At 39.6% G+C, this 144,179-nt stretch overlaps 1 long non-coding RNA gene across 1 annotated transcript; it reads right to left on the bottom strand.

Moving 5' to 3' along the window:
* Nucleotides 1-84,171: 84,171 nt before the first annotated feature.
* On the bottom strand, nt 84,172-143,380 carry LOC116421534. Its single transcript, XR_004231933.1, has 3 exons — nt 143,228-143,380; nt 124,697-124,784; nt 84,172-84,463 (listed from the first exon to the last, which is right to left on the bottom strand). It is a non-coding gene; the product is annotated as an uncharacterized LOC116421534 (long non-coding RNA).
* Between the last annotated feature and the right edge of the window lie 799 nt (nt 143,381-144,179).

The following is a 144,179-nucleotide window of genomic DNA, read 5'->3' as shown; positions in this document are numbered from 1 at the left end:
TTACATATAATTGGGGAAAGTACTATTTAAAAAATAAATAAAAGAAAGCATATGGACTAAAAAGACAGATGGGGGGAGGGTTTAAACACTACTACTACCATTTGCTTTCTTTTCTACTGTACTTTTAAAAGTCACATACATCCCTCTATTGATAACCAGTCACTGTGGCCATAATTAACATACTTTCGGTATGGTAAAAGCCACTATCGTCCCCATGGCCTGCCCACAAGTATTCCTGGTTATGTGAAGGGCACAGAGTTGGATAATATGTGCATATGACAAGCTCCCAAAAGAGATTCCCTGGGAAGAAAAAGCAAGTTTAAGAAGGTTTAAAAAAGGAAACTCAAGATAGAGCCTTTAAATGTTGACCTCAAGCTAAACACAAAAGTGAAATTTAAAATATAATAGTTAAGAAGTAAAATAAAAATCTCATAGCATTTTAAATTGCTATTTATACTTAGTTGTTTCTGATTGATGTGGGGATAATCTTTCTAAATTAATAACAATAACAAATATATAATTATACATAATGATATGATAATAAATAATCTCTTTAAAGATGCGAGCCAACCCATGCCTTCCTATCCCACAAGACTATTTCCCAACTAATAACAAGAGAAAGATGTTCTATGTTGAGAGACACACATCTGGACCCACAATTAGGGCCATGATTCCCCAATCAGATAAGAGTCAGCTGAGGAGAAAATTAACATTTGTAAATAGGTTTGAAAAAACAGATGAAGCTTAATATTTTCTCACTCATTGTAGAAACAGAAAGGAGGCAAACAGGATTGTACACTATTGCAAACTGTTTTGTTTTATTCCATGACTTTTCATGACCAAAATATCCATCAACAAATGGCCAGCCTCCTAGTGGTGGGCATCTCTGGACATGGCTAGGCAGTTTCTTGGAAACTTGATTCAGACTGCTGTTGGTCTCATCCCTGAAGTCTGTCCAGAATGATAGAGCTTGCCAGAGTCTATGGTCTGCTGACTTAACCTTTGTGAATCAATTGATCAACAAGAATGTTTTAAATGTTTATTCTGCACTGGAGCACATGAGAGATAGAAAGATAAAATCAGGATAATTCCGAGTCTCCAGGAGCCTATTCAAGCAAGCAAGCAAATAAGCACTTACTAAGTACCTACTGTGTGCCAGGAACTAGGCTAGGCACTAGTGAATTTCACTAAATGAAATTCATGAAACAATTCCTACCTGAAAGCATTTTCTCTCAAAAGATAAACTTCTTATAAAATTGCTTGGAAACTATATATATATATATATATATATATATATATATATATATATATATACACAGAGAGAGAGAGAGAGAGAAGATATATATATAGTACATAGACATCTTTTTAATTGAACCACCTTCTTTATATATACAGCTCTTATCTAAAAGCAACAAAATGAAAACAAATAAAAGTATCAATAGCTAAGAATATGGAAATCAATTATTTTGCAGCTAAATAAACATCCCACCAAAGTGCTTATATCATACTGGCCTCATTTTCACCCCAGGGAAGTGGACACTCACAACTTATCTGTACATTTTCCTTTGATTGTAGAGATAGAGGAAGTCTTTAGGGCTTCTTCAGGTAAGAGTCTTAGGAGCCTGGTCTTATTCCAGTTCCCAATAGTTGCTACTAGCAGCTTGACCAACATAAACTAGACCTGAAGCTCTTTACCTATTGATAAAGGTAGCTACAGGCAAGTGTCTCCCCCGACCCTCTTGTCCTTCATCTCCTGTTCTACAATTACAGGATGTGGGGCTCTTTTTCTAGTACATAATGTCATGACCCAAAGGGAGATACACAAGCTTCTGCCAAGGGCCGACTGGGGAAGGAATTGAGGACAACATAAAGAAAGAGGATGATCAGGATAAAATATCCTTCATTAGCATCCCAACAAGGATCACAAAGCACCATTATCCCCCTACATGGCAAAAATCTTTCCCTACAATCTGAAAAAATTGTAGGCATTCCCCTGCTGCCCTCTTGATTTCTTAAACCTTTTAAGCTCTATGGGCTCTCCTCAGCTGATTCTATTTGACTAGGGAATCATGACCCTAATTGTAGCTCCAGGTGTGTGTCTCAACATAGAGCATCTTCCTCTCGGCCATGAAAAGCCATACTATTTACTGGCACTTGGTATAATAGGCTGGACATCGATCTAGAAATCAAGACTTCTCAACTATGGTGACCAGAGCAAGTTTACTTTAAAAGCTGCTTGGTTCCTATAGAAAAGACGATGGACAACAAATAGCCCATCTGACTTTCACATTCTATCCCATAGTGTCACAGGTAGCCACCTGGCAAGATTGGAAATGAAATGGCATGAACCAGTTGTCCATCTGTTCAAAAAGAAAGTCGCTATAATTTTGTATTCCCAGAGCCTAGCACAGTGTTTTGCATGTAGTGTAGTAGACATTCAATAGACACTTACTGGATAAAAAGGGATGTGATGCTTTCAAGCCATGATAGATCCAAATGAAGACATGGACAAGGATTAAATGATTGGGAAACTGCATGGAGTTGTAGGAAAACTCTGGACTTGAATTCAAGGAAAACCTGGGATGGAATCTCACCTAAGACACATTAACTAGATGACCCAAAAAAAAGTTCCTTATTCTCTCTGGACATCAGTTTCCTCATCTATAAAATAAGAGGGTTGATCTTAATGGATTCCCAGTTCTAAACGAAAAAAAAATCTTGTGATCAAATGACTACAAAGAGTCTTGGGCTTAGAGCCAAAGGATTAGATTTTCTCCCTAGCTCACCCAACAACTAACTGGGTGAATCTAGATTGAACACAGTGTCTTTTCAGATCATACTTCCCTTATCTATAAAATTAAAAGGTTGACTGCTTAATCTCTATAGTCTCCTCCAACTCTGAAATGCCATGACTTTGTTCTTATTAAAATATTTTCTTTTCAAGCAAACTGTACAAGACAAAATTAGGTGGAGATTCTGGCAATCTACTTTATCTGATAAGGTTTGGTGGTGGAGGGGGCCTGTCTTAGATCTTAGTGAGGTGGGTAACGGGGTTCCATCAGCTAAATAGGAGCCTTTGTTCTGGAGTCCTGGAATTTAGCCAAAGAATCCCAAATGTGGATAATAGCCTTATATTTGTGCTTTCTTTCGGTTCCAGTGATCTGTCTTAGTTGGTGGTTATGTATCAGTAAAGTTTCACATAATAAGAACTCCTTTGCCTTCTATTTATACATCATATGTAATAAACTGAGCAACCCATCTATTTTCTGGCCATTTCAGCTGGTAGGGGAGCTTCTTCTTACCACAGGGCAATCTGCCTTCCCGTGTGTCGTGGTTCAGTAACACTGTAGTTGATTGCTAATTCTTCAGCCTTAACCATGGGATTACATGTAGGTCTGGGCTCCAATTATGTTTAACAGCTTTTTTGACATCTTGGATGTAAAACTCACAAATAGCCACAAATTGTTTTCTGGCTGATTTGTAGATTTCCACTGTGGATGAAGAATGGAAAATGTGAAATGTGGAGAAATAGCCCAGGCGTGTAGAAAACCATCATGACAGCCATAACCTCCTCACTTCTTAGCTCATCCTAAAGCAAACAAAAGAACACACAAAAAAGAAAGACCCCGAGAAGCATTTGAGCTAATTAAGAGATTTTTTTCCCCCTTTAGACATATAGAAACATGGCGCCCACCTCCCAGCCAAAATCACTCTTCTGCTTTGATTGATTCTAATTCTTACCTTTTCTTGACACTTGAAAGACAAACTCATGCTTCACAGACATTGTTCCAGTGCCCCAGGGCTCATGTACCTTGTTTAAATTAAAATGATTTGATAACATTACCTGATAATCACTTTATCAAAAGGTGATGATTACCTTGGAGATGCATTAAACAGGGATATTGAAAAGACTGTGGACTGATAAAGACAGAGGTTCTCATTATGAATAATCCAGTCTATGAATTTCATCAGCTGCTAACAGGTCTGTTCCAGATTTGAGTGATGCCCTTTGTTAGCTTAAAAATTAAAAAAAAATAAAAGGGTTTTTTTTTTCATTTAATTCTCCATTTCTTCCAAATCCTAAATCATCTTTAAAGAAGTACTTATTGACCACCTAGTTTGGAAATTGATCAGACCTTATTCAAGTCATCACCTGAGAACAGAACTTACCTTAAACTGACCAAAAACTAGCCCTGGGTGACTTGTTCTGACAGCAGGCATGTCCTTTAAGGTGGACCCTATAAATCTGACGTTCAAACAGTAGGCAAGATTGAGGAAAGAGTGGTCATAACAGAATCAGGACAGAGAGCATGCCCTGAATAGCCCATCTTGAAAAAGTTATAGCAAATGATCTGGAGAAGGGGATTTTAACCTTGGGTCTACTGATTCCCAAGGGGTCTGGGAAGAGATTTCAGGGTGTCTGGAAACTTTGATGAGAAAAAAATACATCTTTATATCACCATAATTAGTTTCCTTTGTAATACTTCCTATTTTCTTTTATGCACCTTAAAATATCATTCTAAAAAAAGGAATCCATAGATTTCTTCAGACTGACAGGCTTCCATGATGCTCAGAGATTATTATATGATCAAATTATTATAATTATTTACAATTATAATTACTTATATAAGTATATATTATATATCATATTATATAATTATAATGATTTATAATTTATATGATATATAATTATATCATAATTTATAAAAATAATTATAAATAATAAATAAAATTAAATAAATTAAAATGATTAAAAACCTCTAAAGGAAATTACAGAGACAAGTTTAGACTTCACATAAAGGAAAACAAATAAGCACTATCACAAAATGGAATAAGTTGTGTTGGAAGAGAATTGATTTTTCCTCACTGGATGTCTTAAGAAAAAAACAAGATTCCACAACTAAGTCCACCTTGATGAGGTAGGTACCTACTATGTTCAAGGTACTTAATAAATGCTAGAGAAATAATGACCAAAATGGAAAAGAGTTCTTGCTCTCATGGAGCTTCCATTCTATTAGAGAAGAGAAGATAATTCCTAACCCAGCTTAGACCATGATTCCCTGGGTTTTCCTAGTGACCTCCTCACACTGGCAACAACTCTACCTGCCGCCTCTTTCTCCAGTAGACTCCTCTTAGAAATCTTCATTTGAGAGAGTAGCCTCCCCATTTATTTTCATTGCTAACCTGGCTCAGCTCTCATTTACCAGAAGTTTTCCCCACATCACCCCACATCTTCTATCTCTCAGCACCCTTTAATATGTTGTCTTCTTCTTTTCCTAAGAGGCCATCTAGTCAAATCCCCTCATTTTATTGATTAAGAAACTGAAGTCCAGAGAGGTGAAGGGCTCTATTCCAGGCTTTGTGGGTGATATAAGGTAGATGTGGGATTTGCACCTGGGCATCCTTGCTTCCAATTAGACACTACATCGTACCATGCTGCTTCTCCTCCTATTATTTTACTATACTGCTTCTGTCAGAAAACCTTTACATAAGCAATCAGCCAAAAATCAATCAATAGATCTGTAATTCTCCTAGGAAAACATAAGCTTCTCCACTTTCTAACCTACCAGCATGCATCTTATTTAGATTGTAGTTGTAGACTTTTCCCAACATCCAAGAATCATAAAGCATTTTTAAAGCTAAAATGCACTGAGAGGAATAACATATACTTAACAAAATTACCCAGTGCATTTGCCGTGAATGGTGCTCAGCTGCCTTTCACTTCTCTTCTGACAAGAACGCGATTGCCCAGAAAATCACTGACCTGCATTTCCACCTCACTTTTATTTGGTTGAAAACAGTCAAGTTTTCTATTGGTTTCCTGAGGTCCTGCATTCAACGCATCTTGTACAAGATCGCATTAAAGAAGATTGAGCCAATTTGCTATATCTTGTTTGGAAAGTGCACAATGTCCCTGTAAACCAGAGCCATACTTATGCAGAGCCCTGGATCTCTGGTGGGTTTCGGAGGATCAAGTATGTGGAAGGATGAGGATCACTTAAAGTCCAAGCAAGAGAGCAAAGGGTGCTGAGAAAATCCAGAAGCCACATCTGGAGACAGAACATGGAGTTATTCTCGGACTAAAAGAAACATTCTCGGAAAAAGATTCATTTATACACATTATAATTATAAAAATAATTATAAATAAATTAAATTAAATTAATTAAAATGATTTAAAAACCTCTAAAGGAAATTACAGAGACAAGTTTAGACTTCACATAAAGGAAAACAATTGTAATTCATTCACCCTGGATCTCTCAAATCAGCCCAACAAGTATCCTTCTCGGGTCTGTTTTAGTGCAGAGAAGAGGAGCAGGCAAGGCTCTGCTTGTAGGTATAGTCGACTCCTAAGATCATAGGATAAGGTGCAGAACAGATCTTAGGAAGGGGCTCTTAGCCTGAGCATCATGAACTTGATTATTTTTTATTTTATATTTTGAGAAATGCCTTTCAATTCTTTATTTCCTTTGTGATTCTATTTTTGTTCATTTGATTCAATCATGACTCCATTTGGAGTTTTCTTGGCAACAATATGGGAGTGCTCCTCCATCTCCTTCTCCAGCTCATATTATAGATGAGGAGACTGAGGTTTGCCCAGGGTCAGACAGCTAGTAAGTGTCTGAGGCTGGATTTGAACTCGGGAAGATGAGTCTTCCTGCTTCCACCACCTCCCTGTCCCTTGTGACACTATACTTTTTATTTTATTCATATAAAAACATGATTCTGAGTTTTCATAGACTATCAAAAGAGTTCCTGATATGAAACAAAGCTCACAAGCTAGCTAGCATTTACTTAACATGTTAAGGTTTGCAAAACACTTTAGAAATATTATCACCAAACCACCTTGGGAGAGAGATGCAATCATTATCCCCATTTTAAGGATGAGCAAATGGAGTCGAAGTTGGGGGACTTGGCTAAGGTTGTGCAGCTATTGAGTGTGTGGGATGAGAATTAAATTCAGGTCTACCCAACATTAAGTGTGGCATTCTCTCCCCTGTGGCTTGGGTGATTTCTAAGTCCTTTTCCACTCTGAGATTCTGAAAATAAATTTTCTAACCTGGAAATCCTGATGTATTTGTTTGAAAGCCTGTTGTGTAACAGTTAGTTACTCGGGACAGCTAAGCATCCATTGTCCATTTTAAAAAACAACCCAAACTTCACTTTCATTGTATCCAGAAGTCAAAGGGCTGAATGAGGTTCATTGCAGGGAATGGGCACTAACTGTTAGAGCCACTGTTCAGAATTACAGCCATTATTTCTACAAGGATCTGGAGAGTTCCCACTCTGTGAACAATAGCTTGATAAGCAAACCCACCAAAACATCAAAGGGAACAGACAAGACTCCTTCCTTAAAGAGTTTGTGGATCTTAAGAGGTGAAAGGGTAGTGAGGAAGGAAAAGTTAAATATCAATGCTTCATTACTTTTATAGAGAGGATTCAATTCAGTTGAACAAATAAATACACATTAGGTCACTACTATATGCAAGATCCTTTACCAGCTTCAGCAATACAAAGACCCAAAAAGGGGAGGTGGGCTAGAAGTGGGGGGCAAACCTAGGTGGTACAGTAGAGTGCCATACCAGAAGTCAGGAAGACTCCTCTTCCTGAGTTTAAATCTGACCTCAAATACTATTTATGTGACTCTGAACAGTCATTTTACCCTATTTATCTCAGTTTCCTATTCTGGAAAATAAGTCGGCGATTTGTTGTTGTTCAGTCATGTTCCACTCTTTGTGACCCCATTAGAGATATACAAAAGTGGAATGGGCTGCTTCAGAACATGATCAGCTCCCCATCACTGAAGGTCTTCAAGCCAATCTGGACCCCCACTTATAAGTTTCTTCTGTAGTTGAGACTACTTGGTATATGGTTGGCTGCCATGGTTCCTTCCAGGTCTCACATTGTGTATTTCCTCAACTAAAAACCTTTTTTCCCTCCTCAAATTTTCCTGCAATGTTTTGTTTGGCTCTTTCATTTCCCTCTCTCATTACTCTTTACCATATGTCACACATGACCATTCCATATTCCATCCCCATTAGAACAGAAGCTCTTTGAAGCCAGATCTGTGCCTGGAGAGGAGGAAGGGATGAGGGATGTTCCTAGAACTCTTCCCAGTGCCTTACACACACTCACTAAGAAGATCCCTGAGTCAGGCTTTCCATAAATAGCAAGGTCACATCTCGCCTGCCTGAGCGTTGACTGCACTGGGACTCCATTAAAGTAAGCTTCTCTCCACAGATGTCAATTATCACCAGTTTTAAGAAATTGAGAATCCAACAGTATTGCTTAAGTAAATGAAGGCCCGAAACGGATCTCCGGTGAATTCTTTGAGCAGCCACACTCAGAGAGCTCACAATGAATCTGAGTTAATGACTGGAGAAGATCAAATTAATTACAATTGTCTCCAAGGAACTTCAAGAAAGAACTCTCCTTTCACAGATGGCCCAAGGCTGCTTAACCCTTCAAGGGCCAACTCCATGGATAAAGGAGGATACTTTGAGGATAGGATGGAGCTGGACCAGTAATTGCATAGGGTGGGGAATGGGGTAGGGGATAGAATAAAGCTGACCCTACCCAATATATGGTAGAATCTTGAATAATTTCATAGAAATGAAGGAGTCTTTTATCCACATATATGGAAATGAGATATATTCCAAGATTGTTCAGAGAGATGTTTGGATGAGGGTAAAGGCCAAAGAGAAAATAGCTTTTGTAGCCATCCTCCACCTCACTTTAATATCGGACATTGTCTTTATAATCCAGAACTGGAAGTGCGGTAGCTGGGAGCTGGCAGGTTCACTGGCATGAATTGGTTAAATATATCCTAAATCTCACCTCGAATTTTTTGGGGAGAAGGAAGGTAATAAATAGTAGATAAGTGAAGAAATAGCCAAAAAAGGCAGGAATAATTAGGAGAAAGAATGGAAATTTTTCAAATATAGTGGGCTAAAGAGTATTAGGATATGAAGAAAGACTAATTTCTAATTTCACTTGATAAAAATTATATTTAAGTACCTACTATGTGTCAGGGATGTTAATAGGTCCTAGGGATACAAGTGCAAAGGATGAAGAAATTTCCACTTCAGTTAATCAGTAAGCCATATGAGCAGAAAAAGAGTAAGGAGAGGATCTAGGGCAAAGCTTGAGTAACACAGACCATTAAGGGTCATGACATGGATGACAGTCATGGGAATTGAGGAGTGTTCAAATTTTTAGTAAAATCAGGGTAGAATGATGTCATAGAAACAAGAAAGGTGACAATATCGAGGCGGAGATGGCAGCCAGCAGTACCAAGTGCAGCAAATAGGTACAAAGGAACGACGTGTGTGAAAAGATAATCTGATGTGACAATTAAGAGAGTGTATGGAGAGAGCAGCTTCAGTTGAGTGATAAGGGCAGAAGCCAGTTTCCAGAGAATGGGGAATGGTTGAGAGGAGGGGAAGTCTCTTGCAAAAAGGGACATTGGAGCAGAAAGAAAGAAAAGTTGCAAAGACATGAAGGGGAGGAGGGAGAAAGAGCCAAAGAGAGAGAAGGGTCAATGCAAAGGTATAAAGATGAAATTTGTACAAGGAAAAGCAAGTGAGCCAGAAGGTCAGACCAAAGCAATCATGGAGGTAAACAAGGAATAAGAAGCATGGAAAGGCAGGAAGGGGCCAGACTGTGAAGAGCCTTCAATAAGAGCCTTTTACCTCATCCTGGAGGAAACAGCATCTTTAGAGCTTATTGAGGAAAGTATGATGTGACATGGACTATGCTACTGAGGAAAATCACTTAGGTCACTGAGAGAAGGATGGATTAGAGTGGGAAGAAATAAGACAGGAAGCCCACTAAGAAGATTATTGCAGTAGTTTGGGTGAGAAGTAATGAGAGCTTTCATTAGAGTGTTGATTTTGGGAGCTCCAAAATGGAAGTCCCAGAAGAGGAGTCTTAAAGGTAGAAATGACAAGATTTGTTAAATGATTGGGTGTTGTGAGGGAGTCTGGAAAGTCAGGATGTCATGGATGTGATGATTCTGGGGGACTGGAGGAGCATAGTAAGGCCCTCAGAAATCACAGGAAAGCTCACAAGAGTGCTACATTTGGAGAAAAAGAGAACTAGTCCTGTCTTAGATCTGCCACATCTTAGATATATAATAAGCAAGTCGGTGTTTATAGTTTGAGAGAAAGACTTGGGCTAGATGAATTAGTTTGGAAATCATCTGAATGGAGATGATTTTGATCCCATGGGAAATGATGACATAACTGACTATAGAGAAAAAAAGGGGGAGCGCTAAGGACAGAACCATGGTGGACACTCAGAATTAGTGGCTATAATGTGGATGAAAATCCAACAGAGGAGCCTTCAGATAAGTACATGGAGAAGCAAGTTACCCAGTGCCTTAAGACACAGAGAGGAGAGACTCTCCAATAGGACAAGCTAGTCAATAGTATCAAAGACTGAAGATAAATTAAGAAAGATTAGAATGAAGAAATAATTATTCGATTGGACAATTACACAGACTTTGGAAAGAGCAGATTCAGTTTTTAATATTTAGAATATTCTAAAAATGAAAAAGGATGCCTCGAGAGGTAACAAATTCTTGACATCACTGAATTGAATGGAAGCTGAATTACCACTTGTGGAGGAGTTTATACTGGAGAGGGTATTCTCTATCAGTTTTCAATTAAATTAAATTTCTGTGAAATCCTTTCTAGCCCTGAGATTCAATTAAAGGTATCCTAACACTTGGTAGCATTATGCAATAGTACCTTTCTCCATCTCAGTCTAGAAGGCAGTGGGAAACTAATTTTATGCATTATAATATTTGGTAAAATATGACAGACCCACATGATTCAAAGGCTTAGTTTGGCCACTCTTTTTGGACAACTGTAATACTCATCCAAGGCAATGGAATGGAGACCAGATAAAATGACACTGTATTTTTTTCACTCATCAGATTGTCACATTCATACAAAGGTGCTCATTAGCTCATTTTGACATGATCTTTAAGACTGACCTACTCATAAGCCCATCACACCAAAGTGTCTCTGCTGACTCAGCTGGTGCCATGAGAAAAGTATCTTTTAAGCCTCAAAGTGCTATAAAAATGAAGTTATTATTATTATAGAGGAAAGAGGGTTTGATCTGGAACCATGAGAAAGAATATGGAGGAACTTCTCTCTGCCAAGAACTTCCAAGTCTCTGTTGAGACCAGCTGAGGAAGGCAACCTGAGAACACACAGTAACAAGAAGAGAATTTTCTGGTAGCAATTTACTGTGATTTCAAAAGAAAAAACAAATAAGACAGTTTTGTGGTTGCTCAGCAAAATGGAAAGTCCTTCTTGCCATGGACCATTCCCCATAGTAAGGAATAATAGAATACCCCAGGGTCCAGCAACAACAGTGGATGCTGCATTCGCCTCTGTTCCAGGGAGTCTCGGTAGACATAGTGGGAATACCCAAGTTTCCCCAAACCCCCTTGCTCTCATAGGTGGAGGACCTCCTATTGAGTCACAAAACTCAGTCTGGAAAAGGCCTAAATTCTCGGTGGCAAGCCTTTTCTCTAATCAAAGTGACCATTTACTGAGATGTTGTGAAGGGAAAACAAAAACAAAAACAAAAAAAAACAGGGAGCAGGTCAGCCATTCATTCTATTTCTGCTTTTGTGTGTATGTTTAGATTATTTTTTAACCCAAATCCTATGAAAAGCTAATGTTTTTAGCAAACCCAGTTTGTTTCAGGAATAGATATAACAGGTCATATGGTTTATGTTCAAGCAAAATGCTGGCATCCCTTCCTTCCTTTCTTCCTTACCCTCTTCCTTCATCTTTCCTTCCCTCTTTCTCTCCCCTTTCTTCCTTTCTCCCTCTCTTCCTCCTTCCCTTCCCCTCTTAGCTTTCTTCTATCTCTCCTCAGTCCCTCCTGCCCTCCCTTCCTTCCCTCTTCCCACCTTTCTTTCAAAGGATCCAAAGAGGATGCATAAGTAGCCTTTTCCCCAAGAGCACGTGTTTCTTGGAGAAAATTTTTTTAAGCTTTTTGGTGGCAGATTCATCTGAAAAGAGTGAATTTTAAATAGTGATGGTAACTTACAAAGCACCTCATCTTACCTCTGTTAGCTTGCCTAAGCCCTACAGCAATCCTGTGAGATAAGCACTATTAAGTGAGATATGCAATGTTATTCCCACTTACAGATAAAGAAACTGAGACCCTAAGAGGTGAAGTGGCTTCCCTGTAGTCACATAACTGCTAAGGGTCAGTGATGGCATTTGAAATTTAGTCTTTCCATCTCCAAGCCTAACTCTCCACTCGCTCTGCCATTCTACCCCACAGATTTAGGACTGAAAGGATCCTGGAGGCTCACCCATCCAACGCCATAATTTTACAGAAGGAATTGAGCCCCAAAGAGGTTAAGAGATTTGATTAGAATTACAACCCACATCTTCTTGCCTCAAAGGCCACTTCTTGGTTTCCACAGTACCATGTTTTTTGATAGATTGGTGACTTCAAAAGCACTCGGGAAGCCCCCACACTGCAAGATGAGTCTGGTATTGTTTTGTTGTTGTTGAGGGAATTTAGGTGTACATAACTGTCTCCAAAGGGACTCCGAATGTCACCGAGGAGACATGTTAAGAACAGCTAAGCATTTATATAGTACCATAAGGTCTGCTAAGTGCTTTCCATACAATATCTGATTTTGAGCCAGTCATCAATTTGACCCAATTACATGCAGCACTCAAATAACCAATTAGGCCTATTTTGAAATACTTCCTTTTAGAAGGTATGGAAAGGAATACCGTATGGAGCCCAGCACTATATCTTTATAAGCCAATTTTTGATCAAAAGTGTTTTATACTTAAACCTTCCAATGACGTATCTAGAAAATCGATTGAATGTTCAATATATATAGTGGACCATTAACCCAATTTGATGTGCATTGTTTTTCAATCCAGGAGGGATGACATTTTTCTAAAAGGTCGATGTCCAGGAAAAAGGATAGTCTTAAGAAATTGTTATTGGCTCCCGGACTTCCCTTCCCCCATACCTGTGCCCCCTGACATTGTCCTCCTGACATGAGGAGAGGAATTAGTAATCCTCTAGGTCTGCCCTCAGTGACCTTCATTAATATTTGATATTCTTACCCACATTTGCTGAAGCAAAGTAACTAACCCAGCATTACCCATCAATCAGCAGCAAAGTTAATCACGCTCTATAGCTCCTCATTTCTGTCTTCCTTTAGCAATTTTTTTTCATTCTTAGGGTAAAAGCATATTCTAAATGAGGCTATAAATATTTTTGAGAGACAGAGGCAGAAACAGAAAGAAGATTCACCAGTGATTGAAGTGGGGGTGTGAATACTTAAGATTTTGCTTTTAAAATTCAGGGAATTTCCAGACCCACTTGGAGTCGTAGAGTTTTCTTCTGGATAAGCAGGATGGCAAAGGGCCTTGAATTACTGTCATAAAAAGACCAGTTGAAGGAACTGCAAACTGGCTGCTCTAGAGAATAAGACATGTGATCCTTAAGAATGGTTTTAACTCCTTGAGGTGTCATCATATAGAAAAGGAATTTGACTCACTCTGCTTTGTTGAACCAGAGGAAACATTTAGCAGCAATGAGGAAAAGTTACAGAGAGACGAATTTGAGTTCCACATAAGGAAAAACATCTTATCAGGATGGATTAAATATAATGTACAGCTTTTGAGCAGCTGACTTATTTATTCTTTCTTAGAAGTCCTCAAGACTTCTTGAGATCAGTGATCAATTGTTAGAGATTTTTAGATACGATTCATGATTCAGAGAAGGATTGAACTAGATGATTGCTGAAATTGTTTCCATCACTAATAGTCTATATGGTTCCGTGTGAGTCTAGGCAGGGTTTTTTTTTTTTACCTAGAATGCTTTTCTTCCTCATTTCTTCGAAGGCCTAGCTCCTTTCAAGGCAGGTTACTACTTATTTCAAGGGACCTTTACTTATTTCTCTGTCCAAATTATTGCACATTTATTTATTTGATATAAATCCGTCCAGCCTTAACTATGCTGTAGCCTCCAATACTGAGTAAACCAACCTCCCTTATATCACTTAAAGTAAGTGATAAGATGACCAATCAATCATAGATTTTAAACTAAATGTGAAAAACCTTCTAATGACTTTGCATAAGAATTACGTTTAAATAGGCTGAAGATATTTGGCCATTACCCAAAGGTCCTCTATAAATTAACAAGCTAAGACAACTGGAGTTATTAAAAATGTTGGATCCAATCATACACTTGAGGAAGATTTACCTGGATCCAGCAGCCCTCACTTTGGTCAGTGCAGGACGATGGAGTGACAATTCTGAAATGTCCAGAGGATATTGGACTTCCCATTTTCCATCAGGGTTTTAGTCATATCACCAGATCAGTTGATGGTGATATCTGTATCAGGAATTAACAATGAATGGAACCAATTCCCCATGCCTGGGACAATCTCGAGTACCTCCAAAAATTGAGAAAATGATATCTAGCATTGAGCCATTGAGTCATGCAGTTGCCACTTGTGTTTTCCAAGCCTGAGTTTATTTTCTCCAGAATCAGGAGGGTATGCCCATTGGGTGGGTTAAAAATGAATGCCAGAGCCCTTTTTGTAGTGGCTAGAAACTGGAAACTGAATGGATGTCCATCAGTTGGAGAATGGCTGAATAAATTGTGGTATATGAAAATTATGGAATATTACTGTTCTGTAAGAAATGACCAACAGGATGATTTCAGAAAGGCCTGGAGAGACTTACACGAACTGATGCTGAGTGAAATGAGCAGGACCAGGAGATCATTATATACTTCAACAACAATACTAGATGATGACCAGTTCTGATGGATCAGGCCATCCTCAGCAACAAGATCAAAAATCATTTCTAATGGAGCAGTAATGAACTGAACTAGCTATGCCCAGAAAAATAACTCTGGGAGATGATTAAAAACCATTACATTAAATTCCCAATCCCTATATTTATGCACACATGCATTTTTGACTTCCTTCACAAGCTAATTGTACAATAATTCAGAGCCTGATTCTTTTTGTACAGCAAAATAATGTTTTGGTCATGTATACTTATTGTGTATCTAAGTTCTATTTTAATATATTTAACATCTACTGGTCATCCTGCCATCTAGGGGAGGGGGGGGTAAGAGGTGAAAAATTGGAACAAGAGGTTTGGCAATTGTTAATGCTGTAAAGTTACCCATACATATATCCTGTAAATAAAAGGCTATTAAATTAAAAAAATAAATAAAATAAAATAAATTCTTACCTTTCCTAAAAAAAAAAAATGAATGCCAGACAACCAATGTCTTCATTCAGTGTTTTTTATCAGTATTTAAGCTATGAGGTTACAGTGAAATCACAAAGTAATCAGTTGTTTGACTATTCCCTCTCGGTTACATTGTCTTAAAACCATTTAAGTTCTGTGTTTTCTCAGCAAAACAAAACAAAAAATATGCTTATCAACTTTTCAGATAAAAAAACTAGAAGAAATAACAAATATTGTAAATGACAATGACAGTGAACAGAAATATCTTGACAGGCTAGAAAGATGGGCTTTATCTAACAAAATGAAATTTCATAGGTAAAGATGTAAATTGTAATATTCAAAAGACTCACCCAATCATCTCACAAACATATTTTTCTTGAAGAGAGTCTGTGATTGGAAAGTGCTGAATAATATCACAAAAAAATAAAATTGACTATCTTAACTGATATCAAATTAGTGATTGCTACTTTAGAAGTCAATTCAGAATCATCTCTTTGTTTGCAGTAAGACCATAAACTATACAAAGATGAAAATCAATACCAAAATAGAAGAAAGGATAAAGATTAGAAGAGTCACTCTTATAACAGTTCCAAACTGACCTATTCAAATGAGTTTCTTTTGAGTATGAAAAAATAAGAAATGGATAAAAGAAAAGATAATGTAGTTATCAACTAATGTAGTTTAACTGATTTGAAGTATTCCATAATGAAGATGCTAAAGAGATCATGAATCATTTCAGCGAGAAAATTTTTATCCTCCTTACCATGTAAAGAGATGAGGAATCAGTGCTGATTTATAATATAAGCTCATTTGCAAAATTTTCAAAAGTCTAAGCTCAGCCACTGAATGTAGAGAGTTTCTGATCAAAACTTGGGCCCAAGTAACACTTACAGCATGGCCCATCAGAGAAAAGAGCAGATTGAAAGTTAAGAGGATCATATTCACTATTTGAAAAGGATGGAGATGGTAACATCACAACAAATAATTGGGGATTATAATGAAATCACTTGGATAAAACCCTAAGATGCTGAATTACAGGATATGATTAATGCCGTAGTAGATTTAAATGGTAATCGCATAACTGACTTTCCAAAATTTCTGATGATATCAAGAAAAATTTAAAATGTAACAGTGAAGAAATTAGAGAAAGTTTTTATGTTTGATAAAGATAACATAGAAGAATGATAAACCTTAGAGAAACTTCAACAATTGGAAAAATTGTTCAAATGATCAGAAAACCAGCTGTTGATGGTAATGGTCAAGTAAATTGGGGAATGGGAAGGGGAGAAAAGAATAAGGAGCTATTAAGGACTTACTAGATGGCAGGCACTAGACTAAGTACTTTATACATGTTATCTCATTTGATCCTTTCAACAACCCTGTGAAGCAAGTGTTATTATAATTTTCATTACAATTAAGAAAATTGAAAAAAAAAAAATAGAGGTTAACTAGAGTGCCTTTCACAAAGTCATCCAGCTAGTATCTGAGAACAGATTTAAATTCAAGTCTTCCTGATTCTGGGCCCAGTACTTTACTACTGTGTCACCTAATTTGTATAAATGATGACCTCTAAAAGGAAAATAAGTTTCTTAACATGTTTGATTTCTTCTACAAAGTCTTTTTCCCTTTTCTTTGTAATTTATCTGTTCTTCCCACCGAGAGCCATTAAAAGGAAAGACATGGAGCTTCATTAGGACTCCGTTTCTCCACACTTTTCTTCCCTTTATCATACTATCATTGTCTCAAATTTTTGTTTTGGAAAAATGACCAATGAATATGTTGCACGTGGCTTACTCTAGATATGACTAAGCTCTTCTGTTCAGGTAAATCTAAGTAGGGTTAGTTAAATGTGGAAAACTCTGTGGTTGCAGTGGGGAGTTATAGCTCTATATGGACTATTGGGTAGTCAACAGTAGGCACCTAAAGTCACCAAATGCAAAATGGGGATATTACAATGCCAGGCAGTCACTCAGTTTTTCTGTGGCTGCTGATCCTGTAGAGGCTACTAGGTGGCAGCAGTGGAGAGAGATCTGGGCAGGAATCAGGAAGACCCAAGTTCAAATATGACCTCAGAGATTTACTAGCTGTCCTTGGCAATTCACTAAACCCCATTTGCCTCAGTTTCCTCAAATGTAAAATGGGAATCACAATCACAGCTACCTCACAAGGTTATTGAGAGAAAGCACTTAGCTTATAATAATCCCTAAATACTTTCTTTCCTATACCAGAAAACATTTTCTTCAGTTGTTACTAAGTCTTTTGTATTTTGTAACTTATTTCTCGGTCTGCTTTTTGTCTCAGGTCCGTTCCAAGTTACATTTTTATTTTCCAGTAAATATTACAACACAAATTTACAGAGGAAGATTATAGGCAGTATTGCCCTACAAGATAGCAAAAATGAGGAGAGGAGCAAATGAGTCTGTAGAAAGCTGGGTGAGACCCAGCTGCACCCAGATAATCCCTAAAGCACTTATCAATAAAACTGAAAGGACAAAAAATTCACAGAAAAAAGGAACAGATTTGCCAGCGTTTCTCCCCAATCTCTTCATATAATCATAGATTTAAAGCTGGAAGAAACCTCAAGAGCCATCACGTCTAATCTCTTGATTTAATGAATAGAAACTGAAGCCCAGGAAGGGCCAGTATATTTTCTAATGCTACCCAGGCAATTGCAGCAGAAATGTTTGAGCCTAAACCCACTGCCCTGAGCAAGCCAGGTCTCTTTCCATTGTACCAATTGATGACAATGGAACTTAACATATTTGGAAACAAATATCTCTGAATCTGATGTTGTCCCAGAGGAAATAAAAAGATACTCTGAAAAAGACTTTGGGAAATATGGCTGGACCAGAGTGAGCCCACACAGAACAATTCTGCCGGAGGTGACACAATTTTAAAAGTGAATCAATAAGGATTTACAACAAGTGTTTGATATTGGCTAAGTCCTGGAGATTCAAAAGAAGCTAAAAAGAGTCCCTGTCCTCAGGGAGCTTACAATTTAAAAGGGGAGATGTAGAGGGCTGAAACTCTGAAATAATGGCTCTATAAGCATATACTTAGATGATATGGTAATGTATGATTGGCGCCTGCTGAATGGGTGGTAGTGAGACAATTGTCAGCAAAGATTGGAGGGCTGAGGGAGAGAGGTCAGTCCCACTTGGCTGCAGGACAAGGAGGAGAGATGTTGGAGAGTCCGGACTCCATAATCCAGGATATATCTTTGGCAAGCCACGTGGCAGCTTACCTGCCTCCTTCACTTCTCCCCCCTAAAAACCAAAGACTTTGATCTATCTTGACTCTAACTGATCCTGAGGCCTTCTAGGGAGCTAGCCCAGACATTATAGGGAGATTCAATGCAAACATTTACGAAATGTTTCCATTACTCAGCCATGAGTTTTTGTATATCGTCTCCTTTTTCAGATAAGTTGAGAACTAATCCCTCAAGGCTTTCCTGCCTTCTGCAAGAAGGCAGTCCTTCTTAACCTCAGTGCCTCCCTCTGTGATTATATCCAATGTCTCATGTATGTGATATCCATTTTGTGGCAGTAAATTCTCAGTACATCCTTTTGGTGTTCTGATAGATTCTATTAATGTATACCAGATGTTTCTTGTATGCCTTTTCATATATTTATAGGCATTCACATGACCCAAATTTTCTGGAAGAGGGAGCGAGATTATAAGAAAAAATAAACCTTAGGCCATCCTGCTCCACAAACTAGGCCCTTTTCATTCTTTTTTCCTATATATTTGTAGTCTTTTAGCAAAGAAAAGCTGCCAAGCCTCTGAAGTGTCACACTACTTCCAAACTCTTCTCCAATGAATGTGCTTTGAAGAAATTTCTGCTAACAGGTTTTTATGACTACATTCGTGCACAAATGACCAACCGGTCGTCTCTCTGGAAGAAATAGAATTATATACTGTTCATAAATTTACTGACAGCAGGTTGCAGCAATAAACATTTCATTTGATCTTCTCTTTCTTACAACAGTAAGACAGCTACCTGGGCAGAAATGTGGTGTCTCCCTTTGAAAACTACATATTGCTTTTTATGCATGCTAGTCTTCCAACAATCCTTTGCATGCTGACATGGCACATGGAATTAGTCTGTTTGATGTTCAATGAATCAAATTCCTTCACTGCTCTCAGGAAGACAGGAATGGATCCCTTCATTCTGAGAAATGAGTTTTATCCGTGTCTATCTGTCTAAGAGTGACTCACTGACAGTGAATAGCAGGGTTTTTGGGGAAAGTTTCATGGGAGCCAAAGCTTGAAGAGAAAGGTGACTGAAAAAATGAAATCTGGTTTTGTGTTCTGAACCTGATGTCCTCAGCATCCATGCTCCCCCGTTTTATCCCTAAAAATATGTTGTTATTTTTTGTCAATAATGAGTTATATAACAATAAAAGTCCATTATCTGGTCCTTTGTAAATACATATATATGTATGTGTGTATTATATATATACATATTTTTATATGTGTGTAAAAATATATATGAACTTTAAAAAATGTTATTCTAAAAAGAATCCATATAATTTACCAGACTTCCAAAGAAGTTTATCTCATAAACACACACACACACACACACACACACACACACACACACTTAAACCCCCCTTTTATACAATCCAAGGAGACAATGCTTAAGAACAAGATGTATGTAAAAGACCTCAAGTTTTCAATGGACCACAAGCTTAATATAAATTAATCATGCAACATGGCTTCCAAACAAATTTCAATCATCTTACTACGGATAATGACAGTTTGCAATTTCATGACTTTGTGATTTTGAAACTATAAACAGAAAAATATAAGATCAAAAGTAAATGAGGAATAGGCTCAGTGGATTCTGTACTTATTAGACCAAATCTGCAGATTTGTATTTAATTCTGCATGTCATGCCTGGGGAGTCCAACAGAAAGTGAGAAGTCTAGAAACTATGACACATGAGGAAAAATTGAATAAATCAGGAATATTTATTTTCAAGGGAGGGAAGCCTTCTCTCAGTTGCCCATATCTGGTCAAACTCTGCTTTCTTCTAGAAGGCAGTACAGTACAATGGATAGATTACTGAACTTGGAATCAGGAAGACCTGAATTTGAACCCTGCTTCAGACCCTCATCAACTGTGTGGCCCCTGGAAAGTCACTCAAATTCTCTAGACCTCAATTTTCTCATAAGCAAGATAAGATAGCGGGAATCAATGCTTCCTAAGGATCCTCTGAATCTATAATCCTGTGATTCTGTTATCCAAGTTGTTGATTATTTTTTTTCAGTTTTGTTTCTTCAAAATTGACAAGTATAGCTTCTGTGAATTCCTCCATCTTACTGAGAAAAGTGAACAGCACAGGGCCAAACACAAACATTTAAGATACACGTTGGAAGTATCCTTCCAGGTTGATGATGATACATTCATTAGTGATTATGCTTTGGGTCTGGTCATTTGAATAGTTCCAATTCTGCCTCACTGTATGATTATCTGGCCCACAGTTCTCCACCTGGTTTGAAAGGATTGTATGAGAGACTTGGTCACATGCTTTGTTAAGATATAGATAAATCCCATCTTCTGCATTCTCCTGATCTACCTGCTCAGTAGATCTTTTACTTCTCCATCCAAAAACAAGCAGTGAGGCTAATAAAGTAAGTCTGGCATGAAGCATCCAGGCTGGCTCTTTAGAATCATTGCTTCTCCTTCTAATTGCCCACTCATCCTTTGAAGGTTATTCTTGAAAATGTTGCCAGGAATATGGACCAAACTAACTACCCTCTAGCTTTCAGACTCTTCCCTTTTTTGAAAACTGGGAGAGTAATTTCTTTCTCCAGTCCTGCGTCACTTTCTATTTTCTTTATAGTTTTTCCAAAGATAACTGATAGTGGCTCAACAATGACCTTTACCAACTTTTTTTCAGTGCTCAATGACACAGATCATCCAAGCCTGGTGACTTGAATTTATTAAAGGCACTAGTTACTTACCATCTTGTCTTGGGTCTCTATTCTTTGCTAATTATTTTTATTCAATCTTTCACATTCCAACTGTCATTCTCCTTGGAAGAGAAAACAGAGATAAAATAAGAGTTGAAGTGTTCATCCTTCTCATCGTCATCCATTATCATCCCAGCTTCCTCTAGCAGCAGGCCTATCTCTTGCCCTAAAAATAGCTAAATTCCCTTTGGAGCTCTGGGGCTTCAACTTTCAAAGAAAAGACACAGCGTGAGTTCATCTTACTTTGTGTAGAGGATGGGGGAAGGTAGGGGAGGAAGTAAGATTAGATTAAGTTGGTCTTGAGAACAGTAAATAAGAAAGTTACCTAATTGCATTTAAGTTTGCTTATTATTTTAAACCTTACTCTAAATTGTGCTTCTTCTTCAGTTATCCAATTAGTCAATAAACATTTGTTAAGGACCTACTATGTGTTGGGCATTATACTAAACTCAGCCCTAAGAGCACATACAAAGGCAAAAGACAGTCTCTGCTCCTAGAGAGCTCACAATCTAGTTGGCAGAACAACATGCAGAAAAAATATGGTCAGCCTTGCCTTATATACTGTTTAAAAAAACAACACAAGTGTTCATTTTGGAGTTCATTTTTTCAGTAAAGGTTTTTTTAATCATTTAAAAAATATAATTCAATGAAAATTTTCCTCTCCTCTCTCCATTAATCATACCCATAACACTAGGGTCCAGACCATGAGGCAATAATGTAAATACACCATTTTTTGTTATTGTAGTTTTTCTTGAATGCATGTGAAACACACAGGAGGAAAGTGGCAGTTTTCACTAAGTGATTATCTTGCCAGCTGCCTCATAAGAACCCATGGTCAAATCACAGAAATGAAGACAAATGGCCATTGCAGATTTTTGCCTCCGGCCAGCCTAGGAAAACATGGCAGAATGTAGTAGTTGATTATTCAACCATCCTGCAATCAAGTAATCAAGAGCATTAAGATTATGCTTTCATTCTTCAAGAAATCTTGTATTCTTTAGCTCTCATGGAGAAGTCACAATTTGTTGGAAGAGAGGCTTCAAAGTCCTATTTTGACTGAATCATCAGCAATAATGATAATAATATGTCTACATCATTTTAAGATGTGTAAGGCTTCTTATACATTATCCTGTTTTAGCCTCACAACCCTGGGAGGTGCTATTAATATACTCATTTTACAGAGGAAGAAACTGAGGCACAGAGCAGGGGAGTGATTTGCACAAGATGATACAACTAGTATTCAAAGCAAGATTTAATTCAAGTCTTCCTGATTCCAAATACAGCATTCTGTCAACTAGGCTACCTTAGTTCCTCAATCAAATGCTTTGTATTTTACTTGACAAAAAAAATAAAGATCGAGGGATTTTATATTCTCTGTGTATTTCAATCACCTGTGTAACTGTGATGATATGGCCTATTTCAGGGAAATTATATACATATAAACCTTTCCATTTCTCTTCTCACATTTTATCAAGGATATCAACTATCAATACTTGTGTAGACAATTCTCATAAATATATTATAAGCATGGAAAAATGACCTATGGATTAGTACTTTATAATGCTTTCCGGGTCAGTATTTTAGGATGAAATTATCATCCATTATTTTTCCATTCTTTTCATGTTTTCAATTCTCTGAAATCCCTTGAAAATCTCTGTGTGTGCTTTCAAGACTTTCACCCAAAATACATATTCCTTGTGGCTATATTTGGTCTAATAATACTGGTCTTCCTGACTTCTTTCTCTCCTTTCCTTCTCACTGCTATGGATCTCTACTCCTTAAAGAACTCGAGTGTTTTCTAGACTTTTGACTTCTTTTTTTACGTAGGTCTCTTTATACTTAAAAACTCCCATAGCCTTTGGTGATAGTCAAGACCAATATTTTTAGTTTTATCCATTTCCTATTTTTCAGAGTCAACATCATGCTTTGATGGGTTGTGTAAGAGCTATTATAATTCTACTCAGTCTTCTTGTCTTTATCCTTCCAATTTAGTATTGACTTTTTCCTTTGCTCAAACTCGTGCATGATCTTGCTGCCCATAGCAGATTCTGAGAGAACACACACATGAATAATTAACTTTTTTCTGCATATTTATATCTGACCCATTTTTTGTGATTTTGAGGGATTGTCATTAGGATCAAACGAATTAATATAGATAAAGCCCTTTGCAAACTGTTAAAGCAGCATACCATTGTCTCGAAGTAATAACAGCAATTGTATTCTTAGTACTTTTCTTTACCAGACAGTAACTCATTGCTATAGAGGTAGCTAGGTGGTACACTGGATAGACAGTAGACTTGGGAATTAGAAAGAACTGTGTTCAAATACAGCCTCAGATACTTCCTAGTGGTGTGATCTTAGGCAAGTTATTTAATCTCTGCCTCAGTTATCTTATCTGTAAAATGGGGGTACTAATTGCACCTAACTCATAGAGCCCTTATAAAGATCAAATGACATAATAATGGTGAGTACAGCCTAGTCTGTAGAATAGAGTAAGCACTATATAAAATTGTTAGCTACTTTTATAGCTATATATAGATATATAGGAGGAGTACTAAAACTTTCAAGGGTGGCCCCATATGAGGGAAATACTGAATCTGTCTATTAAGAAAGTAATTTAGGATCATTCACTTTCTTTTCCTTTTTATTACATTAAACATTAGAGACCCCATTAGACATCAATACAAACACCTCCACTTGCTTCAGATATAACCATTCGTATTGAAATTGATTTCAATGTATATATTCCATCCAATTCAACAAATATTTACAAAGTGCCTCTTTTAGGCCGGGAGCTAAGCTAGGGGTGAAGAGCACTTAGACAAACATGAAACAGGTCTTGCCCTCGAGGAACTGACATTTTGGAGAAGAAACAATATGAACATAAAAAACCACTCTATAAGTCTTCTGTGTATCTACTATATATATATATATATATATATATATATATATATATATGTATGTGTACATATATACATACACACATGCATGTGTATTGTATGATATGCATACACATACAAGTGCTTCTATGTTTTGCATACACACATGTGTATTTTTGGACACAGGCAGATAGCAATACATGAATATTTGGGAGATGTGTGGAAGGGGTTATTGCAGGGAACTTCTACAAGGAAAACTTCTTCTCGCACCTATCCTGCAGCATTTAGGGGGGTTCTTAAGGGCACCAAGAGATTGTCACTTGCCCAGAGTTCCATAGTCTATGTGTCAGAGACAAGACTTGAATCCCAGATCCTCCTGACTCCCATATCAGTTCTCTATTCACTGTCAGACTGCTTCTCTCTATGATATGTATGTATACAAACATATATATACATATATATACTATTTACATATTCATTATATGTATATGTGTGCATGTATATATATATATATATATAATATGTATATGTGTCTATTTATACGTGTAGGGACATAGATAGTTATATAGGCAGCACAAAGGTCTCATTGCAATTTAAAGCTTTAATTTGCATGTGCTTATAGAATATAAAAATTACATGTATCAAATATGTATGTATTTGCGTATATATACATGCACATAAAATAAATACACATTTGGGGGTTGGAGGAGAGCACCAATAACCAATAAGATCAGGAGTTTCCTTTGGGAGATCACACCTAAGTTGGGCTTTGGAAAAAGGGGGAGAATCTAGGAGGTGGAATTAAGGCAGTGGGTTTTTCTAGGAATAGGTAATGGGTGAAATTTTGTCCAGAAAATAGCCAGTTTGGCTTAATATAAAAAGTGTGAAGGAGTGTATTGGGTAAACTGGTGTCAAACCTTTTTCCCATTTCTTCCTCTCTAAGTCCCCCTCAAGAATCTCTGTCCCACTAATACATTGCTGGTGGAGTTGTGAACTGAGCCAACCATTTTGGAGAGCAATATGGAACTATACCTAAAAGGCTATCAAATTGTCCACACCCTTTGATCCAGCAGTGTCTCTACTGAGTCTGTTTCCCAAAGAGATCTTAAAGGAGAGAAAGGGACCCACATATACAAAACTGTTTATAGCAACCCTTTTTGTAGTGGCAAGGAATTAAACTGAGTAGATGCCCATTCTTTGGAGAATGGCTGGATAAGTTATGGTATATGAATGTCATGGAATATTATTTTTTAATAAGAAATGACCAACAGGATAATTTCAGAGAAGCCTGGAGAGACTTACACGAACCGATGCTGAGTGAAGTGAGTAGAATCAAGAGAACATGGTACACAACAACAATAAAAGTATATGATGATCAATTCTGGTGGACGTGTCTCTTCTCAACACTGAGACATTGAGACCTGTTCCAAAAATCTTGTGATGATGAGAGCCATCTGCACCCAGAGAGAGAACTGTGGGACCTGAGTGTGGATAACAGCATATTTTCTTTTCTTTCTTTTTTTTTTTTTTTTTGCTGCTGTTGTCATTTGCTTGCATTTTGTTTTCTTTCTGTTTTTTTTTTCCTTTTTGATCTGATTCTTCTTGTGCAGCATGATAATTGTGGAAATATGTATTAAATACATTGCACATGTTTAATATATATTGGATTATTTGCCATTTAGGAGGGAGAGAGAAAAAAGTTTGGAACACAAGGTTTTGCAACGGTGAATGTTGAACACTATCTAGGCATGTATTTTGAAAATAAAAAAAGCTTTATTTAAAAAAAAAAAAAAAAGAACCTCTGTCCCACCCATTCCCATTCCATTTTCCCCTCCTAAAGAGAGAGAAAGGTTATCTTTTTCTAATTTAAACTTGTAATCAGTTCTTTGGACTTTGCCTTTCCAACATGGCCTCTTACAGTTTAATTCTAATCTGTCCCAGTCCACTTACCCTTCCTGAATGGGCTGGCATTGCCACGAACTGTATTAGTAAGAGCTATAGAGTTAACAATGGCCTTGGCCAGACACTCAGTTAAGATTTCATGATCAAATTGAGCGAATAAACTTTTATTAAGGACCTACTATGCGCCTAGCACTGGGTCACCAGCCTCCGCCTTCAAAAAATCCCTGAAGGAACAACTAGTTGTTTGTAGTGGATACAGCACCAGCCCTGGAGTCAGGAGGATCTGAGTTCAAGTCTGGCCTCAGACACTTAATACTTCCTGGCTGTGTGAGCCTGGGCAAGTCACTTAACTCCAATTGCCTCAGAAAAAAAAAATCCCTGAAATTGACTTCCTGATTTTGAAATCAAATCTGCTTTTTGTTGTTCTTCTACCTGCTTCTCCTAGTCCTCTCCCTAGCAGTTTACATCTGGAAAAGGACTGAATTTCTGAGTTGAACCAAAGCTTGTATCTTAGAATTTGGAGGTCGATAGTGATGTCACTTGTTTCTCTTGATCCCAGAGCAGTTCAACCGAACCCGGTGAAGCTGATGGATGGTTTTGCAAAGTGGCTTTTTAAGGAAATCAAGTTATTGTGATACAGAATCAAAATATGTTATAGTCAATGTCCCTCGTTTATCCATTCTAGACAAAGAGACATTTCTTCATGTGGAAATCTTTGATTTTTTTTTCCTTTAGGGAAGAGGTTACGGTCTTTGTGCCATGTATGATTGACCCACTTTCAGTAAGGTGTGTCCTTTGAGTGGTTATTACTGTACTAGTGATGGATTTATAATAATCTATCCATACCCTCTCGAGCCATACTTTTTGAGATAAATGCCTCAACTTTTAAAGATGGAAGGGCTGCCTTATAGGGTCCAAGTCCAGGACCATGAAATAGAGCCAAACTAATTGACTCATGTGGGAATTGAACTCCTAACTACAGACACAACAGCACCATGAAGTAGCTAATCAGCAGAAAGAAGGTAGCTGTAGAACACACTCACACTTTGAGTAAGCTGTGACCATTTAATGTGTACAACACTCCCAGTGTGGAAGCTCCCTTCTCTGGTCCAGTCTGACAACTCATCTATAATTTATCAACTGAGTTTGTTCAGTCATATAGCTGAGGGGCATCAGAGACAAGACTTTCACTAAGATCTCCTTGACTCAAAAGTTGTCTCTATCATGCTACACTGTCTCTCATGCTTCATTAAAATTATAATCTTAAAAGGGAGAGAAGGTCGGAAAATTGGCCTATATAGTCTGTCCTAGAAAGGTCACACTGGGGTACATGGCCAGCTCTGGCCACTTTTTTTTGAAAGACATAAACAAACAAATGAAAGCTATCCAGGAGAAGCCACACAGGCTAGTGGAAGTCTAGAGAATCAGTCATAGAACTGGTGGAAATGGACACATTTAGCCTAAGAAGAGAAGACTTAATAAGGGCAGCCATGATAACAATCTTCAACTTTTGAAGGACTGTCCTATGGAAGAAATATAAGATTTATTCTGTTTGGTCCCAAAAGAAAGAACTAGAAGTGCTAAGTGGAGCTGGGTTTCACCCAATATAAAGAAAAATTCCCAAAACAAAATGAGCTGCCTCAGGAAGTGATGGGTTCCTTTTCGTTGTGATTGTTCAATTATTTTCAGTGGTGATCCCATTAGAGTAGTTTTCCATTTCCTTCTCCAGCTCATTTTACAGATAAGGAAACTGAGGCAAACAAGGTGAAGTGACTTGCCCAAGGTCATATAACTAGTAAGTTCCCTCTCCTTGGGGGCTCTCTGAATTGAAGGACCTCCTTTTTTGTTTGCTTGCTTTTTATTTATTTTATCCAGAGGTTCTTAATGAAGTGTGGGCTGGAGCATAAAGTCTCTGAGATCTTCTCAACTCTTCAAAGGCCCATAGATCTAGATCTGGAAAGGATCTCAAAGTCTATCTCCCCCCTTACTGACAGAGGAGAAAAGTGACCCTAAGAGAGATGACGTGACCTGTCAAAGGCAGAAGTGACAGAGCTGGGATTTGAATCCAGACTCCCTCTTTAACAATGCAAAACAAGTAACTGGCTCCCCGGTCCATTCTCCCAGGTCCTACCTCGGAGTGGACATAACTATATACTTTAAGCAATTACTCCTTTTCACATGTTACAATCACATTTGGCAGCTCTACACTTCCAAATGTACCTAGTCATTCCCAAATAAATATTCATCATTCCCTTCCACTTTCAGATAATTAAACTTGAGCTAATTGAATGGTTTTTTGCTACTCTTTGAGCTGAAATCATTGGATCGCTTTAACCTACATCTGACCTGCTGTAGACAACATGTCAGCCTCACATCCAATCAATGGATTATTCCAGACTTGACGTTATAGTGTTGCTGTCCAGCTTGTAATTAGAAGGGGAGAAAAACATATTTGTTCTTTTATTTATGCCGCCTAATTTCAGACGGCGTCGAAATCTCCCATCTCGTCCCCCTTTCCCTTTATGAGCCACGGGGTCATCGCTGTGATTCAATTACCTTGGCGCGGAGCTTTGGACTCGCTATGAGTTAATTACATTTTTGCTCATTCAAACGTTTATGCCGTGCGTCTGTTTTCAAATCATCCTCACTCCAGTGGCAATTTCCCGATGAGGCTGTGTGAAGAGATGGCCTTTGAAACCGGGTCTGCTCTGTAGTGCTTAAGAAAGGAAAGCAGGACATGAAGAAGAGTCTCAGAAGATGAAGGCCGGGCTTGAAGCACGATTTCATTAATACTGGATGGCAGGAATGGAGCCAAGTCCCAGATAATGAGGGAGGAGTTGCCATTTTTTTAAAAGCTATCTGGTGACAGGGAAAACAAAAATGACATTCAGCTGATGAATGAGCAGAGTTTGACCTAGCCTTTTGACCTTTGACAATCAATCTTACCTGCTACTTCATAAAGAATTATAGCTCTGCCACTCACATTTGACTCTGGAGTCTTACCATTCCCTTTACCTTCTTTCCCTGCTGAATGCAGGGGCTGGGAAGATAAATGTTTATGCTGGATGTACTGGTGGGGGGGAAATGTGGGAAGCTTGCTGGGGACAAATGCCAGACAGAGACAGAGACAGAAAGAGACAGAGACAGAGACAGAGAGAAGGGGGAAAAGAGGAAAGAGAGAGAAAGAGGAGAGAGAGAAGAAAAGGAGGGAGAGAGAGACAGAGATAGAGAGCAAAAAAATAGAGATAGACAGACACACAGAAAAAGAGACAGACACAGAAAGAGAGAAAGAGACACAGAGATGGAGAGAAAGAGAGAGATTTATGCATGTGTTTCAGAACTCTCAAGGATTTTTTAATGTGGCTGATCAAAAAAAAAGAAGAAGAAGAAGAAGAAGAAGGGGGAATCACTGCCGATCCCCAAACATCCTTCCTTTTAGCGATCCTCTCCATAGGGAGTCCAGGAAAGCCACTGGATCTCATTCCGAGGGCACTCTCCCAGCCCTCCCCTCCGCCCCCCAGCCCAAGCCCCCCAAAGCGATGGTGGAATCGCGGGAACTTTATTAGCTGCCCGCTCTATCCCGGCCTGCGGGTTTGGTAAAAGGGCAGCGGGTCGAGGCCGCGGAGACGCTTTCATTATCTCTTAAAGGTGTCAGTGGCAATGCTAAGCGGTCTGCGTTCTGTCGGCCGACCCTGGTGTATTGTGGGAGCGCGGCGTGAAGCATCCCGGCCAGGCCAAGAGCTGGGCTGGGGGCGAGGGCAGGACGCGGCCGGAATGTCAGATAAGCTCCTCTTCCACCGGGCCCTCTCCCCTGGCCTAGAGACCTAAAACAGGTTCAGCTCAGAGGCCGGTGAGGCCTTACGGGAGCTTACCCATGCACAGACTCACTGCAGGAAGCCTTGCTTGCCTTGATGGAGCCAGATCCTTTTTCATGGCCACACTGGAGGCCAAAGCTCCGGGCTTTTTCTCCGGAGCAGGAAGGGAGAGAGCCTCCTCAGCCGCTGCCCTTTGAGTGTTTGTGTTATTTTCTGCCTTGGGCTTCCGGGCCTGCCTTTGGCCCAGGTCATTCCCAAGGCCCTGACCCTAGGTTCCCTTGCCCCCTTCTTATTCACGCCGGGAATTACTTTGTTCTGTTTCCCTGGGGCCGAGGCCTGCACCCTCAGCCCTTTCCCCAGTAGAATTGAATGAAGGACCTTGAGTGCAGGGACAATCCTACTTTGTTTCACTTGTTTCCCCAACTCTGGTATACAGTAGGCGTTAAACTACTGATTGGTAACTTGATCAGCTTCCTGAGTTCCAATCAGCTTCAGAGCCTTACTAGCTGTGTGTGACTCTGGGCAAGTCACCTAAGTCATTTGCCCCCATTCCTCAACTCTAAGTGATCTGGAGAAGGAAATGGCCGACCCACCAAATGGGCCCCAGTTGGGCTCCCAAAGAGTCTGACACGCCTGAACAACCTGAATCCAATAGACATTCAGTCCTAGACTCTCTTTCGGTCACCTTGTCCTAGAGTCACTATCGAAGAGAATCATACATCTCGGAAACCCATTTCCAAACAGAACTCATGGTCAACAGCAACAACTTTTGTTGGAAGGAAAGAATGAATGTCTATGGAGTCACAGACAGTTCTGGGGACAGCTGGCTTCCAAGTGCTGCTACTCCTAGATGTGTGATAGTAGACAGGTCATTTAATCTCATCTGGTTTTCTCACTGGTGACTGGGGAGGTTCCAGGAGTCCCCATCTCCAAGGGTTGTTTTGAGGTTCAAATGAGATAATAAATGTAAGATGGGTTATGAATGTCTGTTTCGCTTGTTGCTGTCATCATCCGGGTATCTTGAAGTGACCAGGTGGCTCTCTGATCTCCCTAGTTGGCTTTCCTTTGATTCCTTCCAAAATTATAAATAAGGGACAAGAAGAAGATGATACTTTTAGTCTGGGTTGTGCTTCTCTTTCTCTTTTCTTTTTATGTCTCAGAGTAAAATGGGGGCAGCCTTGTTAATGGAGGAAGTGAGGTCAGTGGTCCTGACAATCCTAACGAGATGACAGAATTTATGAAGAGCCCCGGCCAAAGATTATAGTTACCTGCAGCCTATTCATATAATAAGCCCACTTGGGGCCCATCGTTATTCCCCTTGAATGTGTTTTCCTTTCTTCGTTGGCTTTTGTTGTCTGGCCATTGCCTCGGCCTCTCACCGCCACTTTCAAAGCTGTCTTAGGTGAGGTAATTAAGCGCTCCTGGTTTGGTGAGGTTCGTTAGTGAGCTCTCTGAGCTGGGGGCTTAAACTCCTGTTTGTGGAGAGGAAGTTAGCTGCTGTGGAGCAGGAAACTGGGACAAGATCCCCTGCTCAAAACCGTGAAAAACCTGAACATGGGGCCAAAACCTTGTCCTAAAGGCTGGGGTCACCTTTAGCAAGACTAAAGGGGATCCTCACTCACCGAGGGTCTATTTTAAAGGACCTGGCACAGCTCTAGCATTTTTTCGAATCAAAGCACTTATTTTATCCACATAATATCTCTGAGGGTAGGTAGGGCAGGGATCGTTGTCTGCATTTAACAGATGGAGATACTAAGACCCAGAGGTTAAGGTACTTATTTAAGTCTTTGGGGCTAGTTGGATAAAGAGCTCGTTTTAGAGCACAGTTCTCCTGACATCAAGTCCAAGAGTGAGAACATGTTGCGGGCCTGATGGAAGTTTTATTTTAGAACTGACTTTCAAAAGGAAGGAAGCCTTATCCAGCAGAGTGGGTGTTCCAACTCCAACTTTGCTCAAGCTGGTTCCCTTGTGTTTTCCCTCTCTGGTCACAGTGGGATGAAATTTCCAGCTACAGAAATTCCCAAAGACCATGTCTAGTGCATAGAAATTATTAATATTTGTTGATTGATTACTGTTGATCCACAAAGAGGTTGTTATCCATATCCGTGGGAGGATGATTGGTGAAAACACAAGTACCATTAGTATTGAAGAAGCATTATTAGGCAAAGGACGGGTTCTAGTACCCCATCCCCATCTTTGAATTTCTCCTGTGAGAGAGGTGGGGTTACATTAAAAAACACTAGTGGACCATTGATGAATTTTCAAGTACAGAAATGCCCTGCCACTAATTACTGCCTGCTCTTGGCTTCTGTGGAAAAGATAATTAATAAATCATAAAGCAAAGCCATGTTGTAGAAAGTACACTCAGCCCCATATCAAATGGTGTTATCAATGAGAGAAATTTTCCCTGAAGAAAAAATACAGACTCAATAAAAGTTTAAAATCGATCTTTACAGTCTGGATTAGGCTGGACTAGACTGGACTGAGCAGGGCTGGGCTGCCTGAATATGTTAACAGAACCAAGTGTCAGATTAATCTTAATGTCAAGAAACCCCTTTCTAACAATGCCTCAATGTGGAATGAGCTGTTTCAAGAGGTGAGGAGAGTCTCCCCCATTGGAGGGTATAGAGCAGAGGTTGGACCATCACTTATTCAAGATGCTCTAGAAGGGGATATGGCATGAATTGGACTAGAATTCCACGGAGGTCCCTTGCAATTCTGAAATTCTGTCATTCTGTTGTTTTAGACCTAACATAGCAAGTTATCAGGAAGACCGCTAAGGTAGAGGAACAGGCGAGGAGACAGGAGGCACTGAGTGCCACAAAAAGAAGCAAATCATCCAGTGATATCCTAAGAAAAGCTGGCCACCTTGGTTTTTCCATAAGAATCGCCTAATCTTTTTTTTAAGATCTACCAGTCGGTATATGCCAAATAAATTTGGGCAATACTGAAAGAAGAGACAGAGGGAGAAAGAAGGGAAGGGAAAAGGGAAAGGAGGGAGGAAACAAAAGTCTAGCCTCCAGAGCTGGTGAATCAATCAAGAAGCATTTCTTGAGTGTTTATTATGTACCAACAATATGCCAACCAACCAGTGATACAAGGACCAAAGGGAAGCAGTCCATTCCCTCCAGGAGGCACACGCTGTGGAGACAGACAACATGCACAATAGAGATTTATATAAGATGCATACAAAGTAAATGCAAGGTAATCTTAGAAGGAATAGCAAAGGAAAAGTCTCCTACTCTGGTACTTGAGCTGCATCTTAAAGGAAGCAAGGACTGATTCTAAAAGGTAAAGAGGAGAGTATTCTAGACACAGGAGGTGGAGATTGGAGATGAAAAGCATGTGTAAAGAAAAATAAGGAAGCCAGCATGACTGGATTGTCAAATGGACCGAGGGGAATAATATGGGAAAACATTAGAAATGGAGGAAGAGCCAATGGAGAAAGAGTTTTTTATGTAACCCCACCTCTTTCACAGGAGAAATTCAAAGATGGGGATGGGGTACCAGAACCTGTCCTTTGCCTGATAGTGCTTCTTCAATACTTGTGAAAGACTTTGTGTCAAGCAGGAGTTTATACTTGTTCCGAGAGGTACTAGGGAGCCACTGGAGTCTCTTGAGTAGCAGAGCATGACATTGTCCATCATACTCTAGGAAAAGCACTTTGACCACAATGAATTCCCCTTCCTAGAGGCACAGAGTAAAAGGAAAGTCCTGAGACCATATGCAAGATCTGTACCTTGACTGGAGTCAAGATCTATGTTAGAGCTGGTTGGAGTGGGGGAGTGTAACAGAATCAAATGGCCCAAATTACCCTTCTTTAGGAGGATGAAAGTGACTTTAGTATCATAAATCTAGAGTTTCAAATGATCTCAGAGGCCACCGAGTCCAGCCTCTTCATTTAACAAATTAAGACATTAAGGGAAATAAAATGCTCAAGTCACATAAGTGGTATCAAAGAAAGGATTTGAACCCAGGTCCTTTGATTACAAAAGCAGTGCTCTTTCCACTGAAGAATAGTGGGCTTGATCTTGTAGAAATTGAACTAAAAAATAAAAAAGAAGGTTTTTTAAACCTCAATATCTGTTCCTGAAGTAGTTAAATTCTGCAGGCATTCAGAGAGGCAACAGCAGGAAATTAACTTGATCTTCTTTATTATGGATGGGGGCTGAGCCCTTATGAATGAATTGTTTGGATTCAATGTATCCCATCTCTGTGCTTTTAGGAAGAGACCAAATCTCTCTGTCTAAGCACCAGAGCTGAACTCCCTCCAAATGAACCTAGGGATTTCACATCCTTCTTGTAGAGTGTAAAGTACTTCAGACATTCCTGTCTGAATGATCTTGGGCTGTTATTGTTCAGTCATGTCCGATTCTTCATGACCCCATGAACTTTACAATTCATGAGATTTTCCTGGCAAATATACTGGAATTGTTTGCTATTTCCTTCTCCAATAGATTAAGACAAATAGCATTAAATAACTTGTCCCACAGCTAGTAATTGTCCATAGTCTGACTCCAGGCCCATTGTACTATACATTGAGTCCTCCAGCCCCTGATATTGGGCTACTTGGGTTCTAATCCAATTTCTGATGTTTATTACTTGAGTGTCCAAGGTGGAGAAATCAAAGTGTTCCCAGTGTCACGGTAACTTTCTAAATAAGCTTCAGAAGGAAAAAGAAGTTCTATCAATGATCCTATGTAAGGCCAATATTGTGCTGACTGCATCTAGCCTTGAAATGCCAGCTTCTCCATTTCCCAATAATTTACAAGGGAAAAGCAGAGTTGACAAAGAACACACATTGCCCAAATGTAGTTAGATGGAGAAGTCATTGAGTTAGTTTTGCTAAGGTGGGCAAGTACGCATTTCTCAAGCCAAAAATCACAGAACTTCAGAGCTGAAAAGGACTTTCCGAGACCTTCTATTCTGGCCTGTATCTACATAAGAAACCCCTTCCCAAGTATATAAATGGGAATCAGTATTTATTAAAAGCCTACTATTACCAGACATTGTACTAATCATTTTCCAAATATAATCTCACTACATCCTCACAAAACCCCTGGAAATTATTATCCTCACTTAATAGCTGAGGAAACTGAAGTCATGAGAGATTTAAATGATTTGCTTACGGTCACGCAACTGAGAAGTATCTGAGGCTGGACATGAACTCGGGTATTTCTGACTCAAGACTTTCTCACTGCTCCACCTGGCTGCCTCTAAGTAGCTGACAAATGGCCATCCAGCCTTTGCTTGAAGATCTCTGCTGAGGAGTAACCTGCTACTGTCTGAGACAAGACCCATTTCACTTTGGACCAGGTCTCATTGTCATTCCTCCCATTTCACCCAAGTCTACCTTTCTGGGATGGCTACCATTGCTCTTTATTCTTTAGAGTCAACTAAAACCTACTTAATACCATCTTCCTAATGATCCTTCAAATTCTTGAAGATGCTATCCTAGATCCCTCCACCATCTTCCCTTATCCTGACTAAATATGTCCATTTCCTTCAAGTGACTTCCTTCTATGTCTTTCATCATCCGGGTTAGCCTTTTCTTTACCCTTGGCAAGGTCCTTCTTAAAATGTAGCTTGGGGGGACAGTTAGATGGTTCAGTAGATAGAGTGCTGGCCCTGAAGTCAGGAGGACCTGAGTTCAAATCCAACTTCAGACACTTAATACTTCCTAGATGTATGACCCTGGGAAAGTCACTTAACCCTTAACTGCCTCACCAAAAAAAAATAGCTCCCAGAACTGAACAAACATATAAGATATGTTCTAACTGGGCAGAAGACAGTTGAGCTGGTGTAGCTCTATGCTTGGATAATATACCTATCTTAACCTAGTGTCATCAGAGTATAACACATATTATATATCATTTAGTTATAGAAATATATTATATTATTATATATTATAATTATATAATCATATCATGTAGTATATAAATATTAGCTCTTTAGGTCATCACATCATATTATCGATGCGTTCTGTGCTTATGATGCATTAGAACCCCCAGGTCTATTAGAAATGAATGGTGACCTAGCCATATCTCTCTGAACTAGTGTTTCTGAAATTAACTTCTTGAATCTTAGCAGAAGACATTACATTTATCTTCAGTAAATTTTATCTCATTAAGTTTAGACCTATGTACTAAAAACCAGACCCGGTGTTCTAGCCTGTCCAGATCTGGGGAGCTTTGACTCTTCTCCTTGTCCCTCCGGCTGCTCTATCAGCTTGGCATTCAATGGTCAGGCTACCAGCTTTGCCTTTATCCAAGTCATAGATAAAGGAATGGGTGTATTAAATAGCACAGCACTTAACACAGACCTTCAGAATTATCCACTAGAGCCTGGTTTTTTAGTTATCATTGAGCCATTCTTTGATTTGATTCATTTAATTCATATCTACTAATGAATTGTAGATGGCATCAGAGAGAAAGTCATTGTTCCAAAAGATCAAAGTCTTAGAGTTTGAAGCAGCCCAGGGGTCATGTAGGACAAGCTTCACCTTTCCAATGGCTGGCACATAGATTGACAACTGACAGACTTACTTTCACAAGTGAGCAAACTGAAACTCAAGGATAATAAAACTAAATTCAAAACTTGTCTCAAACTCTTACAGCTGTGACTTTGGATAAGTAACTTATTCCCTCTCCACCTCAGTTTTCTCATCTGTAAAATGAGCTGCAGCAGGAAATGTCAAACTACTCCAAAAGAAATCACTAAGACCCAACTTGTTTCTCACTACAAAGTAGAAATGTTCGAAACTGTCCCCAGATGGTGAATAAAATTCAGTGCTTTTGTTTAGTCACTTTTTATTCGTTTCTGACTCTTTGTGACCCCATATAGGTTTTCCTTGAGATTTTATTTTACAGAGGAGGAACTGAGGAAACCAGGGTTAAATGCGTTGTAACAAAGCTAATAAGTGTCTGAGGCCAGATTTAACTCACAAGATTTCAGAGTTGAACAGAACAGAACTCCGTCCGCTATGGCACCATCTAGTTGTGCAAGACTCATTGATTGCACCACCATACTTAAACCAAGTAGATAAATTTTTGAGAGTTGATTTCTATGATTTGTTCAACATTTTCAGACAGATTCAAAGTCAGGGATTCATTCTTCCTCTGGACTCACTTTTTCTTCTGTACCAAGATTTGAACCAGGGAATCCTAGTTCCAGTCTACTCTATCCACAGCATTCTGCTTCTGCTCAGATGGTTGGTCATCAAAATGTTCATATTTCTCCATCTGATATTTTTAGGACTTCCCAATACCCTCTCAATTACTCTTGAAAGCCATTATATATTTTTTCTTTTTTCCTGCTATTGAACTTAGAAATGAGAGTAAATGATTATGGTGTAGTGGGAAGGGGAGAAGTTGAGTTAAAATAAGACGCAGAATACATCCTGAAGATGGTTACTTGAGAGTGAGGATTTGCTCATTTGCTTCCATAGAATGGCAGCCATGGATTGTCACTGGTCATCTCTTACTCTCCTTACATAACAAATAATCTATTTTCCTCCACATTCCTACCCATTCATGCATGAATACACATACACACATAGATTATATACTACCTTTTTATATTTATTTATATTTGTATGTTTATATGTATATATATACATATTTCTTATCCTAATTTTTTTTTTGCCTAGACCTAGGAAACTTTCAGTGAGGAACTCCCTCTCCTAATATAGATCGATACCTATTCCGAAACTCATAATCTTAAAGAGCTGCCTGAGGCATCTAAGAGGTTAAGGTTAATTAGCAGGGAAAGTTGACTGGCTCACAGTCACACAGCCAACATGTGTAAGAAAAGATGTGCTGAACAGTGATGGCAGTGCTCTATCCACTATGCCGTGCTACCACTTTGATGTTCTTAAAAGATACATAGAGGCATAAATACATGGGGGTTTGTGGGGAAGATCTCATACAGAAAGTAATGGCCAAAGCGGCACAGCTCCAACCAAGAACTGGATGTTGACTGAATTCCAGCATGACTTCATTGGTTAATTTGGGATCTCCATGTATGGATGGCTCTTTTAAAGAAGAAGCCATTTGAAGATCAATTAATCGGTGACCTGTTCAAGCACTACTTCTAAGATGGGTAGCCTAGTCTTTTTTTAATCATTATTAAAATTTAGTTTTAATGTATAAAATAAAACAAGCAGTTCTATAACAGGTGCAGTAAAAAAAAGACTGTACATAAAACTACAAATCTACTATGCATCTACTTGCTGTTCCTTTCATATATATAACAAAATTATCATTAAATTTCTTTATTTCTTCCTTCCCCATCTCTGCCCTAGATATGGTTACCATTAGACAAATAAAAAATGTAAAATATGTAAAATTATTGTATACATACTTCTATTTATCATTTCTTTCTCTGCATGCAGATAGTAGCTTTTTTCATATGTCCCTTATAGTTACTTTAGGTATTTATAATAGTTAAAATAACTTATTCATTCAAAGTCATTCTAAAAACAATATTGCTGTTACTACATATAATGTCTTCTTGGTTCTTTTCATTTCATTCTTAATTATCTTCTTCAGATCTTTCCATGTTTTTCTAAAAGCACCGAGTTCATCATTTTTTATAGCACAGTTGCAGTCCAGCACAATCATCTACCACAACTTGTTCAGCCATTCCCCAACTGATTCCTCCAATTTCCAGTTTTTTCCCATAGACCAGTAGTGTTAATTCTGGGTGAAAGGGTATGGGTAATTCTTTGGGGATAATTCCAGATTGCTCTCCAAAATCCTTGGATCATTTCATAATTCTATCAACGGTGAATTAATATCTCAATTTTTCCACATCCTCTCCAACATTTTTCCCTTTCCCCTTCTGTCATTTTAGCCAATCTGGCCCAATCTTAAAATCTTATGTTGATGTTGTTCACACTTTTCATTTTTTATTTTTATAGAGATTAAGAACCCAAATGATATCAAAGTCAAAATAAGGCATTGTAGTCATTTAAGGTTCGTCTTTTAATTGCAGCAAAGAAAAATAGTTCTCAAATCACTCTTTTCTTTATTTCTCTTTTTTTTGTACAACCAAACCTTTTATGCCATTAAATAAGTTAGGGAAAAAACACATAGCCGACTAGTATTTACTGAAAAGCTCAGTGGTTTTACCTTCCTGCGCAACCTCTAGCCTTAAGATACCATCAAGGAATGAGATTTTGCCTTTGAAGTCTTTCTCTATAGATAAGATGCCCATATATGTGTATCATCTTGTGTTATGCATATAAGAAGCTAATTCTCTCCTTGTGTTTCTTCATTCTAAGTTCACTAGATCACAGAAGACTTCAAAAAGGGTTCTACAGGTGAAGGAGAAGATAAGGGTTGGGAGAATTGTACTTTCTGGGCTGTGTGATAATTTAACACAAGACTGGCATCAGCCTGCACTTAGGCAGCAGGAAGATAATGGTTCAGGCTAAAACCCAGATTGTCTGGAATCTAGGACACCCAGGATCTTTAGCATCATGGCGAACTCCTCTACAAAGGTTTACAAAGAAGAATTCTGGGAAACCATTTAGATCTCAGTACACATGATCGTTCCTCCCTCAAAAAAGTAAGGGAAGTGAGGAAGAGGAGGAGGAGGAGGAGCAGGAGAGAAAGGGAGATTAAAAAAAAAGATAGAGACAGAGAGACAGAGAGTCAGTCTAGATGGGAAAATTGGGTTAAATTAATTTCATTCCATTTACAAAAACTTAAGAAAACCCTAACCAAGTGTAAGAGAGCTTGTGTGGTGATAGTTGAGTACCTAAAGTGAATAAAGGCTAATGGTTGCTCAGATGCAGCAGGCAGGTAAATGAGCAACTTTTGTTCACCCTAACTTTCCCCCTTTTAGTCATTCATCTCCCAGAAAAAGTGCATATGGAAACCCTACCAGCATACTACAAAAGCATCTGTCATGATCAACAAAAGCAAAATTAAGATGGTGAGTCCAAAAGGAAGGATTTTTTTAAATGAGAAAGATGTCGCTGCTGTTTTAATTTATATTTGACGGCTATAAAAGAATTTTAATTTACATTTATGCACTGACCATCTGTTGGCAGACAAGCATTTTGTCTTCCATTAATTGGCAAATTAAGATTGCCCTGAGTAAGTAATTTTTCCTAAATGTGCCATTTCTTAATATCTTTTGATTTCAAACTGTCCTAGACATTTGGAGGAGCTTCAGTTGGCTAAATGACTATCTAATCTGCAAGAAATTCTAGAGCTTAAGTGAATGTTTTCATCCTGATCATTTATTAGTGGGTAGTACATGTAAGCTCTGAGGATCCTCGTCTATCAAATCCTACTTCCATTCTCACTAAGGGGTTGGGTATCCATAAACATGGCCAAATCTCCCCCTCAGAATTCTAGAAGTTTCTCTTAAAAGTCAGGGGTAATTCTTTATTGCCATTAGCTCAGACGCCAAACAGTAATTCTTTAATGCCATTAGCTCAAGCCCCGGTGTTCCTGTTCCCCAGACTATCTATGGAGAATCAGTTTAGTCATCCAGCAATAAGTAATTTTTAAAATTTACTAAGATAGTTCAATGGAACAGTTGGTATTAAACATCCCCCCAGATATTTGTGACATACTCTCCCACAAGTACCCACAGAATCCAAAAGAAAGTGGGCTCAAATTTAGAGAGAACTTGTCTCAAAGGGATAGCTAAAAGCTCCTCATTGCCAAAAGTCTTATTCTCCCAATTTGGGGGCATTCAAGAAATCATCTCCCTTAATCACAGTGAATCTTGGTCATCTTTGTTCTTGGTACCCATGATAGATACACTTTTACCAAGTGATCTGAGGATATAATGTAAGACAACACTAGGGAAAATGAAAAGTCCAACATACTCTTGACCCATCAAAGTTGTAAGATGTTCTTATATTCGACAGAATAGGGAAGGAAGAAACCTGGGTCAAAGCTGAAGCAGATCTTTTACCTCTTGTTCCATGAGTTTACCTGAACTACAAGGTGATTGGATTTCAGGTGGAGAAATTGTGTCCAATTGTTTTGTTGAGGGAAAAACTCGTAAATTTTTCATGTCCTTATCCAAGCAAGTCAGTATCTTATCCACAATTTATAGTGTTAAAGAGATGCATAGAGCACTGAGAGGTTAAGTGAATTGCTGGGGTGCACACAGTATGTGTTAGAATCAGAACCGGGGACTAGGGATTCCTGGCATTAAGGATACCACCACACCACACTGTCATAGAAAGATGATGAAAAAAAATTATTCCTGAATCTTCTGTTTGACTTATCTCTGTCCCGAGTCCTCTTTTTTCCCTCTAGATCATTTCACTTTCTCATTGGTCCCTATGCATCAACTATTATCTTTATGCAGATGATTCTGAGGTGAATTTGTCATCCTAACCTTTCTTTTGAACTTCAGATTTTTCTCACCAGTTACCCATTTCACATCCCAAAGTGGATTCCATTGATAATTTAAACTCAACATGTCCAAAACTGAAATCATTATCTTCCACCCTCCCCCCAAAAAACACTTCTCTTATTCCTAATTTCCCTAGGACTATCATCCTAGTCACTCAGACTTACAGCCTCTGTGTTCTCTCTTAATCCTCTATTCTTTCTGTCTCTGTCTCTTTTTTTCTCTGCCTATCTGCCTCTGACTGTCTTTTTGCTCATAGACTGTTGTGCTATGGGAGCCACCTGCCAGTGGCTGCTGGAGGTCTAACTCAGACCTGTAGAATGAGTGGAGGAGGAGGAAGAAGAGGAGGAAGAGAAGGAAGAGAAAGAAGAGGAGGAGGAGGAAGAGGAGGAGGATAATAATGATGATGATGATGATGATGATGATGATGATACAAGGAGACTGAGAGGCAGTTGCTGTTCTCCAACCTCTCCACTGAGAGGCCGTTGTGTTGTCTGACCTCTCTCCTCTTCCCTCTGCCTCCAATTTATCTCATTCCCAGTCCACAAGCAACATCTGTGTCGGTAAAGGCTGCTTTGCAATGCAGTCAGCTGTTATGATTCACAGCTGTTGTGGAGGCTCTCAGAGAATTGACCTTCCCTTTCACCTACCCATTGTCCTTAACAATAGCCAATCAATTGTCAAATCCAATTGTTTCTATCTTCATAAAACCTTCCCTGATATGTCATTCTCTCCTGTGACACTGACATTCTACTAATGCAGGCCTTTATTTTCTCATCCCTGGACTATCAAAATAGTCTACTGCTCTCCCTGACTTAAGTCTCTTCTGACTGCAATCTAGCCAACTGATCTTCCTAAAGACTTGTTCTGACCACATCATCTTCAACCAATCGATAAACTCAAATGTCTCCCTATTTCCTGCAGAATCAAATTTAAAATCTTCTATTTTAATTTGAAAGTCCTTCATTACCTTCTTCCTAATTGTCCAGTCTTCTAAAACATCACACACACACACACACACACACACGCACACATAGTGCTGTGTAATCTGACATTCATTTCCTTGCCATTCCTTGAACAAGACACTCCATAGCCTAAGTTAGGACATTTTCACTGGCTGTCCCCCATACCTGGAGATATGGACACTCTCTCTCCGCCTCTCTATCTCCAGATTTCCCCAGTTTCATTCAAGTCCTAAACAAAATGCTACTTTGTACTAGAAGTCTTTCTTGATAGTCCTTAATGACAATGTCTTCCTTTTGTTGATTAGTTCTAATTTATTTTAAATATAGCTTATTTGGACATTGTTGTATGTATGTGTCTCCTCGATTAGATGATCGATTTCTGGAGATCCAGGGCTATTTTTGCCTTTCTTTGTATTCTCAGAGTTTAGCACAGTGCCTGGCAGATAGTAGGTAAATTATTCAATAATTAACTCATCAGGATAGACGTAGCCTTAATTTTGACTAGACTTTTTGTGAACTTTTGTTATTGTAGATCATCATGATGATGACACTGCCTGTATGGCTTTGTTTCCTATGAGACCAAGCTGAAGGGATTGGAGATATTTAGCGTGGAAAAGATATGACTTAGGTGTGGCAATAAAGGGATGAAAGGGCAAGTATGTCTTCATATATTTCAAAGTTTGTCACAAAGAAGATGAACTAGCCTTGTTTTGTGCTCCTATAGGGCTTAAAAGTAGGAGCAATGAGTAGAATATTCAAATATATATGTGTGTATACATATATGTGTGTGTATATATATATACATATATGTGGGTGTAAATACATATATAAATATATACACATGTGTGTGTCTTATGGTAAAGAAAACTTCCTAAAATTGGAAATGCTTCATTTCAAAGTGGAATGGCTGAAGCTGAGCAAAGAAATAGAGAAATCTTCAAGCAGGCACTAGATGATCACTAAGTGAGATATAATGTTGAAAAGGAGTCTTGTTTTTGCATGGGGTGGACTAGATGGTCACTAAGGCTTTTTCCAACTCTGAGATTGTAAGGTTCCTTAGATGTTATTCCAGTGGGCAAAAACCTTCCCATCAAGCTAAAGGGCATGTGCCGATATTGCCATTATCCTCTGGCACAGAGGTTCCCAGACTTTCTTGGCTTGAAATGTCCTTTGTGACTCAATCCCTAGGCCAAAATAAATACTTGACAGATCTGGTCATTAAACAAATAGTTTGAAACTTGGAAATATTCCACAGTATATCCTCAAATTGACCATAGTGTCCCTTTGCACCATGGCACCTAGTTTGGGTACTGTGCTTCTAGTGCCAATACACAGCATCACTTGGAGTTTCTTGCTTCTTGTGAGTTCTTTCACAGTCCTTCCTAATAGCCTCTATTTTCTCTAGTCAGGATTTTATTATTTACCCAATTATTACTTTAATGTGTCATCCTGCTGTCTTCCTTTTTTATTTTATTCTATGTAAAAATCTTTAAAATTAATTAAATTAATAGAAAGATTCATGCATCTACCAATACAAAATGACCAGGTTTCTTACGCAATAAATTCCTTATGTTATTGGGAAGAATCTGTGAGTACATAGAGGCTGGAAAGAAGGAAGAAATGAGAGCACCAGCAGACTGAATCCCATTCTGAATTTATGGGCAAAGTCATAACATTTACTGTGGAACATGGGTGGGCACATTTTCATCACTAACATTTTTGTTGTGCTATTAAAATCATTTTCATCTGTTACTGGAGAATCTGCCTTGGGACAGCCAGTCTTGTAAGGGTATAGACTAGAGTCAATTTACTCAGGATTAATCAATCTCAAAATATAAGGGCAGAATAGAGGTGATTTGAGAGGAGGGAATATGATGGTTTTTTATCAAGGGCATGGAATGATTCCCTGGGTCCTGTGAGCCTCTGCTAGTCCATGAATCTGAGCTTCCCCATGGGTAAAATGGCTTCAAAATATGCTCTTTCCTCATTTTAGGATGCCAAGATAAAGGATTATGACTTGTAAGCCTTTTTGGCAACTCCAGGATAAAGCTTGGGAACAAAAATTAAGCTGAACATTCAGCAGGTTTGAAAATTTGCAATAGATAAGGGCAGCTGGTGGCATCATGGGATAAATAAATCAGAAAGAATAGGCAAGTTCTCAGGAGAACCTCATCCCGGGAATCCTAGCAATAAGTACCCTACATCTGATCTAAGAAGAGCAGAATGCAGAACTTTGTCGCTTGACTTTTCATTAAACTGAACCAGACAGACTGTTAGCAGAGGAGTTGAATTAAACCAACCATGAAAATCAGAGCTAGCCCATGTCACTGGAGTCTCCAAGAAACTTAACTAAGCCTATATCCCCACATTGAGCCAGGTTTGATATCTCTGGGATGACCAGTGCCAGCCTATTTTTAGAGATCCCTCTAATTGAACACAAGCCAGTGCTCTGCAAGGCTGGACAATGCCTTCCATTGTTTTGTGAGTCTAAAATATCTGTGATTTCACAGATGTCTTCGGAAGGGCAGAGTGTGGATTTGTAACACCTTGTCCTTTCACATAAGTTTCAAGGTGTGAAGGCCATGAGAGAAGTCAGTTAGTCTAATCCTCTCTCTTTAGAAATGAGTCAGCGGAGGCCCAGAAACATGAAGTCTTGTCCAAATCACTCAGATTTTGAAACAAGATTCTCTGGCTCTAAGGCCAACACTTTCTCTTTTTCTAAACCTCCTTTTCAGTGAATCCTGAAGTCTTCTCTAAGGAAAAAGGAAATCAAATGCTTTTTTTTTTCTCAATGAATCAATGAATTTTATTAAGCTCCTGTGGCCAGGTCCCTTGTTTGGTACCGGAGATACAAAGGCAAAAATGAAATCTTGTGGAGATTAGAAGAATCTTAGAAAAAGAAAAGAAATATCTCCAGGAGCTTCCACTCTACCCACACTTAATTAAAATGTTCTCCACTTACCCACATCTAAAAGGGTACAAGGTGATTGAGCGGATACCGCCAGGACCCTGGAGAGCTCTTTTCCATTTATGGGGAATCTAATCCCAGCCCTTTGTCAAGGGGCTCAACGTCTTCCTAAACTAAACTTGCCTTTGTCCTTTATTATCTCTGCAACAAGCTGGTTTGGGTTTGATTTCCTTTCAGCATTTTATAAAATATGAAAAGTCATTCCAAGTATTAAATTCTATGAATGAAGAGAGGATCAATGGAACCATATTGTAAAATTTTTAAATGTCTGCACCACACACACACACGCCTGTATATATGTCTATATATACATACACATATATGTCTATGTGTGTTATGTGTGTTTATATGTTCATATGTACATAAAGCTATATATGCTGAACCTCAGTTTTCCAAGTTACTAGAGAATAAGGAGATCATAAAGAGTTGGCATCTCAAGCACTCTCCTAAATAAATCTAGTAAAGCAAAAACAAATTGGATTAGCAATATTAATATTGTTAATGATAATGTCTTATCTTGATAACAACGTCCCAGATAGACTTGATAGAGTACATCTATTGTGACCTTGTCCTCTGACTGGGGTCCCTTGGGAAGAAACGTTTGAGTTCTTCCTGGCAGCGATAAAGCAGTATTTCTTCTTGGTATCCTCCATGGCCAGCACAGATCTTGCATAAATTAGGTCCTTGGTGGATATCTGTCAAGTAGTGTGGTCCCTAGGCTTTCCCTACAATGTTGAGTAAGCTGTGGAAATGTTAATGAAACAGATTTGAAGAATATGCAGAATCAATAAACATTTATTAAGCACCTACTATGTGCCATGTGCTGTATTAAGTGCTGAGGATGCAAAAAGAGGGAAAATGCCAGTTTTGCCCTCAAGGAGTTTACAATCTAATGGGGGAGACTCCTTGCAAACAAAAGAGAAAGCAGGCTATATAGAAGATAAATAGGAAATAACTAACAGACAGAAACGCACTGGAATTAAGAGGGAATTAAGAAGAATTTCCTGCAAAAGAAAGGATTTTAACTGAGATTTAGCATAAAAGAGGGAGATCAGTAGACTAGGTGAAGGAAAAGGAGGCGTGCCCCAGGCATGTGACCCAGAGCCAAGGGATGGAGGGTCTTGTTCAGTGTCATTGGATTGAAAAGTACATATCAGAGAGTTAAGTGTAAGAAGACTGGCAAGGTAAGAGGGGAGTAGGTTATGAAGATCTTTGAAGACCAACCAGAGCATTTCCTGTTTGCTTCTAAAGGCTATGAGAGGCACAAGAGTTTACTGAATAGGGAGTGATATGATTGGATCTGTGCTTTAAGAAAATCACTTTGGTGGCTGAATGGAGGATCAACTGGAGTGGAGAGAGACAAGGCAACAGAGCCAGCAGCTATTGCAGTAATCCAGGAATACAGGAATCCAGCAATCCTGGATTACTGTAGGAATGAGGAAAGAGGGTCTGCACGAAGTGGGGGCAGCATGGAGAGAAGGAGATGTAGTGAAGAGATGTTGCAAAGATATTTTTTTCATTAAATAGTATTTTATTTTTCCAATTATATATAAAGATAGTTTTCAACATTTCTTTTTGTAAGATTTCTGAGTTCCTAATCTTTTTTCTTCTTCCCTCCCTTTTCTTCCCCTTCCCAAGAGGGAGCAATCTGACAGATTATCCATATATAATCATTTTAAATATATTTCTATATTAGTCAAATTATGAAAGAAAAAACAGAACAAAGAGAGAAAGCCATGAGAAAGAAAAGGCAAACAAAAAGGTAAAAACAGTATGCTTTGATCCACATTCAGCCTTCATACTCCATCTCTTAATCCAATGATTGCTGAGAATAAGTGTATGTATTGCATGGATCCAGATATATGCATATACATGTAATATTTGTGTGTATAGTTTACATTTACACAGAGACTTAAGAGTATAAGTAAGTAGGCAAATATATACTGTCTGCATAATACACACACACACACATAGCCCAGGGACGTGGGAAAGACTTGTTTAAACCTTGAAAACTCAATTTGGAGTCACTGTTAGCATCTGTGAGCCCCTTCCCTTTTCCCAGGCTATGCGGTGATGAAGTGCCCAAAGAAATGTCCTATACCAAAAGGATCATGTTCAACATGACCCCAGAGGAGGCTGGAGGAATATTTAGAATTTCTGTGCGGGTACATTGAGAATTCACTGCCACTTGTTCCCCCGAGTCAGTAGACAACACGCATGGTATTGTTCATAAAGATAGCCTACTTTTCTCCCTAGAACTGTGTCACCTCCGTGTCTAAATATGATTCTGCCCTTGCAAAATGCAAATCTTTCCAAGCTATTTTGAAAGTCTTCGTGTGTGATCCGGTATCTGATGTCCTTTAAAAAGCACCTCCAGTGTTACAAGCGAGCCATGATGGTGGAGCTGCATTACATTATACAGACTTTCAGTGCAAAGATTCAAGTCTGAAAGGCAGTGAAAGAAATTGGTTTGGCTAGAAAATGAAATCCATGTCACTGGCCATCTTGGTGACCCCTTCATTCATTTTCCATTTTCATGTTGCATTTTAGCTTAACAGAAATGATCTGAAATTCGACAATAGGGAGCCCTTTTTATTTGAACCATCTTTCTTTCTTGGAGGTAGAATGTTGGCACAGATGGAGCGAGACCTGGATTCATATTCTGCCTCTTACATATACTCGTTGCCATGGTCAAATCCCTAAACCATAGTATTAATTTCTTCATCAGTAAGATGGGGGTGATCATAATACTTATGATATTTAACCTTATAGAGTTATAGTGAATATATATATATATATATATATACTTACTGCTTTCTAAACCTTAACCTTATATATATATAACCATATATATATATATATATATATATAGTGAATATATATATATATTTACTGCTTTCTAAACCTTAAAGAGCTATAGAAATACAGCATTTTTGCTTATTTCTAGAAAACAAACTCACTAGTTCCCTTCTTTCTGCTCAATACAAGATAATGGTCAAGATGAACATCAATAATGGTAACAACACTGACTTTTCTCTAGGGCTTCAGGATCTATTAAACACTTTTCTGTTTGTTGTCTCACTTGAGCCTCCCAACAACCCAGTGGGTAGAGATTCTTATCAATCACTAAGCATTTATTAAGTACTTACGGTTTGCCTGGTACAGTGTTAGGTATTAGGGATTAGGGACCAAGTAAAAGACCTCGTAGCAGAAAGTTTCAAGTTGAGTTGTGACCAAGGATTAACCATTAACCTTGTGACCAAAGGTGAATTCTGAGAGATTGAGGAGGGATGTGCTAGTATTCTCAGCACCATTTTTATATAAGGAAACTATATCTCTGAGGTGGGGAGCCCAGTGGGAGGTTGTATGATTACAACCTCCTAGGCTGGGAGTCCTGGGCCCGGGAATGCCCAGCACGGTGTCCCCTCATCAGAGAAGGGGCTGTGCTCTGTGAGCAAAGCAGAATTGAATTAGCCAGAAGAAATTCGAGATGCATCAAGTTAAAGAATCCACTTTAAAGGTTCTTATAAACTTCTTGTACCCGACATGCAGAGCCTTCCGAGCTCAGATTGGTCTGAGCAGCCTCAGTCACATACCCTGGAAATCAACATAGTGATGTCATTTTGTTCCTCATGGAGAAAGGATAAAAACTAAGCAGCCTGTGACTTTAGTCTCTTCTGCCTACTCTCTTCTCCCCAAGGCTCTGGGACATCACGCTTCTCCATCCTATGCTACCATTTCCAGCTCCAAATCTGTGGTCCTAGGATTTTGGGAAGGGATCCCATGATCCCACAGCTACCAAGTGTTTTTTTTAATTTAAAAAAAAAATCCCTGCAGCTACTCATCTCTCAATTTCAGGTCCTCCTGCACCCAATCCCACTCTCTAGCTCTCATGCCCTACTACCAGAGAGGAAAGCGGCACTCCAGGTGACCTTGATATTTTTTTATCATCCGCCATTTCATAAAATAGAAGTGTGTAGAGCTGGCATTGTAAATGACCAAAACGGCTCTTCCTATCCACCATAGAGGGAGAATTCACAGCTGTTTTCTTAGTGGAGGTCCTCACTCCTGGAGTTTTTCTGTTTTACCAGATGCTCCTTATAATGACCCTTAGGTTGAGATTCCTCTGGAGAAAGAGGTTCCACATTCTCATCTCGAGTGTCCTCCATCAGGCCACCCACTTCACGTCCTTCCTTCCACTGGAAATTGGGCGGCATTTCAAGGAGGCATCTGAGAAAATTGAATTTGCCAAGTGCTGAAAAGCCCTCTCCTACCCATCTGTACTTTTTGTAGAACAAGAAACTCTTGAAAGATTATTTCATCCTTTCAATTCCTTCCATGCCCTTGAGGCTGCTAATACATGTTTGTGCCTTCCAGAGAAGTGAAAGGAAGCTGGATGCTGAGTTACGGTCAATTCCCATAACCAGGCTAAGCCATCCTATTTCCCTGGCTTTCTCCCAGGGCTCAGCAGAGCTGCAGGGGGATTGGGACCAGTGCTTTAAAGCTGAGCAAAAGGGGGAGCTGGGAGCTATGTTTACAAGGTAATTCTGGAGACTCAGACGCTGCCTGCTTGAGCTATTTGATCTAGGTAAATGGAGAAAATAATCAGGAATTGCAAACCAATTTTTTTACTGCTTTCCACTCCTGTTGGTCACTTACAGGACCTCAAAAAGGTGAAGCTGAATTTCACGGTGTTAAGTCCAACATGTCCAAACACAGCTGAATTATCCTGGCTCTCTATTTGTAAAATCTGTAAAATGAGGGGGTAGAACTCAACAGCCTCCAAAGTCCCTTCAGATTCCAAATCTAGGAATCGTTGGTCTTCTGATCTGTAGTTTTTCCAAACCAGATCCATTAGCCCCAAACTGAGTATTCAAAAGCATGAATATTGAGCTGGCAGAAACCTCAGAGCCAATGGAGCCCAACTCTCTCATTTGTAGACCAGGAAACTGGAGCCTGTAGAGGGAACATGGCTGCCCTTGAAGTCACATTGGCAGTAAATGATGGAGCTGGGATTTGAACCTAGATTCTACATCAGCATGTCTCCCACTGTATTTGACTATAAATAAGATTGAAAGTGGGTGATGCGAATGTTTGTGGCAGCCCTCTTTGTAGTGGCTAGAAAATGGAAACTGAGTGGATGCCCATCAGTTGGAGAATGGCTGAATAAATTGTGGTATATGAATATTATGGAATATTATTGTTCTGTAAGAAATGACCAACAGGATGATTTCAGAAAGGCTTGGAGGGACTTACAGGAACTGAGGCTAAGTGAAATGAGCAGAACCAGGAGATCATTATATACTTCAACAACAATACTATATGATGACCAGTTCTGATGGACCTGGCCATCCTCAGCAATGAGGTCAATCAAATCATTTCCAATGGAGCAGTAATGAACTGAACCAGCTACGCCCAGAGAAAGAACTCTGGGAGATGACTAAAAACCATTACATTGAATTCCCAATCCCTCTATTTTTGCCCATCTGCATTTTTGATTTCCTTCACAAGCTAATTGTACAATATTTCAGAGCCTGATTCTTTTTGTACAGCAAAATAACGGTTTGGTCATGTATACTTATTGTGTATCTAATTTATATTTTAATATATTTAACATCTACTGGTCATCTTGCCATCTTGGGGAGGGGGTGGGGGGTAAGAGGTGAAAAATTGGAACAAGAGGTTTGGCAATTGTTAATGCTGTAAAGTTACCGATGCATATAACCTGTAAATAAAAGGCTATTAAATAAAAAAAAAAGAAAGAAAGAAAGTGGGTGATGATTTTTGATCAGAGAAATGCAAATTAAGACAACTCCGAGACACCACTACATACCTCTCAGATTGGCTGTCAGGAAAAGACAATGATGAATGTTGGAGAGGATGTAGGAAAACTGGGACACTGATGCATTGTTGGTGGAACTGTGAATGAATCCAGCCATTCTAGAGAGCAATTTGGAACTATATTCACAAACTGTGCTTACTCTTTGATCCAGCAGTGCTTCTAATGAGCTTGTATCCCAAAGGGATCTTAAAGGAGGGAAAGGGACCCACATGTGCAAAAATGTTTGTGGCAGCCCTGTTTGTAATGGCAAAAAACTGGAAACTGAGTTGGAGAATGGCTAAGTAAATTTTGATATTTGAATGTTATGGAATATGATTGTTCTGTAAGAAATTATGAGGGGGATGATTTTAGAGAGGGCTGGAGAGACTTACATGAACTGACGCTAAGAGAAATGAGCAGAACCAGAAGATCATTGTACACGACAACAAGACTATATATACAATGATCAATTCTGATGAACATGGCTCTTTCCAACAATGAGATGATTGATGCCAGTTTCAATGGCCATATGATAAAAAGAACCATCTACATACAGAGAGGGGACTGTGGGAAATGAAAGTGGATCACAACAAAATATTCTCACTCTTTGTTGTTCACTTCTTTTTGTTTTCTTACTCATTTACTTTCTTTTTAATCTGATTTTTCTTGTGCAGCAAGAGATGTGTTTATACATATTGGATTTAACATATATTTTAACATGTTTAACAAGTATTGGATTGCTTTCCATCTAGGAGAAGGGGCAGAGGGAAGAAGGGGAAAATCTGAAACACAAGGCTATGCAGGGGTCAGTGTTGTCAAATTATCCGTGCATAAGTTTTGAAAATAAAAAACTTTAAAAATTAAAAAAAAAAATAAAGAAAGTGGATGATGAGCCAGAAACTACAAGAAACCTCAGGCTAGTTCCTTGAAGGGGGTGAGAGAGAATTTGTAGAAGAACAGCATAGAGATGGTTCTTTTGTCATTTTCTCCTTTCATTCGCCATCGCACTGTCTCTTGCATGTTTGCCTATATATTTTGTAGCCATATTCTTTATGACCCCCAGCACAACACTCGCTCTTTTGGGGAAGAAGTGACCAGATAACAAATTCTGGATAGACCATGCTAAGATAGAGAGAGGTAGTGAGAGCTAAATACCAATAGAGGTATCAGTGAGTCACTTCTGGGGCTAACTGGTCATGGAGCCATAAGCAACATGGAACAAACAGAACTTCCTTCCAGGATGTCCACATGACAAGAGGCATGATTTATTTCTAGGAAGTTCTCACAATGCCCACTACCTCCACACTTTAAACAGTCAATCAATTGGTAAACATTTATTGAGTACCTACTATGTGCCAAGCATCTCGCTAAGCTCTGGAGATGCAAAAAAGAGCAAAAACTACCCCTTACCTTTATGGAGTTTACAGTCAATGAAGGAGATAATATGTAAGCAAACAAATACAATACAAGCTAGGTTCAGGACAAATGGGAAATTGTAAACAAAGGAAAGTTTGTTTTAAATTAAATTAAATTAGAATTAAAAGTGGCCTTCCTTCCTGGTCCTTGGTGGTCAAGGATGCCATGAAGCCCAGTTACTCTCACACCAAGAGAGCTGGATTAGTCTGGTCCTCACCCCTTTGTGGTTGGAGTGAGGAAAATGAGATCAGGCAACGTTGCCAGCAGGATCACACTTGTTGGGCCACCATAGTGGAATTGTCTGCCCTCCAACCTTTTCCACTCCAACATTAAAATAATGCTAACTGGCCCTGGGTAGGTGGGCAAAGCTGGGATGGCATTTTGTTGTATTATCTATAACTTAACTCTGCAGGTAGAAGGGGGGCCAAGAGAGGAGGAATCCCTCCCTAGAGCTTGTATCTTAGATATCTAAATAATCTTTTTACCCATATACCACTTGGATTTTTCTAAAAATGATAGGAGGAGATTTTCTGTTTCCTGGTAAAGCAATCTGAAGAAAGTGGCAGTTATTCAGGAGAAGATGCACTGGTTTGGGATTCAGAGAAGCTGGTTTCAAATCCTACCTTTAATGCTTACAAGTTATGTGAGCTTGAGCAACTTAGCCTAACTTCCCTGGCCCTTGGTTTCCTTATCTCTGAAAGAAAAAGGTCAGATTAGATGGCTTCTGATTCAAATATCTATAAATCTCAAGACCTAGGATCCTAAGTTCTTTGGACTTCTCGATAGGTCCAGAATTAAAATAAACTCAGTTCCACAGCTTTACCCATGAAATAATAATTAGCAACATTTCTACACCCCATAAAGTTTGTAAAGTACTTCCCATATACAACTGCCCCATCAGCTAGGTCCTAAAGGTATTATTATCCCCATTTTATAGGGGAGGAAACTGAGGCAGGTTATCTTATGAGATAAGAACTGTCACAGATGGCATTTGATCCTATAGTGGGATCATGGATCTAGAGACAGAGGAGACCTCAGTACCCCGAGACTCCAGCTCCCTCAGATGAGGACATGAAGCCCAAGGCAGTGAAAGCCTGTGCCTCAATGCCCCAGTTAGGCAGCCTCAGACAGGATCTCACTCCATTGCACCAGGCTCACAGAAGGGGGAGAGCTCAGAACAGGTTTTCTTGGGGGTGGCAGGCCATCTGCTCCCCAACCATGGTGCCCTTGACCTCTAGTCTCGAGTCAGGAAGCCCTTACTAGCAGGATAACCTGAGCTAGTCACTACACTCCTAACTGCTGTAGTTTCAATTGTTTTGAAATGAAAGAAAAATAGCACCTAATCACCCGGTGATTCATTGGGTGAGCATTGGGTGAGGATCAAATAAGATAATATTTGCAAAATCCTTAGCACTGTAGCTGGTACATAGTAGGCACTTAATAAGTGCTTGTTTCTTTCCTCCTTTCCTTTAAGCTAACCCTCTTTCTTTCTCTTTGCTTGTAGCTACCTCATCCCTGAATTCCCAACTCCAACAGCTTCAGCATCTCCAGCAGCTCCAACAGCAGCAGCCCCCGCCACCGCCCCAGCAGGCCGGCCCACCGCCCCAGCAGACCAACCAGCACCCACCGCCAGCTCAACAGCCACCCCAGTCTCAGCCCCAGCTGCAGCCGCAGCCACCTCCACCCCAGCAGCCCCCACCTCCGCCTCAACAGCCCCCGCAGCCACCAGCACCATCTCAACAGCCCCTGCAGAACCAATCCCAGGCGCCAACATCAAACCAGTCTCCAGCTCAGCAGGCCTCCAGTTCTCCCCAGAAACCCAATCAGTCCCCGGGACATGGCCTTCCATCACCTCTGACTCCGTCGAACCCACTGCAGGTAGGCTCACCCTTTCCGTCCCCCAGTTGAGCAGAAAGCTCTTCTTGGCCGGACAGTGACATTGTGGCCCAAACTGAGGGCGTCTCTTTCCAAAGGGGTTCAGAGAAATCATTTCTCCTGGTCCTAGGCAGGCCTCCAGCTCTGCCTTGTCTAATGCAAACTGGTCTCTTAGATATATGGAAGAGGAAGAAAGCAGCATGCTCCTGGGAGGCATGCAAGCAAAACAAATGGACCCACATGGAAGTTCCCTCCCCCTTCCCTCCCCACCCAGGATAAATGGGCTCTCTTCCCTCCTGAGAGAAGCCCGCGCTCTAAGTGCACTTGTAGAATGCAATAATTCCACTTTATGATACTTTCTGAAAGGCAGCAAAGAGAGTGTCCAATTAAAATTATTACTGGCCCAGCTCTGTTGGCCACAGAGGCTACAGTGGGCCGCCCACGGGGCACAGTGGTTATTAGTCTGCATTATGAATACAGCCAGGACTTAGTGGAAGCAATTGGTGCACTCGGGCAGCTGCTCTCCTCAAAGCCTTGCAGGGTTTGTGGGAGTAGGGGTCCCCAGGCCCCAGCCCAGATGCTATCTGTCCCATCACGCCAAATCAGGGCGGAGCTGAAATGCCCACGGAGAGGCTTCAAAGGAGCACCGTTTTAGAGAAATTCAAAGAAGTCCTTTCGTTCACTCCATTTAATATATGGAGTGGCAGTTATTTCCTGGGATTGGGGAAGCTCATTATGAAAGCCTTAATTTCCCGAGGTCCTCAAGGCCAAAAGGAAGGCTTCCAGTCTCTGCAGCGTAGAATTTCAGGCCATTCTCTCATAAAAGAAACAAGCAGCTCCTTGATCGTGGCTACATCATCAACACAACAGACAGACCCAGGCTCAGCTCTCAGCCCTTCCACTTACTACTTGTGCGACCTTGGAAAAACCTTTCCCCTCTCCAGGCCTTGGTTTCCTCACTCACAAAATGAAGAGGCTTGAATTAAATGACCTGAATAGTCTTTTTCCCCATCTAACTCCATGATCTCCTGATCCTAAGATTTGCCCCTCCTCTAGATACCCACCCTCCTCCCTCAGCTGAGTCAAGGTTCTGTCCCCTCACAGACACAGTCTTTCGTGTAGAATGATGAAAAGCATTCTGGTTCTAGAGTCAGCCTGCTTCTGTCACTAGCTGGTGACTTGAAACAAGGTCCTTGTGGCTCTAAATCTATAATCCTAATTAAGTTCTATCTGTGAGACTTGGTAAGTCAGTTAGCTCTGCCAGACCTCCATTTCCTCATCTACAAATGGGGGAGGTTGAATTAGAGGGCCTCTGAGGTCCTTCTGGACCAGATGCTATAATCCAATACCATAATTTCTAACAGAATGACTAATCCAATCCCTAACTGCCCTCTTTATGCCATGGAAAGAGTCAGGTGTTCACTGTTTCCAGCCAGTGCTTGATGGCGACGGCAGTGCTTGGATGTAATTGGGTCCCTGGGCATGAAAGAGCTCCCTCCATTTTGAGTGCTTTGGCCAAGGTGGGGTGAGGTGAAGACTCTTGTAGAGTGATGTGCTCATGGCAGATCAAAGAGCCTAGAGGTAAAGCTGGAAGGGACCTTAGGAGCTACTGGTCCTGAACAAGGAAGGCAGCTTGGCAAGTACCGTTGAAGTCACTTCTCAGATTTTTTGGTGTTGCTGGGTCAGAGCAAGGGATTCTCCTGATTAATTTTTTCTGATCTTCAAAGTCACGTGATGACCCTGCTGATGATAACTAGCATTGTTACTAAGGTTTACAGAGAGTTTTCTATGTGTCGTCTCAGGTGACGTACGGCCACATAACCCGCAGACATAAAGGACCGCAAAGGATGCTGGCCCAAAGGATCTTATCTGCTCGAAAGGGCATAGCTAAAATCCACGGCATGAGTCTTGGTCATTACAGCACTCTCCGTGGTTTTAATTATCCTTTAGGTGATTAATTCTAACATGAGTGAGATGAGATGGGGTTAACGCCCGACATAGCCATATTCCAAGATGCCAGGATCCACATTCCCTCTGTCTCTGACAATGAAATCCCTACACCTGCCAGTGTGGAAAAGCATCTTCTCCCCCTAAGGATACAAGTCTTTTCCTTTGTCTTCTGCCATTGAATGCGAGTGCAATATTCCTTTCATTTGGAGGTAAAAGCATAGGTGCTGGTGGACATTAACCTTTTCCAAGCACTGTCAGCAGCCTATAAATCTCTATTGAGCAGCAAAAGCCTAGTGTAGACAAGTCTTTTTCTAGAATGGCTGAATAAGTGTTGACATGTCCTAAGATGGCTTGTACTCGAAACTGCCCAAAAATATGTTCACTTCCAAGGCCGTACTAGAGAAAACCTATAGGAATATACTTTCTGTCTACAATTAATGAAGCCCTTAGCCAAAAGGCAATCCTTTAAAGACAGAATTTTCCCACATTTGGGCTGGTTAGAATTTTAGTTTGTGTTATAAATAAATTTATAAATAAATAAATTTAGTTTAAGGATGGGATTTTTTTCCTGTGATTGGTTTATAAAAGAGTATTTGAAACACTTCTAGGTTTAGAAGGGAATTTAGTGGGACATATGGTGCCATCCAGTCCCTTGGTTCACGATACGTGAAGGGTGATTGGTAAAAAGTGACCATAAGTTTAATGAGAGGGGGCCACGGGAGATAATAATAAACCCCTTTCTAGTATGTATGAAAAGAAATTCGTGTCTAAGTTAATTTGCTGCCAACATGCTCTCTAGCACAGTGGAAATACCAACCACTTTGTTGCAAATTGTATTTTCTATAACACAACAGCTGCTGGCTTTTTAAGTTGGGAGATACAGGATCTGGTGTAACTTTTTCTTTAAAAAAAACTATTTGAAACAAAATACAAAGATATTGAAGTCTCTAAGGTAATGATCTTTATGAACTAGAATGAAATGTTTTTTGTCTGAAGATTATTAAGGGAATAAAGAGCAACTAAATTCAAATTTGACAGCTCAGATTTCATTTCTGAATTCTGGATTTTTCATGTGGGCTTTCTCCTCTTCCATTATTCAGAATCTGTCTGAGAGATATTAGTTTAGAACAATGCAACTTGGAAAGATTGTCAGGGAAAGGCAGTAATTCAGAAGGATGATTGCATTTGTTTCAAAAACTCTGAAGGATAACAACAATTATTTCTTGAAACCTACAGATGCTGTCATGTCTTCAGAAGGGAAATTAAATGAAAATGACTTGCTTACCAGGGTGGGGTGGCTTCTCCAGCCAAACAAAACTTTATGATGTTTTGGGGTAGGACCCAAGTTCCCCACGGAGCTCTTGGTAGGTCCATCTCCACTTTCATTTAATTCTTTGACTCTATTCATTTGCCAAACTGAGCTCTTGGATTGAGCCAGAGAGGATACAGTATCATCTGAGAAGGCTCCATCCAAAAAGGAATGGTTTGAGTCAGTTCCTTTGATCTCTAGAAGATGAAGAGGTGCATTCTAGACAGGGGAAAGAGTGTCTACAACAGGGGTTCTCAAATTACGGCCCACGGGCCAGATGCAACAGCTGAGGACGTTTATCCCCCTTACCCAGAGCTATGAAGTTTCTTTATTTAAAGGCCCACAAAACAAAGTTTTTGTTTTTACTATAGTCCGGCCCTCCGACAGTCTGAGGGACAGTGAACTGGCCCCCCAGTTAAAAAGTTTGAGGACCCCTGGTCTATAACATGGGCAGATTTCAGGGGGTTGTGAACTTGGATGGGGGAAAAATTCTGTATTTGCACTAAGCTCTAAGTGAAATCTGATATTTTCTTCACTATGAATTAAAAAACAAAAAGATTCTGAGCAGAGATCCTTGGCTTTCACCAGACTGCCACAGAGGACCATGACACACACACCAAAAAATGCTTAAGAGACCCTGGCCAAAGATGAGTGTTCTTCCTTCAAAACTCTCAACTTAAAATGGTGAGATCTCGGTCAGATCTCCCTCAAACACTGGGCTTCATTAGAAAGAAAGTGATCCTAAAACATCTCAACAAATATTGAGCACCTGCCATATACAGACATGGGACAGGCACATGACATAGGAGATAGAGCATTAGCCTCAGAATCAGGAAATCCTGGCTTCAGATCCTGCTTCCAACACACATAAAAAAAAATCTGTTTCCCCATATTCAGGTCAAGTGCAAAACTGAGGAGACCTGGTCCCAATTTGTTGTGCAATTGATAAGCAACATTTAATAAATTAATATGCTTGGACCTTTGTTTTCTCAGACATTTCAGATTGTACCCATTACAGAGACCAATTCATCTGATTTCTCACCATTGTTCTTATTGAAAGACAAAGATAGAGAAGTAGATAAAGAAAAAAAGAGGAGAAAGGGAAGAAGAGAATAAGAGTGAGAGTGAGAAAGAGGAAGGAGAAAGAAGAAAAAAGGAGGGGGAGAGAAAAAAAGGAGATGAGAAAAAAAGGAGAAGAAGGGAGAAGAAAGGAGAGGAAAGGAAAAGAGAGCAGAGGAGAGAAGAAAAGAGAAGTGGGAAGAGGAGAAGACAGAGGGGGAAAGTCCTGTATGAAGTGATAGCACTACAAAAATAAAATGTGCCTTCCCTCAAGGAGCATGTCTTCCACTGGAGACCTTAATATGTACACAGGTCAATTAATACAAAGTACATGGAAAAATACATCAGAGAAATTAACTAGTAAGAAGAGCCTCCAATCAGAAGTGGGACTTGAGCTATAGATTCCAAGAGGCTGAGCAAGGAAGGGGTACATCCAGTCATGGGCACTACTTGTACAAAAACTGAGTCAGGGATAGATTGTCACATACAGGAACCAGTTAGCCAAAGTCCACCCAAAATAAAGGATGCATGAAGGGCGAGGAAAAACTTTCTTTTTGCTCCAACCTTCTTGAAATCGTGGTTCCATATAATAGCACTAGTAGTTTTGAGGGGCCAAGTGATCAATGACAAAGTAAAGGGATGGGATTAAATGGCCTCTGAGCTCCCTTTTCACTCTGATTGGCTAATCTGGTCCTCCATTCTTTTCTAATCTTGGCTCTGCAATGACTCACTGTCTGACTGTGGTCAGGTAAATTCACTTATCTGTTAAATGAGAGGATGCAATGATATTCTTTTTGAAATTCTTCCCAGCTCTGGGATTCCAGGAACTAATCTGGATACTAGAGAAACTCAAGCACTCTAAAAAGTCCCCGAGTCTTCCTCAAGGTTGAGATAATTGATTACCTTGGCAGGGGAGGAGGACACAGACAAGGGCTGGGTGACCTCACTACACATGGCTCGTCACTCAGCCAGAAAGCCCCAAACCCCCCCATTAGAGAAGCTTAAAATCCCAAATGCTGCATTTAACACTGGCAGTCAAGGTACCATCTTGCCCTTTTGAAAAGAGGATAATCTTCCTCTTTTCTTGCTTTTAGCATTTTAATATGTAGCATAAGAGCCAGAGTATCTGCTGGAGCCTTTGAGGGTCAGAAAGTTCCCTTTCTTGTTTGGAGGAATGGGGGGACATTGAAACCCTCTGAAGGTGAAGTCGCACAGAAGAGAGTTTAATACATGTGGCCACAAATATAGATGTAGTTATACATCCATACCGACTGCTCAAGAAAATTAGGCTAAAACTGGGACTGAGGTCTTTTCCCTCTCCCAGTGCAGACACACACACAGACCCACCCATCCATCAGATTCACTGTCCTGTGAGTATTCTTTTCCAGCCCTTAGAGACATGTTTCTAAGGTTATTTAATCTGTATTCAGCTCCTACTGGGCAATCACCTTGGACTGCAGGAGAGCACTGTAATATTTTATCCCATTGAAGGTAAAAGAGCCCCAACCCATGAACTCCCTCCACAAGAGAAGACCAAAGATAAGAAGTCACATCCCCTGCTTTTGCTTGCCTCCCCCCCATTTTTCCTGACCACTTTTTCTCTTAACCATTATTTAACTTCCCTGGCTTTCCTTTGCTTTGTCTACATAAGGTGGTGGTACATGGAAGTGGGAGGGAGGGAGGAGATTGAAGCAAATCGTACCCCAAAGCTCTTAGATCTCAGATCTCTAGAAATCTTCAGCCCTCCTATTCCAAACCTGCTGCTGCTATGGCCATTGATCTCTATGAGAACGTTGGTGACCTGCAACCTGTTCTTGTCTCGTGCTGTGCCCTGGGTTTCTTACCAACCTTTGCAAAGAGTCACAAGGATGTGCGATCATGCGCTTAATTTTCCAGAGAATGTAAAACTCTCATTTTTGTTGGGAAGTTGGGAAGCATGGCAGTCCTGATTCTCCCAGCTAGTTATGGGCCAAGATTCTTGCTTCCCATCTCTTTGCTCGTTTGGGGAGTTCATAAATAGTTACTCTCTGGAAAGTCAGGTAATGGGAAGAAGGGAAGAACTCACAGAATCTAATTCATGTTCAGCAATGTCCATACCAGAGTATAGCAGATCAAGCCTTCTGACTGACTTCAAACTCAACTCATTTTCTCCCAGGCAACCAGTGCAATGGGACTGCCCAGTCCTTTTGGTCTAAAGGGTGAAACCAGTATAAAGTAGGATAGAATCACCAGAGGTCATACAGAGCAGAGCTTCTCAAACTTTTGTTCACAGTATCTCTTTATACTACCAAAAATGACTGAGGATCTGTCCAAAGAGTTTTTGTTTATGTGGGTCTTATTTATAGATCTTTACCATATTTACCAATTACCAAAAGATATTTACCATGCTAGAAATAAAAACTAATTTTGAATTTGGAAACCCTCTAAAAGGTCAGAGACATTTGAGAAAAGCATTTCCAAAGGTAGACTATTACAAGAGACCACCATGATTCTCTGGCCCACACTTTGAGAACCACTGATATAACTGTCCTACAACAGGGGTTCAGCCCACATAGGCTGTTGAGAAGCAGCTCAGCTCCCTGCTAGTGTGGAGAGCTGGTTATTCTAACACTAGGATCAGGCACAAGAGGCCCCACAGAGGGGTAGACGGGACAGATTTTACCTTTCAAATTTCAAATTTTCAAATTTACCTGAATTTGAATTTGTCACTCACTACCAAGGCATGCTAGGCAAATCATTTAAACTCATAGAGGCTCATTGGTTAGATGGCCATGATAATTCTTGCAATGAAAAACAACATGGCGGACTATGTTATTGCTCTTGAATCATTTCAAGCAAATCCTACCCTCTGTGACCCCATTTGGGATTTTCTTGGCAATGATACTGAAGTGATCGGTCATTGCCCCCCACCTCATTTTACAGGTGACAGCACATGGATATTTTAATCAGACAGTTGGGGATCCAAGTCCTTCCCCTGGCATTCTGACAGTATCACCATGGGCAAGTTGTTCCCCTGCTTTGGGCCCCAGAAAAAATTGTTAAAGATGAGCTGCTGATGTTCATTGGTAAAGGATCCCCACCCTGTTGAACTTACCAGCTCTAAGCAAAAAGCAAAACTCCCTTACAACTGTATTAAAGACCCCCTAGGATTATGGGAGTGGGGTCTGTAAACTAAATGGGGATTTCACATTATTATGTATCATCCCGGGCATTGAAATCCAAAATTTTGTGATATGTATTGGGGAATTTGGGAACCTGGTTCTTTGGCAATCATTAGGCCATTGACAAAACAGAAGACTTCCATCTCCAGAATAAAGTGATTTTCCCCTCGTGTAACAACTGGCATTTTAGAAAACCATTATTTGAGAGGATTGAAAAATATTTTAAGTTGTCAATCATGACTGCTCTTCAAGTAATCCTGGACAAGATGAATTGAATCTCAGTTAGATGGGTTCCCTCTCTCCATTCTGTTGGAGGGATGAGATTCTAAATCTGACTTGGGAGTCATGATGACAATTCATGGTTTCAATTTGACAGGCATTTATGAAGTGCCTACTATGAGCTGAGCTCTATGGAAATCTCTTTTTAAGTCTCATTTAAATAGTACTTGCCCTTCAAAATTATAATCCAAGCACTTGCGATCCAAGAAAAACCAAACATGAATTCCATAACTCTAAGAGTAATTGGAGGGCTGGGGGGAAGAGAAAGGATAGTTTATTGAGAGTGTCAGGGGTGGTCCCTTTGGATTATGTTCTAGATTTGTTATTTCTAGGTGTTGCCAAGGACATCATCCAAACCATGTAGAGAAAGACTATGTAAAACAAGCCTGTCTCCAGAGAGAGAAGGAGTGGGGGGGAAAAGGGAAGAAGAGACAGAGAAAAACAGACAGAGAGATAGAGAAGGGGGGCAGAAGGAGAGGGAGAGAGAGAGAGGGAAGGAGAGAGAGGAAGAGGAAGAGGACAAGGAGGAAAAGGAGGAAAAAGAGGAATATGGAAATGAACAAAAGGAGCCAATGACCATAATTAGGATAGATGCGATAGGACAGTCTGAATTCATTTGACATCCCAAAACGATAATTTTCCCAAGTCTGGTCAGGACAAGGCAATATACAGAGACCTGCTCCCAAGGGAGTTCTAGGGCCCTGTGGTTCCCCCGTATGGCCCCTGTGATCAGGAAGGATGCAGAAGGAGGTGAGCCTCAGAGTTGGACAGTCATTCCTCTCAGGCAGGTCATTCTAGAGTCTGATAAAACAGTTGTATGCCTTCTCTGTCCCCTCAGGGGCCTGGGGCAATAACATGAAATCCCAGCTCCCATTTCTCTGGGGATCTGTAGACTTTGGGTATCTTTCTTCCCAAAAACCTTCCTAAGCAAGCAGCATAGGAATTATCATCCTTGTTTTCCAGATAAAGAACTTGGGGCTAGAGAGATGGCTGTGCAGTTATGATGGAGGGAAGGTTCACATCTAGGTTTTTCCTAGCTCCAAGCCAGCATTCATTCCATGACTCCATGTTCTGTTGACACGGTTTCAGGTTCCATTTGCAAAAAGAGATCTCTGAAGCTTAGTTGGTTTTCTCTGAGACAGGAGGACATAGAAGCAGTTGGTAAAGTCACAAAGTGGGTACAAGTCCCCAAAGGGGAGCCTTAAGTTTGACTTAAAGAAAAAACTTCCCCAGAATTTTTTCTCTCCAATTCAGATGCCTCTGGATACAGTGGGCTCTATCTCACTCATTGGCAAGCAGAGGCTGGACATTCATTGTTGTGTATGTTATAGAGGGAATAATTGTTCAGGTGTGGATTGGATTCGGTGGCAGGAAGTTAGATATGTGTGAAAGGGTAGCATCCTGGGCAGGAAGTTCCCTGGGGTGTAGTCGAATCAAACCATCTAGTAGCTTCCTGTTTTGATTAATTATTCTTGCAAAGTAAGTAACAAAATAAGTCATTTCAGCACCTTCTAAATCACAGTGCCCTGGGACAAAGCTCCAATCACCCAAACCAAGTTACAGCTCTGTACAAGGACAAGTTATCATTACTATTTCTGCCTAACCTCTCCAGTCCTTTCCAGCTCTAACATTTTTTTCTTCAAAACATGACACTTCTGATATAATTGGGCAGTTTTAAAAAGAAGGTGTCCGACAACTATCCCCCAGCATTACCATCAATTATCTGGGCAGTGCAGCCTTCCAGGGAATGGCAAGCACTATTTATGAAAACCCTGCAACAGCCCGGGCTACAGCTTAGGCTCAGCCTCCCAAGGGTGGTGCCGAAGACACCCAGAGGATCCCGGCCCACTCCTGCCTGCCCTTCACTCACGTGAGCACAAGGGGAAGTCTGGCAGGTTAGGAAGGTGTGGGGATGACTCAGACAGACTTTATCCCTGGTTTGGTAGAAGGACACAATAAATGTCCTTCAAATAAAGCAACAGCAACTACAGCAGCAGCAGCATTGATCAACATCATCCTCAACAAGCCAGAGAACTAGAGAATGGATAAGATTTGAAAGGGGGAAATGGGAAGAAAAGAAAATATTGCCTAGAGGGAAAGGGCAGGACCATAGCAGATTAGGACGGGGAGAGGAGGAAAGAAGAATCATTTATCATTATAAATTCAGCTGGCTCCAAGAAAAGTCTTAGAACTAGGACCAGCCTCAAAAAGAGGCACACCTTACCTGCAAGATGGTGAAATAGAAAGGAGTTTCTTCCCCAATCCCTGTCTCTCTCGGTCTCTCTCAGTCTCTGTCTCTCTATCTCTCTCCCTCCCTTTCTCTTTCCCTCTCCCTCTTCCTCTCTCCCATTATCTCCATGGTGAGAGCCCTGATCAGATCATAGACTTTAAAACCGAAAAGCTTTAGTGCCTAACCTAAGTCCTAAACTGAAGTCCCCAAAAGCCCTGAGTTCTGTCTGAAAGACAAGCTTCTCTCAGTCCCTTCCTTCCTCCCATTTCTGGTGGAGAAACAGGTCCCAAGTTACATGTTTCTTTTCCCTTCTCTGTATCCCAGCATTTAGTAACTCACGCTGACCTTTCCAGTTGGAAAGCCTCTGAAAATACAAATAGAAGCAGGCAAAAGAGCGTTCCAAGGCCCAGGCCTTGGGCCTGTGAGCTTTGAATGTCAAGGTGTCTTCTTGCCTTCTCCTAGTTGGACAAAGTGCCCTGGCCTGCCCACAACTGATCCAAACTTCTAGAGCAATTCCTGGCCTTTGGCCCATCTGCTGGTGGCCTCTGGGGGGGGGGGGGTCAGCCTGCATAGAGATTACCAAGTGCCAGGAGCAGAGGGGAAGCTCCTGGGGGCCTTGGTAAGCCACCTGGCCGTGGCTCAGAGCCAGCCCCAGCATCATGGCTGAGGTGCCAGCCTGGGCTCTGATCAATGCAATCTTTGGAAACAGACTTGTTTCTTCTGACCCATATCCTTGACAGTGATGGCCTCGCCACAACCAACTGCTTTATATACCAGAAAGTACTTCTCTGTCATCAAAAACAGTTCGGGTAGGGATCCCAATCTTTTTCTCAGCAGGGAGCCTTCTCCTCCCAAAGACTTGCTGCTGTTTCTAGCATTGAAACACTTGGTCTTCCAATTGTGAAGCTCTGAATACTGCATTTAAAGAGAACAAAGCCATATTTAAGGGTTCAAAAAGGAGAGAATATAAAAGAGAACTTTGGGGTCCCCAAGGGAGGTCTGCTGGAGAGAGAGCCCTGCCTAACTCCTAGAGTTGGCAGAGATTTCCAAAATCAAAGCAAGATAGCATCTTGGCTTCCTATGTCACAGTCTAGAAATTAACCACCTTGATTCAAGTCAACTTGATCCCACTCCCAGAGGTCAAGGTCATAAGACCATTGGATTCTCAACCTGGAACTAGGTGGGACCATGGACCACGGGACACGGTGAGGGACAGTGGCCCCATCTTTTGATGAATACCACAGCCTCAGGGACTTTCAGTCTAGAAAAAGATGGATTCGAGCTGCTCTAACCCTCGCTAGGTATCTCATTCTTTCTCTAGTAGGCACCTTTTATCTTCTTTACTCGGATGAAAATTAAAAGGGCATCTCTTGACCATGGACAGAACCAATCCTTCCCAATTTTCTCCCATACTTGGCAAGCTTAGCTCACTTCTTTTCTGTTGTTACAAGCATTTTGTTCAAATTTTCATTAAAAAAGAAAACTTTCCAAACTCTTGATCTCCGAAACAAGCCCCTAGTGAGCATCCTTCCATAAAGGATGGATTCCAAAGCAAAGAATTCCCCAAAGGGCCATCCTAAACCCTCTTAGCATCTGGGGCTAAATTGGTAAAGGAATTTTATTTTATAGAAAGTTGAGCTTCCTGTCTGGACTGAGACTCTCTTAGGCTCACAGTTTTAGAGCCTTTCACTAAGTTCAATACACTTATTTTACTGATGAGCAACATGAGGGGCAAACAGCAAAGCACTTTGTCCAGGACCACACAGAAAGCCCAGCCTAATATATCATTCACACCCCGGGTTTTCCTGCCTTCTCCAGCAAGCTGGCTCTTCCCAAGGGGATGAGCCTGCTTTGCTTCTGCTTCCTTCCTGCCCCAGACCACAGACTGTGAATATTGGCCAATAATAGGCAACATTTAGAAAGGTTTCAAAGTGAGATATATATTGGGCACATGTGTACATTATGTATACATATATATTCTAACATCAACTTGGCAAGTACAGAATGACTAAACAATAGTTCACGCAAAAAAGATTTAGGGATTTCAAAGGACTACAGATTTGAAAGTTAAGAGTAGGAATCAAAAGCAATCTAAACAAAAAGTCAGTGCTATCCTTTGTACATGAAGAGAAGTAGAATTCCCCCAAAAAGAAGTAATCAACAAGTAAACACTGATTAAGCTCCTACTATGTGTCCAGCATTCTGCTAAGCACTACATCACTCTGCTCCGCTCACGCTACACAGGGTCACAGATTTCAAGCTGGAAAGGACCACAGATGTAATGGAGTCTTGGTCCCAGGGCACACACACATGCATGTAGTCATGAGTATCCACTAACTGAAAATCATATTCTTTCCCCCATAACACCCTGCAGTCACTGATAACTTTATGGTCAGATCTGGGTGCCGCATTTTAGGGAAGACAGGGACAAACAAGCATGTGGTAAAGAGGGAAGCTAGGCTTGGTAGAGGACCTCTGGTACAAAAGGAGGATTGTCTAACCTGGAGCACAATCATCAGGGGGTTGGGCATGTCAGTTGCCTTCAGGGATGTCCTTTGAGATTTTAGCCTTGGTCTGCTTGGCCCCCCAGCAGAGAACTAAGCAGCAGTGACTGGAAATTGTCCATTCAGATTTAGACTCAAAATGCAAAAAGCTTCCTAAATGACAAAGAGCCATCCCAAAGGACCAGGACTTTCCAAGGAGATAGTGAGGCTCTTTCAATGGAATCAACCAATAGAGACTGGTTGCCCATTGGTCAACTGTCTCATAGAAAGAAGAAGGGAATAAACATTTATTAATTACCTACTAGGTAACAGGCATGGTGGCAAGAGCTTTACCAACATTGTCTTCTTTCATTCTCACAATGTCCTGAAAGGTGGGTGCTATTATTACTTCCATTTTACTTATGAGGAAACTGAGGCAGGTAGGAGTATAATAATTTACCCAGGATCACACAGCTAGTATGTATTTAAGTTTGAATTCAGACCTAACTCCAGTCTCAGTCCTCTATCCACTGCACCACATACCTGCCAAAGGCCTTTACTGGGTTGGACTAAAGAGCCTTTAAGATTTCCTTGAATTCCATGTTTATATATAATTTTTTTTTTGTCGAGACGTGTATTTTTTTCTCATTTTAGCAAAACCTCGAAGCTGTTAGAGGTGAACTACCCAATGAAAACACAAATACAAGATTTTTTTCTGATACTTTTCCCACAATATATGAGAAAGCACCAGAGTCAAGGGTGACAGTTGGGACATTGGAAAAATGCGATGCCCTCATTTAAATTCTCTGCCCCAGGTGTCCTCAAACCACTGGGCTCACCTCTGCCTATCTTGGTTCCTGTATTCAGAGGCAGGTAGTCAAGTTTCCTGTCTGACTGCCTCATGGGGCTATGCAATGAGTTCTCTGTAGCCCCTGGTGGACTCTACCTAGTCTCGGGACTTTCAGAAAATGGGCCACCTCCTCTTTCAGAAACTGAACAAATAATTGTCTAATGCCGATGGCATTGAGAAATCACATCTGTCTGGGGCTTTTGAGCTTTCACAGGACTCGGTGAGTTCATTAGGAAACCTGGAATGAAGCAGAAGAATGACTGACTTCACATCCTTAGTAGTTGTAAATAAGAATGACAAATATTGATTAAGCACCTACTACATGCATTACACTGTGTTAGATGCTGGGGATGTTTGCCAATACTTCAGCAGATCTGAGGTCTCATCAGGAACAAGATGGGGACTCCTTCAAATCGTGCAGATTGCGGCCCATCTCTTCATCCTGGTGGACTCTTGTCCTCCCATAAATCCTTCACAAAGAGTCCATCCACTGTGCTGAGGACTTTCCGTGAGATTTCTTGACAATGACAATGAATGGAAGCCAATGGAGTATCCAACTGGTATTTTGCCTATTTTTTGTTCTCACTGTCTAACTGGCTCACCTTCCTTTCCAGCCATATATCTTTCTGATAACATTCCTTCCTTAGAGCAGCTGATGGTACAGTGGATAGAGTACTGGGTCTGGAAGCTAAAAAGATTCATCTTCCAGAGGCCAAATCCAGTCTTAGACACTATGTGACTTTAGGAAAGTCACTTCGATCTGGTTTGCCTCAGTTTCCTCATCTGTAAATGAGTTGGAGAAATAGCAAACTGTTCCAGTATCTTTGCCAAGAAAACCCTAAATCAGGTCATGAAGAGTTGGACTTATTAAAAAGCAATTCAAATTTTATATAGTGCTTTAAAGTTTACAAAACACACAATTTGTCCTTTGATCTTTACCGGTACCGGTGGAATTTTACAAATGAGGTAACTGAGGTTAAGATTATGAATTAACTTTCACAGCTGATCAGTGTCTGAAGTAAGATTCAGACTTAGGCTTCCTTGACTCTAAGTCAAAATCCCCATCCATTGTGCTATCCGGTGGCCTCTTTATGATACTTTTGTCAGGTCAGTCCTGGTTAGTAATGCACTGCAGCCTATCTAAATCCACCATTTACCTGTTAGCCATAGGCAAACGTTAGCTTGCATTATTCAGGGACTATGAAATCCCCTTATTCTAAGGATGAAGAGAGAAAAATTTAACTTCAATTCAATGAACATTTGATAGATCTGCCAGATGGAAGGCTTTGGGCCAGAGATACAGGGTCAAAATTGGGAAATTCCTACCTTCAAGAGACTTGTATTCCCTAAAGGGATGGATTATGTAAACAAAAAAAGTTAAAGCAAGTTAATGTAAACAAAGAGAAAGTGCTAATCCCCTGGAGGGTGAGGGAAAATCAGCAGAGATTTCCTGCAGGAAATAAAAGCTAAACTGAACTTTGTCAGAAAGTAAAGGCAGGCTGTGAGAGCTGGAAGTGAGGACAGAGTGAATTCCAGGCTTGCGATGTTGCTGAATTCAAGGGATTTATCGGCAGGTAATTCAGAGAATAGAGGGCTCAGGTAGAGTCAGGAGAACTGAGCAAATTTGACCTTAAAGACTAGCTTTGTGACTCTGGTCAAGTCATGTCACTTCTGCTTTAGTTTTACTCAACTGTAAAATGGGCTTAATAATAGCACCACCTCCTAAAACTATAAGGATCAAATAAAATAATGTTTGTAAAACACTTAGTACATAAGTGCTCAATAAATGACTATTTCCTTGCTGTTTCCTCCCCCTTCCCCAATTAGGATTCACGTACAAGTAGTGACAAGATAGAAACAGATTAAGTATTATACAAAAAAGGAAGGAAAGACAAAGGATTTTTTTTCCTTCTAGGTCATGATTTTCCGCTGTTCTTTAGATTTCTTGAGCTTTACCTGAGCCTCAAGTTTCTTGACAGAAACAGAAAATTCCTATTAGAATGTGGAGCTGGGAAGTCCAGTGGGAATCAGTTTTCTTTATGTGAGCAGCTGAAGCCCTGTAATTATGCTGCCCCACCTGGCTGTGGCTTTGGTCTCTTATAAGGCTTTTTCCCCTTTTTCAGAGATATTTGTAAACACAGCCAACTAGGTAAAGGAATGAGCGGTTCTCAGTGACTCGCAGGGTTACAGTTCCTAGTTTTAAAGCTGGGAGAGATCTCCGAGATCATCCAGTCCAATTCTCTCAGTTTATGGACAAGGAAATTAAGGCTCAGAAAGGGAAAGTCACTTCTAGGATTCACTGAAAGGCATCCTGCAAATTAAAAAGCATTCAGTTTAGCAAGCAGTTACCAGACTTACTGTGTGCCAGACCCTGTGCCAGGTGGGAACTGGGAAGACAAAGACTGAGAGAGAAAATCACTCCTTCTCTCTGAGGACTTGGAGTCTATTGGATGAAAACTGTCTTTTGCACTTTGATAAACTATAAACACACATACATATATACATAGATATGTATTTAAGCTTAATGACCTACGACTGCTCTGAGTTTGTTGGGGAAACCCTATGTGGAGAGACAGACAGACACAGGCAGAGGGGGAAGAAAGATAAGTGGTAGATCACAAATGGATAGATTGATGGATAGAGATAGATGGATAGATACGTAGATAGACAGATACAGACACATAGATACATAGATGGATGGGCTCATAGACAGACAGACATAGATAGATATAGATAGATAGATAGAAAAGATAGATACATAGACACAGTCACAGACAGATAAATAAGATAGATAAATAGACACATAGACAGACAGATGGATGGATGGATGTTGGAGGTATGGATAGTAAATATGAAGGGTTTACTATTCAGCCATTTCAGGGAAAGCACTCATTTTTGGATGATCAGAAAAGGATTCACATAGAAGGTAGCAATTGAACTGAATCTTGAAGAGGACGCCAAGAGATGAAGATGCAGAGGAAGTGAAATTCAGCCTACGCAAAGTTTATTATCTACAAAAAAAAAAATTTTAAGCATCTTGGAATAATAGAGGCAGACAGTACTCACTGGAATATCAGGGAGCTGTCTATTAAAAAGAAAGATGAAAAGAAAAAGGGCCAGGTCCACATCTGCTTACCAAGGCCAAAGAGCTACTTGAAATATATTAGTTTGCATGAGGATGTGCACATAGTCATCATTTATTCTATGTTATTTTATGAAGAGATCCATAGTGTGACTGTGTGTGTGTGTATGTGTGTTAGTTTAAAGCCCTTTTCAGAACTGCTGCAAACAGAGATTATCTAAAGTGTTCACTTGTAGGGTCTCTTTGCTGGTACAGGGAAATTCAGTCAAGTGTGAGCATGGTGGGAAAACCCAAGAAGCCATTGTGTGTCATTTTTCTCTCCTCCTTCCTTTCTCTGGGGGTGCCAGGCTGTTCTGAGAGAATGACTAAGCAGCCCCAGCGATTAGGAAATTTGCCTAAGTGCTAATGGTTTGGTCCCGAGCCGGAGCCCCCCCATCTTGCCTGGAATTGATTGACTGGTGCCGCGGGCCTTCGCACTTGACGCTGGGATTTGACTCGGAAATTCTGCCAAGTCTTTTCCTCAGAAATTTATCTTAATTAGATCGGAAGGGCCTGCCACAGCAGACTAGTCACACCGATTAAAATGAAAAACAGGAGAAATTACGGATCAAATTAATCATAATGGCGGGTTACAGCTGTAGGTCTGATGTAATTTGCCACTCCAGTGAGTTACATCGGCCCAGGCAGGGCAGGAGCGGCTTCGATGCTGATCCGTGACCCCGCCAGCTCCAGGCGGCCCATCACTGGCTGATTCCATTCATTCCCTGGCTTAGGTTGACCCTGCTGCTGCTGCTGCAACTGCAAACAAACACGGCACCGAAAAAGAAAAGAATGTTTTTTTCTGGTTTTGCTTCAGCCAAGTCGTCACATGGACAACGGAGAGCTTTCAAAGCCCGGCCGGGCCGCTGCCAGTTTGGGGGGGCCGTCGTCTATCGGTTCTTTGCTTTACCTCGTTATTTGGGGCTGGGGTTGACCTAACGATTTGTGACATGTTGAGTGGGAGTTGAAAGGTCAAAAGAGGAGACCCTTAGTTCCAAGAAACAGGGGACAGAGGGGAGAGAAGCTTTAGAGAAATCCCCCTGCCATGTGACCCCCAACAGAGAGTTCAGAGGAAGGGAGCTCGAGGGTCACGGGAGAGAAAGGAGAAAACTGTCATGAGAGTAGAGAGGTCAGCCAGGTACTGCCTCCTATGGGAAACCTTTCCAGATTTCCCCCAGGAGCCAGACAGGAGCATTCTGGAAGGTCAAAGGCCTGTTTCCATTTTGAGTTTTGTACTCCTTGTGTTCATACATGGAAAACACATCATAAATATTGGTGTAGTTAAATTGAATTGAGTCTGATTAGACAGAATTAAGAGGCCTTGTGGCTAATCACGGTGGTGCTAGAGACCCATGCTTTTAATGCACGGTGCCCATGATGCCCCATGGGCTCCCTGTAATCCTTAGAATCAAATAGAAATGTCTTAGTTTTCAACCAATAGTGCTAGTGATAGCCCCTCCCCTCAGGGGGCTTACAATCAAATGGGAAACACCACATTTAAAGCTCTTCCCATTCTGTCTCCATGGTTTTTATGCTCTTTCATACACTTTAGAGTCCAGCTTTCTTACCTGTTCCTCAAGCAGTATCTTCCATCTTTCAGCTCTGGGCATTGGTACAGTCCATACCCAATGCAAGATTTAGTTCCCTTCTCACTTCTGCCTCTTAGAACCCCAAATTTCCCTCAAAGCTCCACTGAAGTACTGGCTCCTCCATAAATCACTTCCCAATCTCCCCAGCTGCCAGTGCTTCCCCTCACTAAATCATCTTGTATTTGTACTACAGGTGTTTTGAATTGGCTAATAAGTGCATATGTTGCCTCCTTCCTCCATCCAATAAAAATGTAAGCCCCTGTGAGGTTCAGGACAGTTTTATTTCCATTTTTTGGCATACTCAGGGCTTAGACCAGGGACTGATTATTAAATTAAATTACTTGGAATCAGAAACTCAAGGGTTCAAATCTTACCTCAATACTTACTAGAGTTATGACCCTTGGCAAGTCTCTCTCTGAGCCTCAGTTTCTTTATCTGTAAAATGAGTTAGCATTGAACTCATAAAGGTTTTTCAAACAGCAAATAAGAGTCTCTAAAGTACTTTGGACACCTTAGGCATTATATAAATGTCACCTATTAGTAATTCTTGAAAAAGACAAACATGGATTTGGCCACTCTCGCCTACCTCAGCATATTCATTACAAAACAAAATGATGACCATATTTCTCCCAAAACCACAAGATATTATCCTTAAAGCAATTCCACTGGAATTTCAGAAAAGACAGAAATTTAGGTCCCCAATATCTTGAGCTGGCAAACTGAGTACTTCAGTGCCTACTTCCTGGTCACTGCCTGGAATGTTTTCCCTCCTCACCTCTGCCTGTTGAGTTCAGAACTTCATTTAAGGCTTAGTTCAAGTGCCACCTCCTTTCCTGATCATTCTCCCTGTCTGTTTCCTACTTCAGATTATCTAGCACACATATTCTCGTCTCTTTAGTCATTTCCCCAAAAGCAAAATAGAAGTATCTTGACTGCAGGAACAACTTTTTTTGTTTTATCTTTGTATTTAAAGAGCTCATAATAGGACTTTGCAGGTAACAAGTGCTTAATTAGTGCATTGGGGATTGGATTGGATTTGGACTGGTTTGAATCGCACTATTCTGGATTGGGTTGGGTTGGATTGTACTGGATTACTTTAGGTTGGACTGAATTAGGTTGAGTTGGATTGATTGGAAATATCAAGGTGAAACTTGAAATCAGACCTTTCTTCTTATTGTAAAGGAAGAAAGTGGAAAGAACCTACTTTTGTAAAGAGATCTTATAAAGGGGGCTGGATAATCAGGCTACACAGGGGGAAATAGGACAGTCATGGGGGTGGAATTCTTGTTCTCAACCAACCAAATATTAACTTCAGATCCAATGATGTAGAAAATCCCCCTCATTGGATCTTCTGACACCTGTAATGCCTTGGGCCTGGTTCCATGTTCTATCTCTTCCCATAGCTCACAGACTTTATTCCCCTCAGGTACCCCACCTCCCTAGATTATGTTTCTTTTTTAATTTTATTTTTTATTATAGCTTTTTTATATACAAAACATATGCATGGGTAATTTTTCTACATTGACCCTTGCCAAGCCTTCTGTTCCAACTTTTCCCCTCCTTCTCCCCATCCCTCCCCTAGAAGGCAGGTAGTCCCATACATGTTAAATATGTTAAAGTATATGTTAAATACAATATATGTATACATATTTATACAATTATCTTGTTGCACAGGAAAGATCAGATTTAGAAAGAATGTAAAAATAACCTGAGAAGAAAAAACAAAAAGACAAACAAACATTAACAGAAAGAGTAGAAAGGTTATGTTGTAGTCCCAGGGTATGTTTCAAAGCAATGCTCCTCTCACCAGCTAGTATGAAGACAAGTCCCAGTTAGGAAGATAGAGATCACCTGGACACTAAAAACCATAGATCTATCATGGAAAGTCATGGTCCATCAATCTTAGTAGGAGCTGCACATATAGATTTAGGTAGTATATACCCTTTACTCTGGCCTAGGTTGTATCCTTGCCAATCAAGCATTGCAGATATTACCATAATCCAAACAGGGCAATTGGGCTTTGTTCCTAGCTATTGGAGTTTAGAGGATCCAAAAGTTTCAAGGAGCAAATTTAAAATATTGTACATTTTAAAAATTGGCTGTATTTATATTTTGACAACACATTTTTTCTCTCTTAAGTAATGCAGAAACTAGTTGGAATTAGTTAAGATAAGAAGCTCCCAAATGACACATTCTTCTCTAAGCTCCTCTCCAGCATAGTCCCACCTTATGACATCCTCAAAATGGCTACATGATTTGATAGGAGGTCTGTCTGCTAGTTCAGAAACTTGTTCTATTTGATCCCAGAGGGGAAACCTAAGGACAAGTGGATATTACATAAGGATCCTCCCAATAAGTGATGCTCCAAAGTGGAATGAGCTGGCTCCAGATTAGCTCTCTCTCTCTCTCTCTCTCTTTCTCTCTCTCTAAAATATACCACTCTTCTTCTGGGCAACTGGGTGACATGATAATTATTAGAGTGTCACACTAATTATTAGAGTGACATATGGAGTGTCAGGAAGTGACAGCCGGGAAAACTTAAGTTTCAATCCTGTCTCAGTCACTTGCAAACACTGTGACCCTGAGAAAGTCACTTAACTGGGAAGTGTCAGTTTCCTCATTTATAAAATAGGGAGAGGAGCATCAGTAGCCTGGAAGGTCTCTTCAACCTCTTATGTCAACAGTATTCCCTGTGATCTCATGGAAAAGCCTTATAGGGAAGCCAGAAAACTGCAAGACTGAGAATCAAGATCTGGGCTAAAGTTCTATTGTTGACACATACATTATACAACCTCCCAGTGTCTCCAAACAACCCTGTAAATCCAGTTGCTGATAGATCATTGACCTAAATAGGTAGGGGAAGTCAGATACTGGGAATTTCACCTTTCTTATGCCACAAAGAGTCATATATGCATATGCACAAATTCACATCCTCCATGTGAATATAAATTCACATAAGTATTACCACTCAAACATACACACATACATGCATATGGAGAAGTACAGGTATGTGGCCATCTCTCTTATACTCATAGACATTGGACATTTTTCTTAATATTTTTGGCAACTTTCAGATCTGTTTCTAGGAAATGTCCTTCTTTTTCAATAACTTCAGAACATTTAATTCAATTCAATTAATTCAATTCAACTTGCCTTGTGTACCGTCTGTGTCAGGCACTGTGCCCAACACTGGTGACACAAAGGCAAGAACCAAATAATCCCTTCATTCGAGACTATTCTCTACTGTGGGTACATGTGTGCAAATAAGTCCAGTAGAAGGAATCTGAGGTGGGAAAGAGAGTACCAAAGATTGGAGGTGGGGAAGACAGGAGAGAGAAGGAGAGGGCGTTGTAGAGAAATGACATGTAAGCTGAGGGATCAGGGGCAGAAAGAAGGGCCTTCCAGTCAAAGGGATTGGCTTGGGAAAAGGTCTAGCAGTGAAAGATAGAGAATCGAGTGTGGGGAATGGCTCCAAGGCCAGCTTGTTGAAATGTGGAGGAACTGAAGGGGAGTGTTAGTGAAATCAGACTAGATAAGTAGGTGAAAAGAAGATTGGGAAGGGCCTTCAATGCCATCATCCTTGTCATCATCATTATCATGCTAATTTTTATAGATTGCTCTCAGGTGTGCAAAACATTTTATATATCCAGCTCATTTGGTCTTCACACTATTAGAACATAGCTTCTGTTATTGGACACTTTTCGGTGGCTCTGAGGCAAAATTCAGGAGTCTTCCTGACTGCAGGGCCAGCGCTCTAGCCATTAATTATATCACCCAGGTTCAAGGATATTGAAGTTTTTCTTTTGTTCTCTAGGTAGAGGAGAAGGAGAGTAACTAAGTGGTACAGTGGAGAGAGCACCAGCCCCAGAGTCTGAATTTTGTTTTCTGCATTTAAAAGCATGATTCTGAGTTGAGGAGCCCAGGTGGCTGCCAAAGGAGTCTGCAACTCATATAAAAAGGTTCTGAGCCCTTGACTTGACAGAATTTGACAAAAACCTGCTAACGTATGGTTACATAGTGCACCGACATTTTCAAAGCACTTAACATGCATTGTCTCATTTGAGGTTCATGAGAATGTGAGAGGGAGATGCTCCACCTGCTATCAGCATCATCATGCCTATTTCATAAATGAGAAAACTGAGTCTCAGACAGGTTAACTGGCTTATCCACTGGCATACAACTAATAAGTGGCAAATACAGCCCAGGTCTTCCCACCCCCAGGTCCCACACCCTTTCCAAACTACCAGCTAACTCTCCAAAGGGTGTTCGAGCTCCTCCTCCAAGTCAAAAGATTCCTTGCATCTAAGTTTCTGCTTTTCCACTTCCCTGGAGAAGTATGGATCATCAGCAGTGTCTTTAACACCGGCCTTCAAAAATAGTGTCTTCTACATAAATCCTATGGTCACTTGCCCTTTTGAAAGCAAAATGTATTTCAAGATAAGCTTTGAAAATCCCATCCTTCATCTGTATGAGCTGCCTGCAGAGCTGACCTAGCAACTCCCCAAAAATGTCTCCATCAGACTTATAATTTTATCACAAATCCTTGAGCTCTAAAAGGACAATAGAAATCCTACTACAGCTAGCACCAACTTGACAGTGTTTGTCAAGTATATTTATATTGAATATACCTGTATGTCATATACACATATGAGGGAATTAGATTCCTTGTTGATCACCTCCAGTTGCCCTATTCCACCTCTCTTGAGGGCTAGCTCTGAAAGCTGTCTCCTAGGCTAGCATTCTTCAGCCTCTCTGTCGTAGTTGCTTTTGAATTTCCATCTTTTAAGTAGAGACAGAAAGTTGGGCAAGCAGTCTTGTGGTGCTCTCTACAGATGCCCTGGATGAGCTCAATGTCTTATTAGTAAGTCCCCAAGAGACATCTACTGAATTGAATTGAAGAAACCCATTCAGACTCATGGGCCGTTCCACAGATGAAGGGATGGTCAGTCCATCAACCAGACCATTTTATTTTCACCTTTCCCAATTTAGTAAAAAATAATAAATAAACATACTCCAAACACTTCATTGCCTTTTCCTGATATTTCCTTAGAAAAGGTGATCTAGCCTTTATGGACAAGAACTGGGTAGGAAAGGATTCCTTGAATGGAGGATAACTGGGGGTATTTTGATTTTATTTAGAGAGACTATGTGAAAACAAACTAAATTAAGTAAGATGAAATTTGCTAAGACATCCTACCTAGTTATCTGACCTATCTTTTCCTTAGCTTATCAACTTTCAGCTTATTTTGTGTTATTGTTGTTGTTTTTTCCTTAACTACCATGGATTCCTCATTTTTAAGTGAGATGTTTGGGATAAACACTATTAAAGACATCTTCTAAGACAGCTGGATGGCAAAGTGGATAGAGTGCTGAATCTGGAATCAAGAAGACCTGAGTTTAAATGCAGACTCAGACACTTAACTGGCTGTGTAACCGAAAAAGTCACTTAATCTCTGTTTAATTTAATTTCCTCATCTGTAAAATGGGGATAATAACAGTACTTTCCTCCCAGGGTTGTTGTGAGGATCAGATGAAATAATCATTGCAAAACAGCACAGTGCCTGGCACAAAGTAGGTGCTTAATAAATGCTTCTTTCTTTCTCTTTTCTATCATCTTAAGAATTTTAGTCTTAGGAAATTATCGTAAACACAGAATGTGATGTTTGCCCTTAGGCTCTGATTTTTTTTTTAATGTAACCACATGGGAAATGGGTTCATCAAGATCTGTTGCTGAAATAAAACTGAGTCTGAATCTAAGAAGAAAGTTGAAGAGATGGAGACTCAAAGCTGATGTGCAGGTATTGTGAGCTCCCCGCCTGCTGTTGATCAGTCTTGTCAGATGTTCTAATGAAAGGCTTCCCAAAAGTTAATTTTTCTCCTCATAATACAATAACCAAATTTGCTTTAACACTTGAAAAAGCCCATCCATACTAAAGAGAATCAGTTGCTTAATCCTAAAATTAAAGGTTATTGCATGCAAGAAAAAATAATTACATGCTCAAAGTATGGAAAGGAGGAAACTTTTTTAAAAAAAAAAAATGTAGGTATTTGTATAATTAAAGACTAATCAAGCATGAAGGGCTGCTGACTAAACCAGAAAATGAGATTGTTGGCAAGCAATATTGTAATGTAAATGCCATTTTTGTTTAACTACTAAAAAGCTGGAGGAATGATCTCTTGAACAGATTAAAAGCAAACAGCATTGACGATAAATATTTATCAGATTTCAAATGCAACACAGAGACTTTTATATTTTACATGCAAAATGTATTTGCATTGAAGTATTCAACCACTTCTCAAGGGGTGGGTGACATCCTTATTTAAAATTTCATTTTCAGATATCGTCTACTTAATGTTAAAATGCATGTGAATTATCAGGCAGGGAAAGGAGCCTCTTGGAGGGCATGGAGCTCTATCTTTTAATTGGGATTCAGTCACATTAAACAGTACTTATTAAATACTTCAAAGTTTGAAGAGGAAAAATCCTAATGCTCACATTTATAGGCCCATAATACTTTAGGGACTACAATTATAATATTAGTTGAATGGATGAATAGATGGATTCTTGTCATATATGGCTATATGTATACATAGAGAAGGAGCATAATATAGTGCTCTTAGAGTCAGGAAGTTCTTAACCTGCCTCTGTCTCATACGAGATATGTGGTTATAGGCAAGTGACAATTTCTCAGTGCTTTAGGAAACTCTCTTAGACTATAAGATGTAGGAAAAGTAGAAATTTCATCATGGGGAAGGCTTTATCTATACCTTTGAAATCAGAGATCCAGTCTAGAAATGTGTATCTTAAACCACATGTGAATTATCAACCAGAAAAGAGCCTCTGACATGAAGCCCTGATGAAATTGTGTTCTCATTGTAGTTCAGTCATATCAATAGGTCTCATCAAGTATTTCCAAGGTTAAAGTTTTCTACATGTTGCACTTAGCAGTTTTTATTGCCTCGCACATAGGAGTTGCCCACAATTCTATTTGGATGGATTTGAATGGATGAGTGAAAAGTATCATTGAGTCGTCACTTTAATTACTGCAAGAAACAAGTCATCATATAGACATGAAAAGTGGGATTTCTTAGAATTTTCCATCAAGTCAGATTTCTTCATTTTAGAAAAAGGGAGAACAAGATCCAGAAAAAAATAAATAAAAATGACTTGCCCAAGATTACATAGATAAGCAGTGGATTTGAACTCAGGACTTTGGGTTCTATCACCCTTTCCACTGGTGATTTTTGTGGCCTCATTTTGTGACTGTTCTATGTACATGAACAGCACTGTTCATTGTTGCATTGTTATGCTGGACTATATTGTTCATTGTTGCGTTGTTATAGATATAAAAAAAAAAACCTGTGTTGTCCATTGTTACAGCTACAATCTATATTAATCATTGTTATGCTATTATAGATTATGGATAGTATTGTTCATTATTACATAGTTTTCCAACTATAGGAATTGGGGAGGGGGAGTGGATTGTCTTACCCTGGGCAATTACCTCATCAGAGAAGTGAGATGAGACTCCTTTCTTCTCTTGATCTGTGGGAACTCAGAAATTCCCCTGGACAGGAAGGACTGGCTGGATTAGAGTAACTGAGATCAGCCTAACCGAGCCCTTTTGTGAAGCTCCCTTCTTTGTTTCTTCCTCTTTACTGGCATTCTGCTTCTGGGGATTCTTATTTAAGAAGAGCTCTGAAGTGCCCGGATCGCTGCTTCTATTTCCCCTGATAGTGAAACAGCAGGTTATAATGAAAAGAACATTAAATTTGGAGTGGTCCCAATCTAGTCTCCATATCTTACCCCTACACCCTCCTCATTCTTCTCCTTATCTCTTGCTAAGTCACCACCTCTCTGGGTCTCATTTTCCTGATCACTGAAATAAAGGAGTTGGATGAGATTATTTATGAGATTTCTCCTAGTTTCATAAATATGATCCTAAGAGTGTTTATAAATGTGGTTTGTGTTCCAATTATTTTCCCTGATTTTCCTATCAACATAACCATCTACATGATGTAGGGGAAAGCTTGATCCTTTGGCAGCCAAGACGATCTAAGTCTGGATGTTCAGGCAGTTGTTTTCTCCCTGGAAGGCCTTGAACAAGCCCCTTCCTTTTTTCTATGAAATGAGGGAGAGCTTAAGCCAGATTCATTCATTTGTCCATTCATGTACCTCCTGGTCGGTAGATCCTGTGCTACAGCCACTAGCCAAAAATAAAACAGTCCCTGCCCTCAAGGATATCACATTCTATTAAAGCCAAGGTCTCTCATAATTCTAAATCCTATATCAATTGGAGCCTTTTCTGTCTAAATACTGTTTTCTTTTTTAAAAATCCATCTCCTTGCAGTTTTCTCAAAATCAATTATTCAGTGAGATGAAAAGAACTCCATGTATTAGTTTCATTTCTGGCTTTCCCCCTCATTACTGGGAATACTTCTTCTGGGGCTCAGTTTCCCCCTCTGTAAAATGAGGTCATTAGCTTAGATCACTTCTGAAGTCCTTTCCAGCTAAAATCCAGGCTCCTATCATTATTTTAGGGTTTGACTCCCAGCAGAGAACTAACTTGTGCCCAAGGTAACCAAAAAAAGTTCTTTTTGGCTTTTTTTCTAAATCATAAATCAATCTCTTTGTTGTTTCCTATTTCTTTTGGTGATACTATTAATCTATGTTGTTCCACATCTCCCCGACCCCCAAAGCAGAGAGCCTGGAGCCCTGTTTAAAGGCACTTGGGGGTTCCAGAAGCAGATCATGGAATGACAACTTGTCAGCCTGAGCATCTTGATTTAATTCATTTCCCCTCTAATGTAATCATAGCATGCACTTATTTTCTGAAGATTACCAAGCATGTCAGCAACTGTCAGAAGAAGGTGGGGGGAAAACATTTTAAAGTTTATTTTTTTTCTTTGGGGTAACTTCCTGAGAATAACAACAAAAGACATGTTTTTCTCAGCATTTTCTCCACTTAGGAATGATCTGGAAATTCAGAAGTAGGGAGATTTTAAGTCCCTAATCTTAGAGAATAGATTTCCTGGAGGGTTTTAGCTCTGGCTTCTTCAAGAGTTATCAAGGCATGAGGGTTATTTTCGAGAGATGTGCTCAGGGCATGTGGTAGAGTGGAGTCAGTGGAAAGAGAGTGAGTTCAGAACCAGCCCATCATCCCAGGGGACACCTAGCCTTCCTTTGCAAATTAGTGGGACCAGCTTTGAAGGAGTCCCTGCCCCTCAGCCAACTGTTCCAGGGTAATCCAACACCCCCCCCCTTCATCCCATCATCCTGTATAGAAAACTGCTTTATCGGTGAATTTGTGCCAAATTATAATCGAGATTTGAATTGCTTGAAAAACACTTTCCAATCTAAATGGACCTTGGGTTTTCATTCATGACCAAATTTCAAGCATCATGCACTTAAGCAATGCTTTCTTATTTCCTATTTAAAGTGATCAATAATGGGTAAAAAGGAAATATGCAAATGGACCCGCCTGTGGGACATGAGGGATGAGGGAAATGAGACATGGCCCACTGGAATCTGCCTAGCAGCTACACGGCTCTCGTCTCCAGACCTATTACAGAGCTCTGGGGAAGGAAATCTACTCTTAGCCAGAATGGGTGACTACAGTAAAACCAGCCCAGATCTCATCACCCATCTCTCCCAGAATTTTGTAAAGTTTTACCATTCAATCGCTGGTGCAAGTTTTATCCTTTGATTAATTGTTTTGACCATATTACATCAATAACACATTTAAATCAAATTTAAGAGGCAGTTTTCAAAGTGTGGTTCAAAGTCCCTTCTGGCACCTCAGACACTTTGGGGGAGCGGTCCTGCAACCCTCTAAATTGTCTTTATAACAATATCAAGACATTTTAATTTCCAATACAGCAAATATCAATAGCTAACCCACATAATCTAAAGCTCTTAGGGGAGTCCTCAATCATTTTAAAGACAATAAAGGGGTCCTGAGACCAAAAAGTTTGAGGACTATTTGGTACAATGGACAGAAAGACAACTTTGGAACCAGAAAGAGATCAGTTCTCTGATCCAGATGTGTGACCATGGACAAGTCATCATTTCTCAATGCCCTAGGTGCCAACCTATCCCTATATAGGGAATTTCATCTGAGACTTTCCCCTGTATGAATGAAATTATAATCTAAAGGCTATCCCTATACAATAACATTAAAGAAAGAAATAAGTGGTTTTTTAATCTACCATAAAGTATTTTGTATTCTATTATCTCAATTGATCATTATGAGAATCCTGTGGGATCATACACATGAGTATCTCCCATTCTACATATTAAAAAACTGAGACTTGGAAAGACTGAGTGGCTTCCTCTGTGCTCCAAGTTCAAAGTCCTTTCCATTGTTTCACACTCCCAGGTCACTCCAAGGTTTCAAACTACAGAAGTAGCCATAGTTGGACATCCAGTTTTTTTTTTTTAACTTGGCATGAGAATGTTGGTGCATTTAACTTAATCTCAAAATATATTTGTCTCATAGCACCCCATCAATGAAGATAAATCTAGTTGGAAAGTCTGAGAATGTTATTGTGGGAAAAAATCAGTTAAAGAGAGCCTGGTAAAAACCAACCCAAGCTCAATTATGTGGAACCTCAGGGAATGGAGGGTGGTGGGAACAGCCATCATTTTTCAGGTACTTAGGCTAACCCTTTAAGTGCTGAGGTAGGATAGGGGTTAAATCGAAAGGGTTCTCAAATACCTATGTACTTTCCTGCCTTCTTAGCCATAGTATATTGGATACATCTTTGCCCTTTCTTGATCACAAGGGGTCATCATTATAAGCAGCAACTCTACTAATAAGTTGTAGAGAGATACAGTTGCTAATAGAAGAGCTATATACCCAGAATTCCTCCCTATATCTCCCTAGCTCAGTTTCTTGACAAAAATACTGCAGATTATATAGATCATAGGTTGATTCACATTGGGTCTCCTCTGTGTTTGGGGGGCATGAGGTTTATTGATACCAATGTCTGGGCTATTTCCACCTCCCCTTTGTCTTCCCTGTCTCCCACACACAAGGTAACTTGAGTTAACAAAAATTCTAAACAAAGGGATCTCTCCTCTCCAGATCTCAGTCCCATGGAGCAGAAAAAAAGGGATGAATAGGTGCCACACACTCCAGAAGGGATGAGGTATTTCCCAATCAGACCAGGATTCTGTGGACCCCTAAGCAAAGGTCATAATCTCTCAAAGCTGATTCTGGAAATAGCAACCATTGGCCCGATTTCCTTTCTCCTCATTACCCGGTATCTTCCACAATAACATGTAATTCATTAGCTACTATTTAACCTGGACTGATTGATTATTGGTTGAACTCAATCATAGAGTTCTCCCTAACAACACTCCTAGGTAATCAGAATAGCTGGGAGATGATCCAATCCAACTTGGAAAACAGTCATTTCACATGTGACATGCAAAAGAAGAGGCAATGAGCATGGATGACCAGTGGCCAGAGGGTCCATCTTTGGAGGCAGAAAGATTTAGGTTTAATATCTCCTCTGTCACAACTTGCATGACTATGGGCAAGTCACATGATCTCTGAGCTTCACTCCCTACATGTTTAAAAAAAATGAGAAGTTAGACAAGATGATCTACATCTATGACCATACTGTGACATGTTAGACCTAGAATCATGAGTCTCTTATTTAATTTCTGAACAGCCCCAGGCCACAATCTAAATTTATAAATTATAGCTGTATGTCCCTTATCCCCCACCCCTAGAAATGAGCTATCCCTCTCCTCCACCCACCAGACAGACCAACTTTTCCTGTAACCTGACTGAGTCATATTTTCAGCATCCTAAGATAAGCTTGTAATTAATTGCTGACCAACAATCTAGACCTAAGATGTTCTTTATTTTGGTCTGGGTGGCAGAGGCAAATCCCAAGTGTGCAAAGAAGTGGGAGGGGGCAGGAAGTGCGGAATTTTTGTACTTGCTGTCAAGGAGGAAATTGAATGCGGCAGTCACCAAAGATGTCCTGAGTCCAGCCAGGAGAGCTGGATGGAGAAGTCATGATTTTTCTAAGAGGTTAAGAATTGATGTGTTTAGCAAATGAAAGCTCAGCTCTCCGATTCGCATTGATGAAATTTTCCACCCATAATGCCTGTCTAACATGCACACTGTGCTGAATTTCTTCTTCGCATTTCTGAAAAGAAAAAAATGGAGAAATATGTTTATACTTCTGCCCTCCTGTAAAGGTGCCCATATCCACTGGACCACTGCCCAGTGCTGGGATAGATCTTGCCCCTTAAATCTACCCATTTCAAATAGAACGTGAGAGAGTAATTATGGATTCCCCAAATAAAAAGATTTTGCCTTATTGCTTTGATAAAGATTTGCCACCCGTGACCCTTTAAATATTGACCCAAGGCTATAAAAATATCACTCCTTATTGATCACATGGTTATTAAAGTCAGTCAAATGCTGGATTTATATGTCAAACACTTGTAATATTTCCTGTAAATATTAGGGCAAAGGAAGGGGATGATAATGCCACTGTGGGCTGTCACATTCGATTCATACAGCTTTTTATCACTGAACAATAATAAAATTGTCATCAAGAATTTCATTATTGATGCCAAGCATTGGTCCCCAAACTTCCCATTTCTACAAGGATGTGTGAGTCGGAATATGGCAGAGCCATAATTAGGAATTATTGTGCCTGTGAAAAGTAGGACAAGCAGAACCTGGGGTAAACAGCCTAAAGTGTGTACAACACTGCCATGGCCTCTTTAAGAGGTGCAAAGGAACCCAAATAGCCTGGGTTTGGGAGGAACTCCCCCAGCCAATTTTCTGGGAGTTTCCCATTTCAGCTCATCATTCCTGTTGATTAGGTGCTAATCTCTGCTCAAGGATTTCAAGTCACTATCATTTAGCACCCTGGACAGAGCTCCAGTTGCCCCTCTTTATTTTTTTAATATTCTCAAATTTATTTGATTTAAAGAAACAGAAGAAGAAGAAGAAAGAAAAAACAGAAAAGAATACAAAACAAGATGAAATAAAAGAGAACATTGTCATGTGCCCAAGAACATCAGGGAGGATTCAAAGTATATAACAATAAATACCAGTTTAAGAAAGTGTGTATATTAGTAGAAGAAATTATATTCATGAATGTCCATCTTTACTTCCTGGTACATTGTTCTTTTTTTTGTCTGCCACACATCTTTTTTACTTTATTCTTTTTTCCCATTTTCATTCCCTTTCCCCACCATCCCCAAGCAGGCTATAATTAAGAAAGGATATATTTATATATACTTATGTGGATATATACATACACAGACATATATCTTTCCTATTCCTGCTGATCCTTTGCTTTAATTCTGCTCCTAACTTGCCTTGCTATTACTTATTCTCCTTCCACCCATGGATCCTTTTCTTGTTTTCTCCCTGCATTCTTTGTTTCCCTATCTACCTATCTCTTCTCCCCCTTATTTCTTTATAGCTTTTGGAGGGTGCTATACTTTTCGTGGTATATATGTAGTATCGCCTATTTAACGCGTTCCAATGTGAGTAGGTTTTCAGAACTACAAGCCCTCCTCCCTCCTCCAATGCCTCTGTGTCTATTCTTCTGTTCCACTTTATTTGTATGACATAGTTACTATTTTTACCTTAACTCTGCTCCAGTCTTTCCTTTGAGCTGCCCTTTTGTCGATGTTAATCTTAAACATATGCTATACATTTCCCAACTAAAAAAAAACATAAACAATCTGTCCATATTGAGTTCCTTGAAATTAATCTTTGATATTGGCTCTTATATGTTAAATTTTCTATTAAGTAAAGGTTTGGTTGATAAAAAGTCTAAAGAAATCCGCAAGCTCATTGAATGGGCATTTTTTTCTCATTCAATATTATAGATAATTTTGTTGGATATGGTATTTTTGGCCTCAGGCCTAGTTCTTTTGATTGTTGGTAGATATGATTCCAGGATCCATAGTCTTTTATTGTAACTGCTGATAAATCCTGTACAATTTTAATTGTATATATTTTAACTGTTTTTTTCTTTTTTCTTGAAAAATTTTCTTTTTGATCTGGGACTTTTGAAATTTAACAATAATGTTCCTATGTGTTTTCCATATAAGATCTTGTTGAGGTGATAATTGAGGGGATAAATTTTTCTATTTCTACTCATGTTCTGTCACTCCAGGACAATTTCTTTGATTATTTCTTGCATTATTGTGTCATCAGCCTTTTCTCTCTGTGTCTCTGTCTCTCTCTCTGTCTCTGTCTCTGTCTCTCTGTCTCTCTGTCTCTCTCTCTCATTGAGGCAATTGGGGTTAAGTGACTTGTCCAGGGTCACACAGGTAGGAAGTATTAAGTGTCTGAGATCAAATTTGAACTCAGGTTCTCCTGACTTCAGGGATGACGCTCTATTCACTGCACCACCTAGCTACCCCATCAAGGGTGTTTTTTGGTCATAACTTTCAGGCAGTCCAGTTATTCTTAAATTCTCCCTTCTTGATCTGTTCTCCAGATCTGTTGTTTTTCTTATAAGATGCTTCACATTGTATTTTATTTCTTCATTCTTTATAATCTGTTTTGTTGTTTCTTGGTCTCTCATAGCTTCACTGGTTTTCTCTTGCCCAATTCTAATTAAAGAATTATTTTCATCTTTGAGACTATATCTCCTTTTCTACTTGGTTACTTTTTTTCATCATCTTGTTTTTCTTAAATGGTTTTTAATTATTACTTTTTAGTTTTTCCTCAATGTCTCTCATTTGGTTTTTAAATTATTTTTTGAGTTCTTCTATAAATTCTCTTTGGGCAGGGAGCCATTTTACATTACCCTTTAGGGTAGGAGCCTTTTTTACTTCAATGTCTTCCGCTAAAGATGAACCCCGGGTTTCCCTGTTCCCATAGTCTGTTTCTATGGTGGGTTCTTTCTTCCTAGCCAGTCCTTTTTTTTTTAATAAGAGGTATTAATGTAAGCACCTCTAATGGGAAGGGGGGAGATGGTGCTTTATTCAGCTGTCTCCTCTGACCTGGAACCCCAGACCAAAAACCACCTCCTCAGTGAGAACCCACAACCAGTAACATTCTTGCCCTGCTGCCTCTGCACTCCCAGGGTGCTGGTTCCTTTTCACGCAGGGCCACATTTCTGCAGAACATACTGGCGTTCCCAGTAAACCGAGATTTCCTCAATCTTCTGGGACTAGGACTGATCCCACAAACAATCTGGGAGGTGAAAGTTTCTGTGGTTCTTGTGAGACTCCAGCTCCACCCAGCTTGCCCCAGGGGTCCCCACTTGGCATTTCTCTGGAGCTAGCCCAGAGGTGTTTGCACTTCAAAGGGGTTAATGCTAGCTATGGGTCTTTCTTCATAGCTTTTTGATTTGAACAGAGAGGACCCCTGTTCTGCTCCAAATTTTCATTTTTTTTTTTACCAGACCATGTTCACCCGGAGGTCCAGATTTGTTTTAGTAGTGGGGGAATTCGAGAGAGCTTAAATTTACCAATCTACTTCGCCATTTTCCCAGAATCCTCCCAGCTGCCCCTCTTTATTTAGGATTCTAGCACATGGATACCAATCAGTCAATTCACAAACATCTATTAAGCACTTGCTGTATGCTAGGCTTTGTGTTTTGTATTGGGAATACAAAGAGACAAATTAAATATTTGAATATACATTCTATCAGGGAGATCATATATATGTGGGACTATACATGTACATACATATGTATACATTTCTATAGACACATACTATATAAATCCATGTCTATAACAAGTATAATATCTACATGTGTGCATCCTATTGTGCATCTGTCTATATAGTCTATACAACACAAACATATATTTATTTGTTTTATTTTATTTTGACGAGACCTGGGACTTCAATTGGAGAAGGGAATTCCTCACTCCAATGACTAATGCAGATTCTGCAATTTACAATCTCAGAGAGTTCCCTGGGGCGCTGAAAGGTTAAGTGATTTGCCCAGCATCATACAGCGTACCAAATATGTCCAGACTCGTTCCATGATAATGGGAAGGGAAGGGGCAGGTCACTAGCAGCTGGAAGACCAAGAAAGGCTTCATGGGGTGGGCTAGGATGGGGGATTGAGCTGAACTCTGAAGAAAGCTAGGAGTAATAAGATAAGGAAGAGGAGTATTCTAGGCAGAATCCTAGAGAAACACACCTAGGATGAACTATCTATCTCTAAAACAATCTTAATCTTATGAAAACCGACACATGAGCCTATGTAAGTGTGAGTGTGTGGATACACAACCCGTGACTCTTTGTGCCCATAGTAAAACAAGCAAGAAGTGTCACACACCTCCCTGCATGGGTACACACTGCTTTATGTGTCTCCCTCTGCTTTATGTGTCTCTACCAAAGTAAAATCTGCCTGGGCAGGTGCTAACCTATTAGCTGGGTCTGAGGGGGGAAAAGCCAAGAACCCAATAAGTCAACAGATATTAATTAAATGTTAAAGGCAGCTCCTGAACGCTCCGGCGGTAACTATCCCCCCTAATAGCACTCAGGCCTCCTTGCGGGAGAGAGACATCCCGAGACCCCCGGCTTCTCCCCAGACATCTGGCCATAACCAAATGCTTTCAAATGAGTAATCGAAAGCAACCTTTTGTCAATCGCCAGGGAGTCTTTCCGGCCGGCCTTCGATTGGAGCCTAAGTGCAGGCCCGCCAGCCTCGGGGAGGTATTTGGAAGCATTTCTAATGGCATTTTGATGTACATGCCCAAAATTGATGTCGGAAGGATCATTGTAAAGTCCCAAACAGTGGAATATTGAGGACATTTTCAGGTGGCAGTCAGATTCTGGCTGGGTGAGCCCAGTATATTTTCTCATGTCACACTTGATTAGGTTCACAGGGAAGTGGAGAGAGTAAAAAATTCTCTTATTACCACGGCCCTGCCGTCTCAGCCTCTTTTCCCTGTGAATGCAACATTAGTTTTTGTCCAGAAGTCTAACTGCTTTCTACAGTTTGGGGAATTGTAAAGCAGAAACAATTTCCCCAGCTAGGCTGACCTTCACAGTAATGAGAAATGACTGGAATTTCTCTACCGTTTGGGGAGGGTTGGGAAGGGGGGCTGGCCAGAGAAGGAATATGCTTGTTTTACCTGGTATTCTATTGTGGGCATCTATTTGGCACTCGGGGCCTAATTTTTTTCCATTCAGGAGATTACATGGACTGTTGCGCCATCTGACCCAGCCGTCAGCCCGCGAGTGGGTAGAGAAATGACAGTAATGCACTCGAAACCTTTGGTTATCACAACAGAGATGGCATTTTGTTTCAGCCATTAAATGAATAAATATTTCTTCTCCTGGGGAATGGCTATCTTCATTTACTCTCCGGCCCTTACCCGGGTGATGAACAAAGGTGTCAGGAAATTTAAAATTCATTACGAGGCTAAGCATGTCCTGGCCCCCTCTCTGGTGCCCTTGGAGGATATGACGGACACGCGTTTTCCCAGCATGCCTAGGACTTCCAATGCCGAGCTGCCATCTTCCCAGCCAACAGCCCTTCCTTCTCAGATATTTCTTCCTGTCCTCCTGGTCATTTAGCCCAAGAAGGAGGCTAATGTTTTGGTTCATTTCCTGGCTACTACTTTTGTCTAGATTTTTTCAAATTTTACAGTGTTTTTATGGGTGACTGTAGAGGATCATCTTTATTCCATTTTCCTTCTCCAAGGAAAGTTATTCTTTAATTGGATCACAGAAAGGAAAAAATAACTGGTTCTCTATATTCAATCTGTAAACCTAAGTGCGGAGAAGAACCTGAAAGGGGCATTTAAAAAATAAAAGAATTATTTTTTTTCCTGTCCTCTTTTGTCTAGATTTTTTCAAATTTTACAGTGTTTTTATGGGTACCTGTAAAGGATCATATTTATTTCATTTTCCTTCTCCAAGGAAAGTTGTTCTTTAATTAGTAACAGAAAGGAAAAAATAATTGATCATATTCAATCTGTATACCTAAGTGAGGAGAAGAGCCTAAAAGGGACATTTAAAAAATAAAAGAATTATTTTTTCCTGTATTCCTGGTCATTTGCCCTGAGAATGAGGCTACTGTTTTTGGTTAATTTCCTGGCTACTACTTTTGTTAGATTTTTCCAAATTTTATAGAGCTTTTATGGGTACCTGCAAAGGATCATATTTATTCCATTTTCCTTCTCCAGGGAAAGTTATTCTTTCATTAAATAACAGAAAGGGAAAATAACTGATTCTCTATATTCAGTCAGTGAACCTAAATGAGAAGAGCCTGAAAGAGATATTTAAAACAAAAAGGACATTTAAAAAATAAAAAAAAATTTTTTTCCTGGTCATTTAGCCTGAGAATGAGGCTAATGCTTTTGGTTAATTTCCTGGCTACTACTTTTGTCTAGATTTTTCCAGATTTTATAGTGTTTTTATGGGTACCTCTAAAAGATCGTCTTTATTCCATTTTCCTTCTCCAAGGAAAGTTATTCTTTAATTAGGTAAGAGAAAGGGAAAATAACTGATGCTCTATATTCAACCTGTAAACCTAAATGAGGAGAAGAGCCTGAAAGGGACATTTAAAATAAAAGTCCATGTGATGGGAAGTCTTAGAAATGACTCTAGGAATGTGTGGGGCATGAGTCATATGTTCCTTGGGGTCAGGCCACGGACTTCTTAGCATATTCCCATGCTCATTTTGAAGCACACCGAACTAGGATTTATTCTCCACATTTGACTATTGTTATATGACTGAGCAAATCATTTAGCTTTTCTCAAGCTCCATTTCCTTATCAGGAAAATGAAGTAATGATACTTTTGGCATTTAACCTCCACGGGGTTGTTGTTAGAATCAAATAAGGTGATATATGTAAAACTATTTGCAATTGTTAAAAACCTATAGAAATTTCCATTATTATTATGATAGTCTACTGAGGTGAGAGAAGCTGGCCCTCTTAGTGGAGAGAGTCTTGGCCCAGGAGCCAGGAAGAGCTGGACTTTTGTTTTATCTGACATATTCTGGCCAAGTGACCTGAGACAAGTTATTGCAACTGCTGGCGTTAAACTCAGATAGAATCAAGGGCATAACTAAGCATCCCCGTTGCTGTATATTGACTTAGAAAACCACATATTGTGATTATTTAGTGCTATTGTATTTTCATTTATTTTGTCACACTGGCCCAGAAATGACGGGGCCCTACTGGTAGACACCTCTCTCTAGGCAACTCTAAGGCTTGAAGTTACTGAGAAGGAGGCTGATTTGCATTCATAGAAGGAGAATCTCTCTGGGTTCTCACTGTGTCAAATAATTCACAGGGTCAGTCCAAAGTCTGCTCCAGTGGGGGAATCCAACGAGGCTTCATTTGGAGTATGGCCTATTGTCTACAGTCGTTCTAAAGAAGTTTCTCTCCTGTCACAGAAGGCACATTCAGATATCTGAGAAGATTCTTTTCATGCCTTTTATGCCACTTATTCCACCACCCAAGCTCATCAGGAGAGAGTCCACAGTTTTATGCCTTTTTGCTCATGAATTTTCAAAGTGCAGAGGTGTTGATGGGACAAGCAGTACTAAAGATTCTGTCTTTTAAAAAAAAATGTTAAAACTCTGAGAAATGCTAGCAAGTAAGAACAATATTGGGGTGTCCCAAAAGTCTTAGTGCAGTTTCAAAGTTTTAATAGCTTAAAACTGTACTGAGACTTTGGGGATATCCCCTATTTATAATTCATTTATTTATTTCAAAAGCATTTGCTAAGAATCTACTGTATATGAAACAACATTATTGGGCTTCTTGGATTGGTATAACCCAAAAATTACCACCTGATGGCCAACATCTAGAGGATAGGCCTTTCCATACCAAACTAGGATAAGCCTTGGTGGGCTAGTCACCAGGACCTCACTCAGTACCTTTTTAGCTCAGGACTGATCAGAGTTTCTTAAGAATTAGCAAGGGGCTTGGTCTCTGTTTTTGGTGAAAGAAATAAGGCAGAGTACAGGATCTGGAGTAGGTAAACATAGGTTTGAATATTGCTAACCTATGTGGCATTGGGTAAATCCCATCACTTCTCTGGATGCAATTCTTCCTCTATAAAATGAAATGAACAAGATGACTTTTAAGGCCCCTCCCAGCACTGTATCTAGGCCTTGTGTGAGATTGTGAAGTTTCTTGGATCAATACCCTCTTCAAATGGAACACAGAGTATAACTGGACAGGTAGAAAATTGAGCCCAGTCATCCCCCTTGCTTCATCTGAAATGCAGCAATCTGGGATTATTCCAGCCATCCTGGATTATTCCCATGGTTTTAGAAAAACTACTACTGAAATACACAAATTAAAGCACAAAGTTTGTGTTTATAGGAAGAGAGAATTACAGTCCATCTGCTTTCACCAAAACCTTTGTAATTGAATACAAGATGTGGGCCTCAAATGAAATAATAAGACTATTTAAATGTATCTTAAATAGCAGCAAAACATGGAAACAATAGAGTCTTTCATCCCAAGGCTGGTTCAATAATCCATGGCACTGTCTGGTGAGAGGTCAGAAAGAAGTAGAATAAACCCAGAGTATCCCCAATGGTCCTCATTTAGACTAGAAGCATTGGAAGAAAACATTTTATTAGTTGTGACACATAAAACAATAGATGTTTCATCTCTAGGAATACCTATAATCAGTTCAGATCCAATGCTTCAGGGCTTGGCTCTCATAATCTGGCTGGGTTGTTCTCTCTTTATGATAACAGTGACAAATCACTCTGCTAGAGATATTATTAAGTTAAAAATACACACACAAAACACTTTTACAACGTATTTTGTGATTCTCCTACTTTCCAAGTTGGTTACAAGTGTCTGTAGCCCATGTGTGCATAACGCAGAGTTAGATCTGCACAGAAATCAAAGAAATTAGTTAATCTCCAAAAGCTCTTTTGCAATTTTCCCACAAAGTTCCTGAATCCACCTTAATCAAGCTGCTCCTTAGACAACTCACAAATGTCTTGACAAGAAGCCATAGTTTAGTGTGACAAGAGGCAACATAGTAGAGTGATGAAAATGATGTCTGAAGTAGAGACTGAAATGACTGCAAGTCCCAAGACCTCAGTTTCTGCATCTATAAGGTGATATAAAACCAAAAGGTATAATTTTTTAAAAGGGAGGTGCTTTGTAAGAGTATATATGGTATAAATGTTAAATCATCTATTTCTAGAAACTACAGTCTCATCTCATAGTAGGAAGGATTTCAGGGACTAATAATGTAGTCAAACCCACATGTAATTTAGAATCTCTCCACAATTTAACCCACAAATGACTATTCAGCCATGACATGAAGACCTCTAAAGCCAACTGTTGAAGATACCAAAAGGAGAAGGAATGATGGCGGTAGCAGTTAGAAACTCATATTATTTATTTGGGGTAATGCTATATCAGGGGCTCCAATTATTAGCAGGACTAGTCAGTTACGGAAGCCCCCAATCATAATAGGTATCACTATAAAGAAAATTATTACGAAGGCATGGGCTGTGATGACAACGTTGTAGATTAATCAACTGGATGAACTTTGAAATAGCCAACTATTGGAATATTTCCAAAAATTCTGTTTCTTGGGGTTGAGCAAACAACCAATGTGGGTATTCTTTCCACCCTTTTCTCTGAGTTTTTCTCCTCTTTACTCAATATCTCTGTTTCTCTATATTGGGTACAGTATCCAGATGAAAGTCCCTTACTAAGCTGAATGAGTCACTCTTTTCTCATCTTTTAACACTTCCCTAATAGAAGGAGGAAGGGGGAGAAAGAGTATGAGGAAGGGGGAAAGGGAGAGGGGGGTTATATGTAAAATGACAGAATAACTTATATATGCTTAAAATTATTTTTTAAAGTGCAGAGTTCAATTCTAGATAAGTATCAGTACATGAAAGCCCCATTAGAACCAAGCAGAAATTGAGCAGAAGCTACCAATACCAAAAGAAAGTGTTTTCATTTTATCCTTTATCAACTCAGAAAAACTATTGTCCATACTTAGCCTAAGAGCGAAAATCTATATTATATGGGTAGTACTGTTGTAAAGTCTTCTGGGATGACTCATTGAGACATGAAGGTGTCCTTGGATTCATGAAAGCCAGGGGGAGAACATAGTTTCTAGGAAATCTAAAATTAAAAAGTTAAACACCTTAAAGTTCAGCACCAAGGATAGAAGAATGGATGATCTACCTTCTCAAAATCAGCCAGGACAAGTCAGAGACATTCATCTCAGAGAGTTGGCTACCAAGTAACAGATTCTGAGGAACATTTCAATTCATAAAACTTGTCTACTAAGGCATGGAAGGATAAAAATCTGTATCAGTGGCGACAGATAGAGATAAAATCAATTGGAAGGCCACGCTCAAATCTGTTGACATATTGACTAAATGAAGTTTAAGAAGGCATTCATTAACAACTGAAATTTACTCTTACAAAGCACCTCCCTTTTAAAAATTATTAATACCTTTTGGTTTTATATCATCTCCATTCCACAAAAAGAAAATCTTTTCCTTCTCTCTTTCCCAGTGATCTTTTGTGATGAAGAATTAAAGAGAATGAGAAACAATTTAATAAAGCTAATCAATTAATCCCCTAAATCCAGCATTATAAATGGTCTTTCAAACCCATAGTCATCCCCAAACACACATCTTAACAAAGAAAGGACAGATGAAGTCTTTCCATCTCTTCTTTGAAGTCAAACTCAATCATTACAATTTTCACAGCATTCCATTTTGATTGTTTTGTTCTTTCCATTTACATTTTTGTAGCCATGGTGTCTATTGTTTTCCTGGTTCTGGTTACTTTGATTTGCATCTGTTGGCGCAACTCTTCCATACTTTTCTATATTACTCATATACTTTTTTTTCTTAGAACAGAGTTATATAACATCACATTCATGCACTTACTTAGTCATTCCCCAACTGATAGGCATCTTTGTTTCCAGTTCTTTGATATCAGAAAAAAACGGTTGTGATATATATGAGATGAATCTTTTTCATACACATTATTTCATCTGATTTTCACACTAACTTTACAACTTAAATAGTTCTTTTATTATTGTCTCCATTCTACATATAAAGAAATAAAATTTCATCAAAATTATGCTCAATATCATGCAGCCAATAAGTGACAGAGTTGTAATTCTTTCCCAAGATCTGAAAGCAGGCAGAGAAGTAAATGCAAAGAGGAAAGAGATAAATTAATTTCTGTCCTTAATAAATGAAGCATTTGGTACTTCTTGCCCCCTCCCCTCAGCCCTCCAATCAGTGAGGAGAGGAGACAGAAGGACTGGGTATCAATCAAAGTTTGAGTTCAAAGTATGATAATGGTGTGATAAGCTTGATGGGGGGAGCAGGGCATCTAAGAAAGGGACACAACCAAAAAGCTCCTAGAGCCTGCCTGTAGAATTAATTGAGTTTCCAGGCCGTTCTCTTCCAGGAAGAGTCTTTTCTTGCTTACTTGGCCTCTACGATTAATAACAGTGGTAAGTGCATGAGTCCCATTTTAGCTTTGGAGCCATCTCTTTTTAAGATAACCTATTTTCTAATGTTCAGCACTATTACTGTTTGAATACTAGTTTACAAAGTTCTTCAAAGAGAATTGCATTAAAAAATGTGTCCAGAAGATTACAGGATTGCCTCAAGAATTTCTGAAATGGAATGCAATTTTCTCTGCATCTCTTGGGATTATTTCCCATAATTTTATTGTTTTATATTGAGCATTTTATAAAGTTTCATACAGCAGACAGATTATTGACCCCCTTCTTGAAGAGAAGTTGGTTGTAAAGAAATCCATCCTGAGTAATTGTATTTTTAGTGATGATGACTATAATAGGGACCAAAGAACCAAAGTGCAAAGTTCCTTCTTTTGTTTACTATTACAAATACATGCAGTGAGAAAGCTTACAGGGAAAGAAAGGGTACACAATTGCTTTGTATTTGATCTGAATTTCTTTTCAAAAAGAATAATGCCACGTGGGGGGGGGGGGGTTCATGCAATTTTCTTCAGCACAGTCACCTCCCTGACAGAGTAAAATGTATCATAGTTCCTTTTTAAGAGACAGGTTTTTAATTGTAGAATTTAATTGAAAGCTAGAGAGGCAGTGTGCCTAATGGATAAGGCACCAAACCTGTAGTCAGTAACCCCTGGATTCAAACTCTGATCCAGAAACTTAATAGCCATGTAACTCTGAAGTCTTCCTCATTAAGTCTTTATTAAGTCATTAAATCTTCCTTAGCTGTATCTGTAAAGGGAGAATACTGAACTCGGTGATCTCCAAATCAAGAAGCCCGTAGTTCACAGCAAAGTGGTTTACAGGACCTTGGACAGAACCCAAATGGAAAGTGTGGATACTCAGTAAATATTGTAATAATAACTTACAAAGAATGGATACCTAGACACAAATAGGGTTCATCTTTAGTATTTTCAGGATAATATTACTTTTTAATACTGTGATCATCTAATTCATTGTCTTATCAAAATCAGGGTAATAAAAAAAACCTGCACCTATGTAATCTTTGACAATGCACTTAATCTCCTTTCCCCTGGGGAGGCTAAATTAGATGGCCTTTATGTCACCATCCAGTTCTCAACTCCTACAGTCATATATGTTCACTTCTGTAGGATCCCCAATGTATTTGCTTGTTATCTTTAATATATATGCTTCTGCTAGAAGTGTGGGAGTGGGAAGATGGAGGGGGGAAATGCTATAAATATATTAAAATGTATTTCCTGATTCTATGAACCAGTACAACTAAGGTTTTGAAAGAAGATTTAAAATATGTTCTGATATACTTCCATCTCCACTGAAGAAAACCCCAGTCTTAATGGACATTTTTTTCTTTTTGCCATGCTCAGCACTTCACCACCAACAGGCCAAGTGCTGAATCCATGCTGAATAATGACAAGTACAGGACAATAAAGAGGCAGGAGGGCAGGGCTAGGCTTTTGCCACTGATATATTCCCCTGCATTAGATCCTGGGACATTATGCCAGAGATTCTCCTTCCCCTTTTTTCATTCATTTTTCTTTGGTTCAGTTCCTCTTGCTCTGCAAAGATAAATCTTTCCTTTTTCTAAAAAGTATCTTGGAATTATAGAAAAAGATGTCTAAATAGATATGGATATAATAATGACAATGAAAGGGTATCTTCATGATCTTTTTTTTATTTGTGGAATAAAATAAACATTTCCATCCCATAGTAAAATAAAATATTATTACACATATGCACATACAAAATAATCCTTATTTACTGATTATTTCAAAGTAATACTGAACACAACTCAAGGTCTGCTTGTCTTAGATACCTCTTCCTGGGATCTTTTGAGGGAGAGTTCCAGTTTCAATAAAATTTTATCTCAAATCAAAGATCCCTTTGAGTAACCAACCCCTTGTAGTATCATTTCTCCCTCCCTTTCTTCACCATTCTCCTGAAATGTCTCATGTCACCAACAAGCTCCTCCACACCAATGCAGTGGTTTCTGCATAGACCTTGCACTTTTCAATGAATGAATGAATAAGTGAAGCATCCCTGGCCCTCAAAGGTCCCTAACAGAGGGAGATAACGCATATAGGAAAGGCTGGCCAGGAAGAAAGTCTTTGTCTAGGGAGTCAGAAGGGTGGTAAGTAGATCCAAAGAGCAGCTGATTGACATGGCCTTTCTGGTAGCGATTGTACTATTGATTTGATTACTATCCTAAAGCAAGAAGGGGAGATGAGAAGTGGGGAAGATATGTGCTAGGAAGAGCAGACAAATGGCAAGATGTCCAGGGTAGATGGGTGTGAAATGGGAAGCTCTGGGGCCTGATCCCATTGACTGAACTTCATACTGTCTGGCTCTCTCTTCCTTCTCTCCTTCTGCCTTTCTTTTCCCTCTCTTTTCTCTGTCTTTCTGAGTCACCCCCTTCAGACATTCCAGCTTCCCCGGTATTCTTCCTGCATTTCCTTGTTTAGCTTCTCCTTTTCCCAAATACTTAATATGAGAATTAATGTGGGGACTCTTCACTTTCTTTTCCTTTGAGATCTTTGTTACTCATAGAATGACAAGATCTGAGAGTAGTAAAGAGTCTCACTTCCCTTTAGTCCAACTCCCAGACAAAAAGAACTTCCATTATAATCTAATGAAAAGGCTAAAGATGCAAATTAAATGGGTGCCCCTCCAAAACTCTGAGGACCAAGGAGAAGAAGCGGCAACAACTTGGACAAGCCCTAAGGGTTAAATGCAGGCTGTAGAACCCATGTCACCTCAGGGAAAACAAGTAAGCCCCATCGGGTTGGCCACTGACATATTGGAAGGATTTGAAATGAGTTAAAAACTCTATGGTGGTTGCTCTGTTTTTTTATTATGGTTTTAAATTTTGATTGTGGGTTTAAAGGCCATGCCCTTGAGTTTAAGGTGAATCAATAAAGCCCATGGTTGGCGATTTAAGGAAGGGAGGAGTTTTTCCTAGTAATATGGGGGCTGAGCCATGATTTAATTCATATGTTTAAAAAACTCTAGAGCAATTCACAAATGAGTAGATATTAGAGAAGAGAGACAACCAGTTCTCTGAGAGCTCAAGAGAGCTAAATGTTAATTGCTAGAACTCCCTTTCTGGTTACTGATCCTATATACTGGTGTAGATGGGAATGAATCCTTAATAGGTTATCCTTACAAATAACATTGAAAGCTCCTTTAGGTTTAGGCCATGATCTGTCTTATTTCATCTTTATAGTCTTAGCTACATTTGCTACATTGCTACATTACATGTAGCCCTAGCCACATTGCAGATGGTATGCAGGAGACACTTAATAAATGCTTGCCAAACCCATTCATCCCATAGTTGTTCACACTTTTAAAGAACTTGAATGTTCATAAAATACTTTTCTCCTGCTGAACTCCTAAGCCAATGAAATAGAAAAGGTTAGCATCTAAGTTGCCTGAGGAGGGGGGATAAGATGGCATCAAGAATTAATATCTCCATTTTCTTAAACTGGACCAATCATCAATGTAGGGAGCTTTCAAAGTCCCTCCATTTGCACAAATAACTGCCTCCTTTAAAACTCCAACCCTTGCTCTTTAACCTCCCATATCATGCTGCCTCTTGGCTCCTAATGCCCTAATCTTCAATTCATGGATCAGCTAAGACTCAGAATGTAATTTTCCCAGAACCATGCAGTTGACAGATGTCACCTGGCTCCACAAAACACAATGTGACACAGGAGAACCGTCTCTTATTGATATCTAGTTTAGGATCTTTACTAGATCAAACTGTTTTTTTTTCCTTGCTTTTTGTTAAGTGAAAGAGAGCATAAGTATTCCTCAGATCCATTTTATATGCATGGTACAACTAGAGGGTTTTTAGAGCATTACTCATAAATTTTGAGCTTCATAATGTCCCTTCATAAAATTTGTTAACTCTTCCATACATAAAGAATCGGGTCCTTTGCTAAGATCCAGCAAAGTACATAAACAATCATGTACTTAATGGGCACAAGCCTGTCTCATTTAGAAGTAAATGAAATTTTCTAGACATAAATCCTTTTCATCGCCAAATGTTTTGATTACCTTTGTCCCACTTTAGTACCTTCAATGATAGGATAATGAGAGCCACCATTTTAGGTAGCTCCTATCTAAATCATGGGATTCTTCTAATAAGATTTGATCCTAAAGATTTCCCAACAAAGTCCTTGATCAGATAAAGCAGGATTGCAGAAATTCTTGCTAATAATTGTATTTAAGGAGGTTCATCAGAGAGTGACAAAGCTTTATCTTTATCTTGCAGTTATATTTAGCCATTTTTCAATTATACAATGTCAACACTCAAAGAGAGCTTAGAGATTGCCCAGTTTTTCCCCTTCATTTAAAAGAGGAAGAACCTAAAGCCAAGAGAAGGGAAGTAATTACTCCCAAAATAACCTGGACAATAGTAAGTGAGAGTAGACCAGAGTCCAAATCACCTCAGCAGAAGTATAACTGGGATTCACTGGCTGGAGCTTTGACCTAGGGTGCCAGAATTTTCAAACTTGGGTCCTCCAATAACATAGACAAAGCCAAAATTAGCTTAATGGATTTAGCACCAATGCTCACTTAAATAAGAAGCAATCAGCTGGTGACCTTTTCTTCTACCATCCAGCAGTGTCCCAACATGGCTAATTACAGCTTTGGGCCAAAGCACCCCATGCTGCTGCCCTCACTGTTCTGAACTTCCTGCCTAGACATGAACTGTACATAGTGAAATTCATTCCAATCATTATAAATACGGGCAGAACTTACTTTCAGCCACTTCTGTCTTTGCTGATGGGTTATTTACTCATATTTGTATTGAGTCCTTGGTGCTGGCTCCTTTCTCTCTGAGTGAGGATAATTCAGATGCAGTCATTCTCTTTGCTCCCGGTGAGATTAAGCGTTATGTTTTTTAACCTGTGTTCTGTTTTATTAATGGGAACTTTCCCAGCAATCTATATGACAACTTTTTCTATTTCCTTGGCTTAGGACTCTAGCAGGTAGTGGCTCTAACTGTTTACTTAATGTTTTCAGTGCAACCTATAAGCAATACATTTTGTGAGTGAGAAGGATTATATTTACTTCTGTGCATTCCGGTCATGTTTGGGGTTTTCTCGATCATGTACTTAGTCTGACTCCTTTATAGAGTTTAGATTTTCTCTTGTAATTTGGGTTGTTTGTTTTTCATGATGGAATCATTTTTTCCATTTACTTTTATTTCAGAAAGTTTGATGAAGATGATAAGATGGTGTTGCTTCTAACATTTGCACTAAAGTCCAAAAGTTAAGCTTCAAAAGTACAACATAGGGAAAGTGTCTAAATGCTAGTTCCTCTCAAAAAGATCTGGGGGCACAAGTCTTGAGCTGCAGGCTCAATCTGAGTCAATAGTGTGATACAGTGGCCATACCACTGAATACCTTGGGCTTCCCGAAGGCTGAGATCACGCGCCAGGTGGTGAGGGAGCTGTCATTCTTACTGTCCATAGCCCTACTCAGACCACATCTGGAATAGCCGGGTCAGTACTGAATGTTGTATTTTAGGAATAAGAGGGATAAGGCAGAGAGAATGCAGAAGAGGACAAGCAGCATGATGAAAGACTTGAAGTCATGATCTATATGGCTGACTCCCATCCACCCTTCTCAATTTATTTCCCATTACTTGCCTTCCCACACTCTACAGCATTCCATCTCTAGAGTCTATGCCTTCATTCCAGCAGGGCTCATACCTAGATCTCCCTTTCTCTTCAACTCTGCCTTTTATCTTCCCTACCTTCCCCCAAGGCACAATCCAGGTGGAGCTTCCTTTGGCAAACCATAGCTGATCTCTCTGGCTTTCCATGTTTTCTCCCCAACTTGATTCTTTTTATTTACTTATTCACTTTATATGTTGCATCCTCTAATAGGATGTAAGCACTTAGAGGCTTCTAGTCAGTGCTTTGTGTACCGGGATCTTAGTAAAGCTTTCCTGAATTGAAATAGAAGAATTGGAGGTACTTACTCTGAAGAACAGAAGACTTGGGGGTGACATGATAGAAGGTGCTGTTTCTAACCATAGAATACACCATTAACCCAATGGCAGTCACTGGGCCTGGTGACAACCACTGCTTCGCTGCTACGTGTCTTCTTATTGCACCCCCAGCCTTCCTATTTCCTCCACCATTTGAAGAACCTTCCTGACAGGAAGCAATCTGAAATGGGTCATTTTGGAAGACCAAGAGCTAAAATCCCATGCTGATATTTCGTCAGACCAGGAAAGCCAGCTCTAGATTTTCAAAGTCTATCCTAGAACAGAAACTCTTGTCAATCCTACCAAACCCAAAAAGACTTTGAGTAGAGGACCACTGATGGGTTGCATGTCAATCATCCAGAGACTAAGTTAAGAGAGAATTATTTTGAATGTTAGCAACAGTGGTCTTAGGGGATGAAATCTATGTAAGTGCCCAACTCAGGCAAGTCATATACTTTTAAAGAAAGTTGAAATACATTTTGGGGTAAGGGTAGCCATACTATAAATATTTACAAATTCATTAAAATAGATTTTTGAGTTATCATATGGAGTGTGAGAGAGAAAACTGCATGCTGTCTATAAAACTGTAATCATACAATACTTGTCTATTCACACTTGATCAAATCTCTTTTAGATCCTGGTGTTTTTCTACAACACTGACCTCACAATTTTCAAATGGGATATATTGGATTGTTAAAGCTACTTTTATCTTTCAGCATAAGAGATGACTATTTGGGCAATAACTTTGTAGAGAAAGAACTCCATTTAGGGTAGTGTAGGCTTTTTTGAACACCCTTTTGGTTTTTGTATCACAATCAGTTTCAAATATTAGCCCCCTTCTGACTTTGTGACAAAGAAAAGTGGTTAAACAGAACAACTACATCTGAGAGTGTAGGCAGGCTTCTATTCCTGTCGTACCCCATGTCTCTATTAATAGCTGTGATGTGATTTCATCAGCTTCTCTGAGATCCACACTGATGATTGACCCAGAGTATTTTGCCTTTTAGTGTTGTTTTAATTTATAACATTTCGGTCATTGGGCAGTCATCCTATTCTCAATGGTTCTGCTTATTTCTTTCCAGTTAGTTTGGTTAAGAGGCTCTTCCCAGGTATGTTTTTATAAGGATTTTTTGGACAGCCTTCACACAAAATCATACAGTGGCAGATTTCTAGATCCTTCTTTGATGAATTTCAGTGATCCTATAATAGATACGTCTCCTTTGCCAACATGGTGTATACGTGATGGAGGCAGGGCACTTATGAGCCTTAAGATACAGTGATCCTTATCGAACTTTGGTTCCATTCGCTGTGATAGCTACAATATAGACATTTAGAATCCTCTTATTCCTACATTAAATGTCCTCAGAATTCTGTTTCATCTGTTCTCCTCTTTCAATGCTTCTCACTATTGTCACTAAGTTTGATTGAAACACTCCCCCCCCCCAATGCACTATTTTTCCTTCTGATTGGCAAATCTATCTCCAAATATCTCAAATTTATACCAACAATAAGGCCTCGGGTTATGGCCTAAGAAGCCTGTAAAGTTATCATCCTCCCCTTGTATCCTTGTAAAGAGAAGGCAAAGAAAGCCCTTATCACATTGGGATCCCTTGGCCCTCACCATGACTTTCTGAGAGGACATAGACAAGATTCCCAAAGTCTGGCCGGATATAGATGTGCTAAATCATTGGTGAACGATGCATGTGAGTAAGTCACAGGCACAATGTAGTACTGCTCACATTGAGTACGAGTAGAGAACATGATCTAATTGTCATCTGCTGGCATTGGGTAATGGAAGGACCATTCATTGGTGGTTCACAGAACTTGGTTCTAGTCCTGACTCTACTCTGTCACTATTGATCTGTTGACCTGAAACAAATTACTTAGCCTTTTCTTTGGCTCAATTTCCTCATCTGAATAGAATGAACTATCTTTGTTGACAATGGGTTTCCTTCCACTGAAGGTCTTGAATCCAAGACAGTCAGGCAATATGCACTTATTAAGGGCCTACTATGTGCTAGATTATGAATTAGGCTGAGGTTCCTTCCAACTCTGAGATTCAAGAATTCTGTTACCTCCACTTTTTCAGTCTTTTCAAGCTTTAGTTTTTTCAAGCTTTAGAGTTAAACAATCTATCAGAAAATAGAACCAAGAGAGAACTGGCTATGAGACAATTAAATCTGGTTCAACATCCTTCCTCTGGGGAATCCATCTGCATTTTTTTCATGAAAGTCTTCGATAGCATCCTTTGTTCTAGACATGGAAAAGCAGACAGGGCACGGGGACTTCAGCTCACTAAAACCTGGACTTGAATCCCACCTCAGATACATACCAGCTGTGGCCTTGAATAAGGCTCTAACTTCTCTTGCCCTCAGTTTCCTCATCTGTAAAATGATGGTGTCAATTGCCACAGCCTCCAAGGTTCTATCCAGCTCTGGATCAATGCTCTTCTGTCTTTCCCAATTCCTTATTTGTAGTTTGTTGCGGCCAGCTCATGTCCACTGACATCTCTGAGACACTGACCTCTGTGTGATACTCATCCTCAATTCTTGAAGGCCCATTGTATACCCTGACTCTCAGTGATAGAACTCTTTATTAAAGAAATAAAAACCACCAGAATGCCAAAGGTACTTACCCAGAGAACAACCATAGGGACCTTTGCTTTGTAGAATTCATGCTTTTCTTCTAGGCTCAGCTCAAGCATGAGCTCTGTCATGTTGTCTTTCCAGACTTCCCATCTGCTAAGGTCTTTTCTCCACCTCCCCCAAAATAATGATCTTGTATGGATTTCATATTCTTTTGGATATATTTAGAGTTATAGCATTTTATATTTAGAGCCATTGTTCTTGTTCAGTTATTTTCAGTCATGTCTGACTCTTCATGCCCCCATTTGGGGTTTTCTTGGCAAAAAAAATGCTGGAGTAGTTTTCTGTTTCCTTATCCAACTCACTTTACAGAAGGGGAAACTGAGGCAAACAGAAGTAAGTGACTTGTCCAGAGTCACACAGCTAGTAAGTGTCTGAGGCAGGATTTGAATTCAGGAAGAGGAGTCTTTCTGATTCTAGATCTGATGTTCTGCCTTCAAGTCCCTTGAGTATAATCTCCTCGTCTTCAAAGATAAGGGTACTGTAATCCCAAATACTTAAATTAGATGCCTAAAGTCATACACGGTGTCATATGATGAGAGCTGGAGGAGACCCCCAAAGCCATCAAGTCCAACCTCCTCATGCTACAGATGAGAAAACAAGCTCAGAGATGCTAAGGAGCACATAGTCATAGTTTAATAAATGCCTGGTGATTGATCAATTGTATCTATTGATTGATTGATGGCCATTATTATCCTCTCCAGTGCTTATTACAATGTCGGCCCATAGTGAGTAATTAAGTAGTGTTTGCTGATTACTTGATTGATTGAAAAAATCTATGACCGCAACAATAATGGCCAGTATTTGTCAAATGCCTTGCAATTTGCAAAGTGCCGTACATATGTTATCCCGTTTGATCCTCACAATAACCCTGTAGGCAGGTATATCATTCCTCCCATTTTGTAGATGAGCAATATGAGGTTGAGACAAATAAAGTGACTCAGACATCTAGAAACAAGTGTGTGAGATGAAATTTCAATTCAAGGCTTCCTGAATCCAACGCTGTATCCAGTCATCAATCCAACTGGTGGGAATAAATGTGGTCACCTTTCCTCCCAAAACCTGGCTGCCTGGTTCACATTGCAGATGTTTCCCAGGCCATTTGAAGGGAGAAGCCTGGAGCGGAAGCCAAAAAATGACTTGGTTTAATAGAGTCCCAAAGAACTCATGGCTATTCTGTTTGCTCACCCACATGCTCACCCGTGTTTATTTCAAAATCATATGGAAAAGGTTAAATGCATCATAGCGATAAATGAACTGACCACTTCCCTTCTGCCCCTGAGGCTTTCTGCTGTGTTTCCCCACACCCAGAAACAAGCAGTGTCTTCTGAGAGATGACTGCCTAAGCACCCTCATTTAAAAACAAATAATGCGACAATTCCAGGGGCCTGGACAGAAAGTCGGTAGCAAAAAAGAGCAGCCCCTAAATCCATACTCTATAAAATCCACATAGCTCATGAGGAGAATGATGTTTTATTGATCGTGAACTATTATCCTGAGGACCCAAGATCTGGGCTCACTCCGCCCTTTAGTGTGAAGACTGCTGTGGAAAGGCTGAGACACTAAGCATGGATATGAGAATATACCATTTCGATCAAATATAGCTCTGATGTGACATTGAAACTGAACTCACAATCATATAATATTAAAATGTTGCTTTGTTCAAAATATCATTTTGGACAACCAGATCACACTTCTCTGAATCTAAGGGTTTTGTCCCTTTCCATATGGTCCTAACTGCATCAAGGGAAGTGATAGTCGTTAGAACAGTGAAACTTCTTTTAACACGTCTAATTAAGGAAACATTAAATAATCAGATCCTAGCTGGAATTTCCACATTGTACCCACTTCAGTGGTTCAATTTTTTTTGGTTTTGCTGCCTTTGGAACCCCAGTAAACAGCATGGTAGCTGGCACAAAAGGATAGGGACTGGATTTGTGATTTCATTTATATTGGGAACTCCTGGGTGAGAAGTCTTCCTCTATCATGGCAGGTCAGTGCCTTCTCTCCAACCCACAACCTTAAAGAAATGCCTTTCAAACAGTAGGGATTAAGTAAATGCTTAGTGATATCAGATTTAATTTCAGCATTCTGACTTTAAGGTCTTCAAAGTGCTATCCACACATTTCCTAATAAATAAAAGATAAGAACCTTTTGACGTTGATATAGTAGGTTTTATCATTCCACTCTTACAGATACTCAGAAAGATGAATTTACTCTAATACGGTGTCAAATTTCTTGAAGGAGGGGCCATTTTGCTTTAGGATTTTGAATCCCTAATACCTAAAATAGCACCTTCCATACAGCAAGTGATTAATAAGTGATTATTTGACAAAATTGATCTCTCCTGTGACCAAAGAATTAATATATGTCAAAAGCAAGATTTGAATACCACACTGCCTCTCACAAGTTCCTAACAATGATCTCTCAGGTGCTGTGAAACAAGAGATGAAAGACAAGGAAGAATGGATTGTGAGATCCAAGCTGACTCAAAAGCAACACCGGGATGCATGACCCCTGTGGGGAAACATACACCTGAGGCATTTTCAGCAACGTCCACATCTCTCTCATCTTTTTTTTTTCTCCCAAAATCCCAATCAGAGATTCCCCAAGAAAAAGCAGAGAGAATTGCTGACTTGAGACTGTAGCTGCTGCACTAGGATCCCAAGATACAATTTGTATGTGTATATGACAGTGAGAGAGAAAGACAGAGAGACAGAGAGAAAGAATTTTTATGGGTTTTTTATTTTTATTTTTTATTTTAACAAATTTAAACAAATACAAAATAAAAGGAAAATAGCCATGTATTCAGCAGACCATAAGAGACAATTCAATATAAAACAATAAATTTCCATTTCAAGAAAACCTATATAATATATACTACTCGTTGTTTTCAAAACTGTCTAGCTTTTTTCTATTTCCTTGTTGATTTTCTTTTGTTCTCTCTTGTGCACTTTTTATTTTATTTGTCCCCTTCCTAACCCACCCTAAAGAAGGCTACAATTATATATGAATATCTATACATATACATAGATATCTATAAACATATCTATATACACTCATACACATATATGTAAGACTGTAATGTGCTTATTTCTACCTGTCATCTGTTTCTCTGAAACAGGACACCATATTTCTTCATAAGTCCAAATCTTTCCATGTTTTTCTAAATCAACTCATCCTTATCTATGCCACAGCAACATCCCAATCCAAAAACATCTCATCTGAGAGATTGTATATGAAAGTTTTCTACATTCCCTCTGTTTAGGGCTACATAGGTTTTATTCATACAAGAAAATTTTAATTTAAAAGAATCAAATATGTCCTTTTTTTACACTTCAACAGTACTCTCATCTTATAATATAGGTTAAGGTCTGATACTGCTGAATCTATTTTCTTTACATCTTTTCCCCCCAGGTTTCTTTTAAGTTCCTGATTTTTTATTATTTCAAATGATTTTTTTTAACTCAATAAAATAATTTTTTTAGTAATTTAACTGGGATGACATCAAATAAATAAATCATTTAAGTAAAATTGTCATTTAAAAAATTATATTGGTTTTACCCCTGAACTATAAATATTACTTCAATTATTTAGCTCTGAGTTTATTTGTATAAAATGTTGTTATAAAATTATACGTATGCATATATATACATATCTGTAATTATATAGTTCCTGTGTCTATTTTGGCAGATGTAGCCTCAGTTATTTTATACAATCTCAATATTTTAAATGGTTTAAAACAATATTGAATAACATTGCTGATAGTGGAATTTCTCTGTTTTTCACTTTTGGTTAAATTTATTTTAATTTTAACTTTGTCTGGGATCAAGATTACTACCCCCACCTTTTTTACATACTAATTCTACTCCTGCACTTTATTTTAACCGGTATATGTCTCTCATTTTTATGTTTCCTAAAAATGACATATTTGTGAATGCAAATTTTTAGTCAGCTGTCCATTTCCATTTTATAGGTAAATTCATCGTATTCACAACCTAAGCTTGTTGTGTGTTTTCCTCCTTTCTATTTTCCCCACAGTATCCTTTTCACCCTATTTACCCTCTCTCCTCACTCCTCTGCTTTATTTCTTCCCACTACCTTGTCCTCTTATTCCTTAACCTACTTACCTTTTCTAAAAGTCCCTCCTTTATCCTCTTCCCTCTCCCTATCCCCTTGCCCTCTTATTTCTTTCTGAATTAAGAAGACCTTTATATCCTTCTGTATATATATGTTGTTCCCTCTTTAATCCATCCCTGAGAAGAGTAAAGGTTCATCGTTATCCATGCTCCCCCCACTAGCTTTTTCTATCCCAATTTTTTTTCTCTTGTGCCTCATTTGTGTAATTATTTCTTTTTAATCTCTCACCACATACTTTTATTTTTTTTTAGAATCAGCCCATCATACTCGGCTCAGTTCATGGTTTTCTTTCAAACTCCCCAAATAGTGATGACTATCATAATATTATTGCTAAGATTTTCACATATACAAAGTAAACAATTTGACCTTATTGAGTCCCTTTTAATTGGCCTTTAACATTTACCTTCTATTTCTCCTGGATGTTATATGATGAATTTTTCATTAAGTTGTGAGGGTTTTATCATAAAATCCAGAATGTCTTTGGATTCATTAAATATCCTTTTTTATTCAGAGTTATTCTTAACTTGGCTCAGCAAATTACTTTTGATCATAACTCCATAACTCCTTTTGTTCTGTGGTATGGTATTGCAAGACCTAGGGTCCTTCATCCTAGGTTTTGCACAATCTTTATTGTAGCTTCATGATATTTAAATTGTTTTTTTTTCTTGTTGCTTCCAATATTTTCTCCTTTACTTGAGAGCTTTGAAGCTTGGCTGTGCTCTTCTTGTACGTTTTCCTGCTGGGATCTCTTTTATATGGTGATTTTTTCCTATTTCTATTTTGCCTTCATGTTCTAGAACTTCATGGCAATTTTCCTTGGTGATTTCTTATCTTAACCATAATTTTCAGGTAGTTTGACTATTCTAATTTTACTTCTCCTCAACCTGTTCTCTATATCGATTGTTTTTCTGATAACACGTTTCACTTTCTCCTCTCTATTTTTTCAATCTTTTGATTTTATTTTATAGTTTCTCGATGTATTAGAACATCGTTAGTTTCCCCTTACTCAATTCAAGCTTTCAAGGAATTATTTTCTTTCTTAAGTTTGTGATTCTCTTTTTCCAGTTGGTTGACTTTCTTTTCATAATTTTCTTGGTTTTCTTGGATTATTTTTATTTTTTTAAAATTTTCCTCAATCTATCTTATTTGATTTTAAAAGTCTTTTTTCAGTTCTTCCAAGAACTCTTTTTGTGCTTGGGATCATTTGATATTTCTTGTTGAAAAAGGAGTGGCTTTTGGAAGGGCTCCATTATCTTCATCTGAATATGAGCATAGATCTTCTCTAACCCTATAGTAATTATCAATGGCTGGGTTCTGTCTCTTGTTTACTCATTTTTCTTTCTTTCTTTTTGTTGTTTTTATTTTGATTTCTAGCAGCTGTTACTGTAAACATGTTCTAGTCCTGAGGTATGGAGAATGATCCCCAAACTTCAGGTTCTTCTTACTTTTATTTCATGAGTTTTGTCTCAAATTTCAATCTTGAACTCACCTCTCCACTCCTAAGCCATGCTTAGGGCCCTGAATCATACTATCCTGCAAATGATCTTGCTCCCTGCAGTCCTTCTAGTGGACGCAAACTACTGCTGTCCTCTCTTCCCTAGAATTGGAACTAAGGATTCTGCTCTCTTGAGAGTGCTCAGGGTCCCTGCCCCTCACAATTGTACTCACCAAGTCTATTCCAGCTCTTTCTCCCTGCAGCCACAGACCGGGACATGTCTTGTCAGCACAGTTGTGCTTGACATCCCTCAGTAATGGAAGGTCCTTCAACTTTTCTATTCAGCTTCTAGACCCCAAAACCATCTTCATGAAGAAAGCTTCTGAGTCTGAGGCTACCTCTCAAACCAGATGCCCCCAGGGCTTGTCTTTTGATGATTCTACAATCTGCCTGGGGGTGTTCGCACTTCACTCAGGCCACCCTGGGAGGTCAGATCTTCCCTAGGATCTTCTCAGATTGTCTAGGGAGAAAATTTACTTTATCCCATGTTTATTTCTGCTGCTCTGAGGCAATGTTCTGTCCTTTTTTGTGGAAAAATTTGGAAAGTCAAAAGTTTTCTGATCCACTCCCCTATCTTCTCAGAATCCTCTCTTGATTTAAGCAAAGATGTAGCAACAATTCATCAAAAATTCTCAGCCCCAAAGCTAATTTCTTTCTAATACTGTTAATTATTTTCCTGGACTAAAATTCCCACAATAAGTTGATGTCCTAAGAGAAATAAGACCTCAACTGACATCAATAGGAGGCTTATTAGGGTTGTGAACAATAGTAAAAATGATCAGTGACGAAGATGATAGAGATACAAAAGAGGGAAAATCTCACCACTTGGATTTCTCTCCTCTGGAACCTTATCTTGAGGGCCAGCCATTTTTCCTCTTTGAGCAAGTTCTTGACTCCCAGCAATGGGGAACAAAGAGACAATTGTGAGAAAGTGACATCTTCACAAATTCTTCCTCATTTCCTGCTACTTGAAATTTACTACAATTGTGTATTTGGCAACTGAATGGGAAGAGTTCCCCTGTTCATGCAATTGGGAGTTTTTTAGTTTAGCTGTTGTTTCCTTGACTCTTCCCTTAAAGCTAGAAGGAGAGCACACATGAAAAGTGTAACAAGAGAGAAAGAAAGAGACACAGATTCAGAGAGATAGAGACAAGAGACAGGGACAGAAACAGAGAGACAGAGAAAGATAGCTCACGTTGGGCTGTTTTTTCCAAAAGCTATAAACAGTTTAGAGGAAAGGGTCTAGGCTACTTAAATGGGTGATAGAATTAACAGTTGTCATTTGCATAGAATTTACATAGATGCAATTTTGTTTGAGAAAGCATGGCATGGTACCATGATGGAACTGGACTTCAAATCAGAAAGATACAAGTGCCAATTCTGACATTTTTATAAGCTATGGTACCTTGGAGAAGTAATGTAACTTCTTTGCCTTAATTTCCTTTCCAAACTTAATGACTCTAGGAATCTTTCTTGATTAAAATCTATGAACCTATAATCCTAATAGCAACCCTATAAAATAGATGCCATTATTTTTCTCATTGGACAGATAATAAAACTGAGATAGAGGGAGATCGTGTGTTTTGCTCAGGGTCACACAACTAATAACTTTTTTTCCAACCGGATATTTTTTGTTTTATTCATTTAAAAATGTTTCCAGTTATATTCAAAACATTTTTTACATTTGTTTCTAAAATTTTTCAGTTCTAGGTTGCCTCCCTTATCCCCCCCCAACAATTAAGAAACCACTTGTGAAGTTATGCAAAACATTTCTATAAAAGTCAAGTTGTGAAAAAAAAACCATAGATCTCCTACCCTAATGAAAATGAAAACCCTCAAAAAAATTAAGTTTAAAAAGAGAAAGAGAGAGAGAGAGAAAGCAAGAATGCTTTAGTCTGTATTCAGACACAACCAGTTCCTTCTGTGGGTATGGATAGGATTTTTCATTACAAGTTCTTCAGAATAGTCATGAATCATGGTACTGCTGAGATTAGCAAAATCATTCACAGCTGGTCATCCTAGAATATTGCTCTTACTTTGTATACAGTATATTTCACTTTGTTTGAGTTCGTGAAGGACTGTCCAGGGTTTTTTTTTTCTTCCTGAGAGCATCCTGCTCATCATTTCCCAAGAACAAAAATATTCCATCCTAACCACATACAATACTTTATTGAGCCATTCCCCAATTGATGGGCATCCCTTCAATTTCCAACTTTTTTGCTCTGTGAATATTTTTTGTACATATAGGTCATTTTCCTTTTTGATTATCTTTTGTTATTCATGCCAAGTAGTGGTATTGTTAGGGCAAAGCATGTGCATGAATTTATAGCTCTTTGGGCATAGACCTTTTTTTGATTATTTATCAGTTGGGGAAAGGTTCTTGTTTTTTATACATTTGACTCAGTTCTCTCTATGTTTGAAAAATGAGGTCTTATCAGAGAAAATTGCTTTGAAATTTTTTATAATTTACAATTACTATCGATAACTATATTCCCCCTATTTATTCTCTCCTTTTACCCTGCCCCTCTTCAAAAGTGTTTTGGTAAGGACTCCTACTAAGTATGTGTGTTATTTCTTCTTTGAGTCAATTCTGATGAGAGAAAGGCTCATTCACTCACTAACTCACTCTTTCCTCCCCCTCTTTCCCTCCACGTAAAAGTTTTTCTTGCCTCTTTTTGATGGCAGATAATTTGTACCATTTCACTTTTCCCTTTCCCTTTCTCCCAGAACATTCTTCTTTCACCCCTTAAATTCATCCTTTAAAAAAATATTATCCTTTTATATTCAGTGCATACCTTTCTATGTATACTCCTTCTAATGGCCATAATAATGAGAAAGTTCTAGTGAATTACAAGTAGTATCTTTCCAAATAAGGATGTAAACAGATTAAACCTTAAGTTTCTTATGACATTACTTTTGAGATTTTTTCCATTTCTATTTTACCCTCTGGTTCTAGAATATCAAAACAATTTTCCTTAATAATTTCTTGAAAGATGATGTCAAGGCTCTTTTTTATCATGACTTCCAGGTAGACCAATAATTTTAAAATTATCTCTCCTGGATCAATTTTCCAGGTCAGTTGTTTTTTTTTTTTTTCCCAATGAGATATTTCACTTTTTTCTTTTTTTTTCTTTTTTTTTTTGTTTTGTTATATTATATCTTGATTCCTCATAAAGTCATTAACTTCCATTTGTTCAATTCTCCTCAGTGAGCTTTTGTATCTCCTTTCCCAATTAGCCAGCTTTGCTTTTTAAGGCATTCTTCTCTTCATTAGTTTTTTGTATTTCCTTTTGCATCTCTTTCAATTCTTTCCTTAATTTTTCCTCTCTCTTACTTGATTTTCAAAGGCCCTTTAGAGCTCTTCCATGGCTTCAACCCAATTCTTATTTTTCTTGGAGGCTCTAGATGTAGGAACTTAGACTTTGTTATTATCTTCTGAGTGTGTGTTTTGATCCTCCTTGTCACCCTAATAATTTTCAATGGTCAGAAACTTTCTTTATTGTCTGCTCATTTTCCTAACCTATTACTCAGCTTTTAACTCTTTGTTGAAGAAAAGCTCTGTTTCCAGGGTGGAAAGTGCACTCCAGGGGTTTTGCACAGCTGTTTTCAAAAATCCTTCTAGGAATTTGACACACTCTTTTGTGCCCTGGAGCCATTAGGAAGGTCCATGCCCCAATGAAGCTGTAAGATCTAGTGTGCTAAAGCAACAGAGTTCTGCTTTTGCTGGTGCCCTGGTCCTGAGATTGAGACTGGGACTGTCCATCGGTTTCCTACCCTGTTGCCACAGACCCTCTCCACTGATTTTACGAGTCCTCCCTAGTGTTCTGAAGCTGAGAAGTTCAGAAACCTCTAGCATTACTGCTGATTCAGAGGACCCACCTCATTGACACGAGGATCCAGCCAAGGCTAGAGCTGGGACCGGGCTGGGTCCAAGGCTGTGCTAGTACAGCCTGCACTGGGATTAGGTGCTAGGCTCCCACTCTGGTTCCACAGATCTTTTCTACTGACTTTCTAGGTCCTCTTTGATGTCTCTGGGCTGAGAGATCTGGAAGCCTTCTACACTGTCACTGATTCCGAGGTCTGGCTGGGTCCGGATCTGGGGCTGGGACTGGGGCTGGGGCTGGGGCTGCCCTGGCACAGCTTATGCTGGGATTGCATGCTAGGATCCCACCTCGGTTCCACAGACCTTATCTGCTGACATTCTGATTTACTTTTGGCTGAAAATGTTCTAATCCATCTTTTGGGGTGTTCTGATGCTCTGAAATTTGTTTGGAGTCATTATTTAAAGGAATTTGGAGCAGTTTGGGGGAGAGGTTGGGCAAGTTCCTGCCTTTGCTCCTCCATCTTGGCTCTGCCCCTAATAACTGTTTTAAAGTGGGTTTTGAACTCGCATCTTCTGGATTCTAGGTATAGTATTCTATCCATTATGCCATGATGCATGCATTGTAACAATGGGAAGAGTAACTTAAAAAACAAACTAAGGCCTGTTCCAAAGCAATATTTTTAAAAATATTCTGGAAAGGGGGCAGCTGGGTGGTGCAGTGGATGGAACACCAGTCCTGAAGTCAAGAGGATTGAGTTCAAATCTGATCTCAGACACTTAGCACTTCCTAGCTGTGTGATCCTGGGCAAGTCACTTAGCCACAATTGCCTCAGCAAAAAAACAAAAAAAAAAAATAAAACAAAATATTCTGGAAGGACGATTTTGTGCTGTTCTCCCAGCATGGTCACAATGTGTAGATCCAACACCTCCCAGGGCAACACGAGTCTCTTAAGGACAGGTGCACTTCTTTGGTAATCTGTTCCTTGTATCCAGAGAGACAGCAGTGCAGTAGGGGATAGAAAGAGATCAGGCTGGGAATCCAAAAGAGCTTCAAACACACACTGACCCTGTGATCCTGGGCAAGTCACCTAACTTTGATTTCTATCTTACAAGCAATTTATATACATTTTCCTTTAAAATCTAAGTTCATTGAGGGCAGGAACTTTTTATTCCCAGTTTGTCACAGTGCCGGGACATAATGAGCATTTCTTTAGTGCCTGTTTGTGGAGCTCTGGGTGTGTCCAGGCAACTTTCTGAAACTTTGAGCTACAGAAAAGCTGCCAACCTGAAGGGGTCAAGGAAAGATCTGGGCCAGAAGCCCCTTATATGAATGATATCATGGATGTAGAGAACAAATCAAAACCCCAGAACCATAAATCACAGGATCAGAATCTAGCGCTGGAAGGGAACTCACTCTTTTTACAAATAGGGAAACAGAGGCTGAGAGATACAAAGTGACTTGCCCAAGATCACAGTGATCAAGGAGCAGAATTGGTATTTATCTGACCTGGTATCCTCTGACCCCAAAAGCATACTCCCTAGCCACATTGTACCACACTACTTGACCCACGGAGATAGTGTTCATAAAGTCCTAGATGAATTGAATTGTAACTTTCATATACATGGTCTCTCCTTTCCTAGCCTGCAAATTTCCTCCCAGTGGGGCCCAGGCCTCCTTCTACTCTGGTCTCCAGGTAGCCCCTCTCTGGTCAACTCACCCACAGCTAGCTATTTAATAAAACTGCTTCAGTCATTTTGGAGAAATTACTTTTATGGGAACTGGTTTCCAGCCTGTATTATCCACAGGTTTTAGAATTGGAGCCTGGGATATCCGAGGCATAAAATCAAATGTTAGCGATGACTGACATTAATATTAGTGCTTTAAGGTTTGCAAAATACTTCAGAAACATTCTCTCATTTGAATTGCAAAGCCGGATCACATTGTGGACATTGCAGGTTTTTATTTTATTCATTTTCCTGAAGAGGAAACTGACTCATCAAGTTCAGGGACTTGTCCAGAGTCACTATGACTGTAGGATTGGAGCGGGGCCTCCTGAGCTCTGCCTGCCACTATAAAAATGGCATGGGGGTAGGGATAGGTGGCAGTGAGGGGAGATCCTAGAGCTCACCTTTTAGAAACGAGAAGACAAAGAAGGGTGATTTCTTCCAAGTTGGCCTGTTTAAATCAACACCATGTCATACAGGGAGACCTTAATTGGGCCATTCTGAGCTCACTGGGTACATCGATATTGAAATATCTGAAGGCATCAACCTGGCAGGGACATCGGGAATCTCTGGTCCCTCCTAGAAAGTTAATGTGCTCATTACCTGCATTTGTCATGCCTTGGATCTCAGCTGTCCAAATCCGAACAGACTCAGCCATCAGGCCGGAGCCTTGAGAGTCAGACAGCTCGGAGACACGACTGGGCACAATCCAAAGTGACATGACCTGGGGGGGTTACAGTAGCCACACATCTTACTTACCATGGATTATGATAGAATCTCGGGGACAGGCACAGGAGAGGGGAACTGCCTGCATAAGGGACACCGCGAATTGTCACCTTGCAGATTAACTTGTCTCCACAGTCTCCAAGAGCCCAAATCCCCATTGCTCTGAGTCCCACTCAAGTGAAGAGAAGAGTTCTATTCATTTCTCGCTTTCCCCAAAGTCAGCTCTCCATGCTGATGGGGACAGTGGGGCCATAAGAGAAGCATTTGTTCCATTAAAAAGAAAAGTCAGACCATGAAAGGAGAATTATATGGGAAGAAAGTGTGATTCTCTGTGGGTAAGAGAGGAACAGAGAGAAGAGGGAGAAAAATGATATCATGGATGTCATCCCAAACTGGAACAGTCACTGAGAGCTGTCCCAGAGTCACTGCTGCAGCCCAAAGCACCGGGCCCCATTGGATTGGGGGTTTGAATGAGAATTAGCTTTTCAGATTTAACTGCATCTCTTCCTTGATATCTAAATATCACTTTCTAGTAACCACTTAGAGGCTGTCCCTTTGAGGGTAAAACTAGGTCTACGCAGAATCCCCTACATGCCCAGAGTTTTTAGATGCATCACATTTGGATTCATCCCAAGAAGACACAAGAGCATTTTGTTTTTCTTTCCAGTGAGAATCTGAGCTTTTCACTTCCCTCTGTTGCCCTGAAATTTTGTTTCTTTGTTCTTGGGGATCCATACCTATCTCCTTCCATTAGCATTTGGATGAACCTAACTATTGCAAGGGTGAAATCCTCAACTCAAAATTCAAAATCAAATGAAATTTTTAGCAATCAAGCTACAAGTGAGCTCACAAATTCATCTTTGTGAATTCAAAAGGTACTTTGGGAATTTATTCTGGCTCCCAGGACCATTAGTTTCCATGATGTTGGTAAAGTGTAGAATAAAAAGGTTGACAAAGCTCCATATCAGATGGATGATAGTGAGAGATCTATGCTAGGGATATGGGAAGTCGACCCCTTCTAAGATCTTTTTAGCCCTTTAAAGATAATGGGAACCAAAAAAACCACCTCCTCTAGCCAGGCTGACCCATGTCTATCTCTCCTCCACCCCATTTCCATCATACCTATACCATCATACCATAGCCTACCTATCCCACCAGGCAGGTCTCACGGACCTGGGGTTTTGATGGAACTTTTCAAGAAAGGGTATCTTATTCTCTTGTGTGGGAAAAGATGTCTTTGTGAAAAGAGGGAAAATGGCAGGTTTTTTAAAAGAAAACCTGGAAGGAAAAGAGCCAAATTCAGAGGAGCTTTTAAGCTTTCTGTTCCAAGTTATCTTCTAAGCAGAATTCCTTTAAAAGAGAGGAATTGGCAGCAAGGTGGGAATCTGGGATGGAAAATACATTATTATACATAACAATTGTTGTACTTGAGAGAAACTATCTGGAAAAAAATAACACCCTAGAATAAATACAAATGAAATTCATGTATCAAAACCAGGACTGTGAAAATAGTTTAAATGTTTCTTGAATTTATATCTAGTCATTAACCTAAATGCAGATTTTTGTTCAAGCTACACTTCTGCCTCGTGGTCAGGAGGCCCGAAAACTCTTGGCGTGGAAAATTGGCAGAATAAAGTGGATTGAATTGGTCTCCATGGAAAAATAGATTTTGGCAGCTGCAACCGCCTCCTTTCGCTCGCCTCTGTCTTGTCCCATTCCCCTCTCCACAAACACATCTCACGAGGGCTGCCTCTGCTGGCTCTTGTGACTCCAAAGAGAGGGAAAGGAAAGTCTAAGACAGCAAAGCAGCAGTCAGATTCTAGTGGGTCCCAGCGGGTCAGAGGGAAGAGGGGACCCTTCCTCTGTAGCCCAAAGGCAAGAGCTCACTCCCTGCCCCTCACACTGGAACATACTCAAGGCAGAATCCCCAACCTCTGAGCCTGTATATCCAAACGTTTCCCCTGGGGGTATGTCATGCAATGGAGAATGAGATCTCTTCTCAAGAGGAGGCTGGAAAAGCCCCAGGGGCCTAATAGAGATTCCCATCCCCTGCTGAGTTCCTTTTTTCTTCTTCTTCAAAAACACAAGAGGAAAGCAATAGAGCCTTCTGTCCCTGGACAGGAAGCACCCCCCTTAGACCCAATCATTGGGAAATGATGACAACCTAGAAATCTATCAATAAACATTTATTAAGCACTTACTGTGTGCCAAGCACTATGGTAAGCTCTGAGGATATGCTAAAAATACATAGTATTATATATGCTATATAATATACACTATACTACTACAAATAATACACTAAAAATATGTTTTAATGCAGCAAGCAAAATATCGGAATCAGAACATATAAGATGTATGCAGTCAGTTTACCTGGCGTTTATACAGTGATTTGGGGTTTGTGAAGCAATGTATATTATTTCATTTGATTCTTAAAACACTCTAAAAGGTAGGTACTATTTCTGTTGCCATTTTACAGACTGAGAAACTGAGTCTGGAAGATATTATTTTTCCAAGGTGACTCTGATTTCTTGCACTATCTACAAAAAATATTTTCCGAGGGGAAGCACCAGCACATGGGTGGTGCAGAAAAGGCTTTGTGGAAAGGGTATTGCTTCAGCTGAGCTTTACAGTAAGCCGGAGATTTTAAATTGAAACTTTGGAGGGAGAGCAGTCCAAGTATGGGGAACAACCTTACAAAGGCATGGAGGTGGGAAATGAAATACTCGGGAAATAGACCAGTAAGGCTACATCAGAGACTGGGTGGAAGGGAGTAGAATGCAAGAAGATGGGAAGGTCAGAGAAAGGAGAAAAAAGATAGATTGTCAGCATCCTTCAAATCCAAACAGAGGACTTTAAATGTGGTTCTGGAGGCAATGGGGAGCCACTGAAATTTCCTGAGTAAGGAAGAGTAAGGACGGCTGTAGGAAGATCACTTCGGCAGCTGTGATGATGCAGATCATCAACACAATTCTTAAAGATTTTAAGAATCGGTTTAACTGATTGAATAATAAGTGGGGTTCTGACTAAAGTGATTCTTAAAGTGCTCAGTTTGAAAGCCACCTGAGAGCTCCTGGTATCTCAACTTCAGAGAGTTTCTTTTAGGAGCAAACCTCAGCCTGGGGAGACCTCGGCCCCTTGCTGGTTCTGGGATCTTTTTTCCACCTTGGAAGGGCTCCTGAAGCCCTTCTTGCCCAAGTCCTCCCCCTATCCCCACCAGGCCATGGTTGGTGATTTAAGAAAGGGAGGAGTTTTCCTAGTAATATGGGGGCTGAGCCATGATTTAATTCATGTTTTAAAAACATGGAATCCCTAAAGCATTCCTCCAAATTTCCAAGAATCAGACTGCAATGTTTGCAGAAAACTGCTGCAGATGTGCAGTCACGTCCCTTAGCCAGTACCCCCAGCCCCAGAGCTGTCCCAAATGATCTTCATGCCTGGGGCAACATTTCCTGGTGCAGTAGATCTAGGGAAACACACTCTTGAATCAATGTAGTTATTTGAAATTTGATTTGAAAATAATTCAGGAAAGAATTAAATATATTTAAGGAAGGAGAATCAGTTACTTGAGTGACTGAAGGCAGAGAAGCTCAGAGGTGGAAGGGATCTCACTGGGCAAATAAATAATCCCACTCACGGGATTGGGAGTCCAGTGTTCTTTGCAAATCACCAGTTTCAACAAGACTCACTGGTACACCAGTAGCACAGACTGGGAGCATCAGAATAATTACTCACTGTCTGGTGGTGTTGTCAGTGCTCAAGAAGGGAATTTAGGAGAGAGCCTGGTCCCCTGGAAAGGAGAAATGGCAGTGAAAGCCCTCGGGAGGTGCCAGAGAAGCGGAGTCTCAGGGATTTCTTCCTAGAGTAGAAGAGGAGAGCACCTGTAGGAAGCAGTCCCCTGGCCCCATCCCCTCACAAACTCAGATCTTGTCGTTCCTACTTGTCATTAGACATATGATCTCATGCTCTCCTAATCTTCTTCGGTTCTGCTGAAGAACAGCACAGATTAAATTTTTGTGCCTTCTAAAATTCTCACCCTGGGCCAAAGTTCCAGTGCACACACATAGTTACACCTCAGCCAGATGAGGAACCTGCGGACGGGTGTTTTATTTTCAATACTTTCCAAGCCAGCCAGGTCCTTCTATGGCAGAGGGAGTGAGCGGGCTGTGTCCTGTAAGTGTTGTGTCCGTTTTCTCTTCCTGTAACCCTCAGCGGTTTTCACTGTGATCTTTTCTCTCTTTTCAGCTGGTTAATAATCCACTAGCAAGTCAGGCAGCGGCAGCAGCTGCGGCAGCAGCAGCAACCATGAGCTCCATAGCGAGCTCTCAGGCTTTTGGCAATGCACTCTCCAGCCTTCAGGGGGTCACAGGCCAACTAGTTACTAATGCCCAAGGACAGGTGAGTGGGAGTCGGGAGAGGAGGAACTTCTCATGGCAGATGGCTCTGGGAAAGGAAATGTTTGCTTTGGGTTTCTGTTTTGCATGACCATGATATGCGACCGCACATTTTGGAGACTAATGGGCACTGCTTGGTAGCCATGCGAGCAGGAGAGAGGCCTTGAAAGGGCATTGCTTTTTTTAGAACTCAGTTCCCTGGCCCAGAAGTCAAAGATGGCCCCTCTACTATCCACAAAATCCCTCAAAGATGCAATATGGGGCCGCACAGAGAGGAGTCCCCTTAGGGTCAGGAAAACCCGCACCCAAGACCTGTCTCTGGCGCCTGATGACTGTGTGAACTGGCACCAAGTACTTCCCCTGCCCTGTACCCCTAAGGAAATCTCTAAGCTACAGGGGAGTTGTTGGTGCACTTCCACAGAAAGCAGCTCACATAAGGAGAACCGCCACTGTTGAAATAACTAGTCCAGAACAAAACTAAGAACCTATGGATCAAAGACAGCAGGGTGGCTGAAGAAGTAATAGTTTAGTAGAGAAACATGCATGAATACCCAAAGGCTCTGGGATTTGGTCAGTTTGGGGAACTCCTGGATGTGGAAAGCCTTTGACTTAATGCAGATTACAGCACATCTGGGACTGATGCTGGCTAGGCAATTACTGGAGGCACAAAAAACAGCCAATTATAGGCATGAGTCCTAGACTGAAGGGACATGGGAACATAGATTTAGAAGGGATCTCTGAGGCCTCCCAGGTCAATTCTTCATTTTACAGATGAAGAAATTGAGATCAAGCTTTAATTTTAAAAAATTGAGATCTAAGAAAGTTAAGTGAGTTGCTCAAAATGACACAGGCAAAAGCACCAGAAGTAGATTTAAGCCCAATTCTCCCAATTCTTCATCAATTAATCAAGATTTATTAATCACCTAGTATTTGCCAAGTATTGTACTGAATACTGGGGATACCAAAAAAGAGGCAAAAGATCATCCCTGTCCTCACAATGCTAACAATCTAATAAGAAACTGGCTGCAAGTCCATCACTCTGTGTTCCACCTCACTTTCCCACAGAAACACACTTTTTAATCAATGGATTTTCATATAAATACATACATACATATATGTACATATTAAATATATAATCTAAGAAACAACCAAGAGCAAGACGAGTGATAATCAAGCCATGTGCCAGTTGGCCCTGCCCCATCTCTTTCTCTCATGGCACTTCCGATGCTTCTGTAGTTCTTTTATCATCATCAATACCAGCCCATCTAGGGGCCCAGTGATCATTTGTCACCAAGTTAACGTTGCTGTCCGTTTCCCAGCAATAGAGAGCTCACAAATCATGATAAACAAATGCATTAATGAGACTTTCTAATCTTGGAGTTTATCATCCTGATAAACTCCACACTGTTTTCTGTGGATGCTGGGGTTCAACTCGAGCTTATGTTCAAGCTACTGTCAGACTATTTCCCCTGAGATGAGATGACCAAATTCAGGGGTAGACATCCTTGGTGAGACCTCTGTACTCCTCTGCTCTTCACACCGAGATGATGACGTCCAAAAGGTGAAACCCTTTCTTTGCTAAAATATTTCTCGGTGGAGACTTTTGCTCACCTAAAAGCTTACTTAGTGCATTCTGGGACAAAGGGGATCCCGCTCCCTCCAACTTTGTTTTTATTATACATGAGGAGTAAACAAAGATGAATTCGTAGCTAAAATGTCCGCACAGGAGGCCCAAGGAAAAAAAATGCTGACCTTGTTCTATTTCCTGGTGGGTGCAGAATTGTTCTATCAGTACCCAGAGGGTTGAACGATGGAGCTTGTCAAAGAGAGCCCTTATCTAATGAATCATCTTATCGCAGGGGCGCACCACACATATTAAAGGGGGATTGTATGAACAGTGTGCCCTCTACAATAACCTCTCAATGTCTACTTTAACCCTTGTTTCAATCCCTTTTCATCAAGGGATCATTTTATGCAGCCAGCTTTAAATGGGGCCTCTCAAAAGCCTATTAAGATTTCTGGAAGGATGGGGGGCTCGGGATGGAAGAAAAGTTGGTTATAATGGCCATAAGTCATAGTCATATCAGTTCCATCTCAAAAGCTGGTTTCTTGATATCTCTGCCTCAGAAATAGTAACCAAGCCCACCTCTTCTCCCTCCTGGGATGCGCTGGACTCTTTTTAAGATGCAAATTGGCAGAGAAAGCCTCTTCTCTCATCGGTTTGCCCATCTGGCTTTTCTGTTCAAATGTTCCATGGAAAGCACTTCCATCCCTCACTCTCCTGGTCTTTGCGATGGTTTCTATGCTCAGAAAAATACATAAAGAGCCAGCTGGGCTTTATTTTGCTGGCGAAATATCCCCAGGAACGCCACAGGTTGCACAAGCAGCAGAAGGGAAGATCTCTTTCCTGCTCAAGGGCTAATGTTGGCTTCATTTGCTGTTCGCACAGATCTTCTGCTAGCTGTCTGGGGAAGAACACCTCTGGTCTGTTAACTCTTCAAGAGAGTGCTGTCTCCTGGCACTGAAGGTGGTTTTCAGTAAAAGCTTTCTTCCCTCGCCTCAGTTTAGAATGACTGGACTAGGCAGGACTGAGTTATTCTGATTTATGGGAGAATGTATATGGGATATATACATGACTTGCCCCCCCTCCATAAAAAATGTGTCTTTGTTAGCTTCAAAGTAAGCATTGAACATCTGGGTCTAGAGCCCAGGATCATAGCTGAGAGCCTACTAGCTTCTTTTGGTCAATCACTCCTCTGCAAGGAGAGTCAGAAGCTAGAGGTTTATTGCCTTCAAACCCTTCCATTTTCTAGGAGGTCAAAGTGAGGCAACATGGGTAATAGACAGGACAACATTTAAATCAGGATGGCCTAAATCATAAAACTACTTATCAAGAGCCAGAAGGGACTTGGTCAAGGCTTCTTAGCCTAAGTCTCGTTTTTTCTAATATTTTCGTAACTTTAATATTTTTGTTTCCTTTGAAAGTCTATTTATTTTATGCATCCAACAGCCTTATTCTCAGCAGAGGTCCCTAATATTCACCAGACTGCCAAGGGAGGCTATGCTAAAAGAAAAGGAGAACTCTTGTTCTAGTTCCCATTTTACAGATGGGGAAACCAAGGCACAAAGTTAAGAGACTTCTGAAAAACCACACAAATAGCGTCAGAAAGAACCTTCCACTTAAATTCCTGATATAAATCTTATATTCCATGGGGAGAATTTAATAAAGGCAGATGGATCAGCTGGTTGAAGGTCAAATCTGCCCTTTTGCTCATAGCACTTAGTGGGCCTTCTGGGGCCAAGTAAAAAAGACTGCAACTCTGGGTCCAAATTTGGCATTCTTTCAACCAGACAGCATTCTACTCCCCTGGATACCCTCTGGTTTGTGTGAATGCCAAGGACTTCATGGAACCTCTCTGAGCCCCAGCTATCTCTTGAGGACTATTAATTATCGATAGACTATTGATTGGCATTAAGGATAAGAATCTGAATACCAGGAGTTTCCCAAAGAATGGGCTTCTTGCAGGCAAGAGCATTGACTGAAGGACACTCCCAAGGATGAAAGGACAAAGCTTTTTAGAGCCAGATTAAATGCTTCCCTTGCCCTGGAAGACCCTACTAAGTGTCTCGACTTAAATCCAAGCTGCTGCTATATGTGCTCAAATTACTGGAGAGCCAATGGCTTCCCCAATAGCCAATCTCCCACTGCACAGAATGGAAGTCATCCTTGTTTTGGGGGAGGGAGGGGCAGTTTCTGGTGCCCTTTGTTCATGAAGCCAATCCTAGAAGCAGAAAGGACAAATCTCGCTTATATACCATTTGCTTATGAGAAGCCAAGCAAGGTTCCCATCCCTTAGAGGATTCCCATAAGGCTTCTGCATTAGAAAGTGCACAAAAGAAATCAGCAAGAGTAGCCATCTCAGATGACATGACCAAAACCAATTGGAGAGCATGAGGAGCATTAAAGTAAAGCTTGTTTGATCAGTAACTTAGGAGCTTTAGTACGTACCCTTTGGTTGAGTACATTTCAGTGGATACTTCATTCCATCCCAATGTATTATCTGCACCAGGGCAGCTCACAATCCATCCAGCTTTCTCTTTTATAGAAAGGGGAAAGGAAAGAAGATAAGGAGAAGGAAACAACCATTTATTAAGTGCCAGACTCTGTGCTAAATCCTTTAGAAATATTATTTCATTTGATCCACACAACACAACCTAACTAACAGTTTACCTAACTATGAAGAGATGCTATTATTATCCCCATTTTGCAGTTGAGAAAACTGAGGGGAAGAGTTCACGGACTTTTCCAAAGTCATACAGTGAGTAAGTTTCTAGGTTTGAACTTGTATCTTCTTGACTACAATCGCTGTCCACTGGGCTACTTCCCTGCACCTTCATTGGGGTTTTTGTGAATTCTCATGCAAACCTCCAGCTGTTACCTTCTTTTTTCCCCTTTTCTGAGATATCCACCTGTTATGCTTAGATGAGTTTCAAAGGCTTAGTTGCCATGACCTGTCCTCACCAACCTGTCCAAATCAACAATCCATTAGTGTAATGTACATGGTCCCTTGGGCAAAGGCTGCAAAGTTTGGAAAGAATCTCAGAAGTCATTAGTTTTATCCTCTCATTTTACATGTGAGGAAACTGAGATCCAGGGACCTGCAGCCCAACTTCACACAGATCATCACAGTCAGTATTGAACTGGGTCAGGTTTTTTAAATTTAAATAATAATGATAAACACTGATATCTTGATTAAATACAGCCACTAGTGCTTTCTCTCCTCAAATTAGCTTTTATTTCTTTTTTTACATTCTGCTTGAAATTTGTGCAAACTTATATTAGTACATTTGAACCATATGCAATATTTTGTTTCTTTGGTGTCCAGAAGGAAATCAACCACTTATTTTTATTTCTAATAAGTTAAAAAAACAAATCAAGGAACCTACATTAATTTCTGCTAACTTAAAAGTGCCAGTCAAGAAATGTTTCTAGAAGATCCTCATTAGAAATGGTTCCCAATTATGATTTTTCCCCTTAAATCTAAAAGGATGGATTTGTACAGATGCACTTAATTCCTGAAGTGGTGTGTGTGTGTGTGTGTGTGTGTGTGTTAATACAGGGCTCCCCAAAGAGCCCCCATGTACTTGGAACACAAAACCCTCCACCTGAGGACAAAAGCAAGTCTTGCTCACCAGTCATTCATTCATTTGTACCCATCTTTGGGGCTTTGTAATCTATAATAAGCCATCAGACCCAAATGAAAAAGAGCATCCTTGTTGATTCTCCCCTCCCCCACCCCATCTCCCATAATAGCCCGGTCTGCTTTGGTCCTCATTATCCTGATGAGCCACCGTTTGCCTTCTGAGCTGCTTGACGTTAAATGGCGCTAATGACGCCTGATGGCCAGGCTGCTCCTAACAAGGCTCTCGGCAGGAGCAGCAATGAGAGTGATTACAATGGAGATAGATTGGCTGGGATGGTTTGCTTTGTAGTGTCTCAGCTGCTGACACTCAGCGACATAATCAGGTCACAGAGCTGGTCAGAGCCATCAGCAAGATCCCTCGCTGGAACCCTCATTAGAAAAGCGTATTATTCAGCCCCAGACCTTCCCCACACTACCAAGGCCCCTTCCCCCCCAGTTCACCACCTTTCCCTTTCCTTCCTCTATCTCTTTATGAAGAGCCACTGAAACCCCCTTTCTGAAATCCAAGGGTTAGTCAAATAAAGTCCATTAAGTGAAAGAACCTTCTTAAATGAATGAAACCAATCGCCGAATCCTTTTCCAACCTTCGCCTCCCCCCAGTTCTCTCTGTCTCTCTGTCAGTCTGTCTCACACACGCGTGTAACCATGAGATCTAATTTTTTTCTTATACACTGGTCTACAAAGCAGCTGGCAATCAGCTGTCTCTGTTTCTTTATCCATTTCCTAGTCCAGATGGATTTTCTTTACCTAACTATGAAGGGGGAAGGTCTCCGGAGCTTTCCTGTGAAGGGATTCTGGCTGGACACCTTTTTTTCCTGCTTAGGAGGTAGGAGACTAAGTAAGGAGATAATGCACATTTGCACCTAAGTAAGTACTTTCCAAATTGGGCAGAAGAGTTCTTTATCGCTCTGCTCCAGTCCCAAGACAGGGCCTAATCAGTTATTCCTACTTTGCCAGTTCTCTGTCAATTAATCAGCAGTCATTCACTACATGCCCATTATGTGCAAGAAACCCTTCCTCTGTCTGTGAAGCAGGTGGCTCAGGGAACAGAGTACCAGACTGGGAGAAGGGAAGAACAACCTTACATGGAACTAGCTGCAGGGCTCTAGCTAAGTCACTTAAGCTCCCTAAATCTCAGTTTCCTGGTAAATAAAACTGGGATAAAAATAAGCCCTATCTCATAATCTTATTTTGAGAATCAAATGTGATAACTAACGCATTTTGTGAACCTTAAAACTCTGTACAAATGCCAGCTATTATACTATTAAACTGTCCCTGCCCCCAAGAAGCTTGCATTCTGTTAGAGGGAGAGAATATGTTCAGAGACATGTAAATATAGGATTGTGAACAATAAATGCACAAGGATTGGAAGGGAGCCACAAGTTTTTGTTCTTGCAGTAAGACATGAAATTATGTACACAAGTATTTTGTCCATTTTTAAAGCATCATATCAACATCAGACTTGGTATAGAGTTTGCTACAGACCTTTAATCAGTGTGGAGAACTGCCTTTCCCTGATGCAGACAGCAGCTCTTCTGGAACTTGCTCTTAGAGCATTGCCTGGGGAACCTAATGAAGGGTCCATGACTTAAAGGAAGCCTCACCACCAGTGTATGTCAGAGGCAAGACTTGAACCCAGCTTTTCTTGACTCCAAGCCTGGCCCCTCTCAGAGAAGCCATGCTGGCAGTTATTTTTATTAATCTTGTTGGTATTCAGTGAGTATCTGTCCTTAGAGACAGCACTTTTAGCATCCAGCTTTTCAAGAAGTGAGCGTCCTTTCTGACAATAGTAGATTTAGAGCCAGAGAGGACAATTGAGATCATTGAATCCAGCATCTTCATTTTATAGATGAAGAAACTGAGGCTCTGGAAAGCCTACCCAGGTCACCAGCTAGTATTTGAGCCAGATCTTTCCTGACTTTCAGTGTAGCTCTCTGTCTACTCTGCTAGGTAACCACTCTGGGGCTTGTCCACAAAGCTGACAACTCCCAAAGAGTTAGGTGCTGTGTCCATCTAGTCCTCTCCTTGGTACAGTGGAAGAATACAAAATCAGCAAAATCATCTCTGTGAAATACTTGAGTTAAATACCATGCAACCTGTGTGATCTTGGCCAAGTCACAACTTCCCTTGGCTTCTGTTAGCTCATCTGTAAAGAGTTGGACGGGATGGTCTTTGAGGTCTCTTTAAACTCTTAGCCTTTGACCCTTCTACGAATTGTCCTAATTGAACAAATTTGTCTAAAGGACGGGAGATCTCAAGTTAACAGATTCTTTTCTTATCTTCATGATCAATTTTCTGAGTGGTCACAAAATCCCTCCAAAAAGCTGTGTATGCTTCAATTTATTCACCTGGAAAATGGAGACTGGTTCCATTGGGAACATCATTTGGGTGACTGAGTTCATGCCTCTAATCTTCACCAAGACCCTCCTGTCCACAAGCTGAATGATTAGAGTAAAAGTTAATACATGAAAGCAACAAAAGTTTACCATCCAATTAAACAGTCTTTTGGCACTCCCTACAGCATATTCCCTTTGACTGAGGCAACTCTTGAGGTATCCAAATAGGAAGAAACCAGAAATAAGAAAGCAGAGAGAGAAGTAGGCCAGAGAAAGAAGGAAATAGGAAACATTTTAGGAAACAAGAGACCCCAGAGACGAGCTAAAATATGAAGGAAAGAAATAGAGCTTTGCATGCCCTGATTGAACCTTTTCTCTTAGACATAATCTCCAGAGTTTAGGTCATAATTGCTGCTTATTCTCTCCACTAACCATTTTGTTTTTGTAAAAATAACTGCCTCACTGTATGAGTAAAGGTCAGAGGATTGCCTGAAAGTGAAAAAGCTCTCGTTTCTAGGGCCCTTTCAGATTAAGACACAATGTGAAGAGGTTTACATGTGATTATCTCTATAGATTAAGAGACTGAGGAAGAGAACAATTTCATAATTTGCCCAGACTCGTGTGACTAAGTGTCAGAGAAAGAAGTAGCCTCTGAACCCAAAGCTCATTCTACTATGTTTTCCAAGGAAAACATAGAACATTATATACATCATCTCATTTTCAGGCAAGGAAATAATCATTTGACAAGGATTTATTAAGTGACTACTATGTGCCAGGCATTGTGCTAAGTAAGCACTGAGATTTTTAAAAAGTGAAATAAAATCTGTTCTCAAGGAGCTCACATTGTAAAGGAAACCTAGCAACTGCCCAACACGCCTCTTTCTGCCCTGCTCTCCTTCCTGGCTACTGATTTAATATATATATATATATATATATATATATATATATATATATATATAGTATAAGAAATATACTTGTACTAAGAAATATATATATATTATACTTGTACTAAGAAAATATATATATATAAATACTATACTTGTACTAAGAAAAAAATATTTTTTTTCTTAGTACAATAGAACTGTCCATAAATGTGCTTCTTTCTGATATACTTGCTCTGTAAGCCTTCCTACCTATCCCCTAACTACTAGAGTATCATCTCTGCATCCTGAAAGGCATTAAATTAGCCTTCTAGGAAAATCCCTCTTTCATCAATATTTTAGGAAAAGTGAATAACAGACATCCACCATCACTGGAAGAATATTGAGATTAAAAATAAAGTTATATTGTATAGCCATGAGGTATGGAATACTGTGAGGCCCAAGGAATGTGAGCCTCCCAAAGGGCAAGAGTGCAGGTTGTGACATGTTAGTAATTATAAATTGTCCAAGAGAAAGTAGGTAAAGGGTTTCATCAGAAGAATGGGTGACCAGAAAGGGAGATGGGTCAGTCAAGTGATGAAAGCCAAGGAAAGCACTGGACTCCACTCAATATCATAATACTAGAAGAATTCCCCAGCATACTGGGTAAACTCCTAAAGTCATGCAGGATGAAAAGATGCAAATGTATCACAAGCTTCAGTGTCAGACTGAACGTCAACACTGATGAGATCCTGGTTCTTAGATTTAGAACTGAAGAGAGCTTAGAAATTATCTAGTCATAGGATTGATGCCAGGTCTAGAGCTGAAAAGAACCTCAGAGGTCAATGAGAACAATTTCTAACAATTTACACATAAAGAAACTGAGGTCTGAGAGGAGGCTGAAGTGTCTGCCAAAGTCACACAGACAGTCGTAACATTGCCAGGATTCAAGTTCCTTCCAGAAAGCAAAAAGAGATGGAAAAATAGATTCTCTCCCTCCTGATTATTCTCTGAACAATCTAGGCAGTAGTAGAATTGCCAAAATGGTCAACCAGACACTGATCCAAAATCCTTTGGGCAGCTAAATGTTGATGATACTCAGCTCAAACACAGCCTATACATCAAGTCTTTCCTGATTCCCCAGATGCTTGTGCCTCCTTCTGAGAATGACCTTCTTTATTCTTTTAATATATGTTCTATATACATATATACACATATATGGGTGCAGAGTATTTTCCCTAAAAAAAGGTAAGCTCCTTGAGGGGAGGAACTGTTTTATTTTTTATCAACAGAATCTAGCACCATGGTCAGCGCATAGTAAGTGTTTAATCAATGCTTGCCAATGGATTGATGGAAAGCTGACTGGCAATGGCACCCTCACAGAGAAGCAGCAAAGCCACTCTTCACTTGGACCTGGACCGACCTTGCCTCCATCCTTATGCCTTGCTATACTTGAATTTACTTAGTTCCCTGACTTTACCCAGTAGACAGGGAAGACTTAAAGCTTGAGCACATTGCTGCTTCCAAGCAGAAATCGCAAAGCCATTATTCTCTACTGGGCAGAGACAACCAATTAATGAGCAACTATTTCTGAAGCAGACACTATACAAGGCCGTCCTTCTCAAAACAATCTCTCCAAGTTCTTCAGTGGCCAATAAGCTTTTTCCCTACATAAGTTTAATGACAGGACAGAAAAAAAGACCTTCCAATAACAAATACATTTTAAGTACTTACTATGTGGCAAACAATGGGTTAAGTGTTGGAGATACTAAGAAAGGTAAAAGCAGTTCTAACCGTCATTGAATCATGGTCCAGAGACAGGCACAGCATGTAAAATAATTAGATGGATATAAGAGACCTAGAGAGTAGTAAAGAAGGTGTTAGCATTATCCCTGTTTTACAGATGGGGAAACTGAGGCCAGTGAAGATGAGGTGATTTGCCTAGGATCATGCAGGTAAAAAAGTTAAACTCAGCTCTTCCTGACAACAGCCACAGTATTCTGTCCATTGTATCACTTAGCTTACTCCTTTGAAGAAAAAGAGCAACTGTAGTAATTATTATTAATCTACCGTCTGTATTTTCAAAGACCATGTGGGAATTATGTCTATTCAATTAAAGAACAAGAATTCATTAAGTGCCAAGCACCATCCTAAGTAGAATTACAAAAACAAAAATAAAATAAAAATAAAAATACTCCCTCTCCCTCGAGGAGCTTACATATGTATAAGGTAAATACAAAGAAATTGAGGGGAGTGCTTACAAGCAGAAGGTGAGGAAAGCCCTCCTGAGGAGGTGAACCATGTTGAGTTGAATGATATAAACCTCAAGTGAGGGGGAAGGAGGGCAAGAGCACTAGGAAAAGGCCAGACTATGCAAAGATATAGATTAAAAGATTTATATTTATTGGGGCACAGATCAAAATAAAGTATAGATGTGGCATCTAGCTTTCAAAGTAAGCCTTGTGTTTTATAATCTTTTGAAATTTAAAACAAATATCCATTTTTTTTCATCATGGGTACACTTCTGCCCTTCTATAACTGGAGGAAAATAATGATGAGGAGAAGGAGAAGGGGGAAGAGGATGAAGAGAAAAAGGGAGAGAACAGGAAGACTTGTATTCAGTCCTACCAACTGGCTGTGTGGCTGTGGATACAAGCAATTCTGAAATTGAAGTTCTAGATCAGTTCTTGGAAAGAGTCCCCACACCAGAAGCTCACCATATTTCTGAAAGCACAGGTCCATCCCCAAGCAATAATAATAATAGTTGACATCTGTACAGCAATATCTACTTTACAAAACATTTCCCACAGATTATCTCGCAGTAGTATCATTTGTGATAAGAAAAACGAAAAAGGGAAAATCTTTTTTCTACTAATTTGTAGCCCGAGTGAAACCAAACAAAATGATATTGAAAATGTATCCTTCCTGTCGTCTAGACCCACGTCGTACATGTAAGAAATCCCAGAGCCTTAGCTTTGTTTAAAACAGCCAAATTCTCTGCTAACTCTGCATTTTCTCCTAACTGAATCAGGATTTGCACACCACACACCCTTTCCAGAAAGTTAAAGAGCATTTTTTAATCTTAGCAAATGGTCAGATGTGGATTAAGTTAAATGTTCAAGTGACTAAATAGCTCCTCAGTTCTCTAGCCTAAGTCTCAGCCAAACCGGCTTAACCATCTCTTTCATGCAAGAAATGACTGATTTCATCTGGCCCCGAAGTAGAAATTCATCCCCAGTGAGGCTGCCCTTTCAAAATGCTCTTAAGGTGAAAAATGCCAAAATTGGTGCTTTTTGGAGGGAGGAGGGAGTTAAACCTTGATGTCCAGACTGGAGAGTCCAAAAACCCTTGTTTTAGTATCTTTCTATTTTTCATGCCCCTGGACTATACATGAATTCTCCCCCGAATTGATCATCCCTCAATATCCCATCAGATGAATTTTGAAGGAGGGGGAAATGTCATACGAAAGCAAAGGGCGCAGGTGAAATGGAAGACTGCATCCCACTTTCTTAACTATGATCTTTCAAAAATTAAAAAACCTATATAATGGTCATGGATAAGAGTGCAGGTTGCTCATCTAGGGAAAATAGTGGTATGCATGTTTGTGGGGAAAAGTCATCAGCATAATTCTAATGAGTTATGGTCTTTGTTGTGAGAAATGAGAAATCCTGTGGTCTCACCCTAAAGAACATTAAAAAAAAAGTAGTCCTGGCAGGAAATTGAAAAAGTAATATATGGTAGAGAGAGTGAAACAACTTTTCTTCTGATGGAGTAGCTGGATAAATATTGTTTGCAAGTATCAAAGTACATTTAATTTTGCCAAGACAATGGATATCCCCTTCATAGAATGCATTCTGATCATCTTGGACTTGGAAAACTGATGGCAATAAACAGGCGATTTGTTAATTCTTTCCTCTTTTCTTTTCTACTGCCTGACTGGGGTTTTGTTGTTAGGTCTTGGCAGGATGGGGGATAGGGTTAGCATGCTTTTTTAATGGTTTTTTTTTTTTTTGCTTTTGCCTTCATTTGAATTTGGATTTAAGGCTTGGGTGCTCACTGGCTGTAAAGCTTTCTTGGAGGGCCGCTGTCCATTTTCGTGACAAAGTCACCATCAGTATTAAGACTTTGGAGACTTGGAGGACTCTGCTGCTTGGTTTTGCTTTCTCTTGGGGAGGATTATGAAATGCACAATTCATAAGGGGTCCAGAGGCTTCATTGAGACAAGCCCCCTAAAGCTTCCAGGGATGGTGGCAGTGTCGTGCCGAAGGTGCTCTCCCAAGCAATAAATAACTTTAATCTGATTTACTCCCTTAATCTGGCATCAACAGGCAGCTGCAGACATACTTCCCAAGTTCCGGGTATTTTTAGCTGTCATTAAAACGGAAAGCCTTCGACCGAGCCAAGTGAAGGCTTACAAAGTTTCAGGAGTCTTTCTGTAAAGATGATGGCTTTACTCCAGTTGTGGCTCTTGTAAAGGGTAAAAAAAACCCAAAGTGAGTGTTAGTTATTCCACAGTATTGACAACTATGGACAAGGTAAAAAGTTTTCTGTCCTTTTCAGAGTCAAAAGAAACAGGGCACAAAGCAGTGAAAATGGGGGACAATGAGTTGAAGAATTATTTGTAATCAATCATTCTGTATATTCAAATTTGGCTTTGTTTCCCATACCTGGACACATCTTCCTAGGTCCCAAAGATAATGGAAAAACACTCAAAACAACACCTTGGTCAGAAAGAGAGTCAGAACTAGAATAATATAAAAATTATCTTATTTTAAAATTATTAAAAAGATAAAATACCTTAAAATATTAAAATCTCTGTAAATTTTCATTGGGGAAAACTTTTTATCCAACTTCAACTCTGACTCTGACTCTAAAACTGGCTTTACTACCTGGACTTCATGTTCCAGTCCATCTCTCATAAAGCTGTCACAATAAATTTCCTTTTCATATTCTTTAATCATTGGGGGATGATTCTTATTCAATTCAAGAAAGTCGGAAGCTTTGCCCACGGTGTCCAATTTAGAGAATATTAAAAGTACGGTACTTAAGCACCAGATAAAAAGAACTTAGCACTTAGTAAGAAAAATTAGTTAAAATAGGAAGTTCTATGACCCTAAAAGATACCTCCCAACTCTCTTTCCCCTCCTTTATAAATTAAGGGGATTGTAAGAGAAAGTTTTTGTGATCTCTTCCAGCTATAGATCTCTGAATCTATGAGATGCCAACAAAAGAATTAAAGAGTAGGTACTGACAATAGCATTTATATATCATTCTAAGGCTTGCAAAGTACTTTATAATGTTACCTCATTTGATTCTCTCACCAATCCTTTGATGGCTGTTATTATCCCCATTTTACAGATGAAAAAACTAAGGCAAATAGAAGTGAAGTGATTTTCCTGGGGTCCCACAGGTAATAAGTGTCGGAAACAAGATTTGAATTTAGGTCTACCTAACTCCAGACCAGGCACTCTACCACTCTACCCCCAGGCTATGTATGTGATTATGTCTGTGTCTTGAACAGCATTTAGGGAAACAATTCACTGCCCATTTCCCTTTGTTGGTCTGTTTTTTATTTGCACTGTTTCAAATTGGTATTTAAAGTCTGAGACTCATAGATTTTTAAATGTAATATGAGTTACAGTTTAAATGCAGAATTTAAAGGCAACAGAAGTTAAAGCTTTGTGCTTTCTTAGAGAGCTGCTGCCCATTTTCCTGATTGGCCCCACTGCAGCAAAGCAGTAAATACAACTGAACAATTTTTACCATGTTCTAAGAATAGGGTTTTTTCCCTTGGTTTTATATCATTTGCTGCCAACCTGTTTTTTTTTTTGAGGCTTTCTGTTTCTTTGTGAGTTAATTGGATCTGTGAGGGGAAGATTAATAGGATGCCTTAATTACTCCAAAGTTCAGTGTGCCAGGTGTCCCCTAGAAGCTCTTGAGGGTTTAGTGTGCATGGGTGCAATGTTCTGTGGGTAATATCCTGTAACTGCAAGTCATAAAATTTCACAGTCTTCACCGAACTAAAGCTACAGGTCACCCAAAAGACCATGGAGAGGTGCATGGATGCATGGGGGAGAGGGAGAAGTCTGAAACTATTGCTTATGAACCATCATTAAACTGTATTATTAGAGAAAATAGACAAGCTGGCCATGTACTAAATGTAGAATGACCAGTGTCAGCCCATATTCATACCAAATCAAAAGCACAAGAAGGATGCTGGCCCGCAAGTGAGTCTCCTGTGCAAGATTTAGGAGAGGATCATGGGAAGCCCTGTATTGAATGCTAGGTACACAGTGATATAAGACAATAAGCTTCCTGCCTACAAGAAAGTTACAACTTAATGGGGGTATGGGGAGGAAGAGGAGGATCAGACTTGGGTAAACTGTGATCAGGACCAAAAAGAGATCCAGAATGCTGTAAGGAATTTGAAAGCAACAATTTTCAGCTGGGAATACCAGGGAAATTTATGGTCAAGACAGCCCTTGATCTGCATCTGAAAGGCAGGGCACCCAGTGGAGACTGGGAAATTGGACATTCTACAATCTCCTGGATTGCACAGGAGAAGGGAGGAGAAGATTGGAAGAGTTATCAGGCCAATGAATTAAGTGAAGAGAAATAGATTGAAAAGGTCATTTGGAGTGGACTATATAAGGCACTCAATGTCAGAATTCAGAGTTAAGTATTTTAGCCTTAGAAGAGAGAAAGGGGAGAGATACTAGCAGTCTAATCCACAACAAATCAACCAATTGCATAAGGTAAATAAGGAAGGGAGAAAGAAGAGGCAATGATGGTTCCGAGATTTCCAAACACATTTAAAATGAACAGAACCAGAGAAATTTGGATGTGGGCAAGTGGAGGATGAAGAAATGATGATCCCTCTTTGGCACATTGTGTCCAGCAGGATTTTGAAAATGCTCGACTAGAACTTAGAGAGCAATTAAGGTTATATAAATAGATCTGGTTCCATCTGCATAGAAGCGATCATTGAAGTCACGTGAGTGGATGCATGCAACAAGTGAGAATGTGTAGAAAGAGAAGAGGACCCAGGATAAAGCATTTGAGAAACAGTAATAACCAAGCCCTGGCAGACATAACTGTCCAATTGTGCGGTTCTGAATTGTCACTGGATTTTTTTGGAGACAAAAAAGTGCTCAGAGGGAAGAAGACAATGGTCTCAGAGTCTGGATACAAAAATTATTGTTGAAAATTGGGAAAAGCTTAGGAAGGGGAGGAAGAATGACAGGATGTGTGTCAATAGATGAGTCTGTAGGGTATTGAACATTTAGTTGGGACTTTGATTATGTGGCATCAATTGAGAATAAGTTGATTGCCTTTGATGGTTATGGATGAACAATTCTGAATAATACCTTGGTTTGAAGATTATTAGGAGTTTAAACTACTCCTTAGTACTGACTTATAAAATAGAGAACTTTTTCAAAATTAGCCTTTTTGCCCATCTTTCCCTTTTTGGAAGTTAGATCAGAATGGATTCCGTGAAATGAAACATTTAACTTGATCCTGGGGGTAGGAGCAAAGATACCCCATCTCAAGAGCCAATAATGGTAGCCTTGATGCACATGGAAGTTGCATGTGCTTTCACCTCCATAAGCCAACTCTCATTCCTAGACTCCAAGTTCTATAACAGAGAGAGAGAGAGAGAGAGAGAGAGAGAGAGAGAGAGATAAAGGAGGTGGGGGAGGGAGTGAAATGCATTACTAGACAGGATCTATTTGGAGAATGTCTTCATAATAACCCCAAATTTGTTTATTCCCAGATACAATTTTCTGTAGAAAAGAGAAATTCTTGAGTAGAAGGAACCTCTCAGGGAAAAGAAAATTACTCACTAACACGGCCCCAAGAGATAAAAGAGTAGCAAGACCAAATGTTGGGGGGTGAGAGAAAAGACAAATAAGATGGACTTTGGTCCTTTGTTTTTATCAAAAATTCTTCAGACAGTATAGGTCTAGTAGTAAAGGAGTTGGTTCTCTAATAAACCCAAGTTTATTTTCCCTCTAATGGGAATCCAACCCTTCAAGATTAAATAATAAGGCTTTTTGCTTGTGGTGTTCTCTTGGATAAAATTGAGACTACTGATCAGAATGTCAGTGTCTTCAAATCCCAGAGTGATACTATAAATCTAAAGAATCAAGGGAAGGTAGGTCTCACCAGATTAGCAAGAAAAGCATAAAAGTTTACTAATTATTTAAGGGGTACTGAGTCAGTCCTGCAATTTATGAAAATCACTTTAGAGATTAAATAGAAGATGGAATGGAATAGAGAGAGACTTAAGGCAAGCAGACCCCTCCAGCAGTTATGGCAAGAGTCCAAACAAGAGATGATAAGCACCTGCACCAGTTGCAGTGTCAGAGGAGAGAAGAGGGCTTATGCAAGAGACATGCAGAAGTGAAATCAACAACTCTTGGCACCATATTGAATATGAGGAGTCAAGAGTGATTTCTAGATCAGGAGCCTAATGGATTGGGAAGATGGTTTTCAGCATACATTATTATTTGAGGTTATATATTCAATTGAACATTTATTGACCATATACTATATACCAAGAATATATAAGATAGTCATTACCCTGATGTTTTCAACTCATTTCACAATCATGTCAGATGATAAAATACTAAATCCAAGTAAATAAAACTAAGACCCTTGCAAAAGGAGTTTCTCAGTGAAGGCAATTGTTATGGTTACTTGCGTAACTTTCATCTCAGTATAAAATCTCATGCAAATGTAATGTCTTGCCCCAATGCTTTTTGATGCTGCCTTTGAGAAAATCTTTTTTTCTCTTTTTAACATAGACTTTTTAAAAATCCTTGACTGGAAACTCAATAAAACAGGACTGGCATCTCCCAAGATGTAAAAATAGATTACAACGCATCTTTTTTTAATGATGTTTCCTCACATTATATGTGAGGAATAAATATAATTTTATTCTAGGGACATGACCATTATCTCTTTTATGGTTCTATTGACAACTGCTCAGAATAGCATCATCCTTACTTGGTTTCTTTTCATCAGTAAACTGGAGATCAATTTAGGTCTAATGATCACTGTGGTCACTGGATTGCCTGGTACCTGGGAAACTTGTCAGTTTCCTTGAACTGCGACATTATTCTTAAGGGTGGTTGTTGCTAATGGGATGCACAACCCCGGGGATCCCACAATAGTCTTATACAAGCTAAAATTACCATTATCCAATCTGTCTCATGCCATTAAGATGTACTTGGAGTGGTATTTATTCACCACTCCTTCTACCATATCTTCTTCCTTACAAATGGACAGTAAAGGATGGACTATTAGTCATGACTTTCTCCATCTTTGCAAAACTGTTCTCTTTTATGAGTCAAAAGATCCGAGAGTCATAGATTTTTTTCAGTTTTAGCTCAAATAGTCATGAAACTGTGACCTTAATGTGTTTTGGAATTTGTAGGGTAACATACATCTAATGAAAGAAGGAAGTGGGGAAATGGTTGACATGAAACAAATAGTCTATTTTTATTGTATCCAAAATATCACCGGATAATCAAGGGATTTATAATCACATTAATATCATTGCCATCATTGACATAATTATATTTGAAGTTCAATCTGAGATGTGTGACTTCAAGCAAGTCATTTGATCCCCTTGGGCTTCAGTTTCCTCCTCCTTAAGGGATAATGTTGGACTAGATACCCCCTAAAATTCCCCCACCTCTAAATATGTACTACTGTGATTCCATTCTTGGCCTTGCTGACCATTCTTCCGATTGTCCTGTCATTTCTTTAACAATTAAAATTAAACAATTCTTTAACAAATTAACAATTAATTTAACAGTTACATTTCTTTAACAAGTATCTCTTGATCCATTTTTAATATTTTCAGTGATATTAGAGAAGTCTTTGAACGGCCAATAAGGAAATAACAATTTTTAAGATTCTCAACTCCACACAAACCATTTCTTTGTTGATACAGTAGCTGAAACAGCCTACCACTCCACCTGCCAAGGGAGCCGAGAAGTCATCCTCAGGGCATCGGGGCAATTTGTTAACACCTCTTAGCTTGTTGCCATGTGTGGATCTTTGTCCACATGTCCGATTACAGAATGTCAGAGACGGAAGGAATCTGAGAGTTTGCATCGTGTTGCATTGGATTGGATTAGAATGGATTGGATGAGGGATGATGCAGAGGACAGAGAGTAAATAATCTTGCTTAGCAAACCTGTCACACTCTATCCCTTCCTTACTTCAAAACTCTGATGACAACTCAGTTCTTCCATCATCAGCCTATGATCCCGTTCACACTTTCCATCTAGTTCATCATAGTGAACATAGCAGAATACCAGCAGGTCCTAGAAAGCCCATCAAGGAAAATGGTTCGTTCATGAAATAATAGTATTCGTTTGCCCTCCCTGGCATCAGTCTCATGCTTGAAGCTGTCAGGAATAATGAGTAACATTTAACATTAACCCAAGAAACAAAGTGAGATCAGACCGAACGTATTATACCAAGAAGACAAAGCCGTCAGCAAATAAAGTGAGTGAAGTGACTGACTTTGGCAGGATCTGAAAAGGAGAAAGGGTGATTGGCCTTTTCTTTTCACATGGTATTACTCATCACCAGCTCCTTGAGCAATCAAGTTCCATGAGCCCTTTGATCAAGAAAGGAAGGACAGCTACTGGTGTTAACAAATGCCTCCTGACGAAAAACGCTGAGGTTACACAAATATTTGGGAGAGAATTATGTCTGCTGATAGATTGAAAGACAGGAGAAAGGAGCTGATTTGCTGTGTTGGCTGGGATCTCTTATCTTAAAAAAAAAAAACCTTGCAAAAAATGAGTTGTCAACTTGACATCTGTAATCCCGTTCTCTGAAGCACAGTTTAACAGCCCATCAGAAACTGTTGCTGGGTTGGGGCCATCAAACAACTTCTCTGTATGTCCTAAGCTTTTGGGATGCCGGCAGAGAGCCTGCTAGGGATACCTGTATATTGACAGTGAATAAACTCAAGGAAATCTGTTGGGTTGGTCTCTAGATCCTTAGTGTCCCAGCAATCTCCATTCCTGTGGCTCCCTTGACTTCTCTTTCATCATATTGACTGATGATGTTCACAATTTCACATGGAGGTCACTTAAATTTTATTCTGATTGCAAATCTTATGGATGGGGAAAAGAGCAAAAGCCATATTAATGTGGGGTTTGGAGGAGGATAGATTATTGATCTGGTCAAGACCTATGATTTCATCACTCAAAAGAACATCTGGCATGGACCTTAGCCAAGTCATTGGAGTGAAAGATTTAAGAAAATCAGTGAGAGAAAACAAATACCCTATTTATTTTGGGTTGTTATGTCGGGTTATCTTATATTATCTCTTTATTCAGAAACCAGTAATCTTTCCACTGTACCACACTCTTGATCTCTCTGAGCCTCAATTTCTTACTTTGTAAATAAAGACTGATAATAGTTCTTACAACATCTTTCTGAGGATGAAATGAAATAATGTATGTAAAGAGCTTTGCAAACCTTAAAGATGTAGAAATGCCCACTATTGTTAAAATACTCTTCTAGACTTCCCACAATGCTAGCTTCTCACTCATCATCCTTTCTTGTTCCTTGCAGATTATCGGAACCATCCCTCTGATGCCTAATCCAGTGCCATCCAGCCAAGCTGCAGGAGGAGCACAGGGTCTCCAGGTGCAGCCAATTACCCCCCAGCTATTGACGAATGCCCAGGGTCAGATCATTGCCACAGTCATCGGAAACCAAATTCTGCCCGTGATCAACACCCAGGGAATCACACTCTCCCCAATAAAGCCAGGCCAACAGGTAAATAAATCTATTAAACAAATTGAGAATCATTCCTGTACCTTCTGAACATAATACATCGAGATTTTATTGTGGGATGCCTTACCTTTACTTTTATTTGGTTTCAGTCAATCCAAAGCAGTTTAAAATGACAGAATAATCATTAACCACATTGACTATCATTTGAAAAATCAAATCATCTCATTTTCTCCTTTGGTTGAAGACAAGTATATATGCACCTGGGCAGTGTTTGTGGGAGAGATGGTCAGACAGACAGACAGGAATAGAGAAGGGAGAGAAGAAAAATGAGGAAGGATAGAGGAAGAGAGAAAGAGACAGAGACAAAGAAAATGAGAGAAAGAGACAGAAAGATTCTATGAGATAGAAATGAATTTTATAAAACAACCAGAGACAATGACTTAGACCTACAATTGAACAACCCAGAATAAAAAGTGGTAGTACTTATTCTTCTCCACCCTGGTAAGACTACATCTGGATTCCTATTTTCAATTCTGGGTATCACAGGGAAGGAAGGACATGGATAAGCTGGAGAGTGTCCAAAGGGAGATAGCCAGGGGCCAAGAGTCCTGAGACTATATCATATGAGATCTGTAGAAAGAACTAGTGATGTTTAGTCTGAAGAATGCAAGACTCTCTGGGCAAGAGAGGGAAGTTGTCTTAAAGAATCTATACTTAGACAAGGGATTTAATTTGCTCTGGGCCCTGAAGCACAATTAGCAATGGATGATGAGGGAAGGAAGTCACAGAAAGTATGTATCAGCTGTATGACACTTGGCAAGTTATTCAACTTTTCTCAGCTTCAAGTTCCTCGACCATAAAATTAAAATAATAATAGCACCTACCTTATAGGGTTTTTGTGGGAATCAAATGAAGTTATAGACAAATCAATAGATTGATCAATAGATACACACTCTATAAATATATATATATATACACACATGTATACATATGTATCTATGCATACATATAGGTGCACATATGTGTATATATGTGTATTATGCGTGTGTATATACACATGTGTACACATATATTTAAAATGCTCTGCAAATCTCAAAGATTTATAGAGGTTATATACAAGTTATATAACTATTGCTATTAATTCCCTAAGTCCCACCTCTCTATCCTGCCTTTGCCTCTGTCCAACTCATGATTCCCAACTTCTGTTACTCACAGATTCTGATTGCTATAGTGTCACTGCCATAACAATATTAAATGTGGTTTTTTTTTGTTTTGTCCCCAATTCCTACCATAGTTCCTGGTACACACTAGTTGCTTAATTAGTACCTGTTGATTGATTATTTCTATTAGGTAGTAGTGGGACTGGAAGTTATAGCAGAATCTCAAAAAAAAAAAATCCATGTGAGTTCATTTGTGTGACTACTACCTCCCTATTTAATGAAAGCTAAGAAAAATCATTCTTGACTAAGATGAATCGTTCTTTGACTCATAGAATACTCATAGATCATTAAAATTTCATAATCTTTCTCAGATGAATTGGTTTCTAGCCATGGTTCCTCTATTTGTATTCATTATGTTAAGTTTCTGACCTTTTACATTAATTTTTATTAAATTTCATCTTATTTTATTTGGCTTATCATATTAATTCATCAAGATATTTTGGAATCCACCCTCTAATATCCACCATTTTAATGATCCTTCCCAGTTTTGTGTCAGCTGAAAATTGGAGAAGGATATTGCCCTTGCTTCTATCGAAATCATTTGCGGCAGTAGCAGAGGGCCAAAGACAAATCCCCGCTTTACTTTGTAAGGTTCATCTCTCCAAGCTAAGAGCTACTTAGGACTACTTTTTCAGTTCAGAGAGTCAATCAGTTCCAAATCTACCCAACTTTCCCAGATCATACTTAAATCTCCATCTTATCCATAAGGATGAAAAGAGAGACTTGTCATATCCTACACTAAAACCTAAGTTGTCTGCATCTATGGCATCCTCCTGAACTCCCAGTCTAGTTATCTGGTTGAAAATAAGATGATATTAGGCAAGCATGAGCTGTTCTTGAGGAAGCTGTGCTGCTTCCTACTAAACATTGCTTCCTTTTCTAGATAATAATAACAAGTTTTTAAATTTCCCTAGAATAAAAATCAGTGCATAGGGGATAGCTCAAGACTCTACTCTTTCCCCTTAAAAAATGGATATTGGCATTTCCCCAATCCTGAAGTGGTCTATTCTCCATAACCTTTCCAAGACCAATAAGTGACTCAATAATCCAATCAAAATTTAGCCCTCACTTTGGGGATTTATAAGGGATGGTGATGTGGACTCAGTGAGGATAAGGAGAGCAGCTCAAATCTTCTCTGCTCCTGAACTCACCAGTAGGCATTTTGTTATGTCTGTTCCAGTCCAAAGTTGAAGGAAACCAGAAGCAAGGTGAGAGTTGTTGTGCCCTTTCTGTCACCAATCACCATCATTCTATGGCTCCCAGCAGCAGGTCTAGTCATATCTCACACCTTTTCATCTCTTTTCCCAATGCTTCTGAAAAATATTATTTATTTTTTATTTTTATTTTCCCCAGTTATATGTAAAAACAATATATTTTTGTTATACATGTACATTCAGTTTTTACATATTTCCTTATGCATCATCTTGAGAGAGAAAAATCAGTACAAAGGAAAAAACCACAAGAGGAAAAAAATAGAGGAAAAAGTGAACATAGCATGTGTTGAGTTAATTTATATTCAGTAAAAATTTTCATTTTAAATAAATGTTTTGTGCACATTAATATCACCATCCTCAGATCACGCTAAATTTTTGTACTAACCCTGCTCTTGAAATCTGCTTTGTTCTTTAGATAAGTTATGGTTTCCTTAATCTAAAGAAGAAAGGAACCTTAGAAATCATTGAGTTTAATCCCTCATTTTACAGAAGAGAAAACTGAGGCACAGAGTCACTTGCCTAAGGTCTCACAGATAGTCAATAATACATGCAGGATTCCAGTCTCTATCTTCTAACTCATCATCTAAGGCTTTTTCCACTGCACCATATGCCCTTTATCTTCCTCATTCAAATTATTTATTTAGTCTTCAGAATTTCATTCTTGAGCATTTTTCATTCCTCATGAACTGACTTTTCTTATAAGATTTTAGGCTAGGAGGTTCTACCGAAGTGTTCTCAGAACACATTAACTCCAAAGGTAGGGAGTATGTCAGGTGCTCCTTGGTGATCATCAGAGTGGCTAAGTCCTTTACCATTAACCTCACCTATAGAAAGACCTGAAAAAAAGACCTATGGCCACTATTCTAGATCACAGTAAAATGGGTGGATG

Source organism: Sarcophilus harrisii, chromosome 1 (genome assembly GCF_902635505.1).
Source record: "Sarcophilus harrisii chromosome 1, mSarHar1.11, whole genome shotgun sequence".
Lineage (NCBI taxonomy): Eukaryota > Metazoa > Chordata > Mammalia > Dasyuromorphia > Dasyuridae > Sarcophilus > Sarcophilus harrisii.
Note: the sequence above shows the minus strand (reverse complement) of the source record. Positions and strands in the feature narration are given on the sequence as shown.